The sequence below is a fragment of the Acomys russatus genome, chromosome 1, assembly GCF_903995435.1.
Source record: "Acomys russatus chromosome 1, mAcoRus1.1, whole genome shotgun sequence".
Taxonomy (NCBI): domain Eukaryota; kingdom Metazoa; phylum Chordata; class Mammalia; order Rodentia; family Muridae; genus Acomys; species Acomys russatus.
Window position 1 is genome coordinate 97347665 of NC_067137.1, and position 132834 is coordinate 97480498.

A 132834-nucleotide genomic window follows, 5' to 3' on the forward strand; every position below is an offset into this window, starting at 1 on the left:
AAGTGACATTAGCCCAGAGCACAGGTATTTCAGGATGGAGCAGGCCTCTGGAGATATGGGGAGTAACAAGTGTAAGGGGAGGAGCCAGGTTGGCAGGTTGAGGAATAAAAAAGAGGCTGCTGGGGCTGGAGAGATGGGTCAGCCATTGAGAGCACTGACTGCTCTCCCAAAGGACCTGGGTTCAATTCCCAGCACCCACATGGCGGCTCACAACTGTCTATAACTCCAAGATCTGAAACCCTCATACAGACATACATGCAGGCAAAACACCAATGCACATAAAATAAAAATAAATAAATTATTAAAAAAAAAGAAGCTGCCATAGTTGGAGTGTGGTAAGGCAGGGGAGAGAGGCATGGGTAGATTTTTCTATTCAATGGGATGTGACAACTCTGAACATCACTATTCAGTTGCCAAAACACTCACTTGATTCTCACAAGAACTTTATAAGTAAGTAGGGGCCAAGAAAGTGGAATGCGTATCAAGAAGGACATAAAGATATCATCAAATTAGAAAATCTGCTATAAGGCATATGGTGCAAACATAATTCACTGACTGTCCATACACTGATGTTGTTAATCTTGGCTGTAGACTAAGGGTCCTTGGGAAGTTTCACAACATACTATGTTTAGATCCTGCCTGTTGAAGCTGGATTTAACAGGTCCAGGGATGGCCTGGGAGGATGCTTAGGGCTCTGTAGGTGATTCCAATGTGGCTTTTTACCACAGCACATTGACTCTTTGCCAGAACCTTCCTCCTGACCGGCCTGGTGAAATCACCCATGGGCCTTTGGAAAATTATTGAAGCCCAGTTGTGAAACTAGACTCTAAGATCCGAACCTTGTGGGAGTGGGCTCAGCCACCACTTGGTTTGTTTTTTTTTTTTTCAACTTAAATGTTTTTTATTTGCTTCCCACTAACAAATCTTTATTTCAATCATGAGAGCAGTGACTCATCCACATTCAGCTTCCTTGCCCAGTAATTCAAAGGAAAAAACCCAAAAAGATTAGTAAAGAAAAACGCAGGAATGGACATCCCCTCAATTTTTAAAAAATATGTTTAAGGTTGAAAATGTTTGAAGTTTATAATTCCCAGTAGGAAAACATTATCTGAATGAATGCCCTAATGGTAAACCACTGTGGAATGCTTCAGCTGCATTGGATGCACAAGGGGAGGGATTGTCTTCCAAGTGCCCAGCTCTCTAGGTGAGGTCAGAGGTACACTGGTTTGTATTATTGCAACATCCAGTAAGTGAGCTAAGCTGCTCTTCATTCAGCAAGGGCTTGTCTGACATTAGGCTTGACCTCCAAACTTGGCTGACAATTTACTGATGAGATTCATAACCTTCGGGTTGCTCTGATACTTTGACATATTTGCTGGGTTCTGGGCCACATCCTGGAAAGCCACCATGACTTTTGGATCCTGCGTGGCTGCAAAAACCTCTGGATCACTGAGGATTTCATTGAGTCCCGGCATTCCGGCCGTTCTGGGCACGCCCCCTCCCATTCCAGGCATTCCTCCAGGAAAATTACCAGGCATTCCCCCAGGAAAACTGCCTGGAAAAGAGCCAAACTGAGCTCCGGATTGTCTTCTGGCCTCTTCTTCCCTTTGGGCTCTCTCATGCTCTTCTCGAGCCTTCTTCACCCTTTCTATACTTTCTTTTATCTCTCGCTCTTCACGTTTTCGCTCATACTTTCTCTGATGTTCAGCAATGTTTTTGAGCCTGAGGTTGAACTTCTTTGAGCATCCTCGTCATAATCCAGTTTACAGGCCAGGCCAAGATCATGAGCTGCTTCTTCCCAGTGACCCAGGAGTCTGTGAGCTTTCCCTCGCCATTTGTATGGCTGAGCTGAATCAGGGTTTATTTCAATGGCTCTGTCACAGTCTTGGATGGCAGCATTTGGCTTCTGTAATTTGACAAAGACACTGGCTCTCTTGGCATACAAAATAGCCAAGCGAGGATTCAGCTTGATGGTATCTGTGAACAAGTCATTGGCTTTCTGTAGCTCACCATCATTTAGGGCTTCAATTGCAGCCCCCTTCTTCTCATTTGCTTGATCCATCGTCTCCTCAGTTATCTCCGCATTTTCATCTCCCATTTCTTGAGGGGCATCAGTGTCTGGCTCAATTACACCTTCATTGTCAATTTCTACATCATTCTCCTCACTTGATGGTTCATCTGTCCTTATATTTTCCTCTGTCTTATCATCTCTTTTTTCTTCCTTGATATTTTCTTCTGCCTTAGCTTTAGGAGTGGCAGGTGGTACTTTACCCCCCATGTTTGCGGGGATCCATGGTGGGCAGGCGGTGAAGGTCAGATGCCAGGCCCTGGCACAGCTCAACGTGACCGAGCAGAAGGGGTGCCACCACTTGTTTTAAAGGTGCCTCAGTTGCCTGTCTGCTTTGGAGTTTCTTACACTGGCCTTTTGATTTTCCTATCTGCTTTGACTTTCTGTGTGCTCTCTTTGGATGAGATGCATTTTTTAATTATTATTTTTTGTAATTTTCTTTTCTTTCCTTCCTTCCTTCCTTCCTTTCTTTCTTTTTTTTTTTATTTGAGACAGGGTTTCTCTGTGTAGCCTCAGCTGTCCTGGACTCACTTTGTAGAACAGGCTGGTCTTGAACTCACAGTGATCCGCCAGCCTCTGCCTCCCTAGTGCTGTTTTTTTGTAATTTTCATGGGATTTCAGAAGGGAGAGGATTTAAGTAGGTGTGTTTGTTTTATCTACCATGTTTAATTGGAAGCCTGAAAACTTAAAAAAAAATCAATTTAATTAAATTTTAATACGAAAGTTTACATATTCTCTATATAAATTGTAAGTGCTTTTCACTTTCCGTTCCTCAGCAATAACTACTGGCCTGTAGCACTAACAGTTTCTTAGTTAAACTTACTGTTTAATTATAGCAACCAAATCGTGTGTTTTTCCCCCTCTGCCTCACACATGCTAGGCAAATACATTCATTTGCCCTCACCTGTTGTTCGAGGCTTTTTATTTATTTCCTGTGGTCCCGGAGACTGAACACAGGACCGTGGCCATGCTAAACATGTGCTGTGTAGCTGGCCTCCACCTCCAGACCTTAAAAATGTTATCTCTGTCTTTTTCTGTACTCTGCCCCATCTTTTAAAAAACTTTTAAATTACTTATTGTTACTATTTTGTGTATATTTGTGTGCGTGTATATTCATGCCACAGCACACACATGGAGGTCAGAGGACATCTGAGTGGAGACAAGTCATTCCTTTTGTCAGTGTGTAGGTTCTGGGGACCCAGCACGTGTCACCAGGTTTGTGAGGCAAGCACACATTTACTCACTGAGCCATTTCACCCGCCTCATTGTGCTCCATCTTAGTGCTTTTAAGTGACTTTCTCTGTTCCTGGGCTGTTCCTAAACTTTTAATACCCAACCTACAAGCCAACTTTTAATTTCTTCTTGGGCAGAATGAACGCTTCCTTTTCTGTGCCCTATACTGCTTTGTTCACATAGACCCTTACTGATTCTTGCCCCATCTGGGCATTATTGTGTTGAGGGTTGGTCTGGTGCTATGCGTCCCCAAGATCTGGTTACAGCCCAGACAAGCACATTTTACACATACACCAAAAGATGTTGTGTAAACCTTGTTCCCCAATTTAGAGTTGGTTGGTTAATAAAATAGCCAGAAGCCTGTGACTGGGCAGAAGAGAAGTAGGTGGAACTTAGGGCCCCATGCTTGGGGGCCAAATGAAGGCCATGAAGCGGGAGAGAGGGGAGGAGGTGAAGCCTGAGGGAAGGAAGTCGCCACGGGGCAGGATGGACCATGGGTACGTGTGTGGCCGTGAGACTGGCCTGATGGAACAGAAGCAGCCCAGGCAGGAACAGTTACGGCAGGTAACTTGGGGTGTGTAGCTGGGAAATAGCAAAATAGCATAGAGGGTTGATATCTGCCCAGTTATAATGCCTTAAAGCTTTTTATAAATCTAAAAGGTCTCTATCTCCATTATTTTGGAACTAGCTAGGGTGGAGAAGCCCACCAGGATCTAATATCCCTTCCACAATGTTATTGATCTCCTTATCAATGTGTATGAGCTGCAAGAGTGAACTGGTGAGGACCATGTTGGGTCACCGCTCTATCATCACTATCTCTGTGCTGTCATCACGTCACCTTCTCTCTTTTCCTAAAAGTTAGATGTATTAATTTTATTTTATAAGTGTTTGCCCATCTGGTTGTATATGCACCTAAATGTGTGCTTGATGGGCATTGGAAGAGGGCATTGGAAGTTTCAGGTGGCTGTGAGTTGTCTTCTGGGTTCTGGGGATGGAGTTCTGGTCCTCTGTAAGGGCAGGAAGTACTCTTAACTGAGGAGCTATTTCTCCAGCCCTTGCAGTCACTGTCTTCCGGTCTCTATGTGGCTCCCTGCATCCCCTTTCTTTTAGTATTCCACCTATATTTTGAGGCAGTGTCTCTTTATGTAGTCCTGGCTGTCCTGGAACTTGCTTTGTATACCATGCTAGCCTTGAACTCACAGCGCACCACCACACCCAACTATGTGGCCTTTTCTGTCTTTCAATGAAGCTAAGTTCTTAAATTTAATACAATTCACTTAAGGCCTGTCTTGAGCTCATGGGGATATTTTCCTTTAAAAGTTACCTTGATTTTCTTGTTAGAATCTTGACTTCAAATTAGTTTCTGCATGTGGAGCTAGTTAAAGTCTCCAGCAGATAACTAGTGTTCAGTTCATGACCTGAAGGCCTCCACCTTCCCACAGTGTTCTGGAACATCTGCCTAGCAGAATCAAGCTTCCACAGAGATCTGGAGGCTTCCGGGCTCTGTAGGAGGTTCCATCCCTCTACTCCCGCCGGTGTCAACGTCACATGGTCTTAATTTTGATAGCCTGATTGTACATGTGAAATATGGAAAGCCAAGTCCTCGAAGCATGCTCTTTTTCAATAATGTCTGATTATGCTTTATCCTGTGCTTTTCCATATAATCTTTAGATCAGCTTGAAGGGCCACTGGAATAGCTTCTGATGTTTATAGAATGGATGCCTTGTGTTTCCAAAGTACATCTTGTATGTCAATATTCTGTCGTTAGAGGTCAATACATCAGAATCACAGGTAACTCAGGTCCATCTGCGTATTCTTACTATTTAAAAATCTACAGATCCACAACTGCATCCTCCAGTAAACACAAATCCACAACCTGACTCCTGAAAAAACATTCCGAGTAAGATTCCGTGTGAGTATCTTAGGCAGAGAGACGACAGCAGGAAAGCTCCTCTCTGGCTCAGGGACTGAGAACGACTGTAGTCTCCTTATTGCAGTGGCCCTTGCTGGTGCCAGTGGCCTAAGGAACTGAAGAGAACTACAAGTCCCGGCAGGCTGCGCGGCATCGGTTTCAGTAGGCTCCTAGGTGGCGGATTCACGGTTTCCTGGGGTTTGGGTTCCAGGCTGCGGCAGGGCTGTTCCCCTTCCCTCCTGGTGAGTAGCACCCGCGCACAGATCCCGGGCCGACCTGGCCTCCAGATCGCGCGGGACGTAGAGCGCGGGGGATCTGGTGTAGACGTGCTTCGCGCCGCCTGAGGCTCAGGCTTTGTATCCCTGGCGAAGCTGGGAGGAAACTAGGGCGTGTGACCTTGTCACCCTAGCAGGCGCGACCACGTGGCTCAGGTGACTCGCAGTGCCCCGCCCCCTTCGCTGTGATTCTCTAGCTCAGTGCCCTAGCGGTCGTTAGCGTGGACCGGCCACTCGGGTGGCCCAACCTTGCGTGCACTGGAATACGCAGAGGTGGAGAGGGACTGCGAATGGCTCCGCTTCTCAGAAGCCTTCATACCTTGGCCTCGTGAGCTCCTACGCAGAGGTAGATGGTGCGGTGAGCGTGGAGTGGTGAACAGCAGGGGGCGCCCCAGAAATCAGGTCACCTAGGCTTGCAACAGGCGCCAGTCTGCATTTGATCCCCGTACCTTGCAGATTCAGGTGTTTCCAGCTGGTGTGAGGAGAGACGCCTGTAGGAGACGTTCTTCAGTGGCATTTACTTGCCACCAAGTGGGGAGGAAGCTTAGCGTTTAGGAGGCACTCAAGAAATAGTTGCTGATTTGATAGGAATTAGATTTTGTCACACTTTTTCTTTGAGTGTCTTCTTGTCACTGTAGTTCTCAGACTGTATAGTGTGCAGCAGACTTGTGTTGAGGGCTTGTTACCGTACAGAATTCTGCCCGCTCCCCTCCAAACTTCTGGTTTTAGTATGGTGTTTGAACTCTGGACTCAGCACGTCCAACAACGAATCCAGGGGATGTGATGTTGCTATCCTGGGGACTATAATTTGAATGCTACTATTTTATAAGGAAAGAAATCCATAAACTCTTCACACCTGGTTACGGTTAAGGGTTTTCACCCCACTCTGTTGGCCAGGTTCACTGTTGTTGTACCACCCATGGGACTTGCTTTACACCCTGCACCCCTCCGCCCATTACTTGACATACATGTAACCCTATCACTTGTGTCATTTTGTTCCTGGGTTATATCATAATTTATTTTACTGTGTTATTTGGTTGACATTCAACAGGCCTTACAGCGTGAGGTTTTACTTCTCCTGAGAGGATTTGCATTTTATTTCTTTCCAAATACTTCCTCCAGCCCCCTTGTTTTTTTTTTTTTTTTTTTGGTCCGAGAAGGAGCTGGTGAATGGGTTCGGTATAGCCATCCATTCCTGTCCTGGCCCCAAATAGAACAGCCCACTGAGTCACCCAGGTCTCATTGTCCATGACAGAGAATCGCTGGCCACTCCAGGACCCATGTTCATGTGCTCCTGTTACTCTGCTGGTGGCACAGACACACCCGGATCCAAGCTTCCTTCTGCTTCCTTGTCTGTAGAGTGAAGCGCCAATGGTGTGCACCTGAGTGGCCAGCTGTGCAAGTCACGCGAGCTGCTTATTTAAGCACTGTTTGGAAGCCCGCTCGCCTGCTGCACGCCCTTTGCTCTTGGCCTTATGTTGTTAGTCCCTCTTTCCTGAGATGAGCTTAATGGTAGGAGGTTTCTTTTCTGTGCCTGGGTGAGATTTATTTTCCTTATCTGCTGAGGAACCTTGCCATTGGTCTGGGATTCCTAGGTTTAATTAGTATTGATCCGAGCAACCTCTGGCCATTACACATTAAGAAGTGTAGTTAAAACTCTCTCTCTGTAGGATGGGGAAGTCTGTGTGCCTCCTTAGGTCAGCTGTCCCGGGGTACGGACTCATCTTGTTTGCTTTCTCCAAGAGTATATTTGGGTCTTTTCTGGTTTAGAGAACATTCCAGGAAAAAAAAAAATAGTCCCAATAATTTCTGTAGGAAATGGAAAGTCACTTTTAGGGATAAAGAGAATTTTCTCCCTAATGTAAAAGTAACTTTTATTCTCCTCTTTCAATTATTATCTGGGAAGCTAACTGCCTCCTTCTGCTAGCCTATACTTAGTCCTGGAAGCTTCTAGCCTCTGTACAGTCTAACCTAGGCCTAGAATGTTTTCAGCCTCTGAGACTTACTGCTTAATGATCTCTCCTTTTCTTGTTCTGTCTGAGCTCTGGGCCAGGCTGGGGGGGGGGTGGGGAGGGGGTGGGTTTGGGGGGGTATTCAACTCAGCTGTTCTGGCTCAAACTCTGCTCCCAGCGGATTTATTTAATTTGGCTTCTCTTTTGGCCCAGAATTACTCTGCTTGGCCACAAACTAACTCAACAATCTGCTTTAATCTTCTGGCTTCTTCTTATTTCCTGAGTTATCTCTCTACAACCTATCTTTCTATTACTGTCCTGGTAAAACTGTGCTTTCTCTCTCTCTCTCTCTCTCTCTCTCTCCCTCTCTCCCTCCCTCCCTCCCTCTTCTCTCTCTCCCTCCTCTTTTTCTCTCCACTCTCTTCCTCTCTCTTTTCTTTCTCCTTCTCCTTTCTCTCTTCTCCTTCCTCCCCACCTCTCTGTGCCTCTTAAGTAGCTTCCCTTTTCCTCTTGGGTGTGTCCTATTCTGTCAAATCTTCTCTGATTCGTCACCCTTTCTGCCACTCAATTAGGCATTACTTTCTTTTTCCCCCCGGTCATTTAAAAATTATTTTTGTTTATTTATTTGTTTATTTTATTTAATTATTCAGATTACAACTCAGTTGTTATCCTATCACTTGTATCCTCCCGTTCTTCCCTCCCTTCCACTTTCACCCTATTCCCCTCCCCTAGGTCTAAGACCGAGGGGGACCTCCTCCCCCACTATATGGTAATAGGCTATCAAGTCTCATCTTGGTAGCCTGCTTATTCTTTCTTTGAGTGCCATCAGGCCTCCCCACCAAGGGGAGGTGGTCAAATATGGGGCACCAGAGTTCATCACTTTCAAACCTGAGTGCTTCCTTCTACAGACTAACTTTACCTTTGTTTGGGATTAAAGGCGTGTATCACCACACCTGGATCTCAGCTTTTCTTTACCTGATACTTGCTCTATACAAGGGTGGCTGTGAACTCAGATCTGCCTGCCTCTGTCTCCTGGATTAAAGGTGTGTTTGTATTCCAGCTGGATCACACAGACCTAGAAGATCTTTGGCTGTTATCTCTTGCCGGCTGGATCACATAGACCTAGAAGGTCTTTGGATGTGATCTCTTGCCAGAGCAGCCATGTTCAGAATTAACATTCCTCTACACCCTGAGTGACTTCCCTCAAGCTGTCCTCTTTCTTGTTCACTGAGGCGGTGAGGTGGGGCGTGGATGTAATGTCAGGCCTGCTATCTCAGAATGTGGCCTGGGAAGGGGGAGCCTGTAGATGATAGTTGGAAAGGCCATTTACACTAAGTGCTCAATTTCATATCTTTTTTATTTTTAATTAAAAAATTTTTTTTTTCGAGACAGGGTTTCTCTGTGTAATAGCCCTGGCTGTTCTGAACTCCCTTTGTAGGCCAGGCTGGCCTCGAATTCACAGTGATCCACCTGCCTCTGCCTCCTAAGTGCTGGGATTAAAGGCATGTGCCACCACTGCCCGGCTTCAATTTCATATCTTGAGATGGAGTATTTTTCCTTTTTTTAAAAAAAATTTAATTTTTTGAGACAGGGTTTCTCTGTGTAACAGCCCTGGCTGTCTTGGAACTCTCTTTGTAGACTAGGCTGGCCTCGAACTCACGGAGATCTGCCTGCCTTTGTCTCCTGAGTGCTGGGATTATGGGTGTGCACCACCAGCACTCCTGGCTCAAGATGGATATTTAAAATAATGATTTAAAATAAAAAATCTTATGTGCATTGATGTATTACCTATATGCATGTCTGTGTGAGGGTGGCAGATTCCCTGAAACGGGAGTTACAGACAGTTGTGAGCAGCCAAGCTCACACCTGAGCCAGCTCTCTGGGCCCTGAGATGGACATTTTTGTTTGACCATTGACTTCCACGTGTCCAGCTGATCCACGGTTTCACGATGAACTTGGGCATCTCCTCTGGCCCAGGGACAGAGTTCATTCTCATTGATGTGTCAATTAAACGGCCATGCCCGTGCTCCAGGCTTGCGTGTGCTTATTTCCAGTGAGGAGGAATATTGCTTGATCTTTGACACGCCATTGATTTCCAGAGCTCCAGACACTGCCTTCCACAGGTGTGGCTCTCCTGGGGCTTGGGAGCATGTTAGAGTTGTCTTCTGAAGCAGCTGTATTCACTTCCAGCCGGCAGTTAAGGACCTTGGTGTCTTGAAGTCCCAAGTGTCCCTGTCAAAGAGATGACATGAAAAAAAGGGAAGATGGGGCTGGCGAGATGATGACTTGTGGATGTGGGCTCAGACTCACACTCACCTGCTTATTCGGGTGTTGGCTCTGGTTCTCAGAACCTAATTTGGGTGACTCAGAAATGTGTCTCCAGCTCTAGGGGATCCGATGTTCCCCTTCTGACCTTTAGGGGTACTTAGGCACATGTGTGTGTATATATGTATACACATATTCATATACACACATATATATACACAGACACATACACAGACATGGAGATGCATGCACACAGAGATATATGCAGACACACACACGCAGACACAGACAGATATAGACACATGTACACACAAAAATTCAGACACACACACAGACATACACATATAGACAGCAACAGACACAGACACACACCCAGATGTAGACACATACAGACACAAACATAAACACACAGACACACACATGTATACACACACACACAGACACAAAAATATGTATACACACATATACACATAAGCAGACACAGACATAGATACAGACACACAGACACACAAATACAGGCACAAAGACATATACATATAGACAGTAACAGACACACACCCAGATGTAGACATAGACACATATAGACACAGACATAAACACACAGATACACACACAGATACACACACACACATACACAGACACAAAAATATGCACATACACACATGCACACACACTCACACAGACATAGACACACATGTGTGAGAACACCCCCACCAATACCCTAACCCACAGGCCAAAATAAATCTTAATAAAGAAGAAAAGACTGACTGAACACCTGCAGTGGGAAGGCCTGTTCATATCATCCTCAGCCACTTTACTAGCTGAGCCATCCAGCACTGTGGTTATTTGGGCATATATATGGATAAGGAGTAATTGCTGACTCTACTAAAATTATGAATAGATACTAAATATTAATAATCATTTCAACACTGGGGGCAAAGAATTATTGTAATAGCTAATTTACTATGCTTACCTCTAAATTGGTCTTGAGTTCTTAGAGAAATGTCTATATCTTAGGGTTTCTATTGCTGTGAAGACAGTATGTATGACCACGGCAACTCTTATACAGGAAAGCATTTAATTGGGGCTAGCTTACACTTCAGAGGTTTAGTCCATTGTCACCATGGTGGGAAGCATGGTAGAATGCAGGTGGACGTGCTGCTGGAGAGGTAGCTGAGAGGTCTATATCTGTATTGTCAGGCAACAGGAAGGGAGAGAGAGAGAGAGAGAGAGAGAGAGAGAGAGAGAGAGAGAGAGAGAGAGAGAGAGAGAGAGAGAGAGACAGACACACACACACACACACACACACACACACAGACAGACAGAGAGAGATAGAGACAGACACTGGGCCTGGCTTGAGCATTTGAAACATACACTTTCTCCAGTCAGGCCACACCTACTCCAACAAGAGCACACCTCCTAAACCTCTCTCAAGTAGTGCTACTCCCTGATACCACACATTCAAATATATGAGCCTGTGGGACCATTCATATTCAAACCACCACGGGTCGTATCATAATAGTTCTTTTTCTTGTTGCTATGTCGTCCAATGTAAATGCAAGGAGAAGGAATTTATTTTGCTAGTAGTTTCTCAACAGGGTTGTTTGGCCACCCCCCCCCCCCCCGCCCCAGGGTCTTGGATAGAGCATCGTGGTGGTAGGAACACGTGGCAGAGGCTGCTCCCCTCTTGGTGGACAGGAAGCAGGGTGTGAGAAAATGGCCAGGAACCAATCTAACCTTCAAAGCCTTACTTTTTCCAACTAGGCCCCATCTCCTTACATTTCTAGAATCTCCCAAAATATGGCCAGCAGCTGGGGCCCAAGTGCTTGACACATGAGCCTGTAGGGGACCATTTCCTAATAAAATGGAACAGTGGTCATAAATTCTACTTTTGACCTGATAGGCATCCAAGAGAGCTAGCTGGTGGTGGATGTTAACCATTAAACTCTGCTTTTATCTCTAACAGTGTAGCCTCCATCTGCCTCCTCCACTGGTGGCGTTTATCAATAAACAAATTAATAATAAAGTGGAGTGAATGCCTGTAATACTTTGGCCTCTGCATTCACTTGGAACGTAGATAGAGAAGAATGCTAACTTGAGCTTCTGAGTGAAACCACCCACTATCTTATTCACAGACAGATCCTACCTCAGAGCTGGTGATTTAGTAAGCCACAATAGGGTGGGATCCAGCAACCTGGTTTTTGAAATGTCACAAAGGCTGATTTTTGATCCGGTGTTCCTCTGACCATACTTTACATATGCTAGGTTGGGAAAACAAGGCTGCTGTGATGGTTTGAATGAGACTGTATCCCCCACGCAGGCTCATCAGTTCCAACGTTTTGTTGATTCAGACGTTGGTTTGAATTCATTTAAACATTTGGTTCATTCAGACCAAGTTGGTAGATTGTCTAGGAAGGATTAGGAGGTGTGGCCTTGTTGGAGAAAGTGTGTCATTGAGGGTAAGCTTGAAGGTTACCCTCAAGAGCTCACATCGGGCTCAGTCTCTCTCACCCTCTGCCTCTTGTCTGTGGGTTCGGATGCAAGCCCTCAGCTCCTGCCCCAGCTCCATGCCTGTGTCCTTGCTGCCATGTTCCCACCAGGACGGTCATGGTCTAACCTCTGAAACTAAACAAGCCCCTGATTAAATGCTTCTTCTATAAGTTGTCTTGGTTATGGTGCCTCTTCCCAGTGTCAGGACAGTAACTGAGGCAGCAACAAAAGGAAAGATAATCGAACTCAATGCGAAGTATCTTTGTGTTCACAAAAGGTCAAGAAAGGACCTGGACAGACGGCTTAGCCAAGAGTGCTTGCTGCTCTTTCAGAGGACCGGACATGGTCCCCGGCACCCATGTCTAGCAGCTTGTAACTGCCTGCAATTCTGGCTCCAGGGACTCTGACATCCTCTTCTGTCTTCCATGGGCACCTAAATGCATACAGACTCATAATGTATACACAAATAAATTAAATCGTGAAAAAAAGAAAGGAGTGAAGCAGAACAGGTAGGAAAAACAAGAAAGGCTGGAAGAAGATGGTAAATTTCAACACAGACACATAGCTATTTTGAGTATAAATTTAGAAAGCCAACTGCATGTTCTTTAAAGAAATGGTATGAAGTCTGAGTCGAAAGTAAAAGAATGGAAAAAGATGTACTTTGTGTATATTTAAAGAAAAGCTTGTGTCTGTATAATCAAACATGAGTCAAAATAGACTACAGAGAAAGCAAAGATGAGGATGTTTGTAGCAGTGGCTTCCACACAGGGAGGAAATGAAGTGACAGACAGGACCAGAGCCCACAGTTCTGAAACGACAACCTGCGTCTTGCTGCTGTGTCTCTGGAGGCTCAGTGCGGACAGGAGGCTTGGCGGTGTTCACACCTTTCTGTCTGGGGCCTGTCCCTTGGCACCTACAGCTGGGTCAAGGGTGTTAGCTGGATATGAAGTACTCAGGGATTGTTGACATTGTCCCCAAAGAATGTCTGTTGTAGCCACCTGGTGGCTTGAGGAGGTATGAGTAAGGAGGGCAGGATCTTTCTGCCCAGTGGTAGGAGTTTGGTACCCAGTAGGACCCCCCAGGACTGTACATGGACAGAAGAGCATCAAGGAGCACAGGCTAACCTGTCTGACTGCAATAAACACCTTGACTATCAGATATGAGGGAATTACTGGTTGCTTCTGCCCAGCTACCATTTTGGCACAGAGGCTTGCCTATGCATAAAGGCTAAAGATGCCTGTGGCTGTGGGCTGGTGCAATACTAGTTACAAGAGCCAAAAGCGAGCAAGCCTTTCCTGTTTTTCCTGTTTAGAAGCACCCTTCATCTGGACCCTATACCCCTTGACTCTCTGCTTCCTACCACTTTCTGGAAGCTCTCATAGTGGTCATGTATCTTTTTGCTTTTCTGCCACCCTACCCTAGAGTGTAAACGTCATGTAGGTAAGAACTGTAGGCTGTTCACCTTCTCCACTCTAGCTAGAATAGCAGCTGGTGCTGTTGAAGGAAGGCGTTGGGAGTTGATTTGTATCTGGCGCTACGCTAAGCAGTTTATGTAATTATTTCACTTCATCTTAATTTTGAGGTAGGTATTAATTCTTGTTTTATAAATGATGAAACCCAGGTCCTATGAGATCAAGAAAATGACACAAGGTCACACTGTCTGTGAGTGGCAGAGCTGGGATTTGAATTCTGGATTTGACCCGCTATGAAACTCTCTAATTGCTAACCTTTCCTGACCTTCTTTTCGTGCATAGGGTCTGGGGACATGGCCAGAAAGGCTCTCAAGCTTGCTTCGTGGACCAGTGTGGCTCTTGCTGCCTCGGGTGTCTACCTCTACAGCAACAACTTCTTGGACCCTAATGACTTCGGTGCTGTCAGGGTGGGCAGAGCTGTTGCTACGGTGGGTTTTTCTCCTTTGGGGGCGGCAGAGGCATCACAGCATCACTGTAGGCGGTCCATAGGTGCGGCAGGTGGGCGTGCTGAGCTCTATGGAGATGCAGGCCTGTCAGCTCTGTCTGCAGAGCTGTAGGCTTGGATGTGCAGCCTCACAGACCTTCATTCCTGTACACGCAACCCCTGCCACTCTGCAGTTGAACACAGGGTTGTACCAGGTCCCTGTTCTGAAGCCTTGAGGTAGAGACTCCGTGTCTTACTGTAGCAGTGACTCAGAGGGACAGTGTTCCTTGGAAAATGCCAAGGATAGAAGACTTTGGCAGTTCCGTTCTGCCTGCTGTCTTTCAGCTTCTTGTCTGCTGTGAGGTGAACTCCTCAGGAGGCCTTCCTTACCACAGGTTCCCACCACCATGGTGTCTGGCAAGAGTATGGGGCCAAGTGAACTGTGGCTGAACACTTTGAAATCCTGAGTCGAAAGAAATCCTTCTTTAGATCAGCAGCTTGATCTTGTTCTAGTGAGCTCATCTGAGGAGTTCTGGATATGTCATTTTTATGTGGATTGTCTGGGGCTGGGGGAACTCTATCCATCTCCAAATGGAGAATCTGAGTGAATGTTTGATTTTAGATGCTTTCACTGGCAGTTCAATAGCAATATCGGTCTGGTGTTGTGTCTTTTTAGGAAAAAAATTAGATTTATTTAGTTTATTTTATGTCTGTGAATGTTTTACTTGCATGTATGTACATACGTATGTAAGCATGCATGTATATATATGTACTATGTGCATGCCTGGTGCCTTTGGAGGTCAGAAAAAGATGTCAGATACACTGGAATTGGAGTTACAGATGGTTCTGAGCCATCGGGTTCTGGAAACTGAACCAGGCTTTCTGTAAGAGAAGTAAGTGCTCTTACCTACTGACCATCTCTCCAGCCCCCATCATTGCTCTCACAGCCCCGCCCCATTTCCCCCACCACCTTTTGGTTTTCCAGACAAGGTTTCTCTGTGCAGCCCTGGCTGTCCTGGAACTTGCTCTGTAGACCAGGCTGGCCTCGAAATTACAGTGATCCGCGTACCTCTGTCTCCCAAGTGCTGGGATTAAAGACATGCGCCACCACCGCCTGCCTATCGTGGTTTTTTAACTCTGCTGACAGCTCCCCTCCCAGAGACTGCTGTACAGTCTTTGCAGAATAGACTGCCAGCCAAACACATCATGTTCTCTCTCCTTTATTGCTGTTGGCAAGCAGAGATCACAGTTGCTCTTGTTTTGCACCCGTGTGGATGTGCATCATAATGTAGCTTGCTTAGTTTATTTTCTGAGAACCCAGTGTCATCGAGCACTGTCATGGCGCCTGTCAAATAGGCATATGGGTTTTGAATAACAGGCTATGGGATATGAAACCATGGCTTTTGGGGACCACTGTTTTTTTTTTTTTTGTTTGTTTGTTAGTTTGTTTGTTTTGAGGAGTAAAAACAAACTGTTTCATCTAGATCCAGCTTTGAAGGAGCCTCTGGTCATGGAGTGCACATATGGGTGCATTTAAAAGTGGCCGAAAGCCAGGCACATGTCAGGACTGCGGCTATGGTCAGATGCAGGAGTGAGCACTGGGGCCTGGGAGTCAGGATGAGCATCTGAAGGAAGCAGGATTTGAGTGCACCCTTAAGGTTGAGTAGCCAGAAGGAGGCAGGAAGGTATCAGTGGGCACTTTCATGAATCAGCCACCAAGCTGTGCATCCTTTCCTTTTCCTTTTCAAGGACAGTTTTATTAGAGTTTAAAGGAAAAAGTTTGGGTCAGGCAAGCTGCCAGTTTCAGTAGTTGCCCAGAAGAGGGAGATAGGGAAAGAGTTAAGCTGGCACCGAGTCAGCCACGTGGTATGGAATGGCACATTAGAAAAAGAATGAAAAAAAAAAAATCCAAAAACCAAACCAAAACAACAACAACAACCCCCCCCCCCCCTCCACAAGCCATGATGGGCAGTAGTGGTACACATGCCTTTGATCCCAGTACTCCAGGTAGAGGCAGGCAGATCTCTGAGTTTAAGGCCAGCCTGGTCTACAGAGTGAGTTCCAGGACAGCCAGGGCTACACAGAGAAACCCTGTCTTGAAAAACCAAAAACTGAGAGAGAGAAAAGAGAAGAGAAGAGAAAAGAGTGGGGGTGGGGGAGAGAGAGAAGGGAGGAGTGGGGGAGAGAGAGAGGGGGGCATCAACTAAGTGACAAGGCATATTTAGGCTCTGGCTACCATCCAAAAGAAAAAAGTTGGTAGAGTAGAAAAAGGGAAAGCCTTGAGTTTTGACCCAGCTAGGCCAGCAGAGCCAACAGTGACTGCATCCTCTGAAGACCTCTGGCCCTGATTATCCTGGTTCCACACTCAGTGAGCAAACCTTGCTGATGGCTGTCGCCCAGCACATAGAGGTGGAATGGAGTCAGGTTTTGGGGGGGGGGGAGTGCAGATGAATATTTTGGAATATAAATCTCAGAACTTAGTTTCTATGGTCCTTAGTTGCTCAGCTCTGAAAAGGAAGGCTTGATCTCAGGGCTCCTCCGTGCTGGAGAGATGGCAGAAGCCTGTGATTTTCTGACTGACTCTGGGTAAGGGTCCCTCACTGAGGGGGTTTGGCCCAAGGATCTAGAATGGAAACTCAAGTTTAAGAGCATCCACTTAGTTAGTATTTATGGAAAGTCTACCTGTGCAGTGTAAAAGATGCTGGAGGGCATTAACAAGCAGGAAGACCCCGCCCTTGAGTTCAGACAGTTCACAAACAAGGAAGCAAATGGGAAAGCTAAGTTCGGAAGTGGGTGGTCACGATCGAGGTTCCTGGTGCCCGAGGGCCACTTCAGACTGGCCCTCTCTGGAGAAATGTCACTGTGTTCACCCCTGAAGGCCAGGAAGGAGCATCTAGGCTAAGATCTGGTGGCCGAGCATCCAAGGGGTTGGGGCCAGCTACTCCCATGGAGCCAGGATCTCCTGCGTGGGTCTCCTGCTCAGGGCTTGGGCAGAGGTGTGGTACTGATGTCTTCAGTGTTAAGCCTTCTCCTCCCTTGGTTCACAGACAGCTGTCATCAGTTATGACTACCTCACCTCCCTGAGGAGTGTCCCATATGGCTCCGAGGAGTATTTGCAGCGTCGATCCCAGGTAAGTGACCTATGGAACCTGTCATGACTGGGCCAGGATGGGGTATGTCTGAAGAGCGGGCACAGCCAGTTTACTTCCTATGGAAAGCTGAGTCGAGGACAGAGTGGGCATTGAGGTAGACCACTGGCATGGTGTTTGAGACAAAGGCAATGAAAGACCACCTCCTCCTTCCTATGCAGGTGCCTTAGGCTCCTTAGGCAGCCTTAGGGCTGCCATTTTGCATAAAGCCAGGTATCCTACACTAGGGCCATTATTTATAGAGTGCAGTTGGGGAGGCCACTGTGTGTTTCTGATGACAGCAGAGATGTAGGCTGCCTCCGAAGGCCTAATAACTTGTAAGCTGTGTTCTTAGGCAGAAAGAGGTTAATGTTTTTCTCTCTCCCTCTAAAGGCCACTTGGGGCCTCTTGTAGGAGTGGCACTGTGGATCACACACATCTCCTCAGTCAGAATGTAGTAGTTGATGTGGGTGAGTCAGGGAGCTGGAGGGGTTGAACACAAGGTGGAACATAGAGCTTGGGAATAGATGGGCGTGTCTTCGCTCAGGTGGCCCCTGCAGCTCGACTGTCCTTAGAGAATGCTCAGTTATGCTTCTGGACTCAACTTGGCACCTCTCTTCTGTGCTGGGCTGCTTTGCTTCCCAGTATCCTTTGTGAGTAGAGTGGTTAATGAAATGTTTTAACTTAAACTCTGCATTATGGACATTGTAACTATCCACAAAGTCCCAAAAGTAAGAGAGCAGAGCAGAGTGCTGGGACACCCCTCTCCCTTGGGGCTGTCCAGCCTGAGGAAGGACTGATGGCTCCCTCCCTTATTTACTTACTTGGAAGTGTTTAAACAGAACCTCAGGTGCCATATTGCTTCATGTGTCAGTTCTTCAGTTATGTCTCTAATAGAGAAAGACCTTTGAAAAGCCACACTGTGATATTGGGGTCACAAGTAACAAGGTGAGCAATTCCACAGTAACTTCTTTTTATTTTTTAATTTTTAATTTTTTGGGGTGACTTTTCAAAACAGAGTTTCTCCATGTATCCTTGGCTGTCCACTCACAGCGATCCATCTGCTTCCGCCTCCTGCTGGGATTAAAGGCATGCGCCACCACGCCCAGCTTCTTTTTATTTTTTATTTTTAATTTGTTCACTTTACATCCCGATTGTAGCCCCCTCCCTCCACAGTGACTTCTAGTCCATGTCCAGATTGCCCTTCTCCCTGAAACTTCTTTTTAAAGTATTTATTTATGTGTGAGTATGTGTGAACTGTGTGTGTGTACACTTTGTGGTGGCTCACTCTACCATGGAGTGAGGCTGGTGGTCAGCACGCTTTGGCGATCTTCCTGTCTCCACTGTGCCCACAATGCTGGGGCCATAGGTGTATGGTACCACATCTACCTTTTTATCTGGAATCTTGGAATTTGAACCCGGGTTCTCATGCTGGCTCATTTACCCACTGAGCCATCTCCTCAGCCTCAGGACGTCTGCTTATAGTTACTTTGTTTCCACCTACATCCAAACATGGTGTCTGTGTATATATTGTATTTTGTTGACATTTCCTGAGTCTCTTAGAATCTATAACATTTCTTCTCTCTTCCTTTATTTTATTTTATTTTCTATTCAGTTTTTCACCTGTTGGAGAGCCAGATCATTTCTCCTGTAGAATTTCCAGGATTTGCCTGATTGTACCCTCAAAGTGCTACTTAAAGGGAAGTACATTCAAGCGACTCACAGTTCTAAATACACAGCATTTGAAACAGACAAAATGACCCTTGTTCCTCAGGCACCCGGTTTTCCTGCCTGGAGGCAATCATCATTTTTTGAGTATCTTTCCACAGCTATCTGCCTATAATTTAATCACCCTGTCTTTATTCCTTCCACAGACAGTTAGTTACACATCTTTCTCTCAGATGTAGGTTCTCTTACATTGGAGATTGGGGCTCTCATTTTTATATATTTAGTCTTCAGCAATAATGCCTAGGATGGAGGGGGTCTAATGTCTATTTCAATGTCAGGTTGTGCCCTTGCCTTTGGAGAGGCCACAGAAAGAATCTAAGGTTTATATTCAGAAATCCTGGGTTAGTGCCTTGGCTTTGGGAGATCATCTAGCCCTGCGGAGTGGTTGTTTTCCTCGTCCTTAAACCAGACCTGGTGTATGCTGTGTTTCCAAATCTGCAGCACTGAATCAAGCATCCAGGACACAGTGAGTTCTGAGTAAAGCCTTGCAAAGATGAGTGCATGGCACCAAGGACTCATTGTGATATCTCAAAGCCCTTGTCTTTGAGGAGTAGTTTCCCCATCTCCTTTTATTTCAAGCTGTGGCCCTTTGAATTCTCCAGAGTGACCTTCTTCAGAGACTTCCAGGCCAGGACTAGGATAAGGTTTGTCTTGGGGACTCTGAGGAGCTGGCAGGCTGTGAAGAGACTTACTCTCCAGCGTGTAAGTGATCGGAGAGGCAGTGGTACCTGACTCCTCCAGAAGCTGACAGCTCTGGGGATCTGGTGAGGAAGGTACAGCCAGGCCTTTGATGAGAGGGCAGCATGTGATGGCTGGATGTCCCAGATAACAGGATGTAGGCTGGTTCCTGGGAGTCGGGCCTGCGAAGGGGGATCCGGCAGGCACTGAATGCTGCGCCAGTGTTGGCGCCATCACGGCTGATAAAGGAGTGCCCAAAGAAAAGCATCATTATGTCACTTGTCAAGCCAGCATCTCCAGGTTGCAGAGTCAGCCAAGGGACGAACGAGGCTAGTCAGTGACTTGAAGCACTTTCAAGGTTGGCAGGCTGGCCTCATGACTCACACTGCATCCTGGTGGGGAAGAAGAGAAAGCACATGGCACTCTGCTGGGCAGCTGAGGGTGTAAGGATGGGCTCCGGAGAGCCAGATTCCTGATGCCTAGACGCCTATAACTGAGGCTTGTGCGACTGGACATGTTTACCATCCAGAAGGGCACCGCTGCTAGTATAGCTGTCCAGTCAAAGGTTGGAAGTGACAGGACAGGATGGAGTTGGTTCTGCATAGGGAGCACCTTCTGGACTTTTCTTTGGTGATCTAGTGTATTGTATTCTCTCTCTCTGGGACCTTGATCTTGGCTGCACTGTACCTACAAAGCCTTTCAGCTGACCTTCCCTTGTGTTATTGAGCAGACCCCTGAGCCCCGGGACAGCTGCTCAGCAGGATGTGTTCTCTTCATTACTGTGGTGTTTGGACTTGAGCAGCAGAGCCAGGGAGACACAGGATGCTTGCTGTAGGGAGGAGACCAGAGTGTCAGCTGTCCTGCTGATAACTGCTGGGTCGTAGCATGAGGTTTGGGTCGGCTTGCTAGACATCACCCCCAGACTGGATAGACGTCCTCACTCCGGGTCTGTGGATGGGGCGCGCTGGACATGGGGGATGGCCTCTTTGGCGGGTAAGCAGATCCACAAAGAAGAAGAGAGAAGTATGAATGAGCTGGACATGCTGCCCCCCACCATTCTGATCAGAGATTCCTGTCCCAAGCGGAAGAGAGAGGGAAGAGAGAGGTTAGCGTCATGCCTGACCTTGGCTTAGGCTGCTTCAGGCCAGAGGGTGAGCTGTTGAATTTGGCATTGCCACGATGTGCATTTAGAGGTGGGGTCAGATGTTAACTATCAGAATCCTGAGACAGTAGGATGCTTGGGTGTAAAAGGAGCCCCCTTTTGGACCAGTGGACAGGACCTTATGGACAAAGGGGTGGTGGTGTTGACCTTATATGTAACTACTCCTTGAACTTGAGAAGCATCTGCTAGTTCTAGCTTCCAGTGTAAGGTCCAGGACTGGAAGACCGAGGAGGTGAGGAGACACCTTTGGCTTCCCCTACCATCCTAGGCTTGATAGCACCACCCAGACAATGGCCAATCTCATGCTCTTTACACCTTGCACTGTTGTTTCCTGATCTGCTTCCAGCCTGACGAAAGCCCTGCTCGAGGTAGAAAGCAGAACTCAAGATATCCGCATGGTGATTCTCACCAGCTCCTGTGGCTGGGGTTGCCCCTCTGCCTCCTGCCTCCAGGTCTGAGGCTGAGTCTGGGCCAGGTTGCTGCTGGGGTGGGCTTGAGGGGCACAGAGGAAGAGGAAGGAGAGCCACAGAGCTTCTTCCCCAGAAGTCCCTTTCCTACCCAGTCAGTCAGACAAGCAGTCAACTCAACAAACATTTGGCATTTATATTCCCCAGGGAAGCGGCAAGTGGCATAGCTGTATCTCCCGGAAACAGTGAATGAAAGTCATAAAGCCAGCACGGCTGCTTGACAAAGGTCCAGCAAAGCTGTGCCTCATGGTGCAATCACCATCTTGCCGTCTTTCACATTTGGTCTTGATTGCCCCGTGTTGCATGCTTGGGGGAGTCTTTTAATATTTGTACCACTTGGGGCTACTGGATCGATTGGAAATTTCTTATGAGTCGTATACCTTCTCCCAGGTGTACTGTTTTTAGGTTTCTTCAGAGAAGTCCTGAACATACTACCTTTCTCATTTTTCAGGGAGATATCCTTTTTTTTCCTTTCTTTTTGAGACAGGGTTTCTCTGTGTAGCCTTGGCTGTTTTGGACTCACTTTGTAGACCAGGCTGGCCTCGAACTCACAGCGATCCACCTGCCTCTGCCTCCTGAGTGCTGGGATTAAAGGTGTGCGCCCCACCCCCCACCCCCCGCCTGGTGCCCTGGAGATTGTGACTTGAATATAGATGTCAGAGATCTCCTTATGAGACTCCGGCTCGAAGATGGTATTGGAACATCTGCCCCTGCACTTACTCAGGAACAAGATAATCAGAACAAAATCAACATAAAAAAGTAAACTGAGATTCGGTGGGCTAGAGGAGTTGGCAGCAGATCAGGCTACAAGCCTCTTCCTACTGTATGCTCAGGTGACTAGGTGGCATATACGATTGGTGGCCAGAATGTTGTATGCCCCTGGAGGAAAGGATACAGGAACAAAGTTAGATTAGCCAGAGTTATCTGTGCCCTACATTGGGGTGGGGGGGAGGGGGTAAGGGGGAAGGGGGAGGGGTCTTATATTGATGGATGAAGAATGATTTGGATAAATGATAATAGAATGAAGTATTAAGATTCCCCCCTCCCCCTTCCTAGACAAGTTAGCTCATACAGGGCCACTGTGATGTCACATGACCAAGGAACAAAAGAACAAGATTAGACATATAAATAAATTCTACAAATATATAAGATATAAACATTGTATTATGCCAGAAATTGAATAACAACTGCAACAGCTTTGGCCTGAAGAGTTTTTTCTTGGGCCTAATGACAATTAACACTCTTACTCATTAAAAGTTGACTATACACTGCTTGGGACATTGACAGTCTGCCCAGGGGAGGCTTGGAGATTTTCTTCCTGTCTAGTGCCCTTGAAATGGCAAGAGTCTGAGAACCGGCTGTCATGCCTTGGTAAAATATGCCTCAAGATTCTTAGAAGTTGAGTTGTGGGGTTGATGAGAGAAAATGATTGTAAAAGATAACTCTGTTCTGTCACAGTTTATCAATGATGACCAAACTTATGAGCAAGAGGAAGTAAAAACAGGGACAAAAAAAAAAAAATGTCATGTTTTGGAACAACATGCCTGCCTACTGAGTTCTGTATAAATAAAGAAGCACCGGACTGCCAGTCACTCAGGCTAATAAGATTCCCCCAGCTCCCGTGCCTGCCTCACTTCTCCCTCACTGGCTCATTATCTCCTCTGTGGGACCTGGCTATCGCCAGGGCTGGCCCCCGGCAGGTGAGTGGACCCTCAAAAGAACGAGTAGATGCCAGCTCTTTGCTTCTGCTTGGGTTGAGGATAATTCTCCCTCCACCCTAGAGAATGGATGACCATTCAAAATGCACTTTAAGGATCTCGGTTTGCAAAGGGGAACTGTCGCAATGTGTGGTTCTCCAGGAATACCCTCTGAGGCGTGGCCACTGTCCTGCCCAAACCCTTCTTCTATTCGCCTCTCACTCTAGCTGACTTGGACTGACCTGATCTATGTGAGACGCTGCATGAGGCTCAGGAGATGTTGCCCGGAAGGAGGCTCAGTCTTTGCCCTCCAGTCACTGCTCCTGCATGCTGGGGGAGGCCAAGCAGGCATGGAAGACAGCACTGTCTTCTTTTTTTTTATTTTTATTTTTTTATTTTATTTTTTCAGCTCTGTCTTCTTACAGCTCTGTTCTGTGAGCTGGAATTACTGTGTTTGACTGAACCCTATCAACAGCTGGCTCCAGGCTAGGGGGTGCAGGAGCCCTGCATGGGGGCGTAGAGTAGGGTGGGTGGGCGCATGCTGGAGAAAGCCTCACCTGGATCGTGAGGACTGTGTGATTGTTCCACGGTTCTTCTCCACATGCAGGGCCTGTCTACCTGCAGTGGATCCCTTACAGTGGATTTTCACGCCCTGTTCCCCTCAGTCTTCTTTTTTTTTGCTCTCTCTTGTTATCACGAGCATTTGCCTGCGAAATTCTGCGTAGAGAAGGGAAATTGAATCCTTGCTATCTCCGTGACTGGCTTTTTCAGAGACTGATAAATTCTGCAGAGCCTGAGCTGCTTGCAGTGTGCTGGGGTGGGTTCAGCTGAGAATTGGATCTCTGAGGTGAGGCAAACAGTCTGGGACTGAGCCGGTACCTCATTTCTGGCCTCTCTGTCCCCAGGTCTTGCAGCATACCACAAATACATGCAGTTCTGTGCAGTGGCCTTGATCCTGCAGCCTTTCTGATGCTAGGATTGGTCAACAGGAGTGAGCCGTGGTGCAGTCTTAGAGACTTAGGGGCCACTGCCTTCCTTGTGGGAAAGCATGGTGGGACTGCAGATTTCTCCTGGAGACTGGGCTTGCAGGCCCAAGCACATGCCAATACCTTCTTGCTTGGTCTAGGCTCATTAGTGGCTATGGACTGAAACCATTAATCTTGCCCTATCTTGTTATATCTGCATATGGACTTTGTATTTTAAACTGCATGAGACATTTAAGAACTAGTATTGGTAAAATTACAGTTTTGAACTCTTTTTCTTTTCTTTAAAAAAAAATTAGATGTGCTGGGTGTGGTTGTGCATGCCTTTAATCTCAACACTCGGGAAGCAGAGGCAGGAGAATCACTGTGAGTTCAAGGCCGGCCTGGTCTACAGAGAGAGAGAGTCCAGGACGGCCAAGGCTACACAGAGAAACCCTGTCTTGAACCCCCCCCAAAAAGATGTATTCATTTTATTTCATGTGTATATATTTTGCCCGCATGTTATGTATGTGTGCCATGTGTGTAATTGGTGCCCACTGAGGTGGCAAGAAGGCATAGCATCCCCTAGGACTGGAGTTATAGGTGGCTGTGACCCGCCATGTGAGTGCTGAGAGTTGAACCCATGTCTTCTTCAAGAGCAACAAGCTCTCTTCACCAGCGAGCCATTTCTCTAGTCCCCTCTTTAAAAATTTAAATAATTGCATTTACTAGCCATCTTGCTGGCCTTCTCCCCCCTTTAATGCAATACTAATAGCATTCATTTCTGTGCAATACCTACAACTGTCTCTTGCATGCTCCTCCCGCCCCCCTCCGCCTTGTCACTAGAGTAGGGTCATTTTTTGAGAAGCAAGCCAAAACCATCTGTAGGGGATGCTGGGCCAGACTCTGGCTGGTACCCACCCACTACTGGCACCTCCTCTCCCCTCATGAGTCTGGCCACTTCCTTTCTACTCTGCTCCTGGCTCACTTTTTTCTTTTTTTTCCTTTTCTGGGACTGCATCAGGCTCACAGAAACCTGGTGGGCTGGGTTTTACTTCTCCTTCTCTGAAGCACCATCCCTTTCTGAAGCCTGTGGCCCGTGTACCTCAGGTGGTACACGCTGTATTCGCTGAGCTCCTGCGTGTGTGTATCTATAGCCCCACTGCCTGCACCCGTGGGGCTGCTTTCAACTCGTCCCTATCTTCTGCCTCCATGGGTGCTGAGGATGGTGATGGCCCTATTCCCCGGAGAGAACCCCAGCGCCTGCCCCGCATACAAAGCCCTCAGCAGGGAGGAACTGTGGAAACCCAGCGTCTACCTGCTTTTGCCATCTTTGATGCATCCCAGCCTTACGAGACAGGTTGGTTCTCTGATGCTAAGAGCAGGTGTTCACATGTACTGAACAGTAATTACAAGGCTGGTGCGGTGCTCAGGACTCCTATCTGTTTTAACTCTCCGGCAAGCCAGCAAGGTTCTCACTGTAAAGAAACTTCAGAGATGTTTTTTCCTTGGCTAGAATACAAAGCACCAGGTTTCCCGATGTCATCCTCATACATATACCATCATGCTTGGTTCTTGTTTGCCCCTCCTCCCATGGAGCCTGCCTGTGTTCGCCCCTGTCCCCGCTCCCCCCCCCCCCCCCCCGGTTGATTCCTTCTTCCTCAGCCAGCCCTCTTTTGGGTGAAGAAACTCCAGCACAAGTGAGTGAAGTGACCTGTCGTGTGGGCCACAGCTAATTACCTCCCTGCGATGGTCACACCAATGACTTAAAATGAATGGCTTAACATGACAGAAGCGTATTCTCCTGTAGTTCTGGAGGCCAGAAGCCCAAAACCAAAGGACTAACAGGGCTGTGCAGGTTCTGGGGCCCCTAGGGATGACCCTTTGGTCTCCTCTGGAAGCTTCAAGCAGTCATGTGATTGCTTCCATCGTCCCTTGTCTTTCTTGTAAGGACAATTGGGCTTAGATATAGCTTCATCCGCTCCCAGGTAGTCTAGGCTGATCACCTCTGAAAATTCTCAGTAATGTTGACCAAAGCCCTTTTCCCAAATAGGTTACAATTGTAGGTTCCAGGGACTAGGATGTGGCTACATCTTTTTTTTTTTTTTTTTTTTTCTGGGTGGCGGAGCCAGGGGAGAGAAGGTAAGCATCTGTTAAGCACACACCAGGAGCTCAGGGATGTGCCCACTACTTCCTGGTTGGGACCGCCCAGGACTGCTCAAGCCAACACTTACACAGGCATGGATTTCCCTGTGTTACTCCTCTGTCCCCTTACCCTCCGTGACTTCAGCTCTCGGCCATTTCTTCTGAAGCCTTTTGGGCTGTTCGTCTTGGATTTAATAATTCTCATACCTTAATGAGTTCAGGAGGTCAGGCCTCAGGCTAGGAGAACAGCCTTGTACCTGGGTGGGTCTGATGGTTGTGGGACTCTTGCCTCAGTGGCTGCACCTCTAAAATAGGAGTGTGGGAGCAGCCTGATCCTATTAACCAAGTGTGGAGAAAAAGGCTGCCGCTGCGGAGGTGGCCTGACTGCTCGTTAAAAGTAGTGATTGAAGCTGGGTGGTGGTGGTGCACACCTTTAATCCCAGCACTTGGGAGGCAGAGGCAGGCGGATCACTGTGAGTTCGAGGCCAGCCTGGTCTACAAAGTGAGTCCAGGACAGCTAAAGCTACACAGAGAAACCCTGTCTTGAAAAACCAAAACCAAACCAAACCAAAACAAAACAAAACAAAAAAACAGGCTGCTCTTGGTTCTCTTCTCACTGTTGTGGCCCCAAGCAGCTATTTTCTACCAAATTAAAATCCACTCAGCACTCTTCTTGTCCCCAAATAAAAACTCCTCTCCGAGCTCTTGCCTGTTACAGCAAGGCTTTTTAATAGACTCTGCCTTGTAGAGCCATGAGACATATGTCCAATTAGCAGAATAATTTTGCTTAAGTATACAGATAAACTGTTGACTGACAACAGTGGCACATGTTGGCACCTAACTTCAGGCAGAGTAGTTTGGGAACTGGGATGTTGCCTCTTCCCCCATCTCAACCTATCTGTAGGCCTTTCCATCCCTCCATCTTGACCATCTGTATGATGGTGAGGGATATCTCATCACTGGGCAGAGTATCCAAGTATGGCTATTTATAGTGACAATCAAGCAGCTACTGCTTAGGGAACATCTATGGTATGCCAGCAATGTGTGGGATGCTGGGTATACAGTGATCCCGCCTCCCCCGCCTGCCCGAGACAGGGTTTTTCCTTTGGTTGCCCTGGAACCCGTTCTTGAGGGGACAAGAAGTGAGTATGAGTTGTGGAACTCACAAGAGCAGATACTCCAAGGGGACAGGGACTTGGTCTCTCTTTCTTGCCACCGTGTCACTCAGCACTGTGGGTTCAGTATATATTCTTAGATGAGCTGTTGGGAAGGAGCAAGATATTTTGAGCTCTCGCTGAGATGAAATGTAGTCATGGGATAAAGAGCAACTGAAAGTGAGGTGGAGGAGGGCTCTCTGACCTGGGTTGTGTCTGAAGAGCTGTCCAAGAGCCAGAAAGGGGAGAGGGGAGGCTCTCAGGGGAGCCAGAGCTGGCTCTGTGGTTCCCTGGCATCTGTTCAAAAGATGAACCAGTTTCCTTCCCCGTGTCCGTGTTGCCTCGCTACACTGATGATGGGCAGTCTCAAGAGGGAAGAGAGGACCATGAGCCAGAAGGAAGTAAGGCTGCTAGTGATGCCATGATCTTGAGATGGTGGGGTTGGTGATACCACCCAGGTGCACACTGGTAATCTGCGCAGCTCTGGGAAGCCAAAGACAAGGACAGAGGAGCACCTGAGAGAGAGACAGCAGTGCGAGGACTGACCAGATGCTGTTGGCCTTGAAGATGGGACGCGAGGGCCATGAGCCAGGAAACCCGGAGCAGCTCTAAAACCCAGAAAAAGTCAAGGGGATGTCTTTAGTTGGGATTTCTATTGCTGTAAAGAAAAACAAAAAAACAAACCACCTTGACCATGGCAACTCTTATAAAGGAAAACATTTGCTGAGTATTGGTGGTGCAGGCCTTTAATCCCAGCACTCAGGAGACAAAGGCAAGAGGATTTGTAAGTTTGAGGCCAGCCTAGTCTATAAAGTGAATCCAGGACAGCCAAGGCTACACAGAGAAACCTTGTCCTGAAAAGTGAATGAATGCATTTAATTGGAGCTGGTGTATAGTTTCGGAGGTTTCGTCCATCACTGCCATGGTGGGAAGCATGGCGGCGTGCAGGCTTGAGAGGACCTGAGAGTTCTACAACTGCATCCGCAGGCAACAGGAAGAAAGAGTGACACTAGGCAGCCTTGAGCATCTGAGACTTCAAAGCACCACCCCTTAGTGCCACATCTCCTCCTACAAAGCCACACCTGCTCTAACAAGGCCACACTTCCAATAGTGCCACTCACTATGGGCCTATGGGGATCATTTTCTTTCAAACCATCATAGGTGTGCTGGCATACACCTTTAATCACAGCAGAAACAGAGACAGGGAGAGCTCCATGAGTTCAAGGCCAGCTATGCTTATATAGTGAGACTCTGTCTCAAACCAAGAAGGAAGGAAGGAAGGAAAATAAATAAATAGAAATCAGAAAACTCAAGGAGATGGCTTCTCTCCCAGAGCCTCCATAGGGAATGCCACCTACTGACACTTCCGTTTTGTCCACAGAATCACTCTGGGCTTCTGACCTCCAGCACTCTAATTCTGTATTTTTTTTTTTTTTTTTTTTGTGCTTTTTTGTTTGTTTGTTTCTTTTTTGTTTTTTTTAAGACGGGGTTTCTCTGTGTAGCCTTGGCTGTCCTGGAACTTGCTCTGTAGACCAGGCTGGCCTCAGACTCAGAGATCTTTCTGCCTCTGTCTCCTGAGTGCTGGAATTAAAGGCATGTGCTACCACTGCTCAGCAGATAGTTTCCTTGATAAGAGTTGCCATGGTCATGGTGTTTGTTTGTTTGTTACAGCAATAGAAATCCCAACTAAGACAACCCGAGTGTTTTTCTGGGCTTTAGAGCTGCTCCAAGTTTCCTGGCTCATGGTCCTAACTTCCCATTCTCAAGGCCAACAGCATATGGTCAGTCCTCTCGCTACCGTCGCTGGTGCTCCTCTGTCCTTGTCTTTCACTTCCCAGGCCTGCACAGATCATCAGTGTGCACCTGGGCGGGGTCGGCGACACCGCCATCTCAAGATCATGGCACCTGGGTGGTGTCGCCAATCCCGCCATCTCAAGATTGTGGCATCATTAGCAGCCTTGCTTCCTTCTGCAGGGCTGGGAGCTGCTACTAGATCTGTTGAGAAAACAAATCTCACTATGAAAAATTCCGAATGTCATTACAAAGCACAGAGAGTAATGACATGAACGCTGAAAATATATTACCATAATCCTTTTGCTTGCTTACTATTGAAGAATTTTAAACTGTAATTTCAGTCTACACCTCTAAACGGTTCTAAGGAATCCCAGTGTCATTGGTGCGTGCAGTTAGACTAGCAAGCGTTAACATCATCTGTATTAGTCAGATGCTGCGACCCTTTCATACAGTTCCTCATGTTGTGGTGACCCCAGCCATAAAATTATTTTGTTGCTGCCTCATAATTGTAATTTTGCTACTGCTATGAGTCGCAATGTAAATGTGTGACATGCAGGGTATCTGATATACGACCCTCAAAAGGGGTCGAGACCCACAGCCTGAGAACCGCTGCTCTAGTGGAACTAGAGCGTGGATGTGTACAAAGTGGAATAGTTAGGTTGACTGAGCCAGACAGGCAGGGTGGTCCAGCAGTGGCTGTGTTCTATGGAAAGGCTGAGAACCCCATAGCTTCTCACTGCAGGAGGATGGATGGCACCAAAGGCCTGGAAAGATCCCCAGAGACCCATCAGTCTTCAGCCCTCCCAGGAAGGTCCAGGAAGCTGGGTTCTGATGTTACTGAAGGTCAGCAGCAGCTGTGGCAGCAGCAACAACAGCAGTAGGGTAGGTGGTCTTCACCACAAGAAGCAGAGGCAGGCAGGCAAAAGCAGCACTGCCATTTCCTCGGATCTCTTTCTATCTGGGCTGCTGTTGGAAGGTAGTGTCCACTTGGGGGACCTTCGCCCTTAGATAATTCTTCTGGGAAGGCGTGTCTCTTAGTTGATTTCAGACCCAGTCAAGTTGACACTCGCGTCATCTAATGGCTACCCGTGGTCAGTTTTCCCTAGGTTCTCTGCAGTGCCCTTCACGTGCCCCCGAACCTACTGCCCAGCCTCATCCTCTTTCCAAGAGCGAGGCCTTTTTTTTCTTTAAAATTTTTTTTATTAATTTATTCAGATTACAACTCAATTGTTATCCCATCACTTGTATCCTCCTATTTCTCCCTCCCTCCCGCTTTCACCCTATTCCCCTCCCCTAGGTCTATGACCGAGAGGGACCTCCTCCCCCACTATATGGTCAGAGGCTATCAAGTCTCATCTTGGTAGCCTGCTTATTCTTTCTTTGAGTGCCATCAGGCCTCCCCACCAAGGGGAGGTGGTCAAATATGGAGCACCAGAGTTCATGTCAGAGTCAGTCCCCGCTCTCCACATAACTGTGGAGAATGTCCTGTCCATTGGCTGGATCAGAGTAGGGGTTCAATGTTTACTGCTTGTATTGTCTTTGGATAGTGCAATAGCTTGCGCAGACTCCCCTGGGCCCCGATCCACCTTCTTGCCTATCTCTTGGGGTTTTGTTTTCTATCGTCAGCGATGAGAGTGCAAGGCTGTGTAGACATGAAGAGGCTCATCCTGCATCCAGGTCGGTATCCTGAACAAGTGATACTGGAGGGATGCAGGCTGTCTGGGTGTATTTTCTGCTCAAGGCCGTAGCACTTGTTATGCTTGTATGTAATCGCCTTTCTAGAGGTGCCCCTACTCTTCCGGTCTCTGAGCAACTGTGAGAACAAATTAGTTATGCATCTTCCCACTGCTCTTCTGGCCATTGGGTTCCCAAATGGATACTTTTCAGATTGAAGAGTGTAGGTCCCCAACTCCTGTGGGCATCTGTGGAGGCAGGCTTGCTCGCTGGCAGGATGAGCTGCAAGTTGCCAGTAATAATACTGTTGGTCTCTTAAATTCGCAACCTGTTTACTGTTGGCTGAGTTCTTGCAGTCATGACAGCTCATTTGTTGGGATTCCAGGGATGCTGGGACAACTTAATTTGCTTCATACCTTCCTAAATTGTTCACAGCAGTTTTTTTGTTTTTTTGTTTTGTTTTGTTTTTTTGTCAGCAGTTTTAATTCCACTGCTAGAGAGGCATTCCTGCAGCCTAGAACTCTGTTCCCTCTTACGATACAGGCGTTGGCCTGGGAGGTGGTTCATACCAGGCAAGCATGAGGGGTCAGGCCCTAGGACCCATGTTCAAAGAAAGTCAGGTAGATGTGCTGGTGCACACCTTAGCCCAGCACTTGGGCGAGAGAGGCAGGCACATCTCTGTGTTCGAGGCCAGCCTGGTCTACGTGGTATATTCCATGCCTGCTGGCGTTACCAGGTGAGTCTGTTTGTATTAGTTACCTTTCCAGTGCTGTGATAAGAGGGAGCTGGGGACGTGCTCTCTTTGAGCTGGAAATTGTCTTAACTCCCTTTTCTTCTTCTTCAGAAGTATGTTGACATTATATATACCCAGAGTGTCCAACCATCCTGCCTTGGCTTAGACTCACTTTATCGTTTAGGCAGGTTTTGAACTTGGGATCCTTTTGCCTCTGAGTGCTGGAAATGCAGGCCTGTACCACCAGGTGTGGTTTCAATGCCGTTTACCAACGGTAGCATCGGTTTCATTTCTGGGTTGATTTTGTTTGATGTTCATCCTTCTTCTCACACACTGTGTCGTGCTTTCTCCATCCTCTGCGCGCCAGTTAATTTTTCACTAGTTGTTAGATATTGCATTTTTTTTCTTTTGGGTGTTATATATTTTTGTCATGAATGTTTTTAAAATTTGTGCTGGGGCATTGTTAACTTGCTGGGGGGAGAGAGTTGGATTTATTTTCAGGTCTTGCTTTAGTATTTGTTAGTTGGGAATGAGAGAGTAGGTCTGGCTGGTGAGGCCGGAACTTCCCGGGTATGAATAGTGTCCCATGCATTATGAGGCTTTTCCAGTCTAGATGGTAGGAATAGGTCACATGGGAGTCCTGGTACCCAATTCTAATCTTGTGGGGTTGTCCTTTCTTTGGACTCAGGTAGTTTTTGCATGTGCACGTGCTGATTAGCCTGAGGCTGAACGCAGGTTGCCAGCTTTCCTTTAGTACTTACTTATCCTTTAGGAGTTAGTATTTTAGTATTTAGTATTTACGTCTCTCTCACCTGTGAACTCTTCCTAGACTTAACTCAAGGGTCCTTTTCATAGGAACTGTAGTAACCTGGGGCCACCATAGGCTCACCTTCTTTTTTCTTTTTATTGTATTTTTTTTTAATTAATTAATTTGTTTGATATATATGCGTGCTCTGTTTTTGTGCATATCAGAAGAGTGAAGCAGATTACATTACAGATGGTCATGAGCCACCATGTGGCTGCTGGGAATTGAACTCACAACCTCTGGAAGAAGAGCCAGTGTGCTTAACTGCTGAGCCATCTCTCCAGACCCTCGTCTTCCTTCTTTATGCCTTCATTGACAGCTGCACAGGGTTTGAAAAGCACTGTTTTGTATTTCGAATGTGAAAGTGAAGGTAAAAAAAGTCCCTTTTTTTTTTTTTTTTTTTTTTTTTTTAGGACATTAAGGTTAATGGCGTGGGAGACTCCCAAGTTTAGAGTTGCTATAAAGTAAGGCAGGAAGCCTCGGGTGGGGAGATGTTTTATAGTCACGGACATGCTATGCTGATTGGACACGAGTGTGATGTCAGAGAGGCCATTGCATCTGCCCAGCTCAAGGCAGGGGAGCAGTCTGGGTAGGTGGTGCTGGGTTGTGTGTGCTCAGTGTGTGGAACTGGAGGAGACTGCTGAGGAAGCAAAGCTACAGACTCGTATTAGCTAGCGCTTAACTTTGCAGCATCTTTGGAAGCTTTGAAGTTCTGGGTCCCTGTGGACATAAGAAGGGCTTTCCCCTCAGTAACGGATTCTGAGAGCTGGCATCTCTCCTGGCTCTGTGACTTCCTTAGATGCCAAGATTCCTTATTCCTCAGCCGCCTCCATTCAGCTCTTATACTCAAGGCCTCATCCCTTAGCTCTAAATGTCCAGGACCAGGTCCCAGACAGCTAGGCGTAGCTCCCTTGCCCCAAAGCCCGCAGTAATGACTCAAGCCGGGCAGTCCTGACCTGACCTGTCTCACCCCGTCTTTCCTATAGAACCCTCAACAAAGGCATTTGCCTATGCTTTCCACCCACCCTGGTAGTTTTCCACGAAGTCCTGTGTGTCCTGCCATGACTTCCAGGGATCTGTGATTAAAAACTTCCTTCATGATAACTGTGTCTGTGTTATGGATCTTACTATACTTGATTAAAATACTTCTTAGGCTTCCTTAGAACAAGTATAGAAATAACCTGCTTTGGCTGAGAACAGCACATATGTGACCCCACTTCCCAGCAACCTCAAGAGGTAGATACTGTTTTTTTTTGCTTTTGTTTTTGTTTTTGTCTTGTTTTTTTGAGACAGGGGTTTTCTGTGTAGCCTTGGCTGTTCTGAACACACTTTATAGACCAGGCTGGCCTCGAACTCACAGAGATGAGGTGGATATTGTTTCTGGAGTGAAGAGTGAGTTGAGAGAGGTTCTGTAACTTGCCCATGGTGCTGCTGCCGCCACTCACTGTCCTTGTCTTTGTGCTCATCGTCATCGTCTTTGGCATATGTTAATTGTGTGGTGTAATGAGTTTATTACGGCTTGGCTAAACATGCAAGCAGTATGCTTAATCCGATTCGAGACACAGTCGGCTCTGTTTGGAACCCATGGCCTTGTCTTTCACTGTCCCCTACTCCTTCCCATCTTTTGTGAGGCGCTTGTGTTTCTCTGTCTCAGGACACCCCCAAACCTTCCTTAGTTCTGATGGGGCTCCTGTGGATTCTGTCTGATGTCCCTTCCTTCCTGCCAAGTTTGGGGGTGAGTGGGTGGGTAGAGCCCCTGCTCCCAGGGGTTCAGGCAGGAAGAGAGAGTGGTCCTGCTTGGGCCTTTGCTTCGTTGGCTCAAATCAGTAATTAATCGGCGCTGAGTTTATCTTGTTAGTCATTCATCGTCCCATCTCTTGAACCACAAACCAAGCTGTCTAATAACAATGCTTTTAATTAATACGAGGCAGATTAAAACTCATTACAGCAAGGTTATTGATAATGAGGTAATCATAAGGCACGGTATTGAGCTGGGAGTGAAAAAGGAGAAGGGGTCTGGGCAGAGAGACCGTGCCAGCTGTTCTGTGATAGCTCAGTGCGGATGGGAGGCAGGTGTTGGGCTCTCGGTGATGAGCCACCGCACCCGCATATCCAGCTGATCAGTGAAGCAAGGTACTGGGTAAGGGCACAGCTGGGGTCCAGTGAGCAACTGGGTACCAGATGTCAAAGGTCATAGCAGAAATGGGATATGTCTGCAGGGATCCTGAAGTCTGTATGTTTAGAATAATGCTCCATTTCTGTGTGCATTTCTACCCCTTCCCTCCTTCCCTCTCTTTCTGACTTTTTGTGAGAGAGCCTAGAATTCTCTAGTTAGCCCAGATAGGCCTCAAGCTCACGAGCCTCCTGCCTCAGCCTGCAAGTGCTGGGGTTACAAGGTGTGTGCCACAGACGCTATTTGTATTTCTTGTAGCGTGATGCTTTGCAGTCTAGGTGACAGCCTGTAAAATTAGCTTTTGTTTCTATTAGGTTGGAGGACCTAGGCTTATTTGACTGAACCTAGTGTAGGGAGGGTGTGGGATAGAGGGTGTGGTGTCTGTCCTCGTCCTGTTGCCCCGCCCCACTTTTCAAGACAAGTTTTCTTTGTGTAGCCTTAGCTGTCTTGCAATTCATTCTGTTAGACCAGGTTGGTCTCGAACTCACAGAGATCCTTCTGCCTCTGCCTCCAGAGTGCTGGGACTAAAGGTGTGTGCCACCACCAACCTGGCTGTATTTAGCATCTTAGCCATTCTGACTTGGGTAAGATGAAATCTCAAAGTATTTAAAATTTTTAGTTCCCTGATGGCTAAGGATGTTTAACATTTTAAAAATGTTTCTCGTGTGAGTTCGAGGCCATCCTGGTCTACAGAGCGAGTTTCAGGACAGCCTAGGTTACACAGAGAAACCCTATCTCGAAAAGAAAAAAAAAAAATTCAGCCATTTGTATTTCATCTTTTGGGAACTCTCTGATTTATTGATTTTTAGACATTTCATTTCCTGGGAAGATTGACTTGTTTCTCCCCGGCCTCTTTCTCCTAATTTCTGAGCACTGGCTGTATGCTAGACCACGCTAAGCTTGATTTTTATGTCTTACCTTACTTAGCACAGTGATAAGCATGATTATTGTCCCTGATATGCTCAGGAAGAGACCAAGGTTCTGAAGTTTATTAACTTGCTGAGGTTTGATGGCAGGTAAGCAGCAATGAAGGATTTAGGCCCCAGCCTTCCTGACTCTAGTGTCAGTGCCATTGACTAGCAAGTCACATGACTTTCTTTGTTTGCTTAGGGATGAACACATCTTTTGTAGCCGTCTCAAATGTATATAGTTGGATCCAACCGTTGGGGCTACCTCATTTCCTAACCTGGTGACAACGATCCAGTACCTGTCACGTGGGGTGATGGGGCAGCTGTCTTCCCTGCCTGATGTTGCTAGTTTTGGCTCTATGGACGTATGTCCGCTGCTCAGTTGATATTGTGGTTTTCTATGCAGAGACTGTGGTGCACTTCTGCACTGCGAACCCAGGACATACAAACCCTCCCCCAAAGCTCATTTCATTGCCCATGGCACAGAGGATACAGGGCAGAGTGTCTGGAGGATGAAGGTTTGGACCGTTCATCTCCTGGCTGCGAGGCTTCGAGATTGTCACTTGAACCCTGGATTACTTACTCTTTATGGGCATATCAGAGATCAGAGACTGCTGTGCCGGGGAGCTGGCTTAGTTTGTGAAGTGCTTGCCTCGCGAGTGTGAGGTTTTTGATTCCCAGAACCCATGTAAAATGGTGAGCATGATGTGTGCTTGTAATCCCGGGAGGCTCAGATGAGTGATGGAGCTAGGTGGGTCCCCAGGGTTCACTGACCACCCAGTCCACGTGGTGAAGGAGGCTTACAGGCTGGTAAGAGACTGTGTCTTAAACAAAGGGGGAAAGGCAGCTGAGGAGTGACACTTGAGGCTGTCTTCTGAAACACACGTGCACGTATGCACACACGCGTGCGCGCGCACACACACACACACACACACACACACACACACACACACCACACAGAGAGCCAGACAGAAAGACACAGAGATAGAGGTAGACAGGGCATGGGGGAGGAGGAGGGATACAGAGAGGAAGACATGGGGTTGAGGAGGGAGAGATTTAGTTTCCAGAAGTAATACGCAGATTAAAATAAATCTGTATTTGAGTGTTTGCTGTAGGACAGGTGTGTATTTACACTAGTGCACTGGACAGATGCTTTTGCATTTATTACAGCTGCCGCTGTTTGATGGGCCTTAGTACTGTGGCAGCCATTAGCTCCTTAAAAATCACTACATGTAACGATCCGTCTTCAGTGATTTAACAGTGCAGTCCCTCCGCTGCCACACCAGCCACATGTCAAGCGCACAGTAGCCACCCTGTAGGCAGAAGAGTGGAACAATTCCTTGTCACAGGAGGTTCACTGGGCAGTCAGTGTGTGCTCAGGTGGCTCTCGTTTATCAGCTCGTCCCTTCGGTACTTGTGTCGTGTATATGTGTGTGTGTGTGTGTGCGCGCGGGCGTGCGTGTACTCAAGGATGAGTGCTTCAGGAACAGAGTCAAGAGGGCGAGGAGGTCAGGAGATCCTGGGAGCTTTGTCCACCAAGTGTACATGTGCGGCTGGACGGTGATCCCAGGAAGAGAGAATTGTCATTCCTCCATGGATTCTGCTGAGCTGCCAGTAGGCTCAGCACCATGCGGTGCCAAGTGGAGTGAGGGAAAGCCAGAAACCATACTAAGTCGGCAACTTCCTGAATGTTAGAATGCGCCTGGCTTCTGATTTGAAAGGACATTGGGCCTGTGGGAGCTAGAGTGGAACAGGAGCCCTGGGGGGCTGAGTGTTGTTATTTGGCGTTTGTATTTTTCACCATAACAGAATACTTTAAGTTTTCAGTATCAATGTTTCTTGTCTCTGAGTATGTGTGTGTGTGTGTGTGTGTGTGTTGAGAATGGGCGTGCATATATGAGTGTGTGTGTGTGTGTGTGTGTGTGTGTGTGTGTGTGTGTGTGTGTTAGAAGCTGATGAAGGTGATCTCAGGGCTTCTTTAGTGGAAATGAGGGTGCCATATGCAGTAGCTACTGACTCAGTTTTCTGGATCCTGGTTTTGTGGGTATATCACCTATCTTTGTCCCCAGTCTACATTTTTGGTGACTGGGTGGCTTACCCTGAGGCACACTGAATGTACTGTACCCAGGAACTGATTGATGTCCCAGGGTTGACTGGCCTCCCTGGGCTTGGGTGAGCCAAGGACACCAGTGTTGCTCAGTGTTGGAAGGTGACTATCCCTTTGCGCCAAGAGATAACCATTTGTCACTGTTTCAATTCACAGGTGTGGGACAATGAACTGTTTCCTTTTGTAAGGTGCTAGCCAGAATGAGGCCAGTACTTCCCAAGACTCACAGCAACAGAGGCATGTAGACACGCACACACACGTGCATGTGCATACACATGTACCCAGTGCACCCTACAATGTACGTGCACACACAGCAACACACGCTGCAACCTTCAGGATGCACACACATAGTGGCAAACACACACACATAAACACACACACTTACACACACACAAACCATGGTTTACATTTTTCTCTTGATCTGAAAAACCCTTCAATTTTCATCTTAATCATTGCACATTTAATTTCAGGGCTTAGCACTGTGTATCACCCAGCTTCTAATTACATAAGTAATTTGAACAGGGGAAATTGAATGTGAAGAATTATTAAGCAGTGAAAGATGGCTAACTCCTAAAAGAGATCCAGTGAGGTTCTAATGGGAGCAGCAGCAAACACACCCTGCAGCTGCTCCTGGAGACAAGGGGCAGGGAACAAGGCCCGGTCTGACGACTTAGCTGAGTTCTTTCCACCTCTTGAGCAGCCTGCTGGCTGGCTGAGGAGTTTGTCAGTGAGTAAGTAGCAGGCAGCAAGCTAACCTGTGGGACCAGCCTTTTGGGTGCTCAACACATTATGGAGGGAGTCGCCTGGTTCCCAGACTACAAGAACTGGAGAGTGTAGGGCACTGCTAATCTGGGAGGTCCCTGGAGGGAGCAGTGCCTGCCCCTGCGGGCTGCTCAGGAACTATTAAGAGTGATGCTTACATCTTTGTGCTTCTCATAGAGTCCCCCTTCTGCCCAAACCTAATACCTAGCTTTGGGATCAAAGAAGCAGTGGGACCCACAGCTGAGAGGCAGTGGAGATAGTCCCACTTACAGGGGTTTGATTTACTAAAGTTTTTTTTTTTTTTTAAACACCTTTAAGGGCGGGGGAATGGTCTAATTGGTAAAGTGCCTGCTGTGTAAGCATGGGCACCTGAGTTTGGAGTTCTGTCACCTACATGAAAATTGCATGTGGTGCTGAACATCTGTAACTGCAGCACTCAGGGAGCTGGGAGACAGGTTGGATCCTGGGAGCTCACTGGCTGGCCAGCCTGAAAGAGTGGGTGGTCCAGCCTCAGTGACAGACCGGTCTCAAAAATTAAAGTGGAGAGTGACTGAGGAGGACACCTGATGTTGGCCACTGCCCTCCACAGGTACTCACACCTGCTGACTTCTTCCTCCATAAGAGTTTTGATCTTTATGCTGAGCACATCAGCTCTTATCACAACTATAGCTTAGCCTCGGCCAGCTATGGCCACTGCTTTACCCAGTTCCATATGTCCTTCCACTGTCTGGGAGTGGGCAGCTTTGACCTGGTTTCAGTTCTTTGTGGTCTGGGATTGAGCCAAACCCTTATGGATGCTAGTCAGGCATTCTGCCAGCTGAACTGCATCCCCAGCTCCCCATTTTTTTCATGTCTCAAGAGAATTTCCCTGCCTCCCAACTCTTAACTCCTCTGGGGTCACTCTCCAATTTAGGATTCATTTCTTTCTCACTGTTTCCTGCTACGGGAAACAGATTGTTATTGGTGCCACTTGGGCCCTGTCTGCATCAAGGCTGGAGGACTCCACGGGGCGTGGGGGTGAGGATGGAGCTGGAGGAAGATAGAGGTCCCCTAGACTGGGTTGTGATGGGCATCAGAGTTTTATACCAGGGTTAGAAATGGATGGGTCCCTGTGGGGTTGAAGACAGCCTGGAGCTGGGATATGGGTGTTTAGGGCTGCAGTATTCTTTTATTTTTAATTTTCGGAATTTTTATTTATTTCATTTTCTGTCTCTCAGTGTTTGCCTGCATGCGTGGATGTGTACCAAGTGTGTGCCAGGTGCCCATGGAGGTCAGATGAGGGCACTGGATTCCTTAGAACTGGAGCTACAGATGGCTGTGAGCTGCCATGTGGGTGCTGCGAACCAGACCAAGTCCTCTGCAAGAGCAGCCAGTGTTCTTAACTGCTGAGCCATCTCTCCAGCCCCCAGGGATTTCTTCTTACTATCCAAGGCAGCGGTTCTCACCCTTCCTAATGCTTCGACCCTCATGTTGTACTGACCCCAAACCATAAAATTATTTTTGTTGCTACTTCATAACTGTAATTTTGCTTCTGTTATGAATTGTAGTGTAAACATCTGTGTTTTCTGATGGTCTTAGATGACCCCCACGAAAGGGGTCATAACCCATAGGGTGAGAACTGCTGATCTAAAGCAACAGGTTGCTGTGTGGCTTACCTGGCAACTAACTACACAGGAAGAGATCTCTTCCATCTTGTTAACCCTTCACAAAGTTTTATTGCTAATTACATCCTTATTCTTCTTAGCACCCGAGAGTGTAAGTTCATCTTCAGTTGTTTAGCTCCTTTGCTGCTTTGTCGGTAGAAGCAGCTAACAGGTCCCCACAATGCACTGGGACTCCTTGTCTCCTAAATTACATGCAAGGCCCATCTTTCCTTAGAGGCTGTAGTTCCTACAAGGCAGGACTGACCTCATCTCAAGACCCTTAGCTGCACTGGGCTGAGGACTCGGGAGGACCAGCCTGGGTGCGTGTAGGGACGCCTCTCAGCTCTATTAGGACAGAGTCGCATCAGGGCGTAAACGAAGGGTCTCATCTTTGACCACCTACCCAGCTGTCTGCTCCATGTGTGCGAATAAAGCCGCAGATTAAGTGTTTTACAGCCTTTCCTTGGACATTCATTTCTGTTTTCTAAATAGGACAACTGATTTTCGCATCTTTAAAGGTATCAACTCTGCCTCCCTGATCTACTTTGAGGATTAAAAAATATGATGTGTATGAGTAGTTATTATTATCATTATTATTTACTATTATTACTGTCATCATCCTGTCAGTGGCCGAGGAGTAGGTGGCAAAAGTATTAGCTCAGCAAACTCTTGAATGAGTCAGGGTATTAGTCTCCGTTAATAGCTGTGAATGCTCATAGGTGGGGGGGTGAGGCTCTGGCCACTTAAGCTTTGATAGACTGGAGGAAGACTGGAAACAGCAGATTGTGTGTAGAGGCTGGCCTCTGGGTGGCATTAGAAGTGACTGCACTGGGGACCAGGAGAACATTAAAGCCAAAGGTGAAACACTGTTTAAGAATCCTCAATGGTCCTAGTTTGAGCTCAGTCAAGGCACATAGGCATGTTCTTCCCTATCTGACCCCTATCTGTCTATCTTTGATCCAAGGAGCTAGAATCCTCATGGTCTTGTGCTTTATGTACCATTAATCCCAAACTGGTTTTAGTTTCTGGTCCATGTCGTAGTATTTTGTGCCTGCAATGCCATTGAAGTCTGCCAGTTTCTAAAATACCTTTGATTGTGTTATTTGATTGTGTCCTCAGTGCTTAGAGTAAGTCTAAGAAGGTACACCTTTTTCCATTTCTACTAACATTGTCCTCCCCACATTGTCCTCCCCACATTGTCCTCCCCACTGCCTCCTCCTGCTTCTAAATGGCTATATTTGGACTCGAAGCTAGAATGACACATCTTTCAGGGAATTAAAAATGTTATATTGAAAAAAAAAAAAGCCAAAGGTGAAAAGACAGGTGTGCCTGCGTGCATGCAGTGTGTGTGTGCCTGCACTGGGGGGTAAACAAAGGTGTTTGGGCAGAGGCAGGGAAAGAGAATGCTGTCCAGGGAACAGGCTGCTCTCACTTCTCTGTCTCGTCTGTCTCCTGCAGGTGCATCTCCGCTCTGCCAGGCGTCTCTGTGAGCTCTGCTGTGCCAACCGGGGCACCTTCATCAAGGTGGGCCAGCACCTGGGGGCTCTGGACTACCTGCTGCCAGAGGAGTACACCAGCACGCTGAAGGTGTTGCACAGTCAGGCCCCACAAAGCAGCATGCAAGAGGTCCGGCAGGTCATCCGAGAAGACCTGGGCAAGGAGGTACTTTGTGCTGGGGCAGGGAGGGACCAGAGCGAAAAGCGCACCTTACAAAAAGGCTCCGGCCAAATATGGGGCACCAGAGATCCTGTGAAAGTCAGTCCCCAGTCTCCACTTAACTGTGGAGAATGTTCTGTCCCTTGGTTAGAACTGGGTAGGGGTTTGATGGTGACTGCACGTTTTGTCCTTGGTTGGTGCCTTTGATCAAGCAGAACCCCTGGGCTCAGATCCGCCCATCATGTCCCTTTGTGGGGGAGGCCCAATGGCACTCAGAGGAAGAATAGCGGACTACCAAGAAGAGACTTGATACCCTAGCATCATATTCAGGGGGAGGAGGTCCCCCTCGGTCACAGTCATAGGGAAGGGGATTGGGGTGAAAGTGGGAGGGAGGGAGGAATGGGAGGATGTAAGGGATGGGATAGAAAATGAGATGTAATATGAATTATTTTATTTTTCAATAAAAATGTGTTAAAAAAAAAAAGGCTCCAGCAGAGTTCTCGCTGCTTGGGCCTAGGGTAGTGAGGGTCTGTCACTCATGCCGAATCAAATGTCTCAGCAAAGTTCAGTGCTAACCAGATGCTAGAAGGGAGCCTCAGAGACTATTACTAAGAACTGTTAGCTGAAATATGAGATGTCCGTATTCGATAGCGTTGGCTGGTAACCCTAAGAAGATTCGCCGCTTCAGTCTAATACTGTCTGTCAGCCCCTGGGGGTTACTGCATGCTGTTAACTGTTGTGTGCTACACTGTCACAGTTGGTCCTCACAGCAAGTGTGAGGTGAGAACTATTACTGACTCCCTTTTGCAGCTGAGGGATGGAGGCACGCACACGGTGCTAAAATGCCATCAGCACACCACCCAGCTCCCTGCGTTGGCAGCCTGCTTCATCTCCAGGGATGGGATGTTTACTCTTATCTGCCACCGAAAGTGCTCCAGTTCTATTGTCAGTGCCCATTGACCATTACTGCCGGGCGGCGTGGTGTGGAATGCTTTTAATCCCTGTCTTGGGAAGCAGAGGCAGATAGATCTTTGTGAGTTCGAGGCCAGCCTGGTCTATAGAGTAAATTCCAGAACAGCCAAGGGCTACATAGTAAGACCCTGTCTCAAAAAGAAGAGAGAGAGAAAAAGAGAGAGAGAGAGAAAGAGAGAGAGAGAGAGAGGAAGAAGAAGAAGAAGAAGAAGAAGAAGAAGAAGAAGAAGAAGAAGAAGAAGAAGAAGAAGAAGAAGAAGAAGGGGGGAGGGAAAGACTTCCTTAGAATAGAGGCTCTAGAACTAACCTTGTCAAGTCCCAACAAGATTTGCAATATGTGGGCTTTGTTTTTTGTTTTTTTGCGTGTTTTTGGTGCAGTTGCTTGGATCCTCACTGGCATGTTCCAGAGAAAGGGCGGGGTTGGAGTGACCATTGCAGGTGGCTGAGTAACAGGTTAGACCCAGCATCAAGACTCTGTGTGCTGCAGTTTGAGCCCCATGCCCACCTCTAGGCCTCTACTGAGGCCCCATTCCCCTCACACAGTTCCTTGTCTTCTGTAGTTTCCTGAGCTACATGAGCTGAAAGTCCAGCCTTCAGCAGCTGATGCCTCTTCTGAGATTGGTCCGTAACTGTTGCTCTTTCCTAGTCATCCTTAGGTTAAAACCCTGGGGGGGCTGGAGGGATGACTCAGTACTTGAGAGGGCTTGCCATCTTCCAGTGGACTCACAGTGGGCAGCTAACTCACAACCACCTTTAACTTCAGCTCCTGGGATCTGTTGCACTATTCTGACCTCCATGGGCACCTGTGTATGCATGTGGCTTGCACTGGAGTACATGCATGTGCGCACGCACACACACACACACACACACACACACACACACACACACACACACACAAAGAGAATAAAATAAAACCCTTCATAAGTCTTTTGATGCACACCCACGCAACCCACCTGCTCCTCCCCACCACCTACCTGTTTTATGACTGCCTCACGTGGGAGGAGCTTTGGCGCCACAGTCTTGGACCCGGCATAGGTTATGTGCTCTGGGCACCTCGCCTTTTCTGTAAAATGAGGAAGACCATAGTGCCCAGTTTATAGGCTTGGCATGAAGATTGTGGAGGATAATAGGCAGCAAATAAGAAGGGTGTGCCCTGCCATTTTCTCTCTGTGTACCCCTAGCCTTCAGTGCCGGTGGCCTTGGTCCCTGCTCTGCCTGGAATGCTTTTTACTATATTCTCTGTCTGCCAAGTGATTCTAGGCCAGTTGTCCATCTGTCCATCAATCAAGCAAATGCCAAACAGAGTGCTAGGTGCTGTTATCTCATACAAATTGCGGCTGCCCTGGGAAGTCCTTGACCTCCCTAGACCATCTGTATCGGGCCCAGATAGCCCAGCACCCTCCAACGGTTGCCTTGTGGCTTGGTTGGAATCAGGCCATTCTATTGCAAGTCAGAAAACCATTAGGGGTGAAGATCATGACAGTCCATTTTCTCTGGACCTGTAGCACCAGGATAGGAAAGTATATATGGTAGGAGCCAGCGTTTGTTAATGGGCAAATTAACTTTTCTAGATTATGCAAGGCAAGGCTGAGGATGGGCAGAGGTGGGATAAGATCAGCCCTGCTGGTTTTTTTTTTTTTTTTTTACTGATATGTGGAGCTGATAGTAAGCCTCCAGCATTCAGCTAAAGAGATCCTGCATGTCAGCGATGGCTTAGCCTGCAGAGAGGCTCATGGTCTGACCCTGTGGGGCCCGGGTCAGGCACAGTTGCTTCCAAGACTCCCTTGCTCTGGGGAACATTTTATCCAGAAGGAGAGCGGAGGAATGATAGGCAGATTGGCTTCGGGCTGGAATCAGGGAGAAAGCTGGAGGCTGGCAGTGCAGGGCCTGGGCAGAGGAACACCAGGCAGGGCAGCAGTGACACGGTTGGCATGGTGCCAGTCTGCACAACCACTGCCTCAGGCTGAGACTGTTGGCCTCTGGCTTCCAGCAGTGTGAGAGCCACCCCCACCCCAAGCTAAAATGAAATAAGTCACTGTAATAACAGTGCTGAGCATGTCATGCTGGCATGTGGCAGCTCAGCAGGGGTGGATGGGGGTGAGGGTGGTAGGAAAAGATTAACCCTTGGAGGCATCGGGGTAAGGAGTGGGGCAAGAACAGGCCAGTGGCACCTTCTGGGCCAGGGCAGGGCAGAGGGAGGTGTCAACAGCCATGCTGGGCCCAGCCAACTGGCTGCAGGATGTTTGGGGTTGGAAGTTATCTCCATCCTTCTCCAGCTGAGCAGGCCTCAGCCCGGTGGCTGTATGGCCATTGGCCCAGTTTGTCTAGAGCCCTCCTGAGAAAGTAAGGCTATTGTCTAGGTCAGTTCTGAGGGGCTGCCCCTCAATGCTGGGGAGCCTAGAAACCTTGTTTTTTGTTTTTGTTTTTTTAACCACAGACCTTGTAGGTACTCAGTCAGAGTCCCCTCCCTTCCCCTTCCTCACCCCCCCACCCCCTGTCGTGCCACCCCAGGAAGGTAGCATTTGTTCTCTGGTGACACAGTTTTTCATCTGTGGGTGGAGGGGAGGGGAAAGGGGCTGTGTGGGAGGCAGGGTGGGTGAGTGTGGGGGTGTGAGGGCGGAGGAAATCACTCACTTTGCACTCCCTCCTCCTGCAGCCCCTCCCAGGACACTGCTGGGGGGGCCCTCTCTGTAAGGGCAGTGGTAATGGGCTGCACTAGTTCCCACCCCCTGCAGCTGTGGGCCCTTCCTGTGGCAACTCCGCTCCGTCCCTAGTTTCCAGGATGTAGTCGGAAGACGCTGGATATCCTGCACCACCATTTTCCTAGCTCTCCAGTGCTTGGCAAGGTTTTAAGGTCATCCCAAGTTCAAAGACTGTGAGCACATCTACTTCTCAGGCTACAGGCAGGGGGAGCAGCTTAGGGTGCTGCTTTGGTCCCCGACAGCTTAGTTCATGTGTTTCTTAAGGACCCTTCTCATCCAGAGTCCTTGAAAGTCAAGCCATTTCTGGTTCAAGGTAGTAGAGGTTGGCCCGAGAGGGCATCCCCACTATAGGGATGGCACATAAGATGGAGGCAACAGCATTCCTGGACTCTTTGCCTCATGATTACGTTTGGTTCCAGATGAGTCCCATGGGTAGTACCATCAGTGTTGAGAAAAAGATCATAGAAGGTCTTCATCCTTGCATAGGGACTGGCTTAGAAGAGTTCTGGGGGCCACTTGGCTAAGCGAAAGACAGCAGAGAGTAATAGGAGGAGGCCCGAGAGCTTGTTCCTAAAGAGACAGGGACTTTTTCTGCTGTCTCAGAAGTGACCTTGGTCTGCACTGAGTTGAATATTTCTGTTCTGTTCCCTGACCACCCTTAGGGCCACAGGTCCAAATGCAGTACCTACCTTGGCCAGCAGATGGCGCCTAAGCTCACAAGTCAGGGATGTGTGTTGGAGCCCTGATCCTTTCCTGCTAAGGGGTGGTGCCCTGAAGGATGACATTCAGGCTCTTTTTACTCTTGGCTGTAGTCCAAGGAGGCCAGACTGACATCTCTTCACTGTGAATGGGGCAGGTAGAGGCCTGAGAAGAGGCTGTTGACTATTGCTGTTGTTTGAGTAATTGTCCTCTTAAGGATCTGTGCTTCAAAGGCTTAGACTTTGGAGTCATGGAGTCCCACCTGTAGTGGAAAGAGCCCACAGGGAGGACTTAGGCCACTGGGAACTGTCATAGCTACTTTTCTTATTGCCGTAGTGAACGAGTGGGAAGAGCAATGGAAGGTAGGAGGGGCTTATTTGGTTCTGGGCCTGAGCGTGCAGTCCACCATGACGGTAAAGCGTAGTAGCAGGACTGTGAGGCTGCCACAGTGCTTTTAAGGTGGCTCTTCTCACCTCAGATAACCCAACGTAAAGAATTCTTTACAGAAACGGTATTTGATAGTGCTAAACACCATTACTCTGACCACTAAGATTGGCCATCACAGGGACCCTTGAAGGGGATTGGTAGCCCCTTGCTTGTCTCTCTTCGCTTCCTGATCATGAGGCAAGCATCCTGCCCCCATTCTACCCACTCTCAGCCCTCAGCCTCATGAGTGAGTCCTTTGAGCAAATGGGCCCATCCCTACATCTTCCTCACCTGGGTGGGGACTGCTCTGCACAACCCCCCCCCCCCCGACCAGTTCTAACAACCCATGACTTGTGCCTTAACACCCTTTCCTTCCTTCTTTCTTCTTTTTTCTTGTTTGTGGTAATAGCTGGACTATGTGAGAAAGGAGCAGTTTTAGACCCTGATGTCACGGTTTGACTTCATTCCAGACCCCATGGTAGGAGACAGGCTGATAATGCCTGTCACAGGAAGGTTCGAGGAGTTTGCACGAGAGAAAGGGATCCTATTCAAGCAAATAGAGACTTTCTGAAAACCATGGCATCTCACCCAGGCTCTTCCAAGATGGGTGGGGCTACAGATGGGAGGAGGGGCTTCCCTGGTGGATGGCATAGGCTCAGCAAAGGTGTCGCGGTAGAAGAGGCAAAAGCTAGGAGGTGACTGAGCTTTGTTCACTAGACTCCAGTGGTTATGAGCAAGGCTGCATTTTCAAGGGCTGTCAGTGTTCTTTTTAGAATGGGAGCCTGAGGGAACAAATGAATTGGAGGGGACCCGGGGCAAGGGAGGCTGAAGGGGCTGACATAGAGCTAGAGGAGGAGGGAAGGATCGAGACTGAGCTGATTGTCTGAGCGATGCAGTGGTGTGGTCTTTCTCTTATCTTCTTGAGACAGGGTTTCTCTGTGTCACCCTGGCTGTCCTGGAACTCACTCTGTAGACCAGGCTGGCCTTGAACTCACAGTCATCTGCCTGCCTCTGCCTCCCGAGTGCCACCAACCCGGCAGATGTGATCATCTCTTATAAGTGGGCAAGTAAGGTGGAAGAGAGTGTAGGGATGGTGGGACTTAGGAAGTGATCATGATTGTCAGCTACGCCGGCACAGCCATCTTTGATTACTGATACACCCCCACACATGCATGTCTGCCCACAGACATAAGTGAGCCAGGACGCAACAATACATCTCAACACGTGATCCAAGTATGTAGGCGCAGTATGGACACCCGTAATCCTAGTTCTTGCGAGGTCGAGGATCATGAGTTTGAGGGCAGCCTGGGATACACACACACACACACACACACACACACACACACACACACACACACACTGAAATAAGGGAAGAGAAAAGAGAGCAAGCAAAAGTCAATGATGGATGGAGGTTTGTAATTGTCGTGGAATATAGTTGTGCTGTGCCATATAAGATTGTCATCGCTGAAATTTTATGTGAAGCTAAAGAGAATGACGTCACGGGCTAGAGCTTAGTCTGGAAGCTCTCACCTTTGTGTAGTTTGTGTCCTCTAAGTTTAGGTCACTCTTTTGCCATTGAACTCCCCTACCAGGAGTGCTGGGGTATAGAATTGGCTTTGTTTTGAGGTTTCCCATAGTTTCTGGGGATGAGCACATTATGTTTTCATGAGTGTTGTATGTTGCAGGTATTTAGTGTTCTTGGCCAAACATATGGCTGGAGTTTCTTTGAAGATTCAGAAGAGACTGGGGTGGGGGGGTGACTGTAGGTGTACCCCTTTTCTGTACAAACCCACAGGAGCATGTGGGGGATGGTTTCTTTGTCATGTTTTTTTTTTTGTTGTTGTTGTTTTGTTTTGTTTTTTGCTCTGGGTTGAATCAAAAGTTCAGAAAAGGTAAGAAGTTTCTCCATCAAAGATGTCAGTTGCTTATTGAACTTGGTGGTCCCGGTCAGAAAGACAGCACGGTGGAGTGCAAGAACCAGCCAGAAAAAAAGGGCAAAAGGAAGGGGAGCTAGGAGAAGGGGTAGCCTGGGCAGGGAGCACACAGGACTGCTGCTGGCTCAGGGAAACCTTGGTAAGAAGTAGGACAAACTGTCCCCTGCAGGCAGCCTTTCCTCCAGGCCAGCACCTCTTTGCCAGGGCTGGGAACACTGTCACCCCTCTGTTACCCTGAGTCATCCAGAGGAGCTGAACTAATGAGATACAGATATATGTTTCTTTCTATGCATGCATATAAATATGTCCAAAGATACATTGCTTTTTTATTTTAATTGGATTATGTGATTGTAGAGGCTAGCAAGTCCAAACCTGGCAGAGTGGCCCTGCCAGAATCCTAGTAAGAGCCAGTGCTGTAGTTCAGGTTCAGACGTGAAGGCCATCTGCTAGCAGAATTCCCTCTTGCTTCAGGGATCACATCTAATTGCGTGAGGCCCACTCACATATGGAGGGCAACCTGTTAGACTAATAAATCGGATGGGAAGGTCTGTAATTCCAGTACTGTGGAGGTGGAGACAGGAGGATTGCAGTTTGGAGGCCAGCCTGAGCTACATAGTGAAACAGTGTCTTAAAACCCAAGGGGCTGGGTTTTGGATTTCCAGTGTAGCTCGGTGGTAGCACGCTTGCTTGCCTTGCTTTCTCAAGGCCCTGGCTTTGACCTCAGCCCCGGCCATAAGAAAAAAGGGGGCAATCCATTGAGAGTAACAATTACTCTAGTATCTGGGCACAGTGGCCCAGCCAGGACGGTGCAGAGATTAACCACCTCAGTTCTCCATGTGCCCCTTGAGGGGAACTGTGTGTTCAAACCCCCACTTGATATTTATATTGAACTGAGGGGCAGGAGCCAAACTCCCTGTTGGTTTATCAGTTTTGTGGCCATGGGTTTACTATTTCCCATTTCCTTTTCTGTTGACTCTGTTGAGGGTGGGCTTGTGGTGGGTGAGCAGGAACAGAGTGTTAGAACATTGTGTCCATCTGTCTGCTACTCTCTGTCCTTTTATGCATACATACTTACTGAGCTCCTCCTCTGCAGGTACCGTGTCAGCCCCTTGGGCTCCATGCTCTTAGGAGCCCTGGTCTTCTTGGTCCCAGTGCTCTTACTCTGGCGGGGGCCTGATGATGTCAGCTTGCCTCACTGGCCTGCAGTCATCTATAGGATCACATTTTTGGCTTCAGCTGTCCTTTGCCCGGCTTCTCCTGGCCTGAATGCTACCTTTGTTTGTCCTGGCACATGGCTTGTGTCCACAGATTGTCCCTAAGAAGGACACCAAGTGAATGTTCTGGGACTGGAACAGAAGGATCTGGTAGCCACGCAGCTGGCATGAAGAAGTGGGCACGGGCGGGGAGGGAGAGCAGCCCTTCCTCCTGGCTTGTCTTCATCATCCTGCCTTCCCAGCAGATCTCAATAAAAAATACATTTATATTAAAAACATAATGAAGAATAAAAAAACATTTTCCCCCAATAATGCCAAACATCAAAAGGAGATTTTTATCAATTATGAGAGAGAAAGATTTTGGCCATAAAATGGTAATTTAATGAGTAGGAGACGGATGGCGGGAAGCATTAACGTCAGGCACAATGGATGGCCTGCCATTAGTCACTAGAGGAGAGACAGGCGAGGCAGTAGCCATACAGCCTGGCTGGCCCTTTTTTGATGCCTCCCCACCCCCTCGACCCTAGCCCTGTCTCCCTTAATCTTTTCCTCTCCTTGCCTGCTGCTGAGTCCTTGCTCCAGCCTCTAGCTTTCTCTAGCTTTGCCTTGGCTCAGCCTATTTCTTTTCCCGACTCAGTTTCTGCTCTAGTCTCCGAGGCGCCTTCCTTATGAATTTTTTAATTAAAAAAAAAACCAACTTTTTTTTTGAGACATAGTTTCACTGTGTAGCCCTGGCTGTTTTGGATCTCACTCTGTAGACCAGGCTGGCCTTGGACTTGTAGAGATCTGCCTGCCTCTGAGGGGATTAAAGACGTGCTCCACCATGCCCTGCTTATTGTAAGGTCATCATGAGTCACACATCCCTGTGGTTAGGTGGCTCTTGTGTCTGTGGAGAAGGCCTCACAACGTGAAGAGCAGGAGCTGCCTTGTGGCCTAGCCTTCCTGGGCTTCTCTAGGGCTCCTCTGCTTTCTTACTTTTAGAGTTTTTAATTTAATTTAATTTAATTTAATTTTATGTGTGTGAGTCTTTTGTCTACAGGCATGTATGTGTACCACTATTCCACTAGTGGTAGCTAGCCACTATTCCACATGGTGTCCCGAGGGGCAGCTTCCTGTCAACGCTTTCTTCTGTGGTTCCCTCAGGTCCCCAAGTGAGGATCATTGGCCCTTTTCAGCACTTGTCATTAGTTACTTTCCAGGACTGAATATTTCATGGTGTCCAAGTTGGGCTAGGTATACAGTAGGTCAACAGAATTCTAGAACTGGGTTGCTTCTGTTTCCTTGAAGCCTTCACTGAGCTCTCTAGGCAGGTTAGATGGACCCTCTTGTGAGTATGAAGCACATGACTGTGCTTTGCATGGTCGGTTGTCCGGTTGTCTCTGTGCTGGCTTGTGGTCTCGTAAGTTGGAGTTCCCTCAGCACACAGCCCAGGACTTGCGTACAAAAACCTTAGCAGAGGATTATTAGGTGAGCGGAGCTTCTGTCTGACTTGGAATTGGAGTCCTGCTTGAATTCCAGGTGCTCTGCATCATCCTGGGTATGATCTTTTTAGCCTTGGTTTCCTTGTTAGTAGACAGGCGTGATCAAGGAACCTGTGTCTTAATAGGGCTGTGGTAAGGACTGAAAGATAGATGCCATATTGAAATGCTTCAGGACTTTTGCCTGGGCAGTGATGGTCTAGGTAAGACCTCAAAAGCACAGATAAGAACAAAACTAGACCAACAGAATGAAAAAGCTTCTACACAGAAAAGAAAACAGTCAACAGACTGCCGAGACAACCTGCAGCGTGGGAGGAAGTAGCTGCAAGCTAGCTCTTCAACAAAGGAATAATATCCATAGTTTATTAGAAACAAAACCAAAGGAAAAAACCCTACACCCACCTCATTAGGAAAAAAAAAAAAAGACATATTAAGAATTAAGTGTAAGGGGCTGGAGAGATGGCTCAGCAGATAAGAGCACTGTCTGCTCTTCCAGAGGTCCTGAGTTCAATTCCCGACAACCACATGGTGGCTCACAACCATCTATACTGGGATCTGATGTCCTCTTCTGGCATGCAGCTGTACATGCAGATAGAGCACTCATACATACATTAAAAAAAATTATGTGTGATGGCAAATTCCCTCAATCCCAGCACTTGGAAGTTAGAGGCAGGAGAATCTGTATGATTTCCAGGCCAGCCTGGTCTATGTAGTGAGTTCTAGGCCAGCCAGAGCTACATAGCGTGACCATGTCTCAAAAAACAACAAAAACACATAACAACAAGAAATAGGCCAATGCTCTCAAAAGAAGCCATATTATGTGGCTACTAAGTATTTGAGAAGAACACTCAACATTGCTAATCAGGGAAATGCAGGTCCAAGTTGTGTGACCTGAGAGTGGTGGTGTCCACTTGTAAGTGCAGCAGAAGGCTGAGACAAGAGGATCCCTGCAAGTTGAAGTCTAGCCTGAGATGCATAGTAAGTTCAAGAGTAGTTTGGGATACATAGGAAAAACCTGGTCTCAACCCTCAGCTTCTTCAAAGCTCATCTCCTGAAAATGAGATATCTCATGCCAATTAAAATGGCTCTTAGGAAAAAGACAAGGACATAGAGAACAGGAAATTTTGCACACTTTGCCCCTTCTTGAGATAGGATCTTGCTGTGTGGCCCCGGCTTCTCTGGAACTCGATACTTAGACTAAACTTCCTGGTCTTTTCAAGTTCCGGGATAATTGGTGTACACCACCACTCCGTACCTCTCCTGCAGCTTTCAGTCTACTGTGGAAAGCAGTGTCGAGCTTCCTCAGGTCGCTTGGATCAGACCACTGTATGATTCAGTAGTCCTATTATTGGGTCCCTCTCTAAAGAAATCAGCATGCAAAGAGATGTCTGCATTGTCGTGATAGCCAAGATATGGCACCCATCTAAGTGCCCAAAAGATAAGGTGATACATATACATGGGAGATAATCCAGCAACAGTAAAGAGTGAAATTTTGTCATTTGCAACAGCATGTCATTGTGAGGTCACTGTGTCAAGTGAAATGAACCAGACACTGAGAGGCAAATACTGGCATGTTTTCTTTCATATATGGAAGCCGAAGAAGTTCACTACCTAAAAACAGCCAGGGGTTGAGCAGTGTAGTGAGGAGTGGGATCTGGAGAGGTTGGCTGGTGGGTATGTGGTTGCAGTTTGATAGGAGGAAAAGAAACTGTTTTCTAGAAGGGTGACTACAATTTGCAGTATTATACTGTATATTTCAGAATAGAAGAGAGGATTTCAAATGTTTTCACCCTAAAGAAACAATGACTCTTCTGGGTGATGGATCTGCTGACTGTTCTGATTTGGTCATTATCTGTTGTATGTGTGTATCAAAAATCTCTGTATCCTCATAAGTATGCATAATTAGTACATTCCCTCCCCCCCCAAAAAAACCACAGCCATCCGGAGCACATGGCCTGTTGTAGAGTAAATGCCAGGAACTGTCAGCTGTTCTTCTGTACTGAGCCCTCTTAGTATATGCAGGAAGCTCCTAGTTCCTGGGTCTTCCCTGGCTTTGACAAACAGCTCTGTTTTTCACCCTGCCAGTCCATAAGCAAGTGCATTAAGCAGAAGCAACCCATTGGAACCATGGCTTTTGGCTTTATAAGGGTTGTCTTAGTTTGAGTTTCTTTTGTTGTGAAGAGTCATCATGATCACAGAAACATTTATAGAGGAAAACATATAATTGGGGGCTGGTGTACAGTTCAGAGGTTCAGTCCATTGTCATTATGGCTGGAAGCATGGCAGCACACAGGCAGACATGGTGCTGGAGAGGAGCTGAGAGTTCTATACCTGGATCTGAAGGCAGCAGGAAGAGACAGGGAGCCACTAGGCCTGACTTGAGCTTCTGAGACTTCAAAGCCCACCCTTAGTAGCACACTTCTTCCAACTAGATCTCACCTCCTAATTGCACCACTCTTTATGTGCCTAAGGAGGCCAATTTCCTTTCAGATCACCCTAACGGCTTAGAAACCTTCTGGTTCAACCTTGCGGATCCTAAGTGAGGAAATTTGCCTTGATTGGCATAGCTAGAAGGTGGAAAGTGGGGTCAAAGCCATGTGTCCCTGCTCTTGGGTTCTTCCTCTGTAATGGTTTAGGGGGGAAGTTTAGAGTCTCATGGGAGGCTGGTCCTGAACAATCAGGCTGGACCCAGGTCCTAAGAAGCCTCCACCCCTCCCTCGAGACCTTGCGGTCTCCTGTGGACTTTGAAGAAAATATATTGGCATACACCCATATCCCTCAAGACCACGGAATTCTTGGTCAAAGAGCTAGCATGGGCCCTGAGTGGTCATGGGGTTTCACTCCCTCCACTGGCTGCAGTTCCTGGTCTGAGAAGAAACGTCACTGTTGTTGTTGTAAGAGCTTCAGTAACTGCCCAGGGGGCGGACCTTGAAGAGACAGACCCACTCTCTTTCTTTTTTGTTCTGGAGGCTGGAAATTAGAGATGGAGCTGGGCCTAAGCTACCTCTCCCCCTTCACAGGAGTTGGGAAGGTCTGTCTTTCCCATCCAGCACCTGCCAGCTGCTGCCAGTATCTGGGTTTGCATGGCCTGAGCCTCTGACTCCTTTGTCTCTTGGCCTTTTTATAAGGATACTCGCCACTAGGCCGAGGGCCTAGCTTGTTGCAGTATGCACGACCTCGTTAACTTAGTAAACTGCAACTCAAGGGTCTTAACTTACATGCTGAAGTTCAGGAGGGGACACGGACCTGGAGAGGGGCAGAGGTGGGCTTTGGTGCAGTCTTTCTGAGCTCTCCTTTCAGCTTCCCTCTGCAAGTCATCCTCAAACCACAGTTGGAGGGTTAAGTAGCATTCCTCTCTGTATTAGTTACTTTTTGCTGCTATGACAAAACGACAAAATATCCAACAAAAGCAATTTAAGGAAGGAAGGATTTATTTGGCTCACAGTTCACGGGTATAGGCCACCATGGGAAGGAAGTCATGGCAACAAGAGTGTGAGGCAGCTGGTCACATTGCTTCTGTAGTTTTGGAGCAGAGTGAGATAAATGTTTGTGCTTAGCTTGTTTTCTGTTTTCGGCCCTTTTTATTCCGCTCAAGACCTCCTCCCTTGTAAAGGCGCTGCCCAGTTAGGGTGAATCTTCTTACCCCACTTACCTCATCAACCAGACACACCCAGGGTTGTCTCCAAAGTGATTCTCATCCTGTCAAGGTGACAGCTTCACCTTCATGCTTCCTAGTTGAAGAATCGGAGGCTCTGAGATGTTAGCAGGGGTGAGAGCCACAATTAAAATCAAGTCAGAGAGCAGGGAGGGAGGGGGAGGGAGGGGAGAAGAGAGGAAAGAGGAAAGAGAGGAGAGAGAGGGTGTGAGTTCTTGACCAGGCACCTGTGCATGCAAAGCCTGGGTCTGAGATGAAGCTGTTTTAGGCAGAGAGCCAACAGGGAAAGACAGATAGAAGGGACCTGTGCAGTGCCTTATGGGGGAGGGTCTGTGGAGTGGGGCACGATTGGTGTTCATTCCTTCCTCTTGCCAACGCCTAGACCACCAGCTGGGTGGGGGTAGATGATGGATGATATGGTCAGGCTGACAGCTGTCCCTGAGCCCCCCAGATCTGTCAGAGGGACCACAGCATCCTCATCCCCTCCCAGAACAGAGCCCAGGTCCTCCCTCAACTTGGTAGCAAGAAGAGGAATGGTCCTGCAGGCTACTGGGGCCTAGGTCAGCTCAGGTGATTGTCTCTGGTGTCTTCCTGTCTTCCTGTGACCCAGAAGTGGTCATGTTGTTGGTGTGGTTCAAGAAGAGATGGCTGGAGGCAGGGTTTAGGCTCTGCCAGTTTGCCAGGGAACAAAGCTGCCAGCATGGATCAAGTGCTTGCTGCATGGTGGGTGTGCAGCTCAGCTTGGGCATTCCTGGAAGGGGGCTCCAGGACAAGCCTTCGAGAGAGTTTTGTGGGGAGCTCAGAGGTCGCCATGTGGCTGAGGGAAGAGGAGGCAGCTGGTGACCCTGTTCTCTTAAACAAGCTGCCACTGTGAGCAGAGGGGACCTAGACCTGTGGAGTAACTGAGGGATGGTGCCACATACCCAGGGCAAGGGGAAATGCAGTTTTTAATGCTCCAACTTCCTAACCTTTTTACATGTGGCTGCCCCCAGGGGCTGTCCAGATGATCATATGAAAGGGGCAGGTGGGAGGGAAGGGGCAGGTGGGAGGGAAGGGGCAGGTGGGAGGGAAGGGGCAGGTGGGAGGGAAGGGGCAGGTGGGAGGGAAGGGGCAGGTGGGAGGGAAGGGGCAGGTGGGAGGGAAGGGGCAGGTGGGAGGGAAGGGGCAAGTGGGAAGGGGCAGGTGGGAGGGAAGGGGCAGGTGGGAGGGAAGGGGCAGGTGGGAGGGAAGGGCAGGTGGGAGGGAAGGGGCAGGTGGGAGGGAAGGGGCAGGTGGGAGGGAAGGGGCAGGTGGGAAGGGGCGAGTGGGGCTGGTGTCTTGTTTAGTTAATTCTCATGGCTGCCCTGTGAGGAGAAACCCATTTTGTAGGGGAAGGGGGACGCAAATAGTTCAGAGATCAAGTCCTGAGCCTTCCTAAGGAGACTGCCAGGGGAGCCTTGCCTTTTAACTCCCATATTCTCTGGCTTCCCATAAGGAGCCCTGTGCTTTTCACAGTTTCTGTCCTGGCAGGGTAATGTTTTTTCCTGTGATTCCTAAGAAGAAAGTTATTAAGTGCTTCTTCTGTCTGAAATGGACACTGGGTATTTTCAAGCATGTAGTCTCATTTAGTCCCAGAGCAGCTTGGCAAGGTGTGTGTGTGTGTGTGTGTGTGTGTGTGGTGTGTGTGTGTGTGTGTGTGGTATGTGTGTGTGGTGTGTGTGTGGTGTGTGTGTGTGGTGTGTGCGTGTGGTGTGTGCGTGGTGTGTGTGTGTGTATGTGTTGTGTGTGTTGTGTGTGTGTGTTGTGTGTGTGTGGTGTGTGTGTATGTGTGTGTGTATGTGTGTGTGTGTGGTGTGTGTGTTGTGTGTGTGTGTATGTGTGTGTGTGGTGTGTGTGTGTGGTGTGTGTGTGTGGTGTATGTGTGTGTGTGTATGTGTGTGTGGGGTGTGTGTATGTGTGTGTGTGGGGTGTGTGTGTGTGTGGTGTGTGTGTGTTGTGTGTGTTGTGTGTGTGTGTGGTGTGTGTGTGTGGTGTGTGTGTGTGTGGTGTGTGTGTGTGGTGTGTGTGGTGTGTGTGTGTGGTGTGTGTGTGTGGTGTGTGTGGTGTGTGTGTGTATGTGTGTGTGTGTGTGGGTGTGTGTGTGGGTGTGTGTGTGTGGTGTGTGTGGTGTGTGGTGTGTGTGTGTGTGTGGTGTGTGTGGTGTGTGTGTGTGTGTGGTGTGTGTGTGGTGTGTGTGGTGTGTGTGTGGTGTGTGTGGTGGTGTGTGTGTGTGGTGTGTGTGGTGTGTGTGTGTGGTGTGTGTGTGGTGTGTGTGTGTGTGTGATCCTTTACTCCAGTGTTCTTAGATGAGGAAAGTACATCCAATATAGAGACTTTTGATCACACAGCAGTGACTGAGCCAGGGACTGGACAGGTGCGCTTTGTTGACAGTGACTCCAGAGTCCCGCCCACTTTAGTTACACAGGCTGCCCCTAGGAAGAGATGGGCCTGGTTCAAGGCTGTGCTGATAAGTTGGTGAAGCTAGACTGAGCCAGCACCCAATCTGCCCATGAGGCTCTTCTCCTTGCTCTGATCTCACCTGGGTCTGCAGTCTTGCCTGCAGTGTCAGGCTGCCTTTGAGCTGTTACCTCAAGAGCCAGTCAGCTGATGGCTAAGTAATGGCCTCAGGGAGTGAAGGACAGATGGCCTGGCTCTTGTGTGCTCCTCTGGAGAAGCGGCCAGTGCCCTGTGCTTGCAAGCTGTGGTTGGAGGGGAGGGGGTGCTCTCTTCCAGGAAGAGCCCCCACCATTGTTTCTTCCCACCAGCCTTCTACCTGATGCTGCCCTTGGGCTGCAGACAGAGGTGTGCTATGCATGTCTGGCTGATTTATGTTCACCACCGAAACAATAATGTTTAATCTGGAAAGGGCTAATCAATTTTTTATGCTGATTATGAATCAGCCAGGTGGGCCTGCTGCTTCATTCATGGAGCTTCAGGAACGAGTCCATTCCCTAGCTTGGGCCTCTGTGGTGATGTATGCCGGGGGGCCATGCTTTAAGGAGAGTCCCTCTTTGGAGCCTGTACCTCTTGGGAAGAGAAAGAGTGTGCCTGAGTGTGTGTGTGTGTATACATGTGTAGGTGTGTGTTTGAACATGTATGTTTGTGTGCATGCTAGAATGTATGCACCATGTGCATATATGTGTAGGTGTGTCTATGTGTAAATGTGCATGCACACACATTTGTGTTTATTTGTATGTACATATATTGCACATGCACACATTGTGTGTTTTTGTGTATGTGTATACATGTCTTTATAAACATGAAGATATCTGTATGTATACATGTATATTATGTATCTGTTTGCATGTATGTGTGTGTGTGTGTGTGTGTGTGTGTATTTGTGTGTGCATCTCTAACCAGGGAGGTAGCCTGACTCCATATGGAGAATGAGACTTGAGTATGCATGTATGTTTGCATACGTGAATGTACTCATGTGTCAGCTTATGTGCCTGTGTACACCCCTTTAACCAGGTGTAGACTGAATCTAGGTAGAGTTCCAGGCCTGCCTGTTCATGCTTGTTGACTGTGGGCACCTGTATGTTGCTGTGTTTAGATTGGCTGCTATGGGCCTTGGACATAGTTTGGAAATTATAAGTTGGAAGGAAAGGATCACACCATCATGGAATTGGAAAGGTCAGTGAATCCTCTAACACTCTCCTCTTGTAATTTAGGAATGAAGACCAAAATGGTAAAGCAACTTCCTGAAGTCAACAGCTGGATGGCAGTGTGGGTCTCCTTTCAGTCCTGTATCCCTCCAGTGGCTGCACATTCTTCCATAGTGCATGGGTGAGAGTCAGAGTAGGGACTTTAAGAGCTGCTAGGAGCCAGGCGAGGTTGTGCTTGCCTGTAATTCTAGCACTGGGGGAGGCAGAGGCAGGTGGATCTCTGTGAGTTCAAGGCTAGCCTGGTCTGCAAAGCAAGCCCAGGACAGCCAAGAATAGACAGAGAAACCCTGTCTCAAAAAACCACCACCACCACCACCACCACCACCACCACCACCACCACCACCAACACCACCACCACCAACAACAACAAAGAGCTGCTCGGACTGGCTAGCCCTAGACACGGTTGTGACATGCTGCAATATAAGGTCAGCGTAGAATGGACGAGAGTTCCCCTGAGCTTTTGCTTCCAGCGCTCCTGGGTCCCACAGGAGTGTGCAGAGAGGGATGAGCTAGAACTTTCTGGAGGAGGGAGTGAGCAGGATGCAGCGTAGAGAGGAGAATGAGCAGAAAGGCTGTTGAGCACCTGTACACGGGTGGCACGGCCTGCGCTGGCTGACAACTAAGCTAGGACAGGGTGTCACCTTGGGGGTGTCACCCCAGGGAGGTATGTGACTATGGAGAGAAAGTAGGGACGACAGTGTCTATGTAGCTCAAGTGTCCAAGGCTGGGCCACTGGGGTTTGTGGTCTCTGTGTGGGTCTTCTGTTGTCTGCTTATAAACTCTCTGACTCCTCAACTGGCCCTGGAACTTCCGTTGTGTGGCCCTGCGTTATACAGTTGAACAAGCTTCTGTGATGGAGCTCAGTTTTTGGTTATTGGGATCACAGCAATAAAACTTCAGTGACTCCTGTGTATGTGTCACAAGGAGAAAGAAGCACACAGTGTTCTGGATAATAAATTCAGGAGGTGAAGTTGGCCTGTTAGAGGAAGTGGTTTGGAAGTTGTGATCCAGAGGTAGTTAAGGGATGGATGTGACATTACAACTGAAACACCCGAGGCCTAAGGGCAGAAAGAATCTGATCAGGGACAGAAGGAGGTGGTGACTGCAGGCAGGGGATGGAGAAATTGGGGAGATCTGAGACTGGAAGCTATTCACTGGCCCCAGGAAGAGCACAGCATGGTCTCATGTGTGGTAGCTGGTCTACAGAACTATCTGGAAGACCAGTTAAATGTCTTTCATGGTCATCCAGGCAACAGGTGATGTTGATTGGACCATGACGGTGGAGCAGGAGGGGGTGGGTGGGCGTACTTGGAGACTGAATTAAATGGGGAGGGGGTGGGTGTTGTCAGAGGAAGGCACCAGGATCCACCCTCAGGGTTCTGACGGAACAGTGGTAACCTTAGTACTGAGTCCAGTGCTGAAAAGGACCAAAGAAGAGCTGGCCACTTGAGGAGAGTCTTCTATAGTGCTGGGATTTACAGTTGCTTCCTATCTGCAGGATAGAAACCATTAGTGAGGGTCTGAGTGGCCCTGGGTTCATGTAGGAATGAGTGGTCGATGCTGACAAAGGGCCTGAGGAGGCAGCTCAGTGCAGTGCTTGCCCTGCAAGTATGAAGCTCTGAGTTTAACACCCAAAACCCAGGTAAATAGTAAGGTGTGGTGGACTTGTAATCCCAGCACTAGGGAGGCAGAGACAGGTGTATCACTGGAGCTCCTTGGCCAGCCAATCTAAGTCTACTTGGCAAGTGACAGACCAATGAGAGATCCTGTCTCAAAAAAGGTGTACGATGCCCAAGGAATGTCAGGGTTGTCCTCTGGATGATGCAGGGCTGTTTGCACACATACGCACTAAGGCTGAACTGACCACAGTGTTGGGATTCTAGAAATTTAAAATTGAAATAACACATTAGCATGCTGGGGCCATGAAAGCTTTAGGGTGTTTCCCTGTAGCCAGGTGTGTGGAAGGAGAGGCCCATTGCAACAGCTGGAGATCCTGTCAGTGCTGTAGTCATGTGACAGAAGGTTTTTCGGGGCTGTGTAGCTCTCCCTTAGGGCCTAAGTTTGGTGACTGCTGATTACCTGAGAAGCTGCACTTAGTGGCTCTCCTGCAAAGGGGAGAAATGCCGCTGAAGGCCTGTGGGCTTGGCCTCGGCCCAGGGGTTGGGAAAGAACAACCTGAGGAAACAGCTGGGAACAGAAGACCTTACACCGTGGGAGGGGAAATGGGCTGCTCCTCATGTCATTACCTGGTGTGGGAGTCATGAAAGCTCTGGCACTCACTCTTGGCCATATCATGGGATTCCTGTTTGGTCCGTGTTGCCCTGAAGGTGTCCCCAGCTTTCTGGTACATCTTTGTCCTGGAAATGTGACAAAAGGCTAAGAACTGCCTTATACTTTGGCACTTATATTGTGTGCCAGGGGTCAGCAGACAGGTAGAAATGGCCTGCATAAGATTCCTACTGCTGCGGTGACAAGTCTGCACATTTAGTGGTTTCAGTCAACACTTGCTTACTATTTTTCTGTTTTGCACGGTAGAAATCCTAAAATTAAGATATTGGCTATTGTTCCACATCTGGTGTCTGGTGGTTGCCTGGGTTCAGTGTCCAGCAGGCAGGTCCAAGTGCTTTTTGCTTCTGGACGGAAACAGAGGGACCTTGAGTTCAGAGGTCCTGTTTCTCAGGAGTGGCTTAGAGGGCTCAGGGCAAGGTCCGTGCCCTAGGTGAGGCTCCCTGTCTCATGGGGGAGGGGTGGTAGGGGGTGGAAATGAGTTTTCCACTGGCTGTTACAGTTAGCTCTTTAAAAATGAGATTGCGGGCTGGAGAGATGGCTCAGAGGTTAAGAGCACTTGACTGCTCCTCCAGAGGTCTTGAGTTCAATTCCCAGCAACCACATGGTGGCTCACTACCATCTATAATGAGATCTGATGCCCTCTTCTGGTCTGCAGGTGTACCTGCAGGCAGAGCACTGTATACATAATAATAATAATAAAAATATTAGATGTCAGTGGAAACTTGGGAAGTTCCAAAACCCTATGATGATGAAAAAAGGGTTATAGCCGTTTGTTAAGTGGCAGAGGATGCTGGTGGACACCCAAAACTGGCCAGAAGGCAGGCAGCACTAATCTCACAGCGATAGAGTGAGCTTCAGCAGCTGCCAAGGCATCTCTGCCATTGCTGCCTGACTGGCAGTCAAGCCCAGGGTGTCCAGCAGTGATTCTTCCCCAGAATAAAGGCATCTCAGATGGTTGTGGTGGAGGAGTGGAGTGAGAGAGCAAGCCTTTATTCTTGTTAATCAGGGACATTATATCCCTTGGGCAGTGGGAGGGGTTTCAAGGGTGAATGTGTTTGATTTGCTGGGGCTAGGGGTGCCAGGGATACTTAATCTACATATAACAAAACAGTTCTATCATAAGAAGGAAAAGCAGTACTTAGTTATCCTAGGGGCGGGGGAGACTCTCCAGATACAGCTAAAGGTCACTGGTTGAAAGCCAAGACCCCAAGACATCTTATTAGCATAGGGCGAGTATCTCTAGGAATCCCTAGGTGCTTGCTGAACTGGCTTCTTATCAAGAAAGAGTCAGGCTTGTAATCTTCTCTGAGGGCTATGTGACACTCCTTAGGGGGTCTGGGGTTCCCCTGATCAAGCAGAGAGGGAACCCCACTGGGAAAGGGAGTCCATTGTTGTGTAGTGAGCTCAGAGGCTATCGGAAATACCAGACTTTGACCTTACAGCAGGGTCCCACAGTCGGCCAAGGCACATTCCTTCTGGAGACCCTAGGAGGGACTTTCTTGTCCTTTTGTGGCTTGTAGAAGCTGGTTGCTATCTTGCTTTATGGCCCCTTCCACTAGTAAAATAGTAGCGTCTTCAAATTCCTTTCTCAGCCTCTCACCTCCATTCTGCTCTTTAAATCTGACCCTTGTGCACCCCATCCTCTCTCCCTTCCCCCCTTTTCTTCTATTTCCTTTTTTTCTTCAGTACTGGGGAATGGATCTAGGGCCTCATGCATATTGGGCAAACCCTCTACCAATGGGTTATAGTCTCACTTCCTCGTGTGCGTGTGTGCGTGCGTGTACGTGTGTGCGTGCATGTGTGTGTGTACGTGTACATGCATGGAGGTCAGGGGACAACTTACCGAGTTGGCACCTGGGGATTTAAATTAAGTCATCATGCTTAGTAGGAAGGGCCTTTATCTATTGAGCTCCTGCGACACTGGGTCCTGGCCGCTCTCCTCACTTTGGGATCTCTAAGTTTGTTTTCCCTGTGCAGTCACTTCTGCCATGTAAGATCACATTTGCAGCTTTGGGGATGGAAACATAGTCTAGTTTTTCTGCCCTACCCTAGGGCCTGAAAGTGCATGTTTTGACTTTCACAGGTCATATTCTTTTTGTCACGGTGGCTCAACTCTGCCTAGTATGAGGGGGGCTGTGCATATATGTGAATGGATATTCCATTAGCAGGTTGGCAGGGAGGTTGCCATACAGCTGTTGTGTATGTGTGTGTGCGCGCATGTGTGTTTTTCTCTGCGTGTGGTATATGTATGTGTGCATGTGTCTTCATCTATCTCTCTCTCTCTATTTATTTATTTATTTGTAAAGATATAGTTTCTCTGTGTGGCTCTGGCTGGCCTAGAATTTTCTTTGTAGACTAGCTAGCCCCAAACTCATAGATCCACCTGCTTCTGCCTCCTGAGTGCTGGGATCAAAGGTGGTGCCTTTTTTTTTTTTTTTTTTTTTTTGAGACAGGATCTCTCACTGAACAGCTGGCTGATTTGGTTAGCTTTTTCTGTAGGTACTGGGGATCCAAAGTCAGGTCCTTTTGCTTGTTCAGGAAACACTGTACCCACGGGGCTGTCTTCCCGGCTCTGTAACCGGAGCATCCTCCTGTAACTGGAGCATGCTCTCCTGCCTTGTGGCCTCAGTAGATCTGCTGTAGTTGAGTTTCTCTTCCTGTTCAAATTTCTGGGTACTGCATCTTCTTCACCTGGAAAGCGAGTGTAGAAAATGTCTTCCTGCATGTTCTGGATTCCTTGTTCTGGGCTCTGGGGCATGCGGACATAGCTTAGGCATGCTGCCAGAGCTCAGGAAGCCCGTCCGAACAGCAGCTGTGCCTATAAGTGAGGGACACCATGTTTTCTAGTGTACCCCCTCTCTCATTTTGAGCTTAGGGACATCTGAAGGTGGTTGGAGAAGGGCTGTGGGGTTTGTGAGGCTGAGCCTGTTAAGTTTCAGAATTTATGAGCTCCACAGAACACCAGCCTTGCTCTCCTGAGATCAGGGACCCCTTCTCTGTGGTGGAAGGGGCCAGGAAGCCCAAGTTGGTCTGGATTCTGTATTGGGAGTAACTTGTCATCAGATCCTTGGCTCTCTCTTGTCCCTGTATGCCATTGCTCCTTGTTCCTGTCCCTTCATAGTGCTCACAAGGACCGATCATTGCCCTCTTCATTTGTGACGACTTGATACATTCTTATCTGTCCCCCCTTCCCTTTACATTCCTGCTGGTGACGTCAGAAGATGGTGGCTGGATTCATTTTGTACTTACTCCCCCTTAAGTCCTCAGTGACAGCCACTGTGCCCTGCACACGTTAGTCACTTAGGAAATGCTTGTGTGTGTGTAAAGAAGGATGACCTTTGGTGAGTGTGGGTAATAGCTCGTGTAGCTAACCTCCAGAGGGAGTTGAGGAATTAGGAAAGAGTGCTTTGAGGACACTTGACGTTAATGCAGATATAACGTGTTGCCTGTGGTTGATTTGAACATCCCGTTCCTGAGAAGCTGAGTTATCCCGATTCTCCCTTCAGCATACCTAGGCTCAGAATCAAGGAGGTGGAAAGGCCTTATGCGTGCCAGCTGGCACTGGAAGGCAGAAAGTTCCAGACTTCTGGTCCTAGGCATTGGGACTACATCTTGGCTCTGCAATGGAATGAGAACACTTAGCTTGCCTAGGTGCACTGCGGCTTCAGGAGTGGCTCATTGCCTATTCTCTGATCACCCAGGGGACACCTGCTCAGGCTGTGCCCTGGCTGGGGGGTGGGTGGGTCACGATTTCATAATCTTCTTTATCTAGGATCTATGGTCTCTCATCTCAGAGACCTCGGACATAGGCAGGAGCATATACGCGCCACCCTCCAAGGCTGTAGAGTTATTAAGATGGGGGAAGTTGAAGGATTAGATTTATCACAGGCAGTGGTGGATTATGAAGAATAATTTGTCAAATGTCAGTGTCTGAGCCTACAATTTACAGAAGGTTTGCTTAAGCTGAGGAGATCTGATTGGACCGCCCTTCCCCCACCACTAATGAATGACAGCTCTAATGGGATGGCTTCCCAGGCTGGCCAGCTACACTGGGTGTTTATCTGCTTTTTAGTAATCATTATTAACATAAAAATCCCTTAGAGTTTCTTCAGGCACAGTTCTTTTTTTTTTTTTTTTTTTGTTTTTCGAGACAAGGTCTCTCTGTGTTAGCCTTAGCTGTCCTGGACTCACTTTGTAGACCAGGCTGGCCTCGAACTCACAGCGATCCGTCAGGCACAGTTCTTAAGATACTTGGTGCCAAGGAGGCTTCCTTGGCTTCCCTGAAGGAACTGTGCTCAGTTCCGGGAGGATGTTCAGCCACCTCGGTCAGGGGGAAGGTCCCAAGTGTCTTTTCACGATGAGTATGGAACCGAATCTCAGCTTTGAACATTCAGCAGAAAGTACTTAACTGGCTGAGCACAGTTCTGTGTCAGGCTCTTGGGGTACAGTGCTGGGCAAACCCAGAAACTTCTAGTTCAAAGGGGACAAAGAAGACTGAGGGAATAGAGGAGGAGGTGAATGTCCGGCCACGGCCACTGTTCTCAAGGAAGGGTGCATGAGCTCTGAGGATGTATTCAGGAAGTTTCTCTGAGGAGGTGGTGGTGAAGGATGTAGGGCAGAGGGAAGGTAAGCCTTCCGAGTAGAGGGGATACTACACCCAAAGACATGTAGGGGCTAGGGAGGAGGATTCTGGGGTCTAAGAAAGCCTTCTGGTTGGGACAGAGGCAGGAGGTTGAGAAAGAGAAGCAGAGAGGCCCAGCCCTGGTGGCTTTGCTAGAGATTTGGACCATAGGTGAGGTGATTTACTCAGAGAGAAGTGACACAACCCAACTGTGTTTAGGGTGGAGGATAGAGCAGAGGAGATAGGTGCAGCCTCTGGGTAAAAGAAGACAGTGGCTTATATCATGACAGAGCAGGACAGAGACCAGCCTCTCTGACTGTCCCATGCCCTACACTGTGTCCTTATGGCTGGAGCCATCGTGCAGGGGCTTCCTTTCTCTTCCTTCTGCAGTTGTTGGTGGTCTAGGGTACCATCTATACCCTATGTATATGACATCATGCGTCAGCCCTACAGAATCGTTTTTACAGTAACATTGTATAGATGAAGAAGGTAGGCAGGAGGGAATGGGACCTGTGTGAGCTGGTACGTCATGGAATCAAGATTTGAACCTGGATATTCATCACCATTTGTATTAGAATCTCCACAGTGCGCTGCTCCTGAGCTCTGATTGCCCTGAGCAGCTGTTGAACATGTCCCAGAGGCATGCTCACAGCCATCATAGAGGGGTTTTGCCCCTGGGTCCTTGATATTTGCCACGGTTCTACAGGAGGAAAGAAGCTTGGAGATGTGGCCTACTTGACAGAATGCTTACCTAGTATGCAGGAACCCTGGTTTGGTCCTCTGCATCAGTGGTACACCTGTAATCTCAGTATTTGAGATGGGGAGGAAAGGAAAATGAGAAGTTCAAGGTCATCCTCAGCTAGGTAATGAGTTTGGGGCCAACCCGGGCTACCTGAGATCTTGTCTTCAAATGAAACCAAACCACACCAGCAAAAATCTAACCAACCAACCAACCAACCAAAAACAGAAAGAAGAGCAAAGAAGATCAGAAAAGGAAGATGCTTGGTCTGAGTGGAGACGCCCTTGGGAGAGCCAGATAGATGATTGCCTAAGTCTGGCGCCATCAGCAACTGCAGGGGGCACCCTGGGCTGGTCTCCTCTCCCCTCAATCTGCTGCTGGCCCCTCACTTCCTCCCGGTTCAGTAATAGCAATAGCTAAGGGCTCTGGGAGCTGACAAGGTCATACCTCAGAGCTCCAGAGAGAACATGCTGCAGACCATGGAGGTCCATGTGGGCTCAAGCTGTTCTTGCTGTTAGGATTTGCCTTAGGTCTGGGTGGTGTCTGTGAGCGGGAAGCTGAAGGTGGGGTGCAGAGGGAGATGCTTTGATGCCATGTCCTCTTCTTGGTCACCCAGGGTCTGTGTGGCCATACTGGAGGTCTCCATGCCTTAGCTCACCAGGTGTGGCCTCCAGGATTAGGTGTCGTGGTGAGTGTTGTCTGCTGTAGCAAGCAGTAAAACACAAATGTGTTCTTCAAAGAGGTGATTGTCTTCCTTCCAAGATCTCTTTAGGGTCAGAAAGATGTTGTTTTGTTGGCTCAATGACCTAACACTAACGTGATTTCTGTCATGCTATAGGTCTGCATTAGGTGAAGGAATAGTGTCTTGACTCTGCTCCATTGGCTGCCTGGAGCACTGAGGTGTGAGAGATTGTAAGTCATCACGGGGCTATAGTGGCTACAAATGCTGGATGGATTAGTGATGTCTGGCATGGCTATGGCTCGATGTATCACTTGGCTGTCGCTGCATAAAAAATTACCCCCCAAAACCCAGTAGCTTAAAACAATAAGCACTTTTCTTAAAGTTTCTATGGGTCAGGAGTTCAGGTGTGGCTTACTCGATGGTTCTGGATCAAAGTTATTAGGGTTCTCCACAGAGACAGAACAATTGGGTAGATTCCAATAGAGGTAAACATGCTTGGGGAAGATTCATTAGGGGAACTGCTCATGTGATCATGGAGGATAAGAACTCAGAGACAGACTGCCTGTAAGATGGAGACCAGGCCAGGATTCTGTAGTCAGAAAGCCTCAGAGCTGGACAGCCATTGGGCTGTTTTCCATCTGTGGCCCAACGCCCAGTAACCCAGGGGTGGGACCTGTGGGAGGCTTCTGGAGGAAATCCTGTGGGCCCCATGATTCTAGAGCACAAGGCCTGAGGAGGACATGGTCCCAACTTCAGAATGGAAAAGGAAAATCTTTTTCTATCTGAACCCTCAGCCAAATGGATGGCACCTAGGTGGAGGGCTGAGCTTCTCATTTTCCAGAACCCCAGGTCAGGTCTCACCTCCTCTGGAAATGCCCTCACAGGCACAGCCAGAGAAACACTTTGCTGGGTCCCTCTGAAGGACTTCATCCACTCAAACTGGCCTTTAACACTAATAATCAGGCTGTGGTCACCTGAGGATCTGTCTGGGGCTGGACCTCTGTGTCTAGGGGACTCCTGTGTACAGAAAGCCTGGTTCTTTACCCTAGGAATACCCTGTGGGGAGGACAGCTGTTCCCACCTGGACAACTCCAAGAGGGGGAAGGGAACAGAGGGAAGGAGGGAGGGAGATTGGTTGTAGAGCTTCTGTAACTTAGGAGTGGGTCATGAATTCCAGTTCACATGTAAGGGAAAGGGATCAGGCTCCTCAAGGGGAGGAACATTTAAAAACTTGGAACATATTTTAAAAAATCCCTGGTGTGTGTGTGTGTGTGTGTGTGTGTGTGTGTGTGTGTGTGTGTGTGTGTGTGTGTGTTTTTGGGAGGGGGCAAGTGAGAGTGCCTCGCTATCACTGTCAAATGTGACCTTAGAAGACAAAGGCATGGCCTTGAAGGTGGGGTGGGGGAGCTACAAACAAGGATGTGTTCTAGAGGAGGGGCAGGAACTGCACACACCGAATCTGCTGGGGGGGGGGCAGTGGAATGGCTTACCTGGAGCAGAGGTGGGGGATGGGCTCAAGGTGGAGGTGATGAAAGATGCCAGGAGTGCATTGATTGGCATTGTTTTGTTCAAGGCATTTTGCAGAGTCCTGGCTAGCTGGAGCTGTCTTGTCTGCCTGAAGTCCATTCTAGCTGCTCCATTAGCATAGGCTGAGACTTTGCCCATCAGGCTTGAATGGATGGCAGCTGGAGCCCAGCCAGGCATGAGGTGGGCCAGTTCCACCAGAGAGAGCCAGATGTTCTTGGTTGCTGATGCCATGGTAACCTGCGTGCCTCCTCTCACCAACAACCCTGCGGAATGCATTGGTCTGCGTCAGGTGCTCATACTTGGCCTTGGTATTTAGGTCTGTTTGAGACAGTGTATCCAGGGCCTGGGAGATGCGTTATGCCGAAGCTAAAACTGGTCTGATGTGAAAGTATGATGTCCATGGGGTGGGATATTTGATGTTGGGCCTTATTAGAAAGTCCATCCTCACCGTGCCTTAACCTGTGTGACCTTGAGCCAGTGGCCACTTGGGGCCTTGGGCTGGCAGGCCTTCAGACATTGGTGTGGCTGGCTAGGATACTGGATCAAGGCAGAACTTTATTGTGATTAATTAAGACACAGACACTTGTTACATTTTAAGGTAGCCTTAGTTAACCTGGGGCAGGGCTGATATCAATCCTCTAAATTGCCTCCTTTAGTGGGGCAGGCATGGGATCCCTGTCTCAATCCCATGCCATCTGTTTCTAATAACTTCTATCAAGCTACCTCCCACCCATAATCCCATATACTTGCTCATGTTCTTCATCTGGGCTGGATTCTCCATCCACGCCAGCCATGTGCTTCTCCTCCAGCTAACCCATGGCGCCCTTCCTCTCTTCACTTCAGGTCTCTTTTTTTTCCTCGTTCTGGCTGTCCTTTCTTCTTCCCAGAATTCTTCTCTCTTTAAGCCCCACCTATCTCCTGCCCTGTCTAGGTGGGACAGCTTTTTATTAAGCAAAAGGTTGGTCAGAGACAGCAAGCAGTAGTTAGCATCAAAATACACTAGACGACCCCCGCCCCCCCGAGAACTTCCTAGCATCAAGGCATGCTGACTCTTGCCATCTTAATTTGGGCCAAATGAGGCTTTTGGCCAGTGCTTAGCCAGTCCGTGTCGTATTTTGGAAAAGATGCCCAGTGGCCTTGCTTTCTGGGGACCCACAGGCCTGATTTACTGGAAATCTCTCTGTATGCTTGTATAGGCACAGTGTAACTTCCTTTGTCTTCAGGTCCTGGGATGCCTTCTCCCCAAGTATGACAACTGAGGCCTAAGTGGCCAGGGCCCCAGGGAGGATGCTGTTCCTGCCCAGCGATGTCTTTCCTCATAAAGACCATCCCCTTCACACTCACGCACAGTCTTGTCTCTTTCTGCACAGAGCCGGAACAACTTTTTCCCTGATAATTTTTTTTCTAGATGACCATCCCAGTACATTTGAATCTCAGACTGATGGTAATTAAAAAGCATCCAGCTAGTCATCCAGCTGTTTTACTTAATTGATTTTGCTGCCAGACCCAAGAGGAAAGAGAGGGGTGAGTGGGGGGGGGGGGGCGTGGGGAGGGAGAGGGGGATAGAGAGGGAGAGAGGAGAGAGGAGAGAGAGAGTAGGAAAGCAAGCCACAGAGGAAGAGCCCAATTTCCACGAGGGACTAGAGGCAGCTGAGGGCCCTGCTTGAATCTAATTGCTTAAAATGCTGCAGTTTGTTTTCTGCTAATGCTTTTCCACCGAGAGGGCCTGGGAACGAGGCAGGTTCTTGGCGATTGGAAGGGAGGGGCGGCATTTGTTTCAGCTGCGCGGGGCGTATAATTCTGCTTTTGGGACAGGGTCTATTTTTCCTTACTATCTATCAGCATAAAGTACTTTCACTGAACACTTTGAATTAAGGTTCCATTTAGAGATACTTTATTCATATTTAATTACAGGCTGCAGCACCGATCTTTAATTACCTTTTTTTATAAGCCAGCTAGGAGCATCCACTAGTGATCAATTATTGTGTACGTGTATGTGTGTATGTGTTTGTGTGAGCATGGCAGGCTGTAGGAGTTACTTCTAGTTAGAGAAAGAAAGATGGCTGTAGGGATGCTGGGGCCTGGGGTGGGACAGGGGTTTGCCTTGTACCCTTCCCATGATGCCATTGCTTCTGCTGGTGAAATGGAGAATTTGGTTAACTGCTTTCTTCTAGGGCTGCTTCAGGTACTCAGTTAGCAGATGGAGGTAGGTGGTATCTTTGGGGCTTCCTCCATCCCCCCAATGGGGGCAGGAGTTTGTTGGGGGTGCCCTTCCTGTCCCTGTGTGGAGTAGCAGGCCTGGCTTCTTCTCTTCCTGGAGATTAGGATCTGCTTGCCTCAGCCCTTTCCTTCCTCCACTTCCCTGTGGGGTGCTCTTGGCAGCTGGGCTTGTCACACAGCCTTAGAGATGCCATGTCACTCTTTGGTTGCAATGACTCTGCAGTGTCCCCTGCAATGACACAGGTTTGGAACTGGTTGTCCTTCTCAGATAAGGAGGCGACGCTCCCAGACAAAGGCTTAGGGTTGGGGAAGGAAGTTGTAGGGAGACTGGGCAAGGTCCACAGCTCCTCCTTGAGAAATGGTCTCCTTGGTTGGTCCCTCAGGCACTACTGGTCTCACCAGGGATGTGTGTGGATCTCACTGTACAGTAGCAGAAGCTCTGCCTTACACTGTTTAAGGCTTCTTGTCCTGATAAGGGGACAGAGAGGGGCTGAAACCCATAGTCACTGAGTCTCTTAGGAGCCCTGGGCCTGTGTCTCCCTCAGTCTTCTCATACGTACCTGAGAACACGTGGTGTTCGTCAGGGCCCCTGCAGTTGTTCTCCATTACAAAACTTAGCTCAAATTGACTTATGCAAGCAAGCAAACAAACAGAAAAGGAATTATGGGCTAGCTATTCAGGGATGGCTAGGGGAAGGGGCTACACGTAACCAGGATTATTTTCCATTTCTTGGCTCTGCCTCCTTTGTTTCTATCCTGTGACCTTGGCGTGCCCGGAGTTGTGGTTTTTCTTCTCAGGTCTAATAGAAAGTACAACTTCCCCCACAGTTTACACAGACACAGAAAAATTAGTCTGATTGGACTAGTTGGGTCACATGCCTATTTCTGAGCAAATCACGGTAGCTGGAGCCGCCGAGGGCTCTGATAGGCCAGGCTGAGGTCTCACTTGGAATAACAGGTGGGCTCTGCCCAGTTAAAGCTCCATTCTGGACAGCGATCTGTGGGAGTGTGTGTGGCAGTAGCAGTGTGGGAGCAGGAAGGCCGAGTGGGTTCAAGGGAAAGACTAGGTTGAGTCTGTTCTCCAGTGGAGGGAGTGCTGGACTTGGCCACTCAACAGATACTTGTTTGACTCTGACTAGTCTATCTCTGTCCAAATTGCAGGGGGCACAGCAGTGACCAGAGTAGCACCCCTCCCCCCCCAGCCCCCAGCTCACTCAGTGCATGTGCTTATGACGACGGTGACAGCGGTGTTTTCCCATCACAAGTGCAAGCATGTGATGAAAGTTCTTGTGCTGAGAGGCCCAGAGTGAGTGAATGGATAACACAAGACAGTCTTGTCCTCAGGAAGCCAGAACTCACAGAGGAGGGAAAGCCAAGTGTGCTGTTGGGGGAACAAGGAGATTTGGACACCACCAAGGGGAGAAACGGTCCATTGGAGAGCTGTCTCTCATGACCAACACACGAGGCCCTTCCCTGATGCCTGCCTGGGTCCTGGCCTCTGCAGAATGTTGGAAAATGGAATGAAACTTAGTGGAAGGTACAGGAATGGTGGCAGGAGGTGGGAGTCATTGTGACCTGCTGTTGACAGGTGTAGCCTGGCAAACAGGATTGGGATGGTAGATGTGGGGCCTTGAGGAGCTCAAGTTTGAGGAGAGAAAGGGGCGGGACAATGAGGTCTGAAGTGGGGACCAAAGCAGGAAAGGGATGAGGAAGAAGACTGAACTGGCCTTGTATAGGGGCCTGTGGGGAGCAGAGAAGCAGCGGCCAGTGATTCATTACCGTAAACATGGGTGTGTGTTTGTCTGCAAAAATGGCCAGGCTTTCTGCAACTCTGAGGCTGTGCAGGGGCTTAAAGAAATGGAGAGGCTTTGAACCACAGCCTTTGCCAAGCTTGGGAGAAGTTTGTCGAGGGTCTCCTTCCATCTAGTAGGGTATTTGTATTGGACCCTGTAGTGGTGAACCACTGCTCAGAAAGAACCAGTATGGCAGTTCTGAAAGAGAAGGGAGAGAGATAACAGCAGAAGATACAAGAGTAAGTACACTTCCTGCGGCATGCAGAAAGAAACAAGTGTGCACAGAAGAGGCGAGGGCACTCCCAGAGACTCACTTTAGGTGTCTGGCAGCCCTGGGATCCTGCTGGGGTGGGGCCCGGCTAGCCGTGGCTCATGTGGAGGTTGCTGCTCAGGCAAAGGCAATTGATGGCTGTGATCTGAGGCCTCCAGCTTACAGGTCCCTGAGGTCACTAGGTTGGGATGATTGGAATATCTTCCATCTGGCCCTTCTTGCTGCTCTGGCCCTAGCTCTGTTAACTTTTTATGATCTGTGTGTGAAGGTTCAGCTGACTCAGTAGCAGACTGCATGGTCTTCTGTCCTGTCCTGTCCTGTGACCCTGACCTTAGCAAAAGGGCCAAGCAGGGTCCATACAACTAACTGATAAGGCAGGAAATCTGCTGTGGGACACTGAGCAGCTCTGGCTCATCTCTCTGGCTCACCCTTTCACTGACTCAGGCCACCTTCCTCTCAGTTACTCTGTTCTCTGTCTACTCCTGACAGATCCATGACTTGTTCCTGAGCTTCGATGACACCCCTCTAGGGGCAGCCTCCCTGGCCCAGGTCCATAAAGCAGTGCTGCGCGATGGTCGGACAGTGGCAGTGAAGGTCCAGCACCCGAAGGTTCAGGCTCAAAGCTCGAAGGACATTCTTCTGATGGAGGTGGGTGACACACACCCCCTTTTCTCTTTCCTGTTCCTCAGCCTTGTTTTTCCTCAGGAGCCAGACAGCCTCCCAGATTCTTACTCAGGCTGGTGGGTGGACTGTGGTCCTCTGAGGAGCAGAGTGGGAGAGAGGCGGACTGAGACACGACCAAGGCTGTGTCATAAGGACTTGGAATCATACCCTGGCAGGGTTGGTCAGTTCTTGATTTGTCCTGGAAATGCTCCGGATGTGTCTCAGAACACAGTGAGCAAGCTGATGGGGCCAAGCTGATTCAGGTCCTGATGGGGACCTGAGTCACAGAGAGACCTCTAGGGTGATACGGCAGAAATGAGAGGAACCAAAGGGCTCCTCTCGGCTAGACAGAATTGCACCTTAATGTGTTAGATTATAGCATATATAGAGAGAGCATGTGATAAGCCACAGCATAGAAGAATAGCGTGCACATCACCTAGAAATATTTATGCAGATGACTCGTTTGCTTATCTGACATTTGCTTTGAATTAACACATTTAGGTGCTTGCAAATGGCCCTAGGGAAATCCCCAGAGGGCCTTTGTGTGCTTCTGGAGTCTTCCATATGTGTGCCTAGACCTAGGGAGGGAGAGTCTGTGCTCCAACTATTGGGAAGAAGCCAGTATTCCCACATGGAAGTCAGCAGTCTGTTCCTCCTGCATATCCTTCTCCTTCCTGGACTCTCTTCCTTTTTTTTTTTTTTTTTAAAATCCAGACTCAACTCTCAACTCATTTTAAACCAACCACATGCACCAAGGTCTCTTGTCACTGTATATGATGTGGGTGCTGAGGACATTTGAGTAAGTGAGCTCTGTTCCCACAGGGACATAACGAACAGGTGTCAAGTAGGACCTTGAGCTCTCAGTGAAGGAAGGCACTGAGCCTGGATGCGTGGAGTTGACCAGGAGGGTTCCCTGGAGGGTTAGTGTCTTTGTACACTTGAAGGAGTCATGAGACTGCTGGGCATTGCAAGGGTGACCAAGGATGACAGCTTAGCGTGTGGACGCTTATAGGAGCAGAGGGAGCTTGGAGAATTAGCACTAGCTCAGATGGTGGAAGCGATTGGGAGTGAGCCTGGGAAGATAGGCAGGATAGGAGTGGTCCCTTAACCCAGACTCAAGTGTGGAGCGGTAGCCATATTCACCATGACATACTTGTGGGACTGACAACATCTGAATTTCTCAGTAGTCAGTGGGGACCCATTTAAGAATTCTAATCAGGGGCTGGAGAGATGGCTCAGGGGTTAAGGGCACTGACTGCTTCTCCAGAGGTTCTGAGTTCAATTCTCAGCAACCACATGGTGGCTCATAGCCATCTATAATGTGAGCTGATGCCCTCTTCTGGTCTGCATGTACATATGCACTGTATACACAATAATAAATAAAGATAAAAAAAAAAAAGAATTCTAATCAGGAATCTGTCATGATCAGATAAGCACCAGGAATCAAAGTGTGCTTGGCAGTCAGGAGAGTGCATTGGGAAAGCACAAAGTCTGTGTGGCCGGGAGACAAGCTGAGGGCTGCTGTGCTGGTGGGCACGAGATAAAGTCGGAAGCCAGACAGTATCATGGGGTTAGAGGAGAGAGCTGGGTTTAAGTTGGGGAGTCATCCAGACTTCATGACCAGCTGTTTGTGGGAAGAGGCCAAGGAGGAGACAGAAATGTGTCTTTGATTTCTGGAGTAAATGATTATCACTGGGTGTCTTTTCCTAGAGTTCAGTTGGGGAAAAACAAGAAATTGCTCTAGGTTAGAAAAGTAATGAGTATATGATGTTCCAGAAGCTATTGGCTTGGGAGTGTTGTTGCAGCTATCTTGGAAAATCGAGTTTCTTAGAATTCCTTAGCATTGTCAAATGGGAGGCCAAACCAGGAAGGCACTGATGAAAAGGGTATTTTGGGTTGGGGGATCTTAGAGTTGTTAGGAAGAGAAGCTATAAAGGGGTGAAGGAGAGCTGAGACCCAAGGAAGTGGAGGCTCGGTGTAAACTCTTGGTATCCGGTGTAAACTCTTGGTGTTCGGTGTTCAGCCACGGGCGGTTGGAGAGCATAGTGTTCAGTGCTGCTAGGACACAAGCAGGTCTCAGCTGGTGGGGAAGGGATGCTGCAGACTCAGCAGGGAGACACAAAGAGACATCAATCCAGGGGGAGACTCATGAGATTGGGCACCAAGAGCACAAACAGGCAGTGGCCCTTGATGAGTCTCTGCCTTGAGAGTAGAAGGCAGTAAGACTGAGCATGGATGAGCGTGTGGGGCCCTGGAAAGGGAAGGTGGGCAGCAGAGTGGGTACCAGGCTGATAGCCTCTATTTTTTCTCTGCCGTAGGAGGCCAGACCATCTGCCAAGAGTGAGAGGGTAGGAGGTGGCATTGGAGGCTCGAGGGGGTGAAGGTTTAGAATAGCTGCTGCGTGTCTCTCAGAGGTAGCTGTTGGGCTAGGGGACCAGGGCTACTGAGTGACCTTGGTCACAGGCTGCAGACCTAAGGTTTCAGAGCATCTCTTGGTAGCTGATGGCATGGCCCTAGCCAGGAGAAAACAGGATCTAGGGAAGGGCCAGTCAAGAGCCTCCCTTGGCATGACAATGTACCATAGCCCCCATGGGCTAGCACCGTTGTCACTTTGTCCTGTTCAGATCCTCAGCGGCTCCTTAAGAAATGGTGCCTATAAAGCCAATGGCAATATGAACAGTGATAAAGATTTGGCATCTTCCTTCCTGAGGTAAGCATCGGATGCTTTCATTGGGAAGTGTGCCTGGCATGCCCTCTGCAGAGCACACAGTGTCCTCTTGGCAGTGGCTGGGAGGGGTAGAGTTGGGAGCATGGGTAGAGATCCAGGAGGGCAGACGTAGAAGGTCTGATGCTGCTACCCAGGCAGCCATCATCAGCAGGGGCAGGACCAGGCTTGGCCCTTGGTAGGAAAGTCCTATCATTGCTACCTTTCTCCTGGAAAACCAGGAAGATCCCAACTAGTAAGCTTGTTTGATATTTGAAATGTTTTTTAAAAAAATATTTATTTATTTATATGAAGTTCTATCTCCATGTACACTTGCATGCCAGAGGAGGGTATAGATGGTTGTGAGCCACCATATGGTTGCTGGGAATTGAACTCAGGACCTCTGGAAGAGCAGACAGTGCACTTAACCTCTGAGCCACCTCTCCAGCTTTGAAATGAGATTTTTTTCTCTCTTCAAGTCCAGATCTAAATGATATCTGTATTTTAGGGATGACGACTCTAGGAAGGTGCTCCCGCCTACATGGCAGGAGGAGGAGAATGAGTTACTTCTAGGGGACACGAAGGTCATTTTAGGTACCAGAAGCTTGTGGACAGGTGTAGGTATCGGGCTTTTCTGCACAGAGTACTGGGTGTGCCTTCAGGCTTGCCTCTTGCCACTGGAAGGTTAATCTGATTAAAATAATTCCTGCTAAACAGAGAGGGACCAATCAGCTTAGCCTCTGGATGTCTGCTTTTTTAGGAAGGCGAGCTTATCAATCTGAATATATCGCATGTGAGGGTGGGGGATATGGAGGCTTCCTGGAGTGAGACTTTTGAGAGGGGTGAGTTGAAGATCCCTGGGTGTCCCAGCTGGGTTACAGTGGTTAGAGGAGCCATAGGGAAATTCTGCAGATGGAACACCCATATTCTCTGAGGCATGGAAGCACCTGTACCAGCTGTCCCAGAATTGACTGATCCGATGACACCTCACCATGGCCCCATAAAGACCAAGGTCCTTCCCGTCTTTAGTTGGTGGGTGGCTTCCTCAGCTTCCTGGTTTGTCCTTCTAACATAGTGTCCCTTGTGGGCCCCAAACAGCTGCCCAGCTCTTGTGACATCCAGATGCCAAAGAAGGCTTCTTTCTCTGTTATGCTATTTTCTGAAAAGAGAGTTCCCTGTGGGTCTCTCCATTTGGTGTTGCTTGAAGAATTGATACTATGACTGTTTTGACATGCTTGTCCTGGCAAGAGAGACCAGATCACCTTTCATGGCACAGGCTAGTCTGGCTTTGCCTTCTCACCAAAAGCCTGTTTTCCCTGATGGGCAGAAGGGTACACTCGTACCAGCTTAGCCAGAAAGGTGGGCAAGGTAACTCCTGGACTGGTACCCAGGAATACATGCCACCCTAGGGTTTGGTGTTTTCTGCAAACCATGCCCTACCCTTAGGGGTAGGGATTGTCCCTGGGACAGTAGAGAGATGCCAGAGGAAGGGAAGTCACTCTGAGCACAGCATCTGACTATCCCGGCGACACTGGTGACATTGTCCAGAAGTGAGAGGCACAGCCAGAGATACTTTTCAGCTTTGTCATTATCACCCGATACTGTCCCTTGAGCAGTTGGGGTAACTCCACTTCTAGATGCACAGCTAGTGACGCTTATTGATTTGTGTGGCTGTTCAGAGCCAGGCTAATTGGGCCTCGAGATTGGAACAGTGATTCAGCAGGAAGGGCTGAGGGGACAGACACCAACTTTCCACCAGCTGGCTGGTGCTGCACTTCCTTCCTACCCGAAGTGGTGAGCGTTCAGCAGGCTGCATTCACTACTATGGGATGTGGTGGGCTGTAAGCTGGTGATGGATGAGAGTCCTTCATCCTTACTTCCCACAGCAGTTTTGTGTCGCCACTACAGTCCCCCCTCCTTCCCCTCCCCCTATGGTCTATAGAGCTTCTGTAGCTGACGAAGAACAGCTCTTGCTGTGTCACTCCCGAAGGAACAAAGCCATGGCCAGTGCCATGCCATGCATGTGCCACAGTCTTCCGAAGTGATCTGATGCAGTGAGGCAGAGCTTTCCGGCCTGGGTGCCAGTGTCTGATCTGTTGCTTGATGTCACTTGGCCTTTCCCAAGGTCTTCAAAAAAAAAAAAAAAAAAAAGACTGGTGACAGTCCTGTTCTTAACTTTTTGGGTAGCATGTTCACACTCTGTGTCATCTTGTTTCCTTTCTAAATGTGCCGATTGAACAGTGGGAGGCTAGGTACTTCGTGGATTGGCACAGAATCCAACAGCTGATTTTAGTTAAAAGAAACAGATACATAAATACGCAAGGATATAAGCCATCTCATGGGAAATTGTGTTCATTCTGTACTTGTGTGTTCTAAAAGGCAGGAGCGCTTTAATAACTTACTTGAGAAAAAGATAAACCCAGTGAGTGGCAGCCTGTTTCCAGGCCCTGAGCGGATGTCCATCGTCACCAGCACCCATCTTCAGCACCTTGGATGAGTGCAAGTCTTCTCCCCATGCTCTGATTTCCATGGAGCATTGCTTCTTTTATAGCATTTGGTAACAGTAGCCTCCACTGCGCTTTGCCCTTTGCACGGCTCTCTCTGTGCCTTACCTGAGCTTCCTGTCATATTAGCTCACACTGCCTTGCATGAAGCAGGACTCTAGAAGGGATGGAGGAAAACCTGGGTCCAGATTCTGGCTGGGTGGTTATGAACTGTTTCAGGGGTGCTCAGGGCTTCCAGAAGCACTTCCTTTCTTTGTAAAGTGGGCAAGACGGTTAAATGAGTGTGCTGTGCCTGCAAAGTTCCTCAGAGCACATAGCTGGCTCACCGGAGGTGCTGAGTGATGAGTACTTTCGTTTTTATCCCCTTCAGCAATTATAAATAACTGCCAACATGGTGAGGCCTGGTGACACACGACTTTAATCCCAGCACCTGGGAGCCAGAGGCAGGAGGATCTCTAAGTTTGAGGCCAGCCTGGACTATATAGCTATCTCTAGTAATTCAACTACTTAGAGAGACTCTATCTTAAAAAAAAAAAAAAAAAGCCAAGCCAGGCATAGTGGTGCATGCCTTTAATCCCAGCACTTGGGAGGCAGAGGAAGGTGGGTCCCTGTGAGTTCAAGGCCAGCCTGGTCTACAAAATGAGTCCAGGACAGCCAAGGCTACACAGAGAAACCCTGTCTTGAAAAAAAAAAAAAAGCCAATAAATAATAAACAAAATAGCTGCTGCTAGTTTTCAAATTTCTGCATGATCCTATTTTTTTCCGTTCTATTTTTATATGTTCACAATTGATTTTTCTCTACTGTGAGGCAGAGTCACTATATAGGACAATAGTTTACCTATATTTTTCTTTTCATTTTGGTATAGATTTTCAATTTGTAGCCCAGGCTGTTTGTGAACTCACAGCAATCCTTCTGCCTCAGCATCCCTCATGCTGGCATCACAGGCCTGGGCCCCAGTGTCTTGTTCTGTTTTTTTTTTTTTTTTAACTTTATCTTGAGGGAGACATTAGTTACTGACTGCACCTAACTGATAAGGCTCCAGATTTGGAAGCAAGTTCTCAAATATTCTATGGTTCTCAGGAACTCAGAGGGTAACCTTTCCCTACCCAAATCTCCAGAACAAAACCTAGCCATTGTCATCACTCAGCTGTGCGTGCAGTTGTCTCAGGAGAAGCTGAATACTCTGAAATAGCCACGCGTTCATTTGCTTATTCCCTTCCTCATCCATGTGAGTGTCCAATAAAGACCTGCAAGTGTCGAGTAAGTGCTGGATGCTGGTGAAAACGCTGGCTGCTGGAAGAATTTTATGGAGAAAGTGCATTTTGGGGAAAATGATTAAAAAGGCGAACAGAAGGTAACCTCTGCTTCATTTTAGTTAGTTGCATCTGTTGTCATAAAGAAACCAAAACGAATTTACTTAGGTTAGGCTCTTGGATGGGTGTGCAGAGAACACGGAAGGTGAAGGAGGGCTTTCTTTACTCTCGCAAGCCAAGAAGAGTGATGCGTGGCCGAAGCCAAACCCTGCCACCCCCATGACCTTTCCTTCCTCCTTTTCACCTAGTGAATGTCAGAGGTTGGTGAACCCCTCCCTGAGTTAGAGGCACAACCATGCACTTCTTGGCTTCATAACTGACATCAGAATCTGAGCTTGGGCCACCTCATGTAGGGGGAGGGTGGCTTCCTATAACTGTTCTACTACTGACTTCTCCTCAAACAGGTCTCTCATTAAAAAAAAAAAAAAAAAAAAAAAAGGATGTGTATGGTGTGTGTGAATGTGGGTGCCTGTGTGCCATGGCATTGTGTGGGGGTCAGAAGATAACTCTCGGGTCAGGCTCTCCCTTTCCACTGTGGATTTCGGAGGTTGAACTCAAGTCATCAGGACGTGCAGCAAGTGCTTTTACCCACCGAGCTGTCTCACTGGCCTGCAAGCCTCTCGGCTTCAAGGATGGAGGCTCCCTTTATTCAGTTTTGTTTTTCATAGTTTTTCAGGTATCTGTGGCTGGGTCAGTTTAGCACAATGTTTTGAGAGACTGCATCTGTATCACTTTTACTATAGTGTATTATAATTGCTTCTTATCTTTCTTACTTGCAATGCCTCATTGTCGCTCAGCCTCAGTGGACTGGTCTGGGTTCCTCATCCCGTGGGTCGGTGGTCCAGGCTCTGCTAGCTTCCGGATGAGAACGGACAGATCTCGAGACCAAAGGTCCCAAGGTCCTATTTCTTGCTCAGGGGCAGCATAGAGTGCTCAGGGTGAGGCCTGAGGTGGGATGCTAAGCCAGGTTACCAGCCTCTCTGGGGGAGGTGGAAAATGAGTTTTCCACGGAGTGTTACAGTTTTGCTCTTTTAGAATGAGACTGCAGGTCTCAGACAGCAGTGGAGAGACTCAAGCCCCACAAGCCAGGGATGAGACCAGAGTGTTAGAGCTCCTTGTTTGAGCTGCTGTGCTGAGGAAACAGGTTGATGTTCAAACCCCGCTGGCAGGCAGGTCCGCTGAGACACAGGCCCGGCTGTGCTTCACTGGAGGTCAGCACCCAGCCAGTGGTGGAGATGGAGCAGGCCGCAGCGGCTGCAAAGGCAGTTTCACCATTGCTGCCTGACCACCGGGGTCCAGCAGCTGTTTACCTCACCCCCATCCCCTGGAATAAACGGAGTCTCAGATGGTCATGATGGAGGAATGGTGAGCAAGAGAGCACCCCCAAGCACAACAGCCAGCTTTTGTTTACAAACCTTGGGCAATGGGGAGCGGTTTTGGAGGTGAATGTGTCTGATTCACTAGGGCTAAGGGTGCCAGGATACTAAATTTACATACAGTGGTACAGTGGGGGGGGGGTTAGGTGGAGGGGGCGCAGGGGTGTCCTATCACAAGGAGAAGAAAACATAATACTTAATTATCCTATGATTGAGGGAATGACTTCTAGGTAGGATTAGAGGTCATTTGCTGGAGGCCAGGATCTCCTCAGCATAGAGTGGGGTACTTCGAGGAATTCCCTTTGCTGGCTGAATAAGTTCCTTATCAGGAAAGGGTCAGGCCTGTAATCTTCCTTAAGGGCTATGTGACATTTTCTACCAAATCTGGGGTTACCAGAGCAGGTGGAGTGGGAACCCCATTGAGGAAAGGGAGTCCACCTTCATAGACCGAGCACAAAAGGGCTGTCTGGAGAGGTCAGACTTCAACCTTTTCCAGAAGAGTCCCACACCTCATTTATGAATTATAAGTTTTTATGTATTAGAAAGACCACTAAATATAGGGTCTTGTATCAGCTGCAGTTTCAGATGCCCACAGGATTCCTGAATTCATCCCTGGTAGGAGGGAACCACTGAGGGACCCAGATCTCCGAGTGCTATGAAGGTTTGGGGTTATAAATTGATACACTAATTAGTTATTAGCAATGAATATTAATAGTGTCTGTCCTTGTGACAAATGGCATAGAGTCCTAATGGTGACCAATAACGGTAGGATTGACTAATTATATGAATGATTAGTGATATAAAAACCTTTCAGATATGTTTCAGTATGCTTGGATATTAAGGATAATTAACATTTCATAAATAGCATGAACATACAGAAAGCAGTGAGTAATGGTTGCTTGGTCAGCAGCTTCCCCTGGTATAGACCTGTGTAGACACAGTAGGTTGGTTCCCTATGTATGTCCAGGTTTGACCCAAGAGGTCAAGTGCTGATTGCAGAAGTCAGGGAGCTCACTGGGCTGCTTTCCTGAGCCTGTAGGTGAGGCCCAGCGTACAGACATGAACAGAATGCCTAGTGCTGTTTCCTTCCTTCCTTCCTTCCTTCCTTCCTTCCTTCCTTCCTTCCTTCCTTCCTTTTTCTGAACTTGGTCTGTTTTCTGTTGCTCTGATGCCACCAGATGGGACTTAGGCCTCAGACAGCCGCCTTTACTTTTATGTACTTGCTCTGTCCCCACTTCAATAGCAGCTAAGGGTCATCTGAGGATACCTGATGAGAGGCGGTGTCTGCAGCCTCTTAAGTCCATGATGCCTGGGCCTCATGCATGTACCCTGGCCCACTGTGGTCACTGCTTCCTTTTTGTTTCATGAGACACAAACAGAAACACAACAAATGAAGTCAGTTGGTGTAAGGTCACAGGAATAGCCTAGACTGAAGAGGAATTAGACAACAGCCCAATGTAATTAAAAAATAGCTTTGTTAGAAATTGACCATGGTGACCCCATGTGATGGTTCTTAGGATAGCACTTGGTGCATCACAGAGGACATGAGGTTTTTAAACAAAGCCGCATATGCCTTTTGGGTGATGGCTTTGCCGTAGATTTTGAGTTTTTTCTTACTCACATGTGTCTAGTACAGTTTGCATAACCAGCACGAATGGAAGTACAGAACCAGCCTGTCAGTGGGGTTCAGTGAGTCTTTCTGGTTCAGTGAGTTGGAAAGGGAAGATGGGGAGGGAGGGGGACACTGAGTCCCCAGCACACCTGTGGAGCATGGTATGTGTTTGGCTCCTCTCACTGGCCTCCTGGCCTCTGCCTCTGATATTTAACTCACATCGCCAAACTCACATCCAGACGCAAGATAAAATGTCTAACCCCCCATCTTACCATCTCATCACTCAGGAATTCACAGTGAACTCAAGGGTCAAAATTCTAAGTTTTTTTTTTTTTTTTAAATCTAGGTGGACAAACCTTTGTCTTGCCTAACCTGTATGTTTCTTTATTCAATTTTTAAAAAACTATGAAAGGCCTTATTTTATGCAGATAACATATAGAAATTAAGGCAGGGTGAGTATATCTCTTATTAAAAATAATGCTTGGGACCAGGAGTATTTCAGGCTTAGAATTTTGACTCTTGAGTTCACTGTGGATTCTTGAGTGATGAGATGGAGGGGGCTAGGTTTTGGAATTTTTGCACCTATATAATGAGGCAACTTGGGAATGGTCCCATGTCTGAAGACAGAATTCATTTATGTCTCATATACATTTTACACTCGTATCCTGAAGGTGAGTTTCACATAATAATTGTAGTGCTCTTGCATTTTTTGAATGCAGCCTGTCATGAGGTCATGAGGTGTGGAAGTTTCCATTTGTGATGTCCTGTGGGCACTCAGGCAGTTTCAGGTCTTGGGACATTTCTGATCCTAGAACTTTGAGTCCTGCATGCTCAGCCTGTATTGCAACAGCTTTAGTCCCACCCTTGTAGCTTAAGTGCATGACGGTGATAGCTATCGCGGAAGCGCCTCCTCTTCCCTTTATAAGTTGGTGAAGAACAACCCTCGCTAGGGATTGGAGTCAGTTGTCGAGAGCTTGCCTGCCTACCATGTGTAAGACCCTTAGTTTAGTCCCTAGCACTCCACCCAAACCAACACCAACAAAACAGTGATAACAAAATGAGAACAAATATGGGAGTGTCCACAGCACAGGTCATGGAAGCTGTCTTGAGTAAGGCCTTGGGAACCTGGTTGACTTGGGAACATGGAACTGCCCGTAGGCTTCCTGGCTGGGCAGATTTGGGAAAAGTCTCTGAGCCCTGATTAGTGACATGACATGTTCCCACATGTCTCCCATAACTGTGTGGATTCAGAGGGACATTAGAGCTCAGCGCATCCTGGGTACCCAGCCAGGCAGCACCTAGCCAACGGTTGTCAAGGTTACTTCTGGCTGTGGTAGCTTCTTATCCTCTTGGGCTTAGTACAGTTATGGCGACAGAGGCCAGGAGAACAGTGCCCCTTCCTGTGTGTGCTTCAGGGGAGACCCAGGCAGGGGGTAGGAAGTGTTACGATCCTTGTGGGTGCCCTGGGCTGCCTGACAGGTTTGCTCGGTGGATTTCAGGTGCTTGTCCTGGCTGTGAAACAACTCTTCCCAGATTTTGAATTCATGTGGCTGGTGGACGAGGCCAAGAAGAACCTGCCTCTCGAGTTGGACTTTCTAAATGAAGGGAAGAACGCGGAGAAAGTGGCCCACATGCTCAAACACTTTGACTTCCTAAAGGTAGGAGGGCAGGGCAGTAGGGCATGAGTGCTGGGGGGGATGTCCCCACTGAGAGGGCCTGAGTTAGGACATCTCTCCACCAAAGTTCCTTACTTAAGGTGAGTGCTTTGTAATCGGAGACCCATAGGAAAGCCCTTGAAGGCAATTACCAAAAGAGTGAACCCTGGTATGATTGCTGACCTGCCAGTCAAATGAACAGATGTCCTTTACAGCACTGACACTGCGCACCCCTGTGGTATGGTGTGCCGTGGCTTCTGCCTCCACAGAACACAGCGTGACAATGGTGGCGGTGACCGTGACAGCTAACACTAGTGTACTGTGACCCTGCTTCAAGGATACGCATTTCATTTGCTCATGATGTAGCACACAGTTCTGGTACGGCAGTGCTCTTGCCATCACTACGGTGCTCAGATCTGTTCGGCTGAAACCTTAGGACTCACGAGAGAAACAGGCATGGGGCACAACACTCCAAAACTTCATCAGTGATGCAGAAAAAGAAGCATGAGGCTCAGGGCATCCAATGTATCCGCTTGCGTGCCCATTCTGTCTTATTCCTTACCCAGGGTTTATTGTTTTCTTCATCTCTTGCTGCGGCGGTAGGCACTGCAGGTTGGCCCCTGCTCTAGAAACTTCCCTCTTAATGGGAGGAAGAAGACATGTGTGTTGCCTGTTTTACAAAGCGTTTTGCACACAGTGGACACTTATCTTTGTTTTGCTTGTCTTCCCCTGAGAAAGTGCTTAATCTACCCAGGACAGAGAGCTCAGAGGGCCTCCACAGAGTGCTGACTGTACGGAGGAGACAGCAGTGTTTAGAGACCATGTTAGTGTGTCAGGTACTGTTTCTCTAACGGTGCTCACATGCCCTGATGGTGGCCCCTTCCAGCCCACCCCAGTACACAGCTGTGTCTTGGGTAGAGTTCCAGTTCTAGCCCGGGCTCTCTGGCTCTGTGTATGCTACTCACCTCAGAGTTTCTGCCACCTTTTACCTGGCAGGATGCCCCTGAGTTGCCACAGTGCCGAGCCAGACAAGTCCAACAATCTCCTCCGCTGTTTCCATGGAAACGGCAGAATCATCTCCTGGCTGGAGCCAACTAGCAACTGCCAGACCAAGACATGTAATAATAATAATAACACAGATTTCTGAAACAAGGACGCCAAATTGGTAAATAATTAACATACTGATCTGACCCGCTGCCGCCAGAACTCACATACCATCCCTAAGACAATGGAGGAACGAAGGCTCCAGAGTAATTAATTTTGCCTAAGCATATCATAAGCAGGAAGCAAATTTTGTACTGTGAACCCAGCTCAGCTTTTAAAACTGTAGATAGATTGCTCTTGCATGCTGGCACCCCATCACAACATCTGTGCGTAATTAAGCCTCAGCAAAGAGTTTGCCTCTCATGTGTGAGGCCTCTTCCAGTGCGAAAGGGGGGGGGGCACTCTTAATAACCTCAACCCTTCACAGTCAATCTCTGGGCTCCAGCCCACCTCTGAATGAATAGAGAAGAGGCCCGAAGAAGGGGAAGGGCAGCCAGACTGAAGAGTATGAATCTGAACGTGCACGGAATAGGCCTGTGCCAGGCAGTCAGGCTTGTGATTAGCCGGGGGAAGAGTTGGGGGTAGACAGGAAGGGAGAAACTGCCTAAGCATAGGCTTGGGACTAGAAGAGATGAGAGCTTCCCTGTGGGTGGACTGGGGGTGAGACTGAGTCACATAGGCCAGGGTGACGCCAGGAGCCTGAGGGCCATGTGCGTTCTTGGAGAAGTGTCATAGCTTATTAGACTCTTAAAGATGAGTGACATGTATGAAAACCTCTGACCTTTTAATATGTTAGACACTCCGAAAAGTGTTGCACGTGTGTCTACTCTTTAATTCTTATAGCAGGTTTTTGTTTGTCTCCTTGCTTTTTTGTTTGTTCCTGAGACAGGGTTTTTCTGTATATTCTTGGCTGTTCTGGAACTCACTCTATAAACTAAGCTGGCTTCAAATATACAGAAATCTGCCTGCCTCTGCCTCTCAAGTGCCAGGATTAAAGGCGGGCGCTGCTACTGCCTGGCAGGAGGTATCATTTTAAACCCCATGTCATCAGTCGGGGAACAGAAGTCCCAATTGATCCCTAGGGTGACACAGTGAGCCAGCACTGGGCCGAAGCGGGGTGGAGACAGCCATGGCTTAAAGCCTGCATCTCAAACTCTAATACTTGGACACATTTCTGAGTCACAGAGACACACAAGTTTGCATGAGTGTATTGCATTGATTCAGCTCTGAGATGGGTCAGGATCCTCACGAGTCACTGTGTGGCTGTCACAGGACAGCTGGTGTTTGACCAGCAGGTCAGCATCTGGTCCTGTGTGGGGCTCCTGTCCTCTCTCCATGCCAGTGGTAAGTGAGGTGAGGCAGCTCCCTCTATAACCATCAACACCATCTTACTGGGGGTGTGCTGGACTCAGAGAGACTATGCATGTGTCCACAGTCAATACAGCATGGCCAGGCTGTGACTGCAGGAAGACTGCACCCGAGGGATAGCTGTGGTACTAGACAAGTCACAGCACATGGACAAAGTCAAGTTCAAAGTCAAGTTCAAGATCAGGCCCCACCATGAGGCCAAGGCTCGAAGCTTTTTATAGCCCACATCTTGGGGTTGGGATGGTTTTGATGTGGAGGCTGGTGGAGCCTATATGGGGGCAATCCTGTATGGTATAGACATGGGTCGTGGTTCCATAGGCCAGAGGTGGTCCTCCTGGGGCCAGTGAGTACCCAGTGCCTCCCGGAGCTTGCTCTCTTTATTGCCACCTGCCAATATTTGCCTCTCGCTTTCCCCTTCCTGGATGGAAGAAGTAGATGGGCAGTGGTGAGACATGGTCATTCGGGTACTTGAGGGATAACAGCAGTTTGCTGTTTTGTGATTTTTGTGGCCACTTCTATGTGATAATCCACCTCGATTTCCAGCCCTCAGGAGTTGCTGGGGCCAAGGGCATGTGATTGTCAGACAGGAAGGGTCACATCACAGCAAACAAGGAAGGGAGGGAGGGAGGAAGGGTCCAGCTTATCCCTGCCCCTATCCTGGCAGCCCGGAGAGCCTGCCTCCTCAGGCTCTCACTCCACACTTGGTGCTCTCCACATTGCCCAGTAGGTCCTTTTGGGGCTCTGGTCTGGTGTTTAGAGAGCCCCAAGGCCCACTGTCAAGCTCAGGTTTCCAGACTAATGTAAGAGCTTAACCAAAGGTGCCCAAGTAAAGTGCCTTTCCTCTGGAGACCAGGAACAACTGTAATAGCATGGACTTGTTTTGAGTTGACAGCAGAGAGGTATAGCTTTCCTGATCAGCCTGGATTTCCAAATGGTGAAAACCCAGCTTAGGCTCCCTGGGCTCTCAGCATGAGGGCTTTGCTTGTGGTTAGCTCCACGCCCTGCAGGGCCCCTTGCGAGCAAAGGAAACCTAGGCATGAAGAGCTAAGAGAATGCTGGATGGCACAGCTTCGTCAGAAGAACTAGAAGTGTGTAGCTGGACTGGAGGGCTGCGGAGACCAGTCTTGAGGGGATGGGCTAGGGGAGGATTCATCTTGAATTAGCTGCCCTTGGTTTTTCTCCTTAAAAAAAAAAAAAAAAAGTTATCGCAATTTTGGAGGAATAGTATGCTGAACAACTCATGGCCTTGGTGGTGCTTATGGTGTCACCTGCTTGTGTGGCATCCTGCAGCCTGTGGTGCTCTCTGAAGAACCTGTTCTCTTTTGCTTTAGTAGGAATGTGTCAGTTAGTTTATAATTTGTTTGCAAATAACTGAAAGCCCAATCCAACAGTTTTTTTTTGTTTCACTTTGTTTTGTTTTTGAGGCTCGCTCTGTAGACCAGGCCTGTCTCTGCTTCCCAAGTGCTGGGATTAAACTATGGCTATTTTTTTCTTTTTCCTTTTTTAAAAATAACGGTTATGCTTAGGGCCAGAGGGATGGCTCAGTCGTTAAGAATACGCATTGTTCTTTCAGAGGACCTGGGGTTGGGTTCCCAGCACCCACATCAGTTGGCTTACAATTGCCTGTGGCTCCAGCTCTGGGGCCTATGATGCCTCAGGCCACCTTGGCCACCTGTGCTTATGGGCACGTAACCTCCCCCCCCCCCCCACATGCACACAATTCACAAAATGTTTATTATCTTTATAAAGCAGGAAGGAGTGCAGTGGTTGGTGCTGATGGAACTTGGTAGTGTGACAACATCAGAGCTGGCACCTCTGACTTTTTTTTTTTAAACCCATTATGGCTGCACGATGATTGTTACTGTTCCAAGAATTACATTCACTTTCAGGGTGGGAGAGAAAATAAACCTTCCCTGCATCCTCTAGCAGACTGCCACTTACATTTGATTGGGCAGAACTGTGTCACGTGACCACTTACTATGAGGCAGGCAGGGTAGGGGTTTTAGTTTCTCATGAGTGGGGAAGAGGAAGATGGGTAGTAGACATTGGGTTAAGATCCAGCATTGTCTGCCATAGGAGGCTTGTGGGAAACTAGCAGACAACATAAATTATCCTCTGGTTCAAACTCAGTTCATTGCTTCAACAGATCTATTTCCCATGTGCAAAAAATTGTAGCAGGGTTAGGGCCAAGCAAGGGTCTGATGGAGGGAGAAACAGAAGGAAACAGCTCTTAGCACTGGTGTTAGCTACGTGTGCAACATTGACATAGTGCCTGATGGAAACAACCTAAGAAATGAAAGATTTGCTCCAGCTTACATCTTCAGAGGGTTTCACTCCATCATGGTGGTGAAATCACTGTGGAGCTCGTGGCTGAGAAGGGAATACTGGAGGCTCTTTGCATCATAGGGGCCCTGGAAACAGAGAACTTCCAGATAGAGGGCTGGGCTCCTGTACCAGAGGCCTACCTCTGGTACGGCCTCCTTCCACCAGACAGTTGCCAAACCTTTCAAAATAGCGCCACCAGCTGGGAATCAGGCCTTAAAGTGTGATGAGCCTGTGGTGCACGTTTCCAATTAAAGCAATAGCAGCTTCCAGGTAGGACACATTTCTCTCCCAAGTACCTACTTCTATTATAGTGTCTGGCTTATGGTAAGATGGAGTGGGGAATGGGGGGGGGGGCATGAGAAGATTGGAAGGTGAGGGGCTTAGGAGGTGCAGTGGAAGAATGAAGAAGTTGCTCCCACCTTCGTGAGGGATTTGTGACCGAGTCCTGCTGTAAGGGCCACCTGGCTGCGGCATCTGCCTAGTGCTCACTCCAGCCCTCCTCTCTGCCAGTGTCTGGCTCCCTGCAGTGTACTAGGTGCCAGTCCTGACTGCTGCCTCCTGACACTGATGTGACACACATTTTCTTTCTGTAGGTCCCCCAGATCCACTGGGAGCTGTCCACCAAGAGGGTGCTCCTGATGGAGTTTGTGGAGGGAGGGCAGGTCAACGACCGAGCCTACATGGAGAAGAACCGGATCGATGTGAATGAGGTGAGGTGGGGGCTAGTGCTGGGGACAGAGGGACAGAGCGTGGTTGGGGCTGCCTGGCTAGGCCTGCGCTCTTGGGCCTTAGAGCCTGCCCACTGCCTTTAAAAGAACTATGCATCCACCAGGGAGGATTCTCTTAGGCTTCTCCACCTAGTGCTGGGCCTATAGTGGGAACAGGGACAAGCAAGCCTCCCTGAGCATGAGGTTGCTGCTGGCTTCTTTCCTTACAGCAGCTAATCTATACAACTGGGCAGTAGTGCTGAGTCAGGGACTTGCTCTCTCTGTCTCCATGGGGCCTGTTTATCAACTGCCACGCTGCCCTCCTGGGCCATCACTGCAGGACTCAAGCTGTACGACAGAGGGGACTGCAGCAGTCACCTGCGTCCATTTCACAGAGCAACGGAGAAGATGGAGCTGTCTTTACCTCCTGTTCCCCTGGTACCAGGGAAACCGGTTAGTGGCCCAGGTTCTGTGCCCCACCTTCTGCTTCTTGGTCATCCCAGGGCCCCTAGGAAAGAGGGAGTTGTACTTTTCCGCCCACACCCATTGTTAATACAGTCGCTGTGTATGCAGGGTCTGGGTATTCAGGGTGCCCAGGCCAGACACCATCAGCTAAGTCCCCAGGATTAGAACCTAGATCTTTTCTCCTCCACCATCTCCTCTCCCTCCCACAGACTCATGTGGGTCAACAGTAGAACTTGTAACCACTTGGATGATGGCCACATCAGTGACTGTGCCAGGAAGTAGGCAGAAGGAGGGCCGAATAGGCCCCTTCACTAGCCGCACACTGGCGACCCCCAACTGCTCCCTTTGCTTTTCAGCTCCTAGGGTAGGTGCAGGGATGGTGCCTGGGTGGCTCACAGAGGCTGGCTACAGTGGGGGAACAGCTGGCCCCCGCTGGGAGGTTACCTCTAGAGTCTCCCCAAAACGAAACAGAGCCTCTGCCTGCTACTCAGGAGATCCAGCATCTTTGCCCTGTCTTGTCACTGGCATCTCCTTCTACCAGAGATGGACTTCCAGTCTGGGGGCCCACCCCTCTCCATTTCTCTGGATCCAGCAAGCTACGGCTGGAATGGCTCATCAGAGGCGGCTCTGATATTTCAAGGCGAGTGTAAACACAGAAACACATGTGCTGATGGTTGTGGCTTGCTTGTGACTGAGCCAGCTGGAGGGCAGTGGACTCTGGGTAGGGTGGACTGTCTGACCTGGAACCACTTGTTCCTGCCACCACCTTTCCTATATGTGTGGGGGAAACCAATATCGAAACAGAGACCTTAGTGAACATCTGAGTTTTCAATGAAATAAACCAGCCTTACCCTCCTGGTCCTCAGTTTCCTTCGTGGAGGAGATGGACCAGCTGACCTCTAAGGGTCCTTTCTGTTTGGATATTTTATAGACTAGTGACTCTGTGGCTTAGTGATCACTGACTGGCTCAAGACCTAGCTATTTCAGAACCATTAGGGTGTATAGCTATGCAGATTCCTGGGAAGTACCCCAGGGTACACATGAGAATCTGGGGTGGGAAGGCTTGCAGAGTCTCCAAGTGAGTGTGCAGCAGATCTCACCCCAGTAGAAAGCCCTCAGGCTTTCAGTGCTCATGTCCTGTAGCACAGGTGACCCCACCCACCTCTGCTCACCTTCTAGGAGCCAGCAGCTTGCCAGGGCCCCTCTATTTACGTCCCTGAGCCTTGGCAGCATACATGTCCAGGGTTCATATTGCTAGTAACTTTAGGTGCTGGTGACAGCGATTGTCACTGATCTCATTAAAAGCAAAGGTTGTGTGGGAGTCTTCTGAGGTTGATGGGGCTGCTTCTAGTTGTAGAAGGACTATTGATTGTAAGACCTTTATCGAAGGTTAATTGAATTGCAGGGAGTGTGTGTTGAAGACCCTGCCTGGGCTGAGGTCCGGCTTAATTGGCATGAAATTAGCCCAGAGAAAGGTGGCTGAGTTGGTAGCACAGGGCAGCAGGGACAAATGCAGGAGACCTGTGGGCAGATAATCATGTTTCTATGAAGGCTGACTGGATTCAGGGGCCCTGGGGAGAGATACCAGCAAGGTTCTTCCTTAGGGAGAGCCAGTTGGAAAAGAGTGCCATAGTTACATGGTCTTGGATTCAGCCCTGGTTATCAGGATCCCCAGGTGGTGGTGGTGGTGGTGGTGGTGGTGGAGGAGGAGGAAGAGGAGGAGAAGGAGGAAGATGATTGTGGAGTCTGTCCCGTCACTCTCCAGTGAACAAACTTCTGTTAGAGTGGGAATGGGTTTAGGACTTAGCAGAACCTTTGAGACCTTCTAGCTAATGCCTTCTTTTAGGAGCCTCAGAGATGGCAGGTACTGAGCCTCCTTGGAGCTGAGATTACAGGCACAGAGCACCTGTAGCTGGCTCAAGGCTCCTCAGCCTTTGCTCTGTCACCATCTGTGCCCAGACCATGGCCCTGCTGTCTCATGTTGGTTACTTCTTCTGCTCTTCTTATGTTGGGGGCGTTGCCTTTTCTTTCCCTCTGAAGTCATTTTGGAAGGATTGCAAGGGGGAGGAGCCTGTGGCTTTGTCCTCTGTGTAGCCGGAAGCCCTTGCTGGGTTTTCTTCTTGGAATAGTTCCAAAATCCATTCCCGTCACTGTAGGAACAGTGAAGGATCTCAGAGTCACCTTACAGCATGTGTTTTGAGTGCCTACTGTGTGCAGGCACTACTTAGGTATGCTAGAATAGAAACGTGGACCAGGCCAAGCATGGGGCTTCCAAGAGGCCTGGTGCTGGACAGGCTGTGCACCCAAGGTTGTCTGGTTCTGTCATTCATTGCTTCGGTGCCCTCAAGTCAAGTACTTGAGATAGAAGTCCAAGTTCTTTCTGCTATGGGACAGATGCCATCATGTGAGCTTTATAAACAATAGGGCCATGTAAATACATGTTCTATAATTCATACTTCATGAGGGAATTACTCAAGGAGGCATCTCTTTCTCTCTTGAATCTTTGAGAACCTTTGCTGCCTTCCCGTCCCCTGTCTCTGGCCTAGACAGTGAGTGTAGAGCTTTGGATGGAGTTGATCGGCATGCACAGCCATCTATTCTGAAAGGCCAGGCTGATGGCTTTTCCTTCCTTGATTACCTTCATTTCTGTCACTACTCCATGTGGACAGAAGAGGATCTTCTTACTTTGGCTTAGCATCATTCCAATCTCCTGGCCCCTGGCTGGTATCTAAAGATGCCGAAGACCCGATTCCTTAAATCATTAGAAGAAAAACAGCCTTTTCTCTCTAACCCCCATCACTCTTGGGTGCTCATGGGTGTTAGCAAAGTCCTGGGGAGTGAGTCCCTGGGGATTTGTTTTCTCACAGCCCAGGTATCGGTTGAGCCAAAGTAGTTTTCTGGAGTCGCTGTTTTTGGACTTTGGTGCCTCTGTCACTTGTCAGTTGTTCTTCTGTGGGCTTTCTGTTCTTCTGGAATCCTTTTCCCCCTGTGTGCGGTTCTTCTGTGGGCTTTCTGTTCTTCTGGAATCCTTTTCCCCCTGTGTGCGGTAGACCATGGGTGGCTTACAGGGTCCTTTGACAACCGAAGCCTGGCATACTTGGCACGGTGCTGGTCCTGGTGTGTATGCTAAATACACAACGACACGGAAACTCCAGCTCTTTGATTCTCTTGGCACCACCAGGACAGTGTTGCCAGAGGGCAAGGGAGATAGGGAAAGACGAATGCTTTCCCTGGTTTTTTACATTGACCCAAGCAAGGTGGAATGGCATGGAGTCGGTGTGGGTGAGTTGCCACCATAGAGAGGAGAGGAGACATCAGAAGCCAACAGCAATTCCTTCCTCACACGTGTGTTCTGATGGTGATGACTCCCGGGACTCACTTTTGCCTCCTCTGGATTCGAGGCTGCTTGCAGAGCGTTTCTGGTGGAGACACGAAGGCTCTCTTGCCTCACAGATGCTTGCGGCTGCCTCTCATGGAAAGCCTGGTATGGCCTAATTAAGAAGTGGCATTGATGTTCTTTTTGTGATAAAATCCTGATGTCGTTAGAGAAGGAACCTGAGGACGAGTTGATTTTGGCCCACGGGTGCTTCCATCATGGCGGGTAGACATGGTGATTGCAGTGGCTCTGACTGGAACCATGACAGTGGTAGGTCTTCATGTGGTCAGTTCATAAAGAGCAGCCTCAGCTGGAACCAGAGACAGGTGTCATCTGAAATGGCCTACTTTCATCAGCCAGACCGCACTTCAGAAACTCTCCATCACCTTCCAAATAATTGCCACAAGCTGAGGACCAAGTACTGAAAGCATCACTGTGTGTGTGTGTGTGTGTGTGTGTGTGTGTGTGTGTGTAAGACTTAAGTCCTAATGGAGGCTTTCCAAGTGCCACCATCAGATCTACTCCTCAGTTTCCTGTGACCCACTGGCACCTCTGCTCCTGTCCCCACTGCCACTGTGTGAGGCTGAGGAGTTCACAGTGGCTGGGTGGTCGGGGACATCATCTGACAGCTTGCTCACCCAAGATCACTGTGTACCACAAATGCATCGACCGCAGTGTTGGGCAGCTGGAGCTGTCTGCAGACTCTAGATCCCAGTGTTTGCTTCTGGTGACGGGAGGAGGGTGACGGTGATATGTCCCAGGCAGCAGGCTGATCTGTGCAGAGACAGATGCCACAACAGCAGCCTTGCCTTCCTCTCACAGACGCTGGCCTTGCTTTGGAGACACCCCCACCCAGGAACATACACAGTTTTCCTTGGGGTAGGAACGAATTAATTCACACAATTATAGACCAATTAAGCTACTTTCAGCCAATTCAGGCCTTGAGAAAAGTCCCAAAATAACTCCTTGATTTAAATATTATTTACTCAATTAATTCTTTACTCAGCCTTTTTATGGAGTCCTGGTTTTCCCCTCTTCCCTACTGTTAGAGAATAAAGGCATTCGTAATTAGTGAAATCACGTATGAGTGGCCCGTTCTCTTCACAAGGAACAATTCAGACTTCTCAGTGGTTTTTTAGTAAAGAGCACTGTCCTATGTGTGCTTAGAGGTGCGGACTGGGGGAGTCACCCAGCCAGGATTTTCTACTAATATCCTTCAGAAAGACACCTTACTGGATGCTAAGTGCCTAGGAGAGCTTCTCTGGAGGGGAGAGGCAGGTGGCCTGGCCATTGAGCACCTGTCCTCTGGAGTCAGGTCAATGTCTCTGACTGCTGAACAAGTGATAAAGTTTCTTCCTGTCTTTGCATCCCCTTCCCCCGCCATCTTCAGCTGTTTCCTGCAGTGAATGGGTAGGTGTCTGGAGCAGGGCTTGGCCAGCCCTGGGCTACTTCACAAACATGCTACTGCCTACCATTGCGTTTATATCACAACGCTGTGGATAGGGCAAAGGCATCATTGGGGCCATGGGTGTGTGTTCCTCCATGGAAGACGAAGCTAAAGTAATATGGAAGTGGGAAGGCAGGGACTCTGGGATATATTGGCTTTACTTCTGGGATGTGATTGGCCCAGCGGGAAGGCCTGGGACTTCTCCAGGACCCTGAACGCCTGTGTAGGTAGGAAGGCCTGGATGCCCTGTGGAAAGACTGATTCCTGGAGAGACTTGTCAGCCCAGTTTTGCAAGGTGCAAAGAAAATCTACCCAAAACTAAGAAAGAAAATAGGGCCACAAGAGTGGCATGCTTCTTCAAAGTCTTAACACTTAACAGTCAAGCAACACTGTGCCAGTTCCAACTCTCCCCCCACCCCCAGGATTCTGATATCTAGGGAAATGGACTTCTTTTTGTCTTTGTTATCAAGAATTATGAGCTCAGACTGAAGTCATGCATCAGCCTGTAGCTCTTTCCAGTTGAGATGCAAATAGTTACTGCCCAGTAACAAAGATAATCCTGTAGCGGCGGATCTCACCCTCCCTAATGCTGTCACCCTTAGTTCCTCAGGTTGTGCTGACCCAACCATAACATTATTTTCATTTCTATTTCATAGTTATAATTTTGATAGTGTTAATAATTATAATGTAAATATATGTGTTTTCTAATGGTCTTAGGTTAGTGAACCCTGTGAAAGGATTGTTTGACTCCCAAGGGGTCATGATCCACAGGTTGAGAACTGTTTTTTGTGTTGTTATTGATGTTGTTGTGTTTTTTTTGTTTATTTGTTTGCTTTTTGTTTTCTGAGACAGGGTTTCTCTGTGTAGCCTTGGCTGTCCTGGACTTGCTTTGTAGACCAGGCTGGCCTCGAACTCACAGTGATCCGTCTGCCTCTGCCTCCCAGAGTGCTGGGACTACAGGCTTGCACCACCACGCCCAACTGTTGTTTTTTTTTTTTTTTTTTTTTTCTTCTTAAGACCTTGTAGGACCACAAGCAGTTCAGATTTCATCCAGGATTTCTCCGTTCTGTTGAAATGCTTTGAGTAAGTCCTAGCTTTCTCACAGTTGTTTTCGAAGCAGGTCTCCCATTGTCCCTGCTTCCCAACTGTTGAGCCAGAAACCTCGGACATGTCATTCTCTGTGTGTGAGTGTGTAGAACTCTGACAGTTATACTTAGTAGTGACAGGTGTGCATTTGTGTGTCTAACAGTGAGTGATGGCTTTCTCCTCGTAATGATATTTGACTTTGAATCATGGGGTTGCCCTGTGAGGGCGATTGGACAGATGGCTTTGGTTCCACATAACTGCTAATGGAGATCGAGGACCAGGGTGGCTTATCTCTCAGGCCACTTGTGCCCAAAGTGGCAACATCAAGATGGCTTCAGTGCTGAGCTCTTGGCCTCAGCCAGCTCCTGCTCCTTGCTCTGCTTCCTGCACCTGTTGGTGCTAGGTGACACTTGCTTGAGCTGAACATCCAGAGCAGCAGCTCCCAAGTAGGAAGGTCTTCAAGTGGCAGCGGGCTGGCGGGTGTTGAGCCGGTGTGCCTGTGTGCACATGCTCTCTCTGGTGGCTCCCCTCACGTATGTGGTAGTAGTCGGCATCTGCCCCATGGAAGATCAGCCCTCACCCGAGCCCCCATACCCCTGGGGGTCATCTTTCATTGTAGAAATAGGGGGCCCGGAGCGATTAACATCATGTCAGAAAGCTTAAGGGAGATCATACATCTCTCTGTGACAGGTTTGCCCAGACTAAATGAAATGTCACTTCTCCACATTTTGACTGGAACTCCGTCGGCTCAGTCTGGCTGTGCTGCTTATCATGGGCTGATCAGGAGCCCTGATTGGACTTTATATGCGTCCTTGACAAATAGAAATGAATGATTACTTAATAAATGGAATCAGTTTGTCAGATACGGCCTTCTGAAGCGCAGCTCTGAGGAGCTCCGAGGAGCCTAACGAAAAGGGTTCTTGGTGGTACAGAGGCACGAGAACTGTCTGACTTACCCATGACCTGCTTTGACTGAGGCCCATCTCCCAGGCAACAGAAAACTGTGGCCCTGGGGCCCCTGCCATCTTAGCATGAGTCTGAGCTCTGACCTGGGTCAAAGTCCTGTTCCTAATGAGAATGTCAGAGCCCCAGGGTTTGTTTCACCTGAGGCAGACTTCAGGAGTTAGGGTGCTGGGTGTGGTAGGGCAGTTCCCTTCCCATCTTCGTCTCCACAGGAACCTGCAGTGGCTACCACAGAGGCATCCATACGAGGTCATTAGGTCCCTAACTCACTTCTGCAGCCACCCATGAGAGTTGCTATTTACTGAATGAATACAAGTAGAAGCAGCTGGCTCAAGGCCTCAAGGGAAAGGTGCAGAAGTAGCTGTGAGCCATATAGAAGGGATGGCTAGGCAGCTGCGGTTAGACCTGCTTTGAACAAACAGGGTTCTGCCATGAGCTGCTTTAACCTCAAGGCTGTCAGTCTCTTGTCTGCAAAGTGGGGCCGGGGTCATAATTGTAAGGCTGGCAGCTGTCGTTCAAATGCAGGATTATTCTTTTACTTAAGTCTTTTGTAGCCCAGGCTAGCCCTGGGCTTGCATCCCTCCCATCTCATATTCCCCAGTGCTGAAATTATAGGTCTATGCCACCACACTTGACCATTAGGTCATTCTTCATCTTTTAACTTGGTGCTGACTATAAATGCTTGGGCCTTAGGGGAGACTGATAGGGCTAGGATAAACACTAGACATGGGGAACATAGCATCTTAGAAGACTAGGGAGCCCCCACACATGGTGGGTGCAGACTCTTACTGTACCTGGCTGGTGCCCGTTACAAGCAAGTGCATGCATAATAGAGCCAGTCTATAGCACATCAATTATACCTCAATAAAGCCACTTAATAATAAAACAGAGCCAGTCTCTGCTGTCCTAGGAGTTTACGATAGTGAGCCAGATGGTCATTTGTCAAGTAATCACATGAGTAATTTCTAGTGCTGTGAAAGGAAGAGCCCAGTACCCTCTAGGAGTGTGTGTGCCAAGAGCGTTCTTCCAGCCCTGGATAAGAAGCAGGAAGGCCTGGACCTAGACATAGGAGCGAGGGGTGGGTGATTGGGGGTGGCGGTGTGGGCTGGGGGGGTTGGTGGTGGCAGGAGAGCTTCTGGCAGCGGAATGGAGGAATGGGTTGCACAAAAACCCTGAGGCAGGAAGGCACAGAGATCATTGAAGGAGAGAAAGCTGATGTGGCCTAAGAGTGTGTGTATGCCTGTGTGTGTGTGTGTGTGTGTGTGTGTGTGTGTGTGTGTGTGTGTGTGTTAAGGTGAGAACAGGGAGAAAAGGCAAGACCTCATGTCATAGGACTTGTTGCATAGGCCTTATTGGTTGAGGAAGAGTCTTAATCTTGCCGCCCTCGCCCCATGAGTTCTAGCCCCTTCACTGTTGTCCATTTGTTAGTGACCGTGAGGTTCAACTGAGGTTGGAAGGAATGGCAAAGACAGTTGGTGTCCTGGGGCATCTCCCTTCTGGCTCAGTATCTCTTTGTCCCCTGGACATCCATCGACAGATCGTCTGGGGGTCTCAGGTCTGGTTCTGCTCAGCAGCTGCTCCCAGGCAGGGACAAGGCTTTTAGCTTTAATAAAAAAAAAAAAAAAAAAAAAAAAAAAAAAAAAAAAAGGAGTAGAGATAAGAAAGCTGCCTTGGCGGGGCGCGCAGAAGTGACAGGATGATTTAAATGGCCTCTCCAGTGTCGTTTCTTCTTCACAGACATCATAAATCAGATTATCATTGGGCTCTGGGGGATGGGGAGAGGGGAGCAGGGCCTGGGCTCTGGGTCTGTCTAGGGCTGGCCTGGCAGCAGGGTAGCTCCAGAGGAGGGTCGTTCCTGTTCCTTACCCTGCCCTGTCCTTCAAAGGAGTGGGTGGGATTGTTCCCACGACCCACCCTCACCTTTGGGGAAGAGGGAAGAGTGGCTGGTAAGAGAGCAGGGAGGGGACATATGGGGCCAGTGGGCAAGGTAGTGTGGAAGGTAAAGACCCACAGCCACCAGGAAATGCGGAAGAGCAGACATTCTCCTCCCTTACTGCAGGAAATCACCTCAGGAACTCAGACAACACTGGTGGCTAGGTCTATCCCAGCACGCCTGAGTTCCAGGTGGTTCTAATGTGTGGTTCGGTTGGAGCTGACCTTCTCCCTTAGATGTGAGAATTGCGTCTCGCCTCATGCTACTCGGGCCCAATGGCTCCTGTCCTCTCCAGGAGAGAAGCTCCTGGTGTGAGTATGGGTGGGGCAGAGTGCTCACTGGATCATGTCTCTTTCAGATCTCCTGCCACCTGGGCAAGATGTACAGTGAGATGATTTTTGTCAATGGCTTTGTGCACTGTGACCCCCACCCAGGCAATGTGCTGGTGCGGAAGCGTCCTGACACGGGCAAGGCCGAGATAGTCCTTTTGGACCATGGGCTTTACCAGGTAGGAGGAAACACGCTGCTTCATGGGGTCAGAGCCCACTGATAACCTCCGGAAGTCCTCTAGCTGGGAGGCAGGTAGCTGGGGAGAGTGACCGTCCTCTGGTTTATATACAACATTATCCTAAGAGTTTCCTAAACCTCAGTGTCCCTGTGAAAAAGCCAATTGCTGGGGCCTCTTACTGCACGTGTGAGGAGCAGCAGGTAGGAAGAGTGTGCCAGTGTGGCTGTGTCCTCCCAGGGGACTGAAGGCCACCCCAGGTGACGGCACATTTAGCCTGTAGTGTGGAAACCAGGATTGGGACTGTGGGGGGCTGGAGGCCCGAGACTTTGTCTTCTGGAAGTCCGCATCAAGGGCTGGTGTGAATAAGTCACAACCCTGCACTGTCAAAATGGGACATTCGTTATTACCTTGGGGCCCTGGCTTGACTTCATTCCGTGAGGTGGCGGTCCTGAAGACATTCTGCATTCACCCCTGCTCCTTCCTCAGGCCTTGATACCACATCCCTAATTGCAGCCTCCTCTGACCGGCTTGGTAAATAGGGTGCTGGCCAGATTAGGTCAGCTGTTGTTACATGGAGCCCCAGTGACAAATAACCCAGACAGGACAGAAGTTCATTGGCTTGCTCACCTGCTAGTCCTGGCTATGTTGGGTGGAGCCCACGAGGCTCTGCTCCCTAGGACTCACAGGAGGTGACAGCAGAGGAGAGGGTTAGAAAATGAGTGGGAACTTTGCGGGAGGTGGCGTTTTTGCTCTATTCCATCAGTCAGCCCTGAGGTAGAACACTGCCTCTGTTGGTGGGAGGCCAGGAAAGTAGCCTCTACCTAAAAAGGAGATGACAATATAGGTTTTGGAGGGCACTTAGTCTCTGCCAGTTAGGACCAAGGCTTGCCAGGACAGGCGGAGTTCTGAATCCAGAAGTCTGCACTCCCAGTACTTGATACCACAAGAGGAAAATTCTATGCCACGTAACTTTGTTTCACGCACAACACTGTTAAACACATTGTATAAAGCTACCTTTAGGCCGTGTGGGTAAAGCATGTAGGAAACAAACGAATTTCATGCTTAGATGCGTGATCCAGCCCCAAGATGTTATGTATATGTAAATCTGAGAAAGACAGACAGACCACGGCATTTATGGTGCCAGGATTTTCAGATTCATGATATGCAAGCTCAGTCAGCTTTCAACTTGGGCCCCTAGGAGTGGCAGAGTGTTGGGGGAACTATGCCCTCTTCCCTGTGTGTAGTGCTTATCACTAGTCTGGGGCTCAGGCCTTGGACCAAGAGAGACTCAGCTGCTGCCTGTGTTGCCCTGGCTACAGGTGCTCACGGAGGAGTTCCGCCTGGACTACTGCCACCTGTGGCAGTCTCTGATCTGGACTGACATGGAGAGGGTGAAACAGTACAGCCAGCGCCTAGGAGCTGCAGAGCTCTACCCGCTGTTTGCCTGTATGTTGACAGCCAGGTCCTGGGACTCAGTCAAGAGGGGCATCGGCCAAGCTCCAGTCACTGCCACTGAGGTAGGTGACCGTCTCCCAGATGCAAGGATCAGGGCCTGGGGAACCCCTTCCAGCCCAGTGTCTAGGTTCACATCTCTGTAGGGCGGGTTCTGTGGAGCCACAGAAGATAAAGAAGTAGGGAGGAGGGCAGGGGAAGGCTAACTTACTGTGTGCCCTGGGGCTTTCTCCATCTGGGGTAGAGATAAGGCTTGTGGATTGAAAAATCCCAGACTCCAGTAGTTTGGAGAGATGCCACGCTTCCTCCAGCACCTCCCAGGGGCCATAATATTCCCACAGCTCCTACACTTCTTCCGCCTACTGGGCACTGTGGCCTGTGCCCGTGTGCTCTCTGGTTTCATGATGAGAGAGGAGAGCCTTCGCTTCCTCTCCATCTGTCCATCTGCAAACAGCACTGTGCAAATGAAGCAGCCCCTTTTCTTTTTCCACCTCCTTCATGGACTTAAACTGTCTACACAGGATACAGACTTTTGGGAGCTCCTGCTCCCTGTAGCCCTGTCCACTTCTATTTGCCTGCCCAGGCTCATGAGAGTTGATTTGCTTATTTCTCAGTGCTGAGCAGACTCAGGCCTCACTGAGGCCTCTGCTCACAGTAGGTGGAGATGAGGAAAGAGACACTTTTGAAAAGCCTAGGCACTGCTTCCAGCACCTTCTCTTCTTGGTACTATGACCTTGAGTGTTCCCACCACCCAAGGACCTCAGGGTCTTTCCCTGTAAGCTGCACCTCTAGCCAAGGAGGGATCCAGAGTCCGGAGGCAGAGACAGGCGGATCGCTGTGAGTTCAAGGCCAGCCTGGTCTACAAGATGAGTCCAGGACAGCCAAGGCTACACAGAGAAACCCTGTCTTGAAAAATAAAACAAACAAACATAAACAAACAAACCAAAACCCAAAAACCAATGTCTTAAAGAGTCTATCTCCAACCAATTACTATCTCCATTTTCCTTCAAGTGGACATATTTCTCCAGCAGGCCTGGTGGCAATGCTGGGCACCTGCTATTCCAGGCTCTGCTGCCTGAAGTGCATTCTAGAAGAGGGGTGACCTCGGGATGGTGGGTGCTGTGCTTTCTGTTTTACTGTCAGTGCATGTAAAGTGCCCGCTCACGGTTCTCGGAGTCCATTCATTCAATAAACATTTGCTTTAGCTGGCCCCTGAGCATGTGTCAAGGATCCTGCAACCCAACAGACAGTCAGGCCTTTGGTGTAATTTACACTTTGGTTGAGAGAGACAGACAGTAAACAACTGAACAAGCGGGCAAGTGGGGTAATTGCAGGTTACAAGTACCTCAGAGGAAACAAGTAAAGCGATGCGAGGAAGCGGTTGGGAGCCTGGCTCAGAGACCTGGCGTAGCGAAGGACTCCAGCCTTGGGAGTGCCCGGTGGATGCACTCCTGGCACACTAAGCACACCGAGGCCCAGAGCGAAAGCATTTGGTGTGGTCTAGAGGATGGCGGGGCACAGAGAACGAATGCCACGCAGAGATTTATGTGCTGTGGGAAGAGGTCTGAACTCAACTCCCAGGAGGAAGCAAAGCCCTTGGCAGGCTTTGAGCGGGAGATGCTCAGACCTGTTGTTTTAAGGAGACGGGGATTCTGTCAAGTGAGGTGCAGTGAGGAAGGGGGTAAGTGCTCAGAGCCTGAGAGTGCCTGAGAGAGAGCAAGATACCAGCAGCCTGGGGCTAGCAAGTAGCTCTCAGTTCTAAAGAGGGTGATCCAAAGGGTCAGATAAACAGATCATTTTAACAAAGGAGAGGGGGCTGGCTGTTGGGCAGGCATCCACCATCAGGACCCAGGCAGTGGTAGAGCACAGGGGATGGCAGATCTGATATGGTGCGAGGTTAGGGTGGGACTTGGGAGTTCTGCCCATGGACTGTATCGTGCTGGGCTTGGTTAGCTGGGAGTGCTTCTTACAGGCCTGGCTTGAAATTCGTGTCCAATCAAGAAGCCTTGGAGAATCCTTGGCCCTTTCTCAGTGTACACTAGTGCTGCTTCCAGGGCTTGCCTGGGAGCCAGGTGGGGAACTCCCACTTGGGTGGTCAGGTCACAGGGCCCAGTCAGTGCTTTTCTTTTCTTTGGGGGTGCTCCACAGGGTACCAAGGCAGCTGTTCTAGAAGCTCCCACTTGGAGCTTCTTTGTATTCTCTTAGTCACAGGCTACCAACATTCCTGGCACCCTGCTCTTCATGTGCCATACCAACCGTTCTCATGTCCCCTTGCTTAGGACTCAGAGATCCGCAATAATGCGGCCAGCTACCTGCCGGAGATCAACCAGCTCCTTAACCACGTGCCTCGTCAGATGCTGCTCATCCTGAAGACCAATGATCTATTGCGCAGCATTGAGACCGCCCTGGGCACCCGCTCCAGTGCCAGTTCCTTCCTCAACATGTCTCGGTGTTGTATCAGGGCACTGGCCGAGTGAGTATCCGTCAACCTTGGCCATCTCCCTGTTCCAGGGACCGTCCCATGGGTTCTGCTTTCCCCACTATTCAGTCCTTAGGACCCTATCTTGGCTTCTTAAGCTCTAGTTTTCCCTTCAGGGAATCAGAGGGGAGTCAGCAGGCAGGTGCCTTGAGATAGTGTCTTTGGGTGGCCCAGAATGCCTGTACTTTGCTAAAGGACAGCATCTGGAATCTCACCCTCCAGGTCCAGCTTTCCAGATGATTCTCTCCTTCTAAAAACTTGGAAGTTGTTTTTTGAGCATTTCAACCCATCCAGGTGGACCTGTGGTCAGGAAGCCCCAGTATGACCCTGTTTCTAACTGGTCCTGGGATTTGGCTGCCAGGACCAGCCCAGGCAGTGAGGCCATTGCTCGTTATCCTGGAAATGTGGCTGTGACTTGGGAAGGTGTGCCATTAGATCATTAGGGTCACCGGTCTTTCTATCATTGAGACAGTGATGATAAGGAGAACCGTGTTTCTTCAGCAAGGTCTGGGCCTCCATTTGAGTACTGTGAATGCTCTGGCAGAATGCTGTCACCCCAGAGAGGAAGCCTAGCTTGTGATTACATCCCAGCCTGTCCATCCTGGGGAAGGAATGGGTCATTCTGGGAAACTAACAGACTTGGCCACATAGATCATGTATTCACTAACAAATAGGAGCTTAGATTACAGCAGAATACTCCAACCAGTGGAGGACAGGGTTGTGAGGGCTAAGGAAGCCAAGTCCTAAGAAATGTAAGGTCTCAGGTTTGGAGCTCAATGGGTTCTCCGAGGTAGATGGACATGTGGGGTAAGAGAAGATAAGCAGGTCAACAGTTGCATGGCGGGGACTCTAAGGAGAGCTCAGGTCTACATAGCAGAGCGGGATCTCCTCCCTACAGTCTTCAGAGGAAGAGGCAGGTTTCATGCCACAGAGGTGACCAGTACCCCACAGGTCTGGACTATCTAGGCTATCCTTGATTATTAGGCAGCAGGGGTTGGGGGATGCTATACTTGCGGAAAGGATATGTGACCATGAGGATATGAGGGAAGAGAGACACATTTAGTTGAGGGAAACCCATATGATGGAGGATGAGCCCTCTGACGTCTTGGAATCTGGTAACCTGGGTTTATAGACTTCCTTGGGGATACGAGAATTATGGAACCTGAGAATCTCCTGGGATCCAGACACCTGAGGAGTCTGTCAGGTGTCAACAGGGTCACAGGCAGGTTCCTGATGGGGGCGTGGCATTTCTTTGAAAGCAGCTTCGAGAAAGAGACTGCTATGGCTTGATTAGTTCCTGGCCCCAAACCCTAACATGAGACCATTATCACAAATCCCAGTTTTTACTGTGTCTTGTTTTTGGTACAGAGACTAAGCTGGGTTGACGTGTAAAGTGCTCAGCCTTTCTGCATCACCTGACCCCCAGAGGATTTGTATCCTCAGGAACTTTACAAAGGCCTTGACTATATTTGAGTCAGGGTAAGACGGGATTCTGGGGGTGGCACGTATTTACCGTACTTTTGGAAGAAGCCTCAGAATGTTCTCCTGGGTGAGGGGACCAGAACCTTGAAGCTTGTTGGTTACTGCTTTGAAAAATCTTCTCTGGGGAGTCCCTCTTTGCCCTCACTGGACAGTGGTATGATGGGTAACCGAGTGCTCCCCAGGATCAGGGAGCTGGTCAAGTGGCCAGGCCACCTGCTGTCTTGTGTTTTTTTTTTTTCTTCATGGTTCTGATTTTTTTCTCACCTGTTTCTTTTCTTTCCTCCTTCTCTCTCACCCCTTCTCTAGGCACAGGAAGAGGGGTGCCTGTTCATTCTTCAGGAGGACCCAGATATCCTTCAGTGAGGCCTTTAGCCTGTGGCAGATCAACCTTCATGAACTTCTGCTGCGAGTGAAGGGCTTGAGACTAGCTTGCTGGGTGTCAGCACTCCTGGGCTGGCTGACTCGGGCTCCATATTGAGTGTGACTGTCATTCCCTGTCCCATCTCAGTGTCTTTTCACGCCTCACTCTTTCCTTTGTGCTCTGACTACCCACTGGCCCATGTCTGCCTAGGGTGGTCTTCCATGGCACCACCACGCTCTGCCGTCAGATCCCCCTGCTGCAGTGTTGTCCTGGGGGCCCCGGAATGTACAGCAGAGTGAGGTTTGTTTGTTTGTTTGTTTGTTTTTAACTCTATGGAGCAGATAAAGCTACCTTCCTCCCATCTCCTGTATGTGCCATTGGCTTGGTCATCCCCACTTTTATGGGATTGTCAGAAAGGATGGACCAACCCCATGTGCCACGGGGGCATGTTTAGCTTGTAGGGAAATAAGTAGCGTCTTGGAACTCACTAGAGAACAGACCTTGTGTTTTTGCCATATCACTCCCAAGGGTGTCCCGCCTCAGCGAGGAAGGGTGCATCTGAGAGTAACTGTGAAGCTATGGGTTGGTGCTGTTATGGGGACACCTTCAGTGTTGTATGTATTGTGTTTCAATAAACCTTTTCAAGGTTGCAGGGACTGTTTCTTCTGACTCAATGACTCCATTTGGACTTTCAGTTGCTCTTGGTAGCCACTTCCTTGGGAAACCCCTAGGTTTCGCAGGGAGGCTTACGAGAGTGAAGCCTGGTTTGGTTGTAGAGTTTATTTACTAGGTTGGGTGCAAATCCACATGGCTCGCAGTGGACCTGAACACCATGTACCCTGGGGCCTCATCCCCATACGCCATGGAGGCTGTAAGCCCCCTGCTGTCACAAGGGTCACATCCTGCTTCATGGAAGCTTCTGCTGCCTTCTACATCCCAGACTTTGGATGGAGGTATTAAGAAGCCGTAATCTTGAACTAGAGGTGGGCTCCCACTTGTTACCTGTGACTGGGGCATCTGCCTCGTTCAACTGGTTAGGTCCTGGCTTACTCTGGTTTCAGTCAGTGACCTGAGTCTTGGGTCTAGGATTGTACTGGGTCCTTCCTGGTCTTTGGAGACATCAACCTTCCTGATACAACCATAGTCACTATGGCTGTGTCCATCCTGACATTCACGTCATCTATTCAAATCCTGTTTCTGATCTATTGCCTGGGCAGCCTTCACCTCTCCCAGATCCATCATCTGATCCTGTGTCACCATGGTCTCTGGGTTCCTGAGACCCACATATGGCAGGCCCTGCCCCTGTGATCACACACACTTGCAGGTGGGTAACTATCCTAAATCTAGGCCTTAATTCTCTTCTCTGTGGTAATGAGACAACAATCAGACTTTCTAGTGATCAGAGACTATTTGCAGTCTTTTACCTTCTGTAAGAATTAATTGTTCTTGGTGTTCTTGGCGTACCCAGGAACCCAGGAGGGTAATTCATAAGCTCTGTTATTAATCATGAAGATCCATGCTGCATATTCTATTTTATGGTATCTTTTAAGCCAGTGAAGTAAATATAAATGTCCTTTCTGTTCAAGATAATGGTCACTTGCTTTTCACTTTGGATGTAATGGTTGGCTTACTCTGGGATTTAAAACATGTTGCCTATAGGCCGGACATCCAAAACAGTCTCCAGGGATAGGAGATGTGAAAGCAGGGTTGCGAGTCCAAGGCAGCTTGAAAATCTAAGAGTAGTCTGGGCCTTACGAGTAACTTTCCACAGTGCTGTAGATGAGGACTATGCCTGCCCCTAGAGTTGTCTTGTGTGCCTTAGCTGGATTAGGGTTAGGATAGGGCTAGGGTTAGGATAGGGCTAGGGTTAGGATAGGCTTAGGGTTAGGGTTAGGATAGGGTTAAGGTTAGGATAGGGCTAGGGTTAGGACAGGCTTAGAGTTAGGGTTAGGGTTAGGGTTAGGGTGTGGGTTAAGGCTTAGGATAGGCTTAGGGTTAGGGCTAGGACTAGGGTTAGGAATGGGTTAGGGTTAGTATAGGGGTAGGGGTAGGATAGGGTTAGAGTTAGGGTTAGGATAGGGTTAGAGTTAGGCTTTGAGTTAAGGCTTAGGATAGGCTTAGGGCTAGGACTAGGGTTAGGAATGGGTTAGGGTTACAATAGGGCTAGGGTTAGGGTTAGGGTTAGGGGTAGGGGTAGGGTTAGGGTAGGGTTAGGGTTAGGCCTAGGGTTAGGATAGGGCTATGATAGGGTTAGGGTTAGGATACTGTTAGGATTAGGGCTACGGTTAGGATAGGGCTAGGCTTAGGATAGGGTTAAGTTTAGGGTTTTAGTTAATGGTTAGGATAGGGTTTTAATTAGGGTTAGGGCTACGGCTACGGATATGGTTAGGGTTAAGGCTAGGGTGAGGGTATGGTTAGGGTTAGGGTTAGCATTAGTATTAGGGTTAAGGGGTAATGCCTGTAAGTACTCAGTACATGGGTATCCTGGCCTTTAGTTAGTTCATGCAGATATTGGTATTCTTGGCCAGCTTTATGGTTCTCAGGGAGGTCGAACTTGGTTTGAAAAGCTGTATACACACCAGCTCGCTCACATGAGGGGCTGCAAGGATGGCCTCCTTCCTTCACATCAGCAGTGTATGTGTCCCACAGCAGGATCAGAGCTGGTCAGCCTCTGCATTGCAGACTGTAGAGGGCTTCTTGCCACCTCACAGAGCTACCCTGGAAAGATAGAGCTGCTCTCAGAGGCCCCCAAGCAGATTCTGGGTAGCGGGGCTGATGGGAGGTTTGTAGCAGCTCTTAGTGTGGGCACCTGTGGCAAGAGTGATGACAGTGGTAGGTGTGGCTGGAGCAGGAGATGATGACCTGCAAGTTCAGAACAGGCAGGATGAATAAAACCAGAGTAAGGTGCATTCCTGATAGTGGGGACATGGGGCACATTGGCTGCATGGGAAGGTCCATATTTAACAGGAGACGTTGAACACCAGGTGACCTGGTGCTACTGGTCCCTCTTTGTGAACTACGAGAGGCCCCTACAGCCATGCAGCCTCTGCTGTCCCCTTCCCACACTTTCCTCCTTTTCTGTTTCCCTTTGTTCCTTTCCCCCTCCTTCTCCTTTGCCCTACTCCATGAAGCAAAGCCTGGAGGGTCAGGCTGTCTTTATGTGATGGAAGCTGGGCTCAGCCCCGAGAAGAGTCAGCGGGAGCCCTGGGCTTGGCTGCCGCTGCTGTTTTGCAGGGTCACTGCCTTCTGGTCAGGCCTGGCTGCTCCTGGAGATGCCATGGCAGCCCAGCACCAGCCTGCTTCCCATCTGTGCCAGGTGGCTGTCACTGGCCAAGACTTGGGGATCCTGAGGCACCTCCCCCCAACTCTGCCTGTTCTTAGGTGCAGAGTTCTGACTTTCCTTCCCATTCCGTCCACCCACCCCACCCCTCCCGGGGAAGCATCAGGTTGCTGAGACCAGCATAGTGGTGGGTGTTCAGGATCCCTGCCTCTGCCCCTGAGCGCTGCCTTTTCAGCTTCCTCCCCGCCTTCCCCCCCACCCCCGACCCCATTCCATCCCTGCACCAGGCATGATTTTTCTAGAGATTTTCCTGTGTAAGACAGCCCCGTGGGGTCCTATTAAATCCTGAATTTTGCCTCTGTGAGCCTGGGTGGGGCCCAAGACACTGAATTGATAATCAGCCTCCAGGGGATTGTAATCTTGCTGAACTACACTGCTTGCTGAATTACCAGGGACCATACTGAGTTGTAAGGATAGAGTCTTGGTTGTGGGAGTGTGGTCTCAGGACAGCTAGCTACCTGTCTATCACCTGGATACTTGTTAAGGATAGAGACTCTGTGGTCCCTGTCCAGACTCACTGAACCAAACCCTGGTCCAAGGCAACCAGTTGCTTTAATAATTCTTGTAGGATATTCTGAGGCACGCTCACCTCTCTAGTTCCACCTCAGTGGCTCTTGGAGCTTCCTATACAACAGAATCCCTGGAGAGCCTCATGTGCTCTGAGTTAGTCGGTTTGAACACAGGCCAAACACGTCCCCAGATCTGTTGTTAATTTTCTACTGTGAAACAATTTTAGATTTCCAGCAGATTTGCAAATCCAACACCTTCCCTGTTACCCAGTGGTAACATCTCACACGGCCAGGGTGCCTTGATTAGATGGACAATGTTAATGACCAGAGCACAGGCAGTGCTGGTCTAGCCAGTTCCTCGGCCATGTCCTTTCTGTGTTGGGGATCCTGTCTAGATTATTACTGCGTTTTATTGTCCCATCTCCTCTTGACTCCTTTGCTCTGTGACAGCCCAGCCTCTCAAACCCTCCTCTATTCTGGGCCCTTGACTCTTGGGGAGAACACTGGTTGGGCTTTTGTAGAATGGCTTTGTCTGGTGGTGTGTTCTTGTGACAAAGAGTTTGTTGAGGGGTTTTGATTAGGGACTCACAAGGGAAATGCCCTCATTATCCAATCCTGCCATGGGAACACAATGCTATTGTAACGTAGCTCTTCGAAGCTCCCCAGCTTCCTTCTAGAAAAGGTAGACACAGCTTGTCTCCAGGCATCAGGCAGAGGCTCTTCCAAATCAAAAAGTTTTCAAGAAAGGAAAACCACAGATAATAGTAAGACAACAGACACAAGGTAATTAAAATGGTATTGTGGCTTTAATGCTTACATTAACCATGCATTAACCATTCCTAATTGTAATGACCAGTGAACATAGCACTGCCAGACCCCTAAACACTAATGTTCTTCCTCCCCAAGAGGCAGACTCAGTGCTGGGAGTTTTTATTGTCCAGGGGTATTGGCAGTTTTAGAATGGAATGACCTGTAAGCTTCATAGGGACCCATGGGCCAGTCAGGCAGGGTGGGTCTGACCTGATAGCCACTTCTCAGTGCTTGCCACTCTAGCAGGGACACAAGAGAGCCTTCCCTGGGCTGTGGCCAGCTGTATCAAGATCTCCTGGTCACAAATGATGGAGCTGACTGGTGGGCCTGTCCCCAGAGTGATAACAGAGAGGGAGGGTCAGAGGGATGCCAGCAGCAGAGACTCTTCAAGACAGACATTGGGTGGACATGAAGCCCTTTCAGACTCACCAAGCTGGTGAGCAGGGGCCAAATCCAGGGATCTGGCTGTTTCTGCCCTCATAGAGCTTTTAGAAGGCATAGCTCAGTTGCTAGGGCTCTTTAGCTAGTTAGAGTTCTTTCCCTGGCCAAAGCAAACCCGTGCACATCAGATGACAATAAAAATCTACAGACAGTGGCTGTACCATCATAAGGTCAGACAGTGTAGGGTAGCACTGAACAAGCAAAGGCAAGGGCAGAAGTTGGCCCAAGTTCAAATGTGTTTTCCATGTATTTACTCTATATTGCCAATATGGTCTTGGACCAGTAAGTCTGGGTCACAGCTTTTCAGTTAGAAAAGTGGAGATACAGCTGGATGCAGGCGTAGGGAGGCAGAGGCAGGTGGGTCTCCGAGTTTGAGGACAGTCAGGGCTACACAGAGAGACTGTCTCAAAAACAAAAACAAGAAGAAAGATGGAGATACTAATGCATATCTCTTTTTAAAAATTTTTTATTTTATTTTAATTTTTTATTAATTTAGTCTTGTTACATCTCAATGGTTATCCCATCCCTTGTATCCTCCCATTCTTCCCTCCCTCCCATTTTCCCATTATTCCCCTCCCCTATGACTGTTCCTGAAGGGGATTACCTCCCCCTGTATATGCTCATAGGGTATCAAGTCTCTTCTAGGTAACCTGCTGTCCTTCCTCTGAGTGCCACCAGGCGTCCCCCTCCAGGGGACATCTCTTATAATTACTGAGAGGATCAGGTTATATAAATGATGAAGTGCTCTTGGAGAAGAAAGCTATCCAATAAACGCTCTACATGGCGGCTCACAACTGTCAGTAACTCAAGTCTTGGGATCCAGTGCCCTCTTCTGACCTCTATGGGCACGAGGCACACATGTGGTACACAGACATAAATGGTAGGCAAAGCACTCATTGCATAAATAAGTAAATAAATAAATAAATTTAAATACATAAAGGAGATGAAAAATTGAGATCTTGCTTTCCCAGCTTCCCTTGCAGCTAGGTTGACTCATGACATGAATAGTGAAGGACAATCTTGGGAAAGTGAGAAAATTTAAATACATGATTTGTATATGTTTCCTGTTCCTTTCAGCATGGGAGGCTGGTATGTAGTTTAGGATGTCTGGATCTGTAGTAGCTATTTTATGACCTTGAGATTGAGCATAATATGTTATTTTATTGGCATATTGCTATGGACTGAGTTATGTACCGCCTTCTGATTCTTTTTTTTTTAGAACTTAATATTTATTTGGTTGGAGTTTTCTTTTTTATTTTTTTATTGAAAAATAAAATCATTCATATTATATCTCAATTGCTATCCCATCCCTTGCATCCTCCCATCGCCTTCTGATTCTTAAGTTGAATCTTACCCGCAGTGCAACTATTTGATAGTAGGACCTTTAAGAGAGTAACTCAATCTAAACAAAGTCTTAAAGATGAGGTTCTAGTCCTATAGGGCGGGTATCCTAACAAGATGAGGAAGAGACACCAGACCTCCCTCTCTACCCACCCAGAAGGAAGGCACAAGACTATGACATGGCAGCTAGTCACCCAAGGAGTGACTTCATTGGACCCCAACAATGCTTCCCCTTGCTGGACTTCCAGCAACCCAAAGCAACAAGTCTGTGACAGACATGGCAGCCTTGGTGAGCACAGGCACTGAGCATCCTCTGCCAAATACTGGGTAGCCGTTATGTCAGAACCTGATGCCTGTAGACCAATTCCTCATTGAACTAATAGCTTTAAAGTAAAGCTCATTAGACAGGGAATGCAAGGTAGGATTCCCCTGGGAAAGGGCTCCGTCCGGAGTGGGACCTGTGCGAGAGACAGAGGTGGTTGATTTTTACTGGGGCTGTGGTTGAGACCATGGCTATTTGTGAGAGCAGTCACAGGATACATATCTGTCATGGAAAATGGGACTAGGGGGCTTTAGAACACCAGGAGAACCCCCCATGCATGTCTGTTCATCAGATGTCCCTAAGCCTGTGGGCTGTGGTTGGTATCAGGAGATCCATGTTAGATCTCAAAGATCCTGGCAGTTCATGTTAGGTGTTGTTTGTTTAGCTGCCATGATGGATATGGTGTACACACACAGCTTCAGTTTCTCCTGGCTCCAGAGGCTGGAAGTCTGAAAGCACTCATTGGTCAGGTGACAGAGAATGAAGGGAACGTGTTGCTTGGTCTTTTCTGGCCATAGAGGTTATCTGCACCCCCTAATTGTGACTGTATCAGTCCATCATATTTCTCTTTTGGTCCTCCGTGTCTCTCCAAAAAGACTGTTATGATGAACACTGGAGATATCCAACTGACCCCCAGGAATCTGCCACTGTCTAGAACCTTGACAGAAGCACATGGGCGAAGTGTTCTGACCATGTCGGGCGCCATTTGTGGGCATCTTTGAGGGCCAACAGCAGTAATGCTCTACCTTCCACAGTACAGAGTGCTGAGCTAGCGATGTTTCCAGTGGAAGACTTGGCTGTCAGTAAATACCTTCTAAGAAAGCAATAAAGATAATAGTAATAGCTAACACTGAGCATTGATCACATGCTGCCTCTGCATGGCTTCGGCTAATGTGACAACTCTACACAGTCTAGGGGATGCCACTGTCAGCTTTGGACGGATGAACACTGCACAGAGACGGCGTATGTCATTGTGGGAGACAGCCAGGAACCAAACCGAGTCCGTCCACAGCCAGGGCTTGGGTTCAGCCTTTTGTTCCATGGCACATTGCTTTGACTTCTGTTTTCCTCCTCTGGAGTGCACAGCTTGACCTGAGTTTGCTGCTGGAGGCGAGGCCCTCCCTGCTCTCCAAAGCCTCCTCAGACTGGGGTTGCTGGGCACTTGCCCAGGATACAGCTGGGTGAGGATAACCCCTTGAGTGTTATTTCTCACCTAGGCACTGGGCTCTTGGAACCTAGTCAGGCCTCTTGCAACACTGCGTACCAGAAAATTCTCACAAGGGGAGTTAGTAGTTAGTAGTACTAGTAGTTATAATTTTTCTAAATTTTTCCCCACATCCTGGGAATTCAGGATGGGGGGTGACTAGGAGGGGAACCCTGTCCATTCAGGAGACTTGAAAGAGGAGATGAGCAAGTTCTGTCTTAGAGTAGTTCTGATCCGTCAAGATGGTGGCAGCTGTCTGTGCCTTGAGTAGCCTTTTGGTCCTTTGTCTCCCTGTGGTCTGGCTCTGAGACTCTGGTGGTGGCCACCCTACCACCCTGGGTCAGGGAGCCAGAGGTTAGGCTGGCTTTCTTAGTTCTGTCACAGGGTCTCTGAGCTGCAGCTCCCCTGCTGTGGGGTGGCAGCTGCTGTCCCCAGGTGCTCTTCTTGACAGGTTGTAGTGACTGTGAACAGAGTTGCCAAAGGCAACAAAGAAAAGCAACACTGGCAGCTCACCTACCAGGAGCCCTGCTGCTTTCACAGACACCCATCCTCACAAGGAAGTGTACAAGCTTCAGCCCAAGCCACGAAAGTAGATGTATGACCACCCTCTGGCCACAGATGCCTTCCATACCAAACTCTATTGGGAGCTGTGTAGAGTGACCACTTCCCCTGGGCCTTAGCTCCAATGGCTAATCCTGGATCCCCCCATTCCTGCAGGACAGACCCTCCCTTGGGGTCTCAAGCATACGAACCAATAAACCTGCTGTCTGCCACCTTCCTGCAGGACAGACCCTCCCTTGGGGTCTCAAGCGTATGAACCAATAAACCTGCTGTCTGCCACCTGCGTTCTGATGAGTGGTACATATACACTATGGAATACTACTCAGCTATTAAAAACAAGGAATTCCCGAAATTTGTGGATAAATGGATTGAGCTAGAAATGATCATAATGAGTGAGTTAACCCAGAAGCAGAAAGACTCAAATGGTATATACTCACTTATATCTGCATACTAGCCCAAGGGGCATGTCCCACGAAAGCCTTCACTTATCAGGAAACTGGGACAGAGGGGAGGACATCCTATTGGGACTCTAAATGAGAGAAGCATGGGAGAATAGCAAAGTAGAAGGATCCAGAGGGTCCTAGAAACCTACAAGTAGAACATTATGATAGGCAGATTTGGGCCCAGGGGTCCCACTCAAACTAAGGCACCAGCCAAGGACAATACAGGCGGTAAACTTTAAACCCCTACCCAGATCTAGCCAATGGTCAGAACATTCTCCACAGTTGAGTGGAGAGTGGGATATGACTTTCTCACGTACTCTGGTGCCTCACATTTGACCATGTCCCCTGGTGGGGGAGACCTGGTGGCACTCAGAGGAAGGACAGCAGGTTACCAAGAAGAGACTTGATACCCTATGAGCATATACAGGGTGAGGTAATCCCCCTCAGGAACAGTCATAGGGGAGGGGAATAATGGGAAAATGGGAGGGAGGGAAGAATGGGAGGATACAAGGGATGGGATAACCATTGAAATGTAACAAGAATAAATTAATAAAAAAAAAGTTACTTTAAGTTGCTTATTTGTTTTTGGAGGGAAGAAGTCCCCAGCATGTTCCTAGGGCACCTGGATATGTGTTGGAAGGTAACAGACAGCCTAGAGAGCCTTGTATGGGATAGAAAATGAATTCACGGGCTGGGCACTCTGTAGAGAGATGAGCAAGAGCAGGCAGTTAAGTGGCCACACAGTCTGACTGTCATTGCTGCTGCTGAAGGTATGACTCAGGGCTATGGACCAGGGTGCTTTACACACCATCTGTAACCCTCGTCACGGTAGATGCCAGCTTTGTATGCTGGCTATGTCTCTTTTTCTGATAACCCAGGCTCGGGGGTGGGGTGGGGGGGGGAAGAGAGTTACAATTCACTATTTGGCTTAATTTTCCCTATTGATTTTGCTTGCTGGTGTCTACACAGCTGATCCCTAGAGATTGGGCAGGAGCTGGTGCCTTAATCACTGCATTATTTGATACAGACATCCTTGGGAACATTTAGGACAAGGACAGACTCCCACAGGTACTCCACACCGCCCTACTGCTGTGCACTAGGTGGTTAATTCATAGGGCCTAGCCGGATCCTGCATGAGTGTGGAAACTGGGCTTGTGTGTAGGCTGCCTCCCACCATTCATCATTCCATATGTCTGATTGCATTAAGTAGAGCTCAGTTGGGGGGAGGTTGTCAACTCTTTCTCTACTGACCTTTGTCCTTGTTTATAGATTCATAAATCATCCATCTTGGCCTTTGCTCACAGTAGTAGGCTAACCCCAAATCCATGCCTGACTCTGCTTTTTAGGTAGGTTCAAGCTCTTTGCTCCTTGCTTTGGTGACAAGTCTCGAGTCCTACCTTCTGTGGGGACTACTTAGATCACTGTCCCTTCTGACCTGCCCATCTCAGTCTCTCTGACCCTCTGCTCCATTTTAGTCATCCACCCCTCAGTTTTTCCCCTGCCTGTATTGTCCGCAGACAACAAGGCTCATCATGTTGGCTTTCCCCGAGGCCCTTCCACTCCAAGTCAGTCCCTTTCTCTGTGGCTGTCTACACTTGCCTTGGCCTCAGCGCCAGTGGCCTGGGTGGGAGAAACCAGGTAAGTCAGATGTGATGCTGCCTTAGAAGCCTGGAGCTCTGGACAGGAGCTGGTTTGGTCCTTGCTAGAGGTAGGGTGGGTCTTAGGATATTGGGAGAGAAAGGAATTTTTACGTGTTTTGGGGACCAGTAGTTCCTGTTGGCAGCCCTACCAGGAAGGAAGACTTGAGTTTGTCTCTGTAGGATGAGAATGTGAATTTCATTATGATCAAAGAGCATGCAATAAGTAGGCCCACCAGCAGCCATTTGCCCAAAGGCCAAGGCTCAGGGCTCTTGACCTGCATACTGTACTCCCTCATAGACACTATCTCTCTTTTTTCTTTTTAAATCTCTTTTATCCACCAACTTTCTATTATCTCTTTACCCCCTACCATGTAGTCCAGAATTGGCACCCCTGTGGCCTTGTCACCTCTTGTATTGTCCCCTCCTTACCTTCACTCCTCTCCCCAACAAATTGATCCCTGACATGTAAGTTGCTGTAAGTCATAATTGCCTACTTAACTATAGGCATAGCACCCCAAACCTGTTTGAGGATTTTTGTGAAGACCGGCTTACCTAAAATTAAATACTTTTGACCATTTTCAGAGTTATTTGATCTTTTTGTTAATGCTTATTTTTTTCATTTTAAAGATTTTTATGGTCAATTCATGAAAGATCATTTGACTTAATTTTGTATTTCTAACAAGTATTTATTACATGTGCAGATTTTTGGTGAATGATTATCTCGCGTTCTTATGGATATATTTTTCTAGGTTACCTACTTCCATTAGCTTTAAAGATAACCAATATTGTACCCAAAGACATTTTCCTCAGAATATTGCTGCCCTAGCAGTAAATACGCAGGACATTAATTATAATCAACTTCTATGCTCAGTGTCATAAAACCCCCTTAACTAAGGGCACATCAATTTCCAAAGGGGGGAATTAATATCTTCCTTGAGTTTTGTGGTTCATATAGTGTCAAGAATTAGAGTCCCCGAAGCCAGGGTGGCAGTGGTGGTGGCAACACACACCTTTAATCCCAGCACTTGGGAGGCAAACCCTCAAATGATGACTCTTGTGTATAGCACAGCAAGTTGGCTAGTGTTTCTTGTCGCCAGTGACTGGGATAATGTGTGTGCAAAACTTATGTGGAGTGAACTAGTAAGAGGCGACTGGGCTGCAACAGATCTAAGGAAGGAGATGGCCTCAGAGGAGTTGTGGTTGTGGGTTTGTGTGTGTGCGTGTATGCGTGTGTGTGTGTGTGTGTGTGTGTGTGTGTGTGTGTATTTCCAGACAGGGTTTCTCTGTAGCCATGGCTGTTGTGGCACTCGCTCTGTAAACCAGGCTGGCCTCTGCCTCCTGAGTGCTGGGATGAAAGGTGTGCACCACCACTGCCCAGCTATGGCCTCGTGTATTGTACAAGGGCATGGATGGAATGGAATACATCACCAGCACTGAGAGAATGTGTGAGCTTCTGGCTAGGGAGGTAGACCACATTTGTCTGGGATTCCAAAATAGTTCCCATAAGTAGCAGCGTGGTGCTGCCCCTTCCCATTGTGGGTGATGGTGGCTCCAGAGTCTGGTGATTGGATCCTTTCATACAAAACTGGGATGTGGTCCCAGACTCCTTCCTGTCACAGCGTGCCAGTTCCCTGCTACTGATGAAGCAGGGTGGCTTTTCTAACTTGGAGCCTTTCTCCACCGGGGATAGACTTAGGGCTCTCAAAAAGGAAAGGGCAGTGACCTGATTAACTTCTCCCCTATGCTAGAGCATTCCTGTCTTTCTATGATGCTTAGGAGTCAGTCGCCTTGGAGGAGATTGACTTAAAGGCACCATGGTGACATTTCCTAGTTTAGAGAATGTTGCCACTCATACTCTTGTGGCTGGCTCTTCTGCAGAGTTTGCTCTTCTGAGGTGCGAGGACCCATCTGCCCTGTCTAGTTTTGTGTCAGCTTGACACAAGCTCAAGAGAACCTCTGTTGAGAAAATGCTCCTACCAGATTGGCCTGTGGACAAGACTGTGGTACATCTTCTTGACTGGTGATTGCTGTGTGTGCTTTGGTCCCTGGGCTGGTGGTCCTGGGATGTATAACAGCAGGCTGAGCAAGCCTTAGGGAACATATTAGTAAGCAGCGCTTTTCCTTGGCCTCTGCTTCAGCTGCTGCCTCCAGGTTGCTGCTCTGACTTCTTTCAGCCATGGGCTGTGCTATGAAACTGGAGACTAAAACAAACCCTTTCCACCCCAAGTTGCTTTTGGTCATGGTGTGTTTTCTTCACAGCAATAGAAACTCTTAAGACATTATCCTGAGTCACTCGCACTGGAGCCTGAAGGAGTTCTGAAAGAGCCCATCTCCTTTGGGCCCGGGGAGAGACACTGAGGCAGGCTGAGACTTGTGGGTGCTGATCAGCCGGCGAGAGGGAAAGTCTGCACCCCACACTCCCTCTTATTTCTTACCTGTCAAACTAAGGAGCCCACATTACATCAGTGGCCCCCAGTGGAGCCTGATAACCCTTTAGGGGCTTTCTGGAGATGTGTGTGCACGTTTGTTTACCTCAATTATTTACCATCCCTACTGACTTTGACAGGCTGGGGGTCACAGATGCCAGATGTCTTTCTGTGACCAGTTTGGATTCTCCAACAAATACTTTTTCTGTGACAGTGTGATTTCCCAGATGCCATTCAGCATATGTGTGTAGCAAAAGCCCTGTTGATATCTAATTCTGTTTTAAACCTACAGGCAAAACATTCTCTGAGTGGTTTTAATACCTATTGAGTTTTCCAGGAATTCAGTGACCACAAGGGTCGAGGGCTGGTTTGTTTCTTTGGGAACCATCCCTTATTATTTTGGGATGCCAGTGGCTACATGGAGCCTATATTTAAATGACTAGTGCATAGCAGTCTGACTTAACAATTATGTGTGTGTGGGTAGTTTGTAAGTTTTATACCTTTATAATCCCTCAGGATTGTGAAGGGACATTACCAAATATTTGTTGTAAAAAAGGTTGCACTGGGTTTCATTAGGCTAAAAACCACTAGTCTAAAGATTCTTTTTAGTTCTAAAACCTTCTCAGTCTGTTGAGAGGTAGCAAGAAGAACTGAAAACACACAATTATGGAAACAGTAGTAGTGTTCATTGCTGCGACAGAACTCTGGTGTACAGCCCAGGTACCATAGAGAAGCACTTAGTTTTGAACTCTGACTCCAAATGGTAATTAGGATCAGAACCTGCTACTTGTGTAACAGTGATTGTTTTTTTAAATTGTTAAGTATTTTTATTGTGATTAAAACATTGTTAAGTATTACAGACTGAACATTTCTGCTCCTAGCTTGACTTATATATGCTGAAATCTAAGTCCTCAGTGTGATGTTTGGTTGTGGGGTCTTGGTTGAGGGCACAATGATAATTAGGTCATGAGTTAGATCCTGCCGATAGGATTAGTGTCTTTCTTTAAAAAAAAAAAAAAGGTGAATGCTCATAGCCTTGTGGGGATACAGGAGAAGGTTGCTGTAAGTCAGGAAATAGGTTTCCTTAGCTCTGCAGGTGCCTTGGTCTTAGACCCCTCAACCTTCAAAGATCGCAAGAAACACAGGTCTGTCTCTTCTACTCAGCCTATGACATTTTTGTTATAATAGCTCGACCTCATCATAGTGCCCAACTCAAGTGTGTGTCCGCTATAGATGACAACATTGCACGTGGCGCCTTCTCTTTTATCCGTAGTCTTTCCTCATGCCTTGTTTTCATGATGCAATTTGAATGGAATTAAACTTGAACAGCTCCAAATTATATAATTAATTACATTCAACTTCAATTACAATCACTAATTGATCCAACCCTGCTAGCACAACACTTTCATTATTTGGCACACAATTATTGAGTGCCTACTTTGTGTTAGGAATAAAGTAGGAATTGGTCAATTTCTCATGGGAAGGGAGAGCGGGGAGAAGTGGGGGTGTTGAGAAAAGCCATCCAGGGACAGCTGGCTGTAGTCAAAGATTTGGTGGGGGAAAGAGAGAACTGGACAAATCCTGCTGGACGCTGAGGTCACCTCTGAATGTTTGTACGCCGAAAACCTCAAGTGCACCACACTCTGGGCCTGGGCAGGCTGGCCTTGGCACCAGATAACATTTAGGTCTCTCTGGTTTTCACTTTCACCGACTCAAATAATTAACTAAACTATTAATAGACACAAGTTAGGTCTGACGGTTGTGCCTGTAGTCCCAGCAATGCAGGACATTGAGGCAAGAGGACCACTTGAGGTTGACGCTCAAGCCCATCCTGGGTAAAGTGGTAAGATGCTGTCTCAAGATTGAAAACAAAAACTAATGTATACAATGAATGTTTGCCACCCCAGGTGCTCTGCATCTCTTCCCTAATCTGCCTACTCCAAAACATTTCTCATCTCTTTTCACAACCATACTGCATTTGGATCTCTGATTCACCTGAGAGGCCTCTTCATCAACCACCTCGCAGCTGGGGTTGATGTAACTGGCCCGCAGGAAGCATTTTTGAAGTTGTTGGCTTCTTTCAACCGATGTTCCTTAATCTTAGTTTGTTTGGGAGGATTAGGAGCTGAATGACTGGATTGACGCAGACCCTTGTTTCTCACAGTTCTGGAGGCTGAGAAGCCCAAGATCACCGTGCTAGCACATCCACCAGTGAGAGAGAGCCTGCTTCCTGTTCCACGAATTCTGCTTTCTTGTTCTTGAATGGTAGGAGTCGGTATCTCTTTTCTCTTTCCCTTCCTCTGGCCCCTAGCCCTTCCTTCCCATGCGACTCTGGAATGTAGTACTCCCTACTGCTGGGGTGACAGATGTCATTATGCCTTGCTTGAGGTCTCATTTATAAGGACATAAACTCAGTTATGAGGGTGGAGCAGTCCCCACTTTCTAATGCGGCCATGTTAGGATTTAGGACTTAAACTTTATTTATGGGGGTGGAGAGTAGGGTACACACATTCGGACCATGTTTCTGACCTTTGCTCATGGTGCTCAGCAAGGAGATTGCTATGTGCCGGCTTCCCAGATGGGGACAGTTACTGTCTGCTTGTTCTGGGGGGATTATGTCCCTGTCCTGTGCTCTCATTTGAGGGCAGGGGCTGTCTTAGTTCTTCTGGTAGTTACTTGTACTAAGTAGCTCACCAAAGTTTGAGTGAGTTCGGATGTGGTAAGAAAGGTGACCTGTTCTAGAAGCAGGTTAGACATTTGTTGAGTGGCTTGTTGTATTGTTCTTTCTGTCCACCCTTGAAGAACTGGGCCCCACAAAAGAAGAAGACAGGGGGTAAAAACAAAGATGAAAGGTGGAGATCAAGAGGCAGGCTATTGTGCTATTACTGGTGTTATCAGCACTCTCTGTGGGACAGGCTGTGCCATTCCTATTTCAAAGCACACCCAGTGGTGCTCCATCCACTTTTTCGGGGCTGGTGGTAGCATGGTCTGCTTGGGAGTCAGAGGGCTCTCAGAACCAGCTCATTCAAACCAATGGGAAGAACTTTACTCTGCAAGTTCTACCCCAGACTCCCCATTTGCCTCTGCTTTCCTTCAGGTCCTTTGTCCTTTGCTTTCAGCAAAACCTAGGAAGGAAGCGCCTAGGGATTCCATGAAGTGAGAAGGACTGGTGGCTGAGAAAACAGGAAGAGTGTCCGTCAAGGGTGTTGTCACTACCAGTCGGTCTGATGGGGCTCCTCAATCAGCCTGAGAACCCTAGGAGTGTTGGCCCTTCTGCTGGTGCCTCCTTTCTTGCTCCACAGCATAAGCACCACTGCTTAAAAATAAAAAACGCTACAAGTAGTTTTCTCTCCTCTGCCCCCTTCTTGGGTTCCAGTACTTCATACTGAGGCAGAAGTCCTCCAGAGAGGCTCTTGGATCCACACAAGACTGTTGAGGTGGGGGATTGCATCATCAGCCTTTCTGCCATCTCATTTCTTGGCTGTCAGTCTATCCTGAGCGTTTCCTTAGAAATGAGTCTTGCTTTTGGTGTCTCCAGCTTGTGAAGGCATCCCTTGGCGAAGTCTGGCCTTCTATCACCTGGAGCTACTTTTTACTTGTGGTGGAGAATTGCCATGATAACCCTCTAACACCACGTGCTTGGGTGGCAGTTCTCATTTCTCTCCCATTCAGTGTTTTCAGGTACTTCGTGACTTTGATGCACAACAACCCGGGGATCTCCTAGGCCTGACCCATGCTGAAGCTCATCTGAGCTCCCAAACCCATCTGAGCTGTGGGAGCATTTGTTGTCTGAAGGCTTGGTCTATAGTCAGAAGTCTACACGGGTCTAGCATATCTTCCTGTTATCTGTCAATCACCTACCTATCTCGATTATCTATCTGTTGTCATTTATGTATGTTCAGTTCAAATTGGAATGGGGTGGCAGTAGAAGAGGCAGTCAGAAGAAGGGAATGCTACTTTCACTGTAATGTTTTTCTCTTAATTCTTTGCTAATAATATTGTGTAAACATCCTGTTCTTTTTTTTTTTTTAAAGATTTATTTGTTTATTATGTATACAGTGTTTTTACCTGCCTGTTCCCCCTGTACACCAGAAGAGGGCACCAGATCTCATTCTAGATGGTTGTGAGCCACCCTGTGATTGCTGGGAATTGAACTCAGCACCTCTGGAAGAACAGACAGTGCTCTTAACTTCTGAGCCATCTCTCCAGCCCCCATTCTGTTCTTTTAAGAAAGATCCAGATACCTGGCGTTTGATACGAAATACCAGTGACTGCTCCCCACCATTTCCCCTTGACTTCTGCACCTCATAGTGAAGCGAATGTGAGGAAAAATCTAGTTTGGTTGCTAGGACGGGAAAGAAGGGAATGGTAAAGACAACGGTGAGAGTGGAGGGATTTCATCACAGAATAGGGAAAAACTATTCACCTGACATACACGTATAAACCCTCCCCTTTGCTGTAGACTCTACAGTGAGGTATCTCCTAACGTTTTGGCTTGAGGAGTTTCAACCGCCACCTGACACATCCCGCTCCCCTTTAACCCCCATCCCGCTCCCCTTTAACCCCCATCCTTCACTAGAAGCCACGCTCTGCATGCATCTAGCAGAGGTCTTGCTGATTTTTGTTTTGCTCTTTCTTTCTTTTCTGTTTTTGCACTCTTTAAGCTTGTTTTGGACAGGACGCCGTTCTGTGGCTGGCTGCCCCGTTCTGTGGCTGGCTGCCCCGTTTTGTGACGTGTCCCCGCGTTCCCTGCCCCGTCCTCTCAGACCTGCCTGGGCTCAGAGTGATGCTCCAGGAGTTGAGGCAGCATGTGTGGGAAGGATCACTGGGACTTTTTATTTTTCATTTTACTTTTTAGTTACGTTGAAACCGTGGTATCATCCATCTTCAGGTTACGCTGAGCATGTGGGGATATGTGAAGCTGCCGGCATGTAGGAAAATGGTAGGGAGAGCTCCATGGGTTGACGGGGTAATAAACAAAAAGAGACTATTCAATACCGCACCAGACAGAAGAGAGCCCCCAGTCAGGGAGCGCGTTGACTCCCACCTGCCTTTTGCTATACCGCACTGCCAGAGGAAGGCTCCATGGAGGAGGGATGTGTTGAATTGTACCGAGACTCCCCAAATGGACAGAGGACAGTGAATTAGCAAACCCCATCCCGAATGCCTCGTTTTGGATTAAAATGACTCCCTGAATAAAGCACCACGAAGGAGAAGAAATCTGTGAGACATTTCTCCACACTGACTTAAACAGGCTCAGACCAACATGGGGGAGCAAAGCTCCCCACGTGAATAAAAAGTCAAAAGCTAGGAAAAAAAAAACCTGGCAGAAGCAGAATCTAGCTGTACAGCTCTGAGTTCTCAGATCATGTCAACATTTCATATAACCACAGATAATCCAAACCAGCTAGAATGAGAGGGAAGTCAAAATGGGATGAAACAGGAACAATTGAATCCGACTCTACAACCGAATAATACAACCACACTGAAGGCTGGTGGGCAGAGGTTTAAAAACAGAATTGGATAATGTATCTTAAAGTAACACACACACACACACACACACATACACACACACACACACACACGTAGTTAATAACTTAATTTTACACAGGGTGTTTGACTTAGCAATGCTGAAGCCATTATGATTGAACAAGTAAACACTTTCTGGACAAAGAGGGTCAGGTTTCTCATCATCAGAGAGAGATGTTACAAAAGAGGCAAGGAGGATATTAAAATGAACTCTGTAATTGATTAGAGGTATCAATGTAATTAATAGTAAATGCTTAAGCAGATAGGTGGGCTAACTCATGAATATATGTACATAGAGTTCCTAATCATGTTAAGAAGGCCTAGAAGCAATGAAACCTTAAGTCTGTAATCTCAGCTCTTCCAAGGCTGAGGGAGGAGAAGAGTGATTTCAGGCGATGATAAATAATTGATTGAACAAATAAATGAGAGAGGTTTCTGATAGAATTTGTATTATTATGTTCTCTAGGCTCGTGTCATTTTGAAATCTCTATGTTCGAACTTAACACCCATAGGATGGTGTTGAGAGACGGAACCTTTGGGAGGTGATCACACTTACATGAGGTAATGAGGGTGGAGCCCAATGACTGGATTCTTGCCTTTCTAAGAAGACAGGCTAAAGATGCCTTTCTCTAGTCGGCCATGAGAGGATACAGTAAGAAAACTGCTATCTACATACCAGGAAAGCCCAGGATCTGCTTGTGTCTTGATCTTGGGCTGTTGAGGCACAAGGACTGTGGGAAGTGGATGGTTGCTTTAGCCGTCAAGCTCTTGACATTCTGCTCTAGCAGCCAGAAGCAACTTGGACAGGAGCGTAGGAGGAATGATGGAAAGTGAAAAAAAAATTCACTATTTTGTAATGGAGGACTGATGCATCCCAACATGGATAATTATACAAACAGTGTGAACTGGGTGAGAGAAGACGGAAGGATACCAGTGTATGGAAACATTAGGCAGAGCAGCAGGTACCTCGGCGAGAGGAGGAAGGGGGGTTGGTTGAGCAGGAGTGGGAGGGAAGCCTCTGGAGTACACATAATAGTCTATGTCTTTATCTAGGTGTAGTTTCATACATGTATAAAAAAATTACCTGTCTGAAAAAAGAAAAATCACCATTTGGCAAATAGTAGTAAATTGCCAAGGAGACAGATCATCAATGGATGCTAATACCAGGGAATGCATGAAGCAAAATAGGTAGGTATTTGAGTGTTTTCAAGATATCCTATAAAATATTTAAAATAAAAAATTACATTACTACAGAAACTCATTGTGTTATCCTAGTGATGTAGGTTAACATCATCATGACACCAGTCATGAGACATGTGGACATCTTTTGATATAGATGTCCGTAGAAGGATACAACACTGATTGAGATGTTCTTACCCAAGATGCACAATAGAAATGTAGTCATGAGGAAACATTATGGGCTTGAAAAGAAGCACATTCTGCCAGGTGAATGGCTAGTGTTACTTAAAGTGTTCAAGCCAGGGAACATCTGACCATCAAAGACTGAAAACCTATCAGATAATGGGAGTTAAGCTTAGTATAAGATCCTGGATTGGATCATTGACTAGAAAAAGCAAGGGCAATCCGATCTGCAAATTGCAACATAGAAATAGAAATATGGAAAATGAAGGCACCAGAGTTTCTGCAAAGGCTCATGAATGCTCAATAACTGAATCTAAATATATGGAAACATCAATGATTTCAAAGATGGCTCAAGTAAATATATTAGTGAATTAAAGAAGTCAACTCAAGACTTGGACAAGAAGCTTAACCATATGGATGAGAACTTCAGCAGAAATAGAGATTCTAAAAAAAAAAATACTGGAAATGAAAAGCTCAATAAATAACATTGAAAAAATGGAACAAAGCCATTATCAGTAGACTAGACAAAGTTTGAGGATGGTCACACAGGAGTAAACAAAATCAAATATGGCCACACATTTAAGATCTCCGAGACACGATTAAAAGACAAAACCAGTGACCCTGTGATGTACAAGAGGAAACAGATAAGACCGAAGGCACAGAAAACCCTATTGAATAAAATCTACAGAAGAAAATCTTCCAGTTCCCGGGTACACCCAAATGCAAGAGACATTTTGAACCTCAAGTAGATGTGACTATAAAATAAATTTAAAAAGCAAAACCAAAACCCCTCTCCATTTCATAGGTAAAATGCCAAGAGAGAGTGCACACCAAAGAAATAATCTTGAAAACTGTAAGAGAAAGATTACTTAAGAGAGAAGCCTATTACAATTTCTGCAAACTTCACAACAGGTACCCCAGCGGCCAGGCCAACACGGACTAATGTGTCTGAAACTCTGAAACAAATGCCAACCAAGGTGATTCTCTTCAGCAAGGTTATTCCTTAAAAACTGAAGGTGAATGCTGATCAATGACAAGCAATGTAGAGCAATACTTGATCACTAAGCCAGTCCTGTGGAAGACACTTAAAAGAATGCTGCACAAAGAAATTAGGGAAAGATACATAGAAACACAAGTGTTTGGGAAAGGTTAACTCTCACTGGAATAAACAAATGAGAATCAAGAAAGAAGCAAATGTTATTAACTCAGCAAATCAGCAAACCTCTAAGATGAAGAAGGAAGAAATCAGTATCTGACATTCAGTGATAACACCAATTGTAAATGGTCACAAGTTTCCAATTAAAAGATGTGGATTGGCTGAACAGATGGTTTAAAGACCTGTTTGTTTGCTATCTTGAAAAAACTCACCTGTGAGGCAAAGGCATGAACCAAACATGAGCAGATGGAAAATGATATTCCAAGAAAATAGAATCTGAAAGCCAGCAGGAGTATCTCTACTATCATATTACAAAGTAAATGTCAAGTCAAAAATGACAAAAAAATGAATAGGGCTGTTGCATATTAATAAAAGAATTCTATCAATTAGATAATCATAAATATATACACATTGAACATTGGTGACATTCACTTCGCAGAACAAAGTTACTGGACCTAAAGACACAGTTAGGTCCAGATACATTCATAGTGAATTACTTCAGTGTTCACTATTGATCCATTCTTTTATAATAGATGCCAGTGAGATCCAGAGAATCAATAGAGAATATTACGAATACTTACATTCTAATAAATTGGAAATTATAACAAATGAATGAAGCCCAGAATCAACTATATCCACTGCTGAAACCTACCAAGTCTTTAAAGAGGAAGTAGTACCAATGCTCCTCAGAATACTCCATGAAGTAGAAAGAGAAGGGGAGCTTCCAAAGTCATTCTGCAGAACCAGAACTTTGTCAATACCAAAGCCAAATAAGCATACCACAAAAGAGACCGTAGAACGACTTCCTTGATGAATATAGGCATAAAATTCTTCAGTAAAGTACTTGGAAAACTGAATTTAACAACACTTTAAAAAGATTACAGAGCATCCTCAAACTGATTTCATTCTAGGGGTAAAAATGTGGTTTAGAATATGCAAATCAATAAATGTAAAGTACCGCATAAATATAATCGGGGCAAAACCCACAAGATTTCTCAACAGACACCCCCCCCCCCAAAAAAAAGCCTTTGGAAGAAAAAATTCAGCATCCTTCCATGATAAAATCCCGGCAAAAATTAGGGATAGACAGCCCATACCTTAACAAATGCTATTACGACAAGCCAGTAATTAATACTATACTGAGCAGGGATGGGGAGATTGTGTTCTATAAGGTCTGGAGAATGACTCATGATAGCTTTGTGTTTGGCTTTGAATGAGTGATTTTACTCATAATGTAGCAAGAGGTAGCAGATAGATAACAAACATCAAATCAGGTACTCATAGCATCTAGCAGAGATTCCAGGACTAGCTGGACTGAGAGGGCAAATAAAGCTAACATTGACAAATTCGTGCTTATAACATCCTGTCAGCTAGGGAAGCTGACTTGAGGCAGTTGGCTGAAATGCCCAACCTGGAATTTTCTTCACATGGATAAACTTCTGGCGTCTAGTTCCCACTGGAGGCATTTTTATACCATGGGAAAAACAATAGAAATTTCTGTTGAAAATGGTTTACCTTTTGGCTGTTTTCAAGGACACTGTGTTTTTATTGTTGGGCTGTTTTTTTTTTCTCCGTTCCTTTTTGTTCCTGCCACAGGATTAGGGGGGATTGCCTGCCCTAGGTTTGGAGGACACTTGAAAGAGACATGCTTGGGCCCAAAGTAGGAAGGGGAGAGCAAATTGTGCCCCCAGAACCAGCTTTAACCCTCACATGGGAATTTACCGGTGTCTTGTGTGTTATCAGCTGAAAGCATGTCTCTAAATGAGACGTAGGCTTCCGCTTTCACTACTCTATTTAGTATAATGCCAGAGAAATAGAGTAAGAGAAAGAATAAAAGGAACATAAATAGCAGCTGGAGAAGTCGAGCTGCATCACTTTGTAGGTCATATGATCTTAAAAGGCCCCAAGACTTCATAAAACAAAACAACAAACCCCACAAAAACTCAAAAAAAACAAAAACAAAAACAAAAACAAAAACAAAAACAAAAAAAAACAAAACAACCCACTTGGATCTGATATGTACTTCCTGAAAGGTAATAGGCCGTAGAATAAACGTATGGAACCCAGTCACTCTTTTACATACCAATAAAGGAGCACCCTGAGAAAGAAAGAAAATAGGTTTAAGAAATGATAGTAGACATCACAGTAGACTCCAACACAAAACTTGGAAACAAACCCAACCAAGGAGGTAAAAGAACTCATAATTAAAACTGTGAGGCAGGGAAACAAAAGGTGGAGAGACGTTACGTAGGCAGGAGAATAAGTATGAAAATGGCCATATTATCAGAAGCTATCCACAAGTTCAGAGCAGTCCCCATCAAAGTCCAGTGACTCCATTCACTGAACTACAATACAAACACAGTCCAAAAATTAATACAGAACTGCCAAGGACCTCAAATAACTAAAGCAATACTGAGAAAAATGTAGGGAATCACAATACCTGGTGTTAAAATATACTATGGAGACATAGTAACAAAAATAATAGCACTGGCACAACAAACAGATACAGAGACCAGTGGTAAAGAATAGAGTATTCAGAATTAAATCTATAAAGCTGTAACTTTTGATTCTTGACAAAGACAAGTTATTGGAGAAAAGGTAGCCTCTCTAACGAGTGGGTCTCCACATATGGGTGATGAGAAATAAGATTTTTACTTCTCATCCTATACAGAAATAAAATCAAAGGGATAAAATGAAGACCTGAAACTCAAGAAAACCTTTTTTTTAGTGGCTAATTTTTTAGAAATTAAAATATAACATAATCCCCCTCCCTCCTACTCTTTTCAAAACTTCCCATGTTTCCCCGTCGCCCATGTCCTTTCAAACCTATGGCCTCTCTGTCTTTAATTATTATTGTTTTATAAACATATAAATATAACCTGCTGAATCTGTTTAGTGTTAATTGTGTGTATATGCTTTCAGGTCTGACTGCTTGGTATTGGGTAAGAATTAGGTGGCTCATCCTTGGAAGACTAATTCTTTCTCTCTCAGCTGTTAGCTGCTTGTAGCTTTTCATCCCTGAGTGAGTTCCCTGATCTGTGTTGGATGCAGCTTGTGTTTGAGTTGTTCAGGTCTTGTTTGTTTGTTTATTTGTTTGTTCTTAGGGGTCAGGTTGAGACAAGGTTTCTCTATGTAATAGTTCAGGTTGTCTTGGAACTTTCTTTGTAGACCAGGCTGGCCTCAAACTCACAGTCATCCTCCTGCATCTGTCTCCCAAGTGCTGAGATGAAAGGCGTGTGCCACCATGCCTTGCACAGGTCTTGTTTAGTAAGCCATATTGTTGAGATCCCCTGTCTTCTCTAGAAGAAACAGTCTTGCACCTGACTTCCTGGCTCTTAGTCTTCCTGCCCCTCTTCTGCAATGCTCCCTGAGTCTTGGGTGCAGGACTTGTGTGGTAGGTGTATTGAATTGGGCTGACCAGCCCACCAGTACTTCCCTGCATTTTGACCAGTTGTGGCTTTCTGTAATGGTCTTTGTTGCAAAAAGACGCTTCTTTGATGAGGGAGTGAGAGCTACACTTACCCGTGGGTAAAAGATGCAGTTTAGGATGCAGTTATGAACTATACGGTTCAGAAAAGTGCCAGTAATAAGTTCTTCTCTACAATCCATGACCTCACTATTCCTGGATAGGTTTCCAGTACCAGACATGATTTCCCTCCCAATTAAGCAGGCCTTAATTCCAATTAGACAGCAGTCCATTCCACCAATATGTAAGTACATTCATTGTACTGTTGGGGATATCTGGTCATGCTGGTCACTGTTGGGGTTGATAGGAATCACAGATTAGTAGGATTATTGATTGTTTTCCTTCCTTGGCACCTGCTCTTGCAGCCCACACACCTAGCCATAGCCAGCCCACTGCCTACATGTCCCTTGTGACTACCACCTATACACTGATTTCCCCCCCAAATGTAACATGAAATTAGTTAAACTGGAAGCAAAAACTGGGAACATGTGTGTATCCCTCAGCTGTGTATCCATTTCTCAGATTTTTGTTTTGCTTTTTGAGACTAGGTTTCTTCATATAGCCTTCATATAGCCTAGAACTAGCTCTGTGGAGGCTGGCCTTGAACTCACAGAGATCCACCTGCCTCTGCCTCCTGAGTGATGGGATTAAAGGCATGTGCCACCACAGTCTAGCCATTCCTCAGATTTTTTTTTTAGCCAAATTAATTACCCCTTTCCAGAAACCAAGGGCATGCCTCGTGAACATAGTCCAAGAACCAATGAAGCTGCAATGTCTCCAGCTCACTTCCAAGGCTTATCCAAACCTCCTCCAAAGCACCAGCATCGAATCACCTATCTCTAGATTCTACCTACCCCACAAATCTTAATATATAGCTGCTTAGCTCTAGATTCTAACTGCCTATGTTGGACCCTAGAGTAGTAGGGGGTTGTTGCAACAGACCACTCGAGGACCACAGTGTTGATGCAAAAGCATAAGGTTTATTGCTGATGCGCATCAGGGGGCCTCAGCACTCACTCGGGAGCGAGGGAGGCGCCCCGAGTCACAGACTTTTTAAAGGCTAAAACCGCAAAGGTTAGGAGGGGCTACATGCCCTATGTTAGGATTGGCCCTGGTGGTCGCTAGGGGTGCTTGTCTAAATGTTATTGGCTATTGCTGGGGTCGTTGGTCTTGGGGGCTATTCTTGGGAGGGAGGAGTGTTGGGGAGTTTCCAGAATTTCCAGATGGTACTTTTCTGAAAATTGTTTATCTTAGTTGAAATTGCTTATCTCGGTTGGCCACTTTGATCTCAGAAACTGAAGCTGAGCTGGCCTTCAATTCTTTTTGGGTCATTTTCCCAAGCTTGCCTGGGTCACGTTCCCAGGCTGGCTGAGAGAGAGGGCCTTACACCTATCTCTAGATTCTACTTGTATCATTGTTTTACACCCAATGATTAGAACTCTTTCTTTGTTTCCTTCCTTCTTCTTTGTTTCTGTCTTTAATTTTGTTTCTTCCTTCCTTTTTATTTATTCCCATTTCATTATTTTTCTTTTACCTGCATGCATAAGCATTTATCTGTTGGGAGCACTCCCTCATCTGACCAATCAGAGTTCCTCGTAGCCAGTGTCCATGCTCCTGTCCTTGTTCAGGTGCCACTTATCATCTCCTTGCTGGCCTGGGGTTGAGTGGCCTGGGGTCTTTGATGGAGAAACCACAACACCTGGAAGTTCATTGTGTTTATTTGATACAGTTGAACAGAGAGGCTGGGTAATTAAGTGCATCTGAACATTCAGACCAACAGAGTCAGGAATTGTGGTCTACAGTTGGATCAAGAGGACAGGTTTAGCTAAATCTTTGCAGGAGCTGTCTTTATAGGGGAGTAGACTTTGGGTTGTAAATATCTCAGGAGAGAAGGATATGATGGACATTTTATGCACGCATGGTCACCATTTGCAGGAAGGGAGAGCTGGATGATACTGTGAGGGCTACTCTTGGTTGTCAACTTGACCACATCTGGAATTAATGAAAACCCAAGCAGCTGGGTACATTTGCGAGGGGTTTGTCTTGATTCGTTTATTTGAAGTGAGAAATACCCTCCCTAAATTCAGATCTTTTGAAGTGGGAAGATCTGCCTTAATTTTGGGCCATACCTGGTGGCAGCCTATGTGGAGAACATGGAAGAAGGAAATGTTTACTCTTTGTCCGCTTGCCCTTGCTCTTGCTTCACTGGCGTCGGAGCCTACTTCTTTGGGATTAAGGGATTCTGATGTGTACTAAAGACCGACTGAGACATCTAGCCTCATGGACTGAATGACTACTGGATTCTTGGACTTTCTGCTGGGGGGCAGCCATTCTTGGATAGCTGGACCACAGTCTCTAAGCCACTCGAGTAAACCCCCGTTCTGTGTAGATTTGTTCTATCGGTTCTGCTCCTGTAGAGAATCTTGACTAACACAAATGGTACTCCTTTTCACCTTTTTATTCAGCCTGGAATCACAGCCCCTTCCCTCTGCTCTAACTTAAAGGCTTGGTAACTACAGGCCACAGTTCCAACTCTCCTCTGGGACACCATGTTTCTGAGATGAGCACATATCGGAAACATCAAGGGTGCAGGCTCTGTGCAGTCTGCAATTGCTGACCACGCTTCAGGCATCACCTTCTGGCAATGACAGTCACAAGGTCAGTTGTGCTGCTCTGACTTGGAGCCCTTGCGTTCCACCTGGCTCTTCCCTAGGCACCAGGGAGCTCTTTCATGGTGTGTATTTTTAATGGCCCCTCGGAGAGACACTGTCGCCGGGGCCTCCCTCATCTATCCAGAAACTGCTGAGCCTCAGAAGTCAGTAGGGTGGGGCTCACCAATTCCTCCTATCCTTTGCTTGACATTTGTCTCCCCTCAGACAAGGCTCTGTTCTGACCTCTTCCTAAATAGCCATCAACTCTATCCCAGTGGGCTTTCCTGATTTGCAATGATCCTGCTCACCAAGAGGCCCCAAACTGCACCTAGCTTACCCGGGAACTCTCTCTGTTACATTGGCATATTAAACTCACAGAAGCATTTTTTTTTCTTTTTTTCACTTCCATAGGAAACCCATATTCTCCCCACCATCTCC

At 47.9% G+C, this 132834-nt stretch overlaps 1 protein-coding gene and 1 pseudogene across 1 annotated transcript; one reads left to right on the forward strand and one right to left on the reverse strand.

Annotated features, from left to right (window-relative positions):
- Window positions 1-888: 888 nt before the first annotated feature.
- Window positions 889-2289, reverse strand: LOC127192594 (hsc70-interacting protein-like; annotated as a pseudogene).
- Window positions 2290-5728: 3439 nt separating this feature from the next.
- Window positions 5729-105870, forward strand: Adck1 (aarF domain containing kinase 1). The gene is made up of 11 exons (XM_051149729.1): window positions 5729-5834; window positions 13950-14095; window positions 17139-17222; window positions 41270-41473; window positions 72861-73019; window positions 84044-84202; window positions 89530-89646; window positions 99272-99421; window positions 100741-100938; window positions 103153-103346; window positions 105141-105870. Exons 2-11 carry the CDS (start codon window positions 13961-13963, stop codon window positions 105310-105312), a joined length of 1572 nt encoding a protein of 523 aa, XP_051005686.1. The 5' UTR covers window positions 5729-5834; window positions 13950-13960; the 3' UTR covers window positions 105313-105870.
- The last annotated feature ends 26964 nt before the right edge of the window (window positions 105871-132834 follow it).

Coding starts and splice junctions, on each gene's coding strand:
- Adck1 (XM_051149729.1), top strand. CDS start 13,961: ATGGCCAGAAAGGCTCTCAAGCTTGCTTCGTGGACCAGTGTGGCTCTT. Junction 17,223..41,269: donor ATTTGCAGCGTCGATCCCAG/GTAAGTGACCTA, acceptor TGTCTCCTGCAG/GTGCATCTCCGCTCTGCCAG. Junction 103,347..105,140: donor TGTATCAGGGCACTGGCCGA/GTGAGTATCCGT, acceptor CCCCTTCTCTAG/GCACAGGAAGAGGGGTGCCT.